The sequence below is a fragment of the Phocoena phocoena genome, chromosome 1 (genome assembly GCF_963924675.1).
Source record: "Phocoena phocoena chromosome 1, mPhoPho1.1, whole genome shotgun sequence".
NCBI classification, from domain to species: domain Eukaryota; kingdom Metazoa; phylum Chordata; class Mammalia; order Artiodactyla; family Phocoenidae; genus Phocoena; species Phocoena phocoena.
The window spans coordinates 126,633,387-126,744,925 of NC_089219.1; the positions used below are offsets into that span (position 1 = coordinate 126,633,387).

The window sequence follows — 111,539 nt, forward strand, 5'->3', positions numbered from 1 at the left end:
ATTTATAACTTTAATGCAGTTCCAATTGGAATCCGAACAATATTCAGTTAAGAATCCAAAACCATTTTAAAGTTCAGGTAAAATGATAAATGTACAAGAAGAGCTAATAAAATTTTGCAAACAAAGACTAGTAAGGGGGTACTTGCCTAACCAGGTATCAGAACATACTTTAAAGGCTCTAGAAGCAAATCTATTTGGTAATATAATTGGAATAGAGAAATATATAAGTGAAACAGACTAGGAAATCTAGAAATAGAGCTCACTATATGTGAAAAGTTAATAATTGACAACTATTTTGTTCAATTAAATGAAAAAAGGGTAAATAATTTAATAAATGTTACTGACCAAACTGTTGATCCATATGAAGGAAATTAAATTTGAGGCAACTTTATACCATATGTAAAAATAAATTCCAGATATAGAAATGATTTAAATTTAAGTAATAATAATAATCTTCCCCCCAAATCTACGAGACTACATGTATACTCTAGGAGACAATGAAACCCTTTAACTAAGACTATAAATGCACTAATATGAAATAAAATACAAAAAATATAAAGAGAATAATAAAATGATCATACTTACTAACTTGACCTTATTGAGGAGATTTCTGGACTGAAAACAGAAACCTTTTTGTCTTAATGTTTTGTTTTTCTGGCACAGTATCTGACTAGTTGAAGGAGCTTAATGAATCTTGGTGAATGAATGGCCCATCGTTGGTTCTAATCCCTTAGTGACCCATTTCAAAAACATCAAGGACAGCTTCCAAGCAAGCAGTGATCTACAAAGCATGAGTGAGTTAAACATTCAGAATCTGTGGTGTGGTAGCCCAGGCAGGAAAGGAGCATGGATTCATACCCATGGTATGGCATATAGAACCTTAAAGCAAAAACAAGAATTAAGATCAGTTTGCCTATTGCATTACTTTCCAGGGGAAGACTCCAAGTTACAGAGAAGTTAAGAGATGTGATGTGATGAAATTGGAAACATGCCTGTTGGCCCAGTTTGAACTTTGTTCTGCAATAGAAATAATGATGTAATCCAGAAAACATAATTATAATCATAGACTGTTAATTTTGGAAATAATATCAAAGCTGAGGCCAAGAAATGTAAATCAGTCTACCAAGATCACCAAGAGAATTAGAGGCAAAGTCAAAACAGTCTTTGGTTGTGCAAACTAACAGTCCAATATTAATCCTTCATGCCATGCAGCCTTTTAGGTTCTCTTTTATTTAATATTTCTTTACTTTTCAATATAATGTACCACAAATCAGTTCTCCTTGAAAGCATTGAAATGCCTTTCAAATGTATTTACTCCAACTTACAGTCTTAATTCATTCTTATAAGTATGATATGTACAAATAGACGTTTCCTCAGTTTATAGATGGGAACACTGAGGGGCAAGGAATCTCAGTCCTTCCAAGTCACATTTATTCCCTCAACATGAGTTTGTTAAGAGCCTGTTGTCCAAGCATTGTCCTTGGTGCCGTAGTAAACAATGAGAAGACAGTCTCAACCTTGAAGCGCTCATATAATGAATCAGCAGTGAATCAGTCATCCAAGTTCTGCTCTAGGCTGTGACCCTGAATTGTCCCTAAGTCGATGACCTATGTCACAAACAGAAGCATGTTGTGTTGTCCTGACAATAATCATAGACTGAATGACTATGCTGTGCTATCCAGTAAAAGGCCAGCTCAGCTCACAAGTGACTCTCCTGCCTGTATGTAGTCATCAAAACATTGCCCTACAGCTCAGCCATGGCATGGAGCAGCCTATCCAAAGGCCTGCCTACTTATCAGCCTGCTCAGCCTGTGTGGGCCCGGAATGTGGTGCCACACTAGCAAGGCCCTTAGGGAAAGTGCTTTGGGGTTTGCCCAGTATATATTTTGTGGAAACATGCCTCCCTTCTGCTTCTGCCTGTCTTCTGCCATCCTTGACATCTAAATGGGAATGCCACCATCACTCCCTAATCTTTTTTTATCCTATTTTTTGGCTGCAATGCACAGCATGCAGGATCTTAGTTCCCAGACAAGGGATCGAACCCTCGCTCCCTGCAATGAAAGCACAGCGTCTTAACCACTGGACCACCAGGAAAGTCCCCATCACTCCCTAATCTTAAAAAATTCCATCCTGTGTGAAAAGTTAGTGTACCCTATGAGAACAAACCTATCGTTAACCATAACTCAGATATTATTAAACCACTACCTTTATCCTCTGACTTGCATTTATTTGATTGTAGTTTTCTTGCCTCTAGTCTCTTCCTAGCCCGGGCCAGTTTCCATACCACAGTCAGAATAATCTTCCTGGAATCAAATATTACCCTTGTCCTGAATTCTGATTGTTTAAGAATTTTGGGTGTTTACTCAATAAAGCCAAAACCTCTTATTTCTGACTTTTGCTAACCTCTCCAGTCTCTTTCTTCACTACTGGCCTGTGCACTCCTTATGTTCAGCTATAAGTGGCTCACCAATTTCTCAAGATGGTGTTCAGATATCTTATCTCCTCTGCTACTACAACCCCAGTCCAAGCTATCACCATTTCTTCTCTGAGATACTACAATAGACTCCTAGCTTGTTTTTTTGACCCTAGTCTTCCCCGAGTTGTAGTCTGTTTTCTCAGCAGCCAGAGTGATCTTCCTAAAGCCTAGGTCAAATCATGCCATTTTTCTGCTCAAACCCCTCCAGTAGCTTCCCATTCCACTTGGAATTAAATCCTAAGTTTTTACCATGGCCTGTAAAGCCCTGCCTGATCTGCTCGCTCCACCTCAGTATATCTCTGTTCTCATCTCCTATGACTCTTCACCTTCCTGCTCTGGGCCAGCCACACTGGCTTCCTCATTGTTCCTTGTAGATACCAACCACACTCCCACCTCAGAACCCTTGCACTTGCTGTTCCCTCTGCCTGGAACAGCCTCTTCCTAGATACTTGCTTGATGTCCTCTCTCACTACTTTCAGCTTACTGCCTAACTATCACCTTATCCTACTTAAAATAGCACATATCCTCATCCGGGCACCACTCTGTCCCTCTACCCTGATTTATTCATCTTAGTACTCACCCCCACTTGCAATATTATGTAATTATTTGTTTGCTTGCATATTTCCTAGAGCACTAGAATGAGTGTTCCATAAAAGAAGTGACTTTGTTTTTCTTTGCTGCTCTAGAACAGTGCCTGGCAGCAATAGGATCTCAATAAATATTTGTTGAATGAATGAATGAGTGAATGAATGAATGAATAAAATGTCAGCTTCTCTCTGCAGACTTCCCTAACACCTCCAAGTTACTGGTTTTATCCTCTGTTCCGTTGGAGCTATGTATATACCTCTATTAGAGCTATCACATTTTTATTGTAATTTTTGCCTCTTATCCCTTACAAGTCTATAAATTCCTCAGAGACAGATATCTTACTTATCTACATATACTTCATGGCATCCAGCACTAATTTGGTGAAAACATGTGGAATGAATGAAAGTGGGAGAAGCAGAATGATACAGCTACATTGGAGGTTCTAGGATTCAAATGTATGAGCTCTTTATTAATCCCATCTTCTGGAGGCTACACTGGGACTAAGGGCAGGCATTTGTTTGAATATAGTTGTCCAAGGCAAAAATGTAAAAATATCTCCAGTCTACCATTATTTCCCAAGTTTCTCTTCGTAAGGACTTCTGGTCTTCGTTGGGCCTCCAATAATGGCTTGGATGGTGATTACACCTAAAGCCTTAAAAAACAAGCTAATGTGTAACAGTCCTGACATGAAGGTCATGTTACAAATACCAGTCACCTGTAGAATTTAATCAGAAAATAAAATTGATGGTCTTAGGAACGAGACTAATCTATCACCACCTATGAGGTCTATGGACCTCATACACACTGTAGGGGCCAATCTAAGGATAAAACTTACTGTAGTAGAAAACAGCATTGTTTAAGGAGTTGGAAACCCTAAGTTGTAGCTCAGGTTTTTCTACAAACAGGGTCCATGATTTTGGATAAGTGGCTGCACCCTTGCACCTCTAACAGAGGGATTGGGACTAGATGAGCTCCAAAACTTTTTCCAGCTGTAAAGGTCTATTGATTGATTCAGCCAGGAGGTTGTACCCAAGTGGCAGTACTCAGTGGAATAAACTGAGTCTGGGAAAGGAATGTATTATCTCTCAACACCAGTGACTTTGCATGGGGAGGTATAACGACAGAGTGTGACACCTGGCGGAGCCCGGAGACGGGCCTTATATCCCATTTGCACTCCCGTTCCTACATAACTGCCTTCTTCAACCTTACAGCAGCTGGGCTTCCACCAAGACGGAAGAGGTGGAGATGAGGGGAAGGGTGGGATGCCCCTCTAGCAGGGTTTAAGCAATATATGTAGCTGAGAAGGGCTTAATCAGGAGACTGCAAACCTATCAGCATTGTGGTGGTTGTCTTAGCTCTGCTGTTGGGTTTTTCTCTGAGAATTAGAATTAATGTGGCCCAGCGCTCAGAGTGTGCCCTTTGGAAATTCCCAGGGGGTTCCAGAGATTACCAGAGGCACACTGGCAGTGGACAGTCCCTTGTGAGGCGGCAGCCCTGGAAGTCCGGTCTGCCACTCAGCCCAAGAGCCTCCTCATGTCAGACCACACAGAATAGATTTCACCTGAGACCAGAGCTGCCTAGCCTATTTAGCCAAGCCATGTGGTGAAATAATTTACTTTCTGATATACTTTATCTCTAAAGGAATGCATAGAACTTTTAAGAAAAATGTTATGTCCCGTTTTATAAAAACATGTAGACTCTTATGGAAGCCTCCAAAAAACAGCATTCACAATCACATGGGAATGAGCTGTAAGTTAGGAAATCCTGAATGAAGTGAAATAAGGGTGTGTTGATTTCTCTCATCTAATATTCGTTTGTGGCAACATAATTGCCCAAGGAATAGGTGAAATGCTTTATGAGATTGTCACGGCCACAGTCAGTCCATATCTATTAAAATGTTTCTGATGTGTCACTCTCCTCTCTGCCTCTCAACAATGTATAAACACATGCAAACACACAATCACACACTTACTTTCTCTCCTCTCACTTAGTTATATAGTCTCCATGTGGTTTGGTGAGGTATTTTTAAATACTCTCCAATGGCAAATTAAGGGCTCAAAGCGTTTTATGTAAAGTCTACCCAGATAGAAGCGATTAGTAGGGAAATGCTCTTCCCAACTCTTAATCTGAATACTAGTTCAGGATCCTGTCCAGGTTCTCATAACCCCGAACTCCCATTAAGATGTTTACCTTTTATTTCTTCCCTATTCTGTGCTCGCTTTGGCAAAACATGTATTTCCTCCCTATTCTGAGGCTGAGAGTTCTTGGCTGGAATCCTTATTAACAGAAAGGACATTTTCATTTCTTGGTAAGGTAGCCAGGCATAGGGTGCCTAGCACTTAATATGTAATCAGTGAATTGACTGAGGACAGATTTGCTCCTGAGAGACTTCAATTTTCATTGAATGCAAGCTTTGATAGACAAAGGAGAAAGAAACATGATTAAAAGGTCATTTTCTCTGCAAAAAAAAAAAAAAAGGAAGAGAGAAAATGAAAAGAAGAAAGAAGAAAATAAAAACTAAAAAACTACTAATGTTTACTGGGAGATCCTTAATAGTTCAAAGTCAGACAGATCAAAGGTCAGAGATAGAAAATAAAAGAATAGGATAAGAATTTAAGAAATCAACTGGAACCCTTGCACTCCAAGTATATGTTCTAGGAAAAGCCTGCAATCGAATTTAACATCCCTCCACGTTCATACACATTTAGATTGTAAGAAACTGCAGAACATCATTAGAAAGGGTGTTTTTTAAAATGTGGCATTAGGTTTAAGTAGAACAGTACTTTAAAGGGGGCTAAACGTAGGATGACAAGATGTGTCCTGGTAAAGCAGAGGGTAAAAATGATTATTTTGAAAGAAGTTCTCTTAGTGTAAAAAAGGGAAAAATACTTACATCTTGTGAATATTGAAAAAGTAGAGTGAAAAAAGTGTTAGGGAAACAGGGTTGTGTGTTGGAGAGGAGGATGGGGGAAGGTAGTTAAATATAAACCTGGGTTTATTTGCAAAGCTTTCATCTTGATAAATGGTACCTTCTTAAAGCAAATACCTCGTCCAGGGAGCTCATGACATTATTTATGTTTCAAAATCTAGGCTATAGTCCAAACGATTTCAAATTCTGGGAGAAACTGTTTGTTTAGAGTCCATTGTACTGAGTGTTAATATAACAACACACCATAAAATATTGTTAGCTCTTAAGAAGAGATCAATATGTAATTACTCAAACCAGGCCTTAATAACTGGGAATTTGTAAATAACTCTGTTAGTTCTTTGAGTTCTATAAATGATTAACAAATAAATATTTGTTTAACTGAATTGAAAGACTCCCAAACATGTTATATTCATTTTCAGGAAAGGCGATTATTAGAAATGATTAATCTGTACTAAATAGACAAATTATGTCTATACTAATGTTTGAATGTTGATGGGTTTACCATAGGTATTCTTCTGTGAGCTACATTAAGGTGTTCTACTACCAAAATAGAATGGTGGTCTAGTCCAAAATTATAGGAAAAAGTTAGATTAATGGAAATAATTTTCTCAATTTACATTTTTCTCCCATTAATTTTTCTGAAATATTTGGCATCTACTATAATTTGCTTATAATAGAATCTGGTGCAAGAACATAACAACTTTGCAAACAATTTAGTTCAGTGTTTAATCTTGAGGTCATTGTCATTGAATTGCTATCAAAATCATGACTTAGGAAAAACAGTATTTATGATATAAGCTGTTGTCTGAAGGAAAACAATTTTCCTTGAGGAACTATAAAATCTACCAGACCAGGAGAGAGCAACACAGTTGGATCACATAGTACTGGCCTCTGTAGACTTGCTTTCACTGAAGTGTGCCTTGGTGGGAATCCTTCAGCCCCTCCTGAAGGATACACAGGAAACAACCTTATAAAATCTGCTCTTGTTAAAACAAGAGTGCTCTGCACATTATATGGTGGCCTCTTTCTATGGATCTTAGGGCAAAATTTAATTTCAGTATCAAAAAAAAGTGCTCTTTGGGGCATTTTTCAGGGACACTGAATTGTACAGCTGATAAGGCTTTTCTTTTTACATTGGTATTTACAAAATTCCTGGTAAACCCAAGCCCCACCCATAGCAAGGTCAAGGGCTTTATGGTATGCATTTTTATACTTCCTGTTTATGGTCCTACCTGTTTTTGCTCCCTCTTACTTCTAACATATGTTATCTAGTAGTATTTTATGTTTTCTTTTAAGCGACCTTAAATCTTTTGGAAGAACAAGATGAGAGATACATAAATATATTCATTCATATATACATAAAATTATGCTGTGTTTAGTCATTTGAGTTTTATTTTTTGCTAAGAGCCTGGTGCTTTCCAATTATGTTGCCTCCTGAAGAAGTATGAGAATCTTTGACTTAGAATATTAGCTGATAGGAAGGCAGAGAAGATTCTTTATAATATCTGGAAGATATCAAACTACACTATCATCACCAGCTGATAAATTTTTAAAGACCTATTTGGTTCGTTACAGAAAAGTACAGCCTTCACAATACATGCTACAATCTAGCAAACTGACTATGCTTCCTAGTTTAGCCTCCAGCACGTTATTTACAACTCCCTTTTTCAAGCCTTCTTCATTGGCAACCAATTCATTTTTTCTTGTAAATTTTTACTTACTTCTGTTTTAAATTATCTCAGGTTGTGGATAATTTACAATAATTTCTGAATCCCATACTAAGCCTATGGACTCAGGATATAAACTGCTGTTAAATAGTCTCTATCCCTGAGAAAAACATAATTAGGTCAGTTAAGTCCACTGACTAAAGTCAACTCAAGCTGTTTAATTCTTTGTTTAACCTGGATAATTAAGGCTTGACCTCTGTGTGAGGTCAGAACTCTGGCTAGGTACAGTCGAACGAGACAAAGTCATTTTATCTGCCTGTGTCCTACTGCTTTTCCTATCTCTAGTCTATAAAACCATAAGAACTTGGAAGAATTAAGCATTCAGAATTTTCCATAAAATAACTATTAGAAAAAAAAAAACCCCACACAATAAAAATGGTAGTATGGAACCTTCAGATATTTTTAAGTGTGTGTTAGGCCCACTGCCTTAGGGCACATGCCAATCTAGAACCAAAACCCACTGCCCCGGAAATTGCTCCTTCTTAGTCCATCCAGAGAAATAAATGGTGAAATGTTCATGGCTCTTCGGAGGATCCAAGCTATTCGGTGAATGCTTTTTCCCCCGAGTTTGCCAACATGTCCTGAACTCAAAATAGAGTGATTATTCAAAGTTATTCTAAAAAGAGACATGCAGCTTTTAATTTCTTTTAACAATCTGAAAAAATCATGGAGAACTAATTCCATGTTTCCTATGACCCTTTCATAATTGTGATATACTCATAGCCCCTGTCTTCCAATTCTCAATTAGAATAATTAATAATGTTCTGGCTATTCTCTGTTGGTTTCCTCTTCTGAGTCATGATTCTACTGCAAGTCATTTAACTCCTTTCCATAGTAACTATAACTAGTTGGAAAAGTATGCAGTCAAATAGCAAGCAGTATGTTTGCTTGCTATCTGTTATGTTATGTCAGTGGAGGATGTACTACATAGCAAAGGTTTAATTTTATCTAAATGACTTCAAAGAGAAAAATAAAAATATGGAAATGCTTATGTCAAAATAAGAGGGGTTTTAATATTTCTACACAGCATCAGATATAACCCATGGATCATAAACGTTATAATTTCCATTGTATGGAAGAGAAACCAGACTGAAAGAGACACTGGGCATCTGATCATCTGGTTTCTGGTTTCAGCTCTGACATAAACAAACCATAGCATCAGGCAGGTTGTTGAAACTTTGTGGCCTTATTTTATTTTATTTTTTTTGGCTGCACTGGGTCTTCATTGCTGCTCACAGGCTCTCTCTAGTTGTGGCGAGCAGGGGCTACTCTTCATTGCAGTGTGCAGGCTTCCCATTGTGTTGGCTTCTCTTGTTGTGGAGCATGGGCTCTAGGGCACGCAGGCTTTAGTAGTTGTGGCGTGTGGGTTCAGTAGTTGTGGTGCGTGGGTTCAGCAGTTGTGGCTCGCAGGCTCTAGAGCACAGGCTCAGTAGTTGTGGTGCACGGGCTTAGCTGCTCCACGGCATGTGGGATCTTCCGGGACCAAGGCTTGAACCCGTGTCCCCTGCATTGGCAGGCGGATTCTTAACCACTGCACCAGTCCCTAGTTTTTTCTTATGTAGAATAATGAAGCTGGACCTCATGCTCCATTCTCATCTTTTCCCCTATCACTCCTATTATATTCTTGCCCTATTATACTTTGGTAGATTCTAGATTGGAAGAGATCCTGCCCATTTGTTCAGTAGAGGGACCCAGGACTAGCTACGTAGTTTGTGGGGCCCATTGCAAAATGAAACTGTCAGACTCCTTGTTAAAAAATTATTAAGAAATTCACTGAGGGTGACCACAGAACATTAAACTAAGCACGCGGCCCCTCTGGGCATGGAGGCTCTTTGTAACTGAACAGATCACACACCCTTGAGGCTGACCCTGGAGAGACCAAAGGAATTTTTCCTTCCCATGTAGACACACTCTTTTGCTCTTAACAGAATGCAAATAAGAGAAATTTTGGTGGAACAGTGGCATGAATCATTAAAGGGAAGCAATAATGGGAGTACAATATTAGAAAGCCAATGTTTTAGACTGACCAAAGTGGCGAGATAGGGGGCTCCAGACTTTCCTTCCTCCCACAGATTCACTGAATATACAGCTACACATGGGTCAGTTTCCTTTGAGAGAAATCTGGAAACAAATTGAGTGACTCCTACACATTGGGTGACTGAGAAAATGCCCACATCGAAACGGGTAGGAAGGGCTGAGAATACATATTCACCATAAACCCGACCCCCAGCAGAGTGCATTTCATTCAGGAGAGAACCCCAAAATTCTCAGCTTCTCCCTGTGAGTAAAGGTTTAGATCACACATCTAGTGCCCCAACTTTTACAACTGCCACCTGAGGAATGGCATATGCCCAAATCACCCAGCTGAGAGAGCCAGTGGAGTTTGGCATTCACAAGTCCCACAGGACCAGAGCAAACAGAGAAGGAATGGTTAAAGGAGTGCATGAGTACTCCCTGCAGTTATACCCCAGGGCTCAGTTCAAAGGGAGCAGTCAAAACTCCCTTCTCCCAATTTCTGCTAGAAGGGATTTGACTGCATGCTTTCCTAGCTGCTGCCTGAGGGTCTGGCTTCTAATCAGCCTGTGTCTGGATGCTGACTGGGATCCCGAGAGCCTGAAAGAGCTGGTGGGCACTTCCCCTACATTCTTCTTCTGGCTCACAACAACAACAGAAACCAAGTTAACAGCTTCTCCCTTGAAATTTGTGCCCCAGCTTTTGAAACTGCCACCTAAGGAATGTGAGCTCAAATCACCTAGCTCTGATATCCAACAGAGCTTGGCAGTCAGAGTCCCACAGGACCGTATTAAAATTAAAAAAGCAATTTTCTAACAGGCATGCAAGCACTTCTCATAGCTATTCCCTCCCATGGCTCAGCACAGAGAGAACAGCATTCATTTCCCAGTTTCTCCCTAGAATGGATTTGACTGTATACTTTCCCAGCTGTTATTTGAGGTTCTGGCTTCTAATCAGCCTGCATGTGGAAGCTGACTGGGATCCTCCCAGGAGCCTGAAAGAGTTGGTGGGCATGTCCCCTCCTGTATCCCCTAGCTTGCTACAGTGGTAAACCAAGTCTCCAGCTTCTCCCTGGAAGAAACATACCCACCCATGTAGCACATCACATATCACAGCTGCCACATGAGGGACTGGCTCGCAAATCACCTAGCTCTGGGTACTGATGAGGCTTGGCATTTACGAGTCCCCCAGGACCACAGAAAACAAAGAGGTGGCTCTGTATGGGTGCACAAGTCCTACCAGAGACTGTTGCTTCTGGCTCAGCAGAGTGAGTAGGCAAAAACAAACACCCATTTCCAAGTTTCTCCCTGATAGGTCTATACTGCATATCTAATGTCCTGACTTAGCTGCTGCTCGAAAGTCAAGCTTCCAATTAGCCTTCATCAGAGAGCTGTTGGGGCAGGCAGTTAACAGTCCTCCGGGACCTTGAACAGCCGTGTGGGCATTTCCCATTGCCTTTGGGACAGTGGCAGGTCTTGGCACAACCTAATGTACTGGGAGCCACTAGAAGCAAAGAAGGTGGCTTGGGCAATCACAGAGGTTTGAGAGGCAACCAGGAGCTCAGGTGGGCTGACTGATGAGGTTAATCTCCTACACGAGGCAGTCTGTCAAGACTGGGAGAGGTGGCTGTTTTATCTAATGCACAGAAACAAATGTAGAGAGTCAAGAAAAAGGAAGGAACAGGAAGATATATTCCAAACAGAAGAACAAGGTAAATATCCAGAAACTGACCAGATGGCTTCACAGTTGAATTCTACCCAACACGTAAGGAAGAATTAATACCAAACTCTTCCAAAAATTAATACCAAACTCTACCAAACTCTTCTCAAACTCTTCCAAAAAAATTGAAGAAGTGAGAATATTCCTAAACTTATATTACAAGGCCAACATTATACTCATACCAAATCCAGATAAGGACACAAAAGAAGATTACAGGCCAATATCCTTGATGAACATAGATACAAAAATGCTCATCAAAATTTTAGCAAACTGAGTTCAACAGTACATCAAAAGGGTCATACTCTGTGATCACATGGAATTTATTCCCAGTTCGACATATGCAAATCAAAATATGTGATATACCACATTAAAAAATTAATGATAAAAATCATATCATCTCAATACATGCAGAAAAAGTATTTGACAAAATTCAACATCCTTTCATGATAAAAACTCTCAAGTTGGGTATAGCTGAAATGCACCTCAGCATACTACAGAGCATATCTGAGAACCCACAACTAATATCATACTCAATGGTGAAAAGCTGAAAACTTTTCCTTTAAGATCAGGAATAAGAAAAGGATGCCTACGTTCACCATTTCTATTCAACATATGGAAGTTATAGCGGGAGGAATTACACAAGAGAAAAATAAAAGATATCCTAATCTAAAAGGAACATGTAAAATTGTTATTTGCAGATGATATGATCTTATATGTAGAAAATCCTAAAGGCTCAACCAAAAAACCTTTGGAATTAGTAAATGAATTCAGTAAAATTGCAGGATACGAATCATTATACAAAAACTAGTTGCATTTCTATACACTAACAATGAACTATTGAAAAGAGAAATTAAAACAATCCCATCTATAACAGAATCAAAAAGAATAAATATTTAGGAATAAATTCTCTCAAATAAGTGAAAGATCTGTACACTGAAAAGTATACAACATTGAGAAAAGAAATCAAAGACACAATTGAATGGAAAGATGTTTTCTATCATGGATTGCAAGAATGTATAATGTTAAAATGTCCATACTATCCAAAGCAGTCTACAGATTCAATACAATCCCTCTAAAAATTTCAATGGCTTTTTTTCACAGAAATAGAAAAAGCAATCCTAAAATTTCTATGGATCCACAAAAGACCCTGAATTGCTATAGTGATCTTAAACACAAAGAGTAATGGTGGAGGCATCACACTTCCTGATTTCAACTATATTATAAAGCTATAGTAATCAAAGCATTATGGTATTGGCATAAAAACAGACACATGGACAAATGGAACAGAATCAAAGCCCAGAAATTAACCCATGAAGATATGATCAATTAATTTTTGACAGAGGTACCAAAAATACACAATGGGGAAAGGATAGTCTCTTCAACAAATTGTGTGAAAACTCAAAATCCACATGCAAAAGAATGAAATTGGACTTCTATCTTACACCATACACAAAAATCAACTTGAAATGTATTAAAAACTTGAATGCAAGATCTGAAATCATAAAACTTCTAAAATAAAATATATGGGATGGTTCCTTGACATTTTTCTTGGCAATGATTCTTTTGGATATGACACCCAAAGCACAGGCAACAAAAGCAAAAGTAAACAAATGGAACTTACCAAACTAAAAAGGTTCTATACAGCAAAGGAAACCATCAGCAAAGTGCAAAGGCAACCTATGAAATGGGAGAAAATATTTGCAAACTACATAATCAACAAGAGATTAATATCCTAAATATTTAAGGAACTCATATAACTCAAGAGCAAAAACACCAAACAACTCAATTTAAAAATGGGCAAAACCTGAAAAGACATTTTTCTAAAGATGACATACGGATGGCAAACAGGTATATGAAAAGATACTCAATGTCACTAATCACCACAGAAACGCAAATCAAAACTATAAAGAAATATCATCTAACCTGTTAGAATAACTATTATCAAAAAGCTAAGAAATAACAAGTATTGGTGAGGATGTAGAGCAAGGGAACCCTTGTACACTGTTAGTGGGAATGTAAACTGGTACAGCCACTATGGGAAATAGTATGAAGATTCCTCAAAAAATTAGAAATGAAACTACCATATGATCCAGAAATTCCACTTCTGAGTATATATCCAAAGGAAAGAAAACCACTAGCTTGAAGACATATCTGCATTCCCATGTTCCTTACAGCATTTTCACAAAAGCCAAGGTATAGAAACAACCTAAATATTTGTAGATGGATGAATGGATAAAGAAAATGTGGTCTGTATATACAATGGAGGATTATTCAGCCATGAAAAAGAATAAAATCTTGTCATTTGTGACAACATGGATGAATCTGGAGGGTATCATAAGTGAAATAAGCTAGACAGAGAAGGACAAGTACTGCATGGTATCGCTTATATGTGGAATCCTAAAAAATGTCAAACTTATGGAAACAAAGAGTAGAATGGTGGTTGCCAGGGGCTGGCTGGTAGGGGAAACAGGAAGAGGTTGGTAAAAGGGTACAAACTTACTGTTATAAGATGAATAAATTCTGAGAATCATCAGTATAGCATGGTGACTACAGTCAATGATATTATGTTGTATAATTGAGATTTGCTAATATTAGATCTTCAGCATTCTCATTTTTTGAAAAAGTAACTATGTAAGTTGATGGAGGTGTTAAATAACTTGATGGTGGGAATCCTGTTACAATGCACACATATATCAAACCAACACGTACACTTTAAATATATCTCTATTTTATTTTTCGATTATGCCTCAAAACTCAAACGTTTAAAACGTAAAAAAAGAAAAAGAAAGCCAGTGTTTTGTGGATGTTTGAAACTCCTGTATGTATTCACAATGCTCAGCCCACCCATAGGTGCAATAGGAACTCTGGTAGTTAGTATCTAAAGATGCTCCCAAAGATTTATCTCCCCCGGAACAACCTTTGTGTCATTACATCCTACATTGCATCTAGACTGGCCTGTGACTTGTGTGAACCAATAGAATGCAGCAGAAGGGAGGCTCCAGTTCTGGGCCTAGCTTTAAAAGGACTGGCAGCTTCTGAGGTGGAGTCAGGATGGTGGTGTGGGAAGACGTGGAGTGAGCATCTTCCCGCAACTAGGGCACCTACTGGCCGCTGGTGGGGGACTGTGACACCCAAGGAGATGGGAGGAACCCCAAGATGAGCCAGTAGGACATATGGGGACTGAGAGGGGAGGAGAAGTGGAGGCCAGACAGGATCGGCACCCCTGAAGCCGGGGAGATCAGGAGAGGCAGGTGGGAGGGACTCTCGGGGAAGAGTGGGAGAGGAGTGGAGGGCGATCGCCTGGCCCACTCTGGCCGGGAGACTGTTGAGCTCCCAGGTTGGTACCCCCCACTCCAAAGCCCCATTCAGGATGCATGGGTCCTGGAGGCATAGGAGAGAGTCTGGGAGATCAGGAGACACAGGCAGGAGGGGCCCTCCAGGAGGAGCGGAAGAGGAGAGGAGGCTGATTGCCCTGGCCACTCGGGCATGGGGAGCCTGCTGAGCTCCCAGGCCAGTCCCCTGCCCTCTAAAACCCCCTCCAGGCTGCATAGGTCCTTGGGAGCATACAAGGGAGGCTGGGGAGATCAGGAGAGGTGGAAGGAGGGGCTCTACCATACTAGAGGAGCAGGAGAGGAGAGGAGAGGAGGGCATTTGCCCTGCCCACTTGAGCCCAGGAGCCTGCTGGGCTCCCAGGTGAGGTCCCCTGCCCTCTGAGACCAGGGGTGGGGGGCACGCCTGGGCCCCTTCTGTTCTTTGAGCATAAGCCCCACCCCCCACAACCCTCAGGGTCTTTTCCAGCCCTGTGGGTCCTGAGCATTGGCCCTTCCCACCACCCAAACCTCACACTTACTTAGGCCCCGCCCTCCACAGCCAAGGCCTTCCCCCAACCCCCCTTTTTTTTCCCTCCTCCTCTTTTTTACTATTGTGGTACTGTTGTACCTTGTGGTTGTTGATTCATCTATATTTTTATTTTTATATTCTTCCTAACATATCTGTTAGTTTCCTGGTCTAATTTTATTTTTTACTTGTTATTGTTTTGGGGGTTTTTTTGCCACCTGAGGCGGGATCCTGGTTCACAAGCCTGGGGTTGGGCCAAAGCTCCTGCAGTGGGAGCTCCAAGTCTGAACCACTGGACTAACAGAGGTCCTCAGACCCCAGGGAATATTCATCGGAGTGAGGTTTCACGGAGTTCCTCATCTCAGCACCAAGACCCAGCTCTACCCAATAGCTTACAAACCCCAGAGTTGGAAACCTCAGGCCAAACAACCAGTAAGAAAGGGACATGGTCCCACTCATTAAAAAAAAAAAAAAAGTGAGATGGCCAAAATATATGTCACAGATGAAGGAGCAAGGTAAAAACCTACAAGACCAAATAAATGAGGAGAAAATAGGCAATCTACCTGAAGAAGAATTCAGATAAAGATGATCCAGAATCTCAGAAATAGAATGGAGGCACAGACTGATAAAATACAAGAAGTGTTTAACAAAGATCTAGAAGAACTAAAGAACAAACAAACAGAGGTGAACAACATAATAACTAAAATGAAAAATACACTACAAGGAATCAATAACAAAATAACTGAGGCAGAAGAATGAATAAGTGAGCTGAAAGACAAAATGGTGGAAATAACTGCCGAGGAGCAGAATAAAGAAAAAAGAACAAAGAGAATTGAAGACAATCTCAGAGACTTCTGGGACAACACTAAACGCACCAACATTTGAATTGTAGGGGTCCCAGAAGAAGAAGAGAAAATGAAAGGGTCTGAGAAAATATTTGAAGAGATTATAGTTGAAAGCTTCCCTAACATGGGAAAGGAAATAGTCACCCAAGTCCAGGAAGCACAGAGAGTCCCATACAGGATAAACCCTAGGAAAAAGACACCAAGACACATATTAATCAAACTAACAAAAAATTATTCAAAGAAAAAATATTAAAAGCAGCAAGGGAAAAACAAAAAATAACATACAAAGGAATCCCCACAAGATTATCAGCTGATTTTTCAGTGGAAACTCTGCAGGCCAGAAGAGAGTGGCAGGATATACTTAAGGTGATGAAAGAGAAAAACCTACAACCAAGATTACCTTACCCAGCAAGGATCTCATTCAGATTCCCTGGAGAAGTCAAAAGCTTTTCAGACAAGCAAAAGCTAACAGAATTCAGCACCACCAAACCAGCTTTACAACAAATGCTAAAGAAACTTCTCTAAGCAGGAAACCCAAGAGAAGAAAAACACCCACAAAAACAAACCCAAAACAATTAAGAAAATCGTAATAAGAACATACGTATCAGTAATAACCTTGAATGTAAATGGATTAAATGCCCCAACCAAAAGACAGACTGCCTGAATGGATACAAAAACAAGACCCATATATATGATGTCTAAAAGAGACTCACTTCAGACATAGGGACACATACAGACTGAAAAAGAAGGGATGGAAAAAGATATTCCATGCAAATGGAAATCACAAGAAAGCTATTTTTTCTGATACTCAGATAAAATAGACTTTACAATAAAGACTGTTACAAGAGATAAGGAGGGACACTACATTATGATCAAAGGATCAATCCAAGAAGAACTTATAACACTTATAAATGTTTATGCACCCAAAATAGGAGCACCTTAATACATAAGGCAAATGCTAACAACCATGAAAGAAGAAATTGACAGTAACACAATAAGAGTAGGGGAATTTAACAACCCACTTACACCAATGGACAGATCATCCAAACAGAATATAAATAAGGAAAAACAAGCTTTAAATGACACAATAGACCATATAGATCTAATTGATATTTATAGAACATTCCACCCAAAAGTGGCAGAATACACTTTGTTCTCAAGTGCACATGGAACATTCTCCAGGATAGATCACATCTTGGGTCACAAATCAAGCCTCAGAAAATTTAAGAAAATTGAAATCGTATCAAGCATCTTTTCTGACCACAATGCTATGAGATTGGAAAGCAATTACAGGAAAAAAGAACTGTAAAAAACACAAATACATGGAGGCTAAAGAGAGCTACTAAATAACCAAGAGATCACTGAAGAAATCAAAGAAGAAAAATACATAGAAACAAATGACAATGAAAACACGACAACCCAAAACCTATGGGACGCAGCAAAAGCAGTTCTAAGAAGGAAGTTTATAGCAATTCAAGCTCACCTTAAGAAACAAGAAAAGTATCAAATAAACAATCTAATGCTGCACTTAAAACAACTAGAGAGGGCTTCCCTGGTGGCGCAGTGGTTGAGAGTCCACCTGCTGATGCAGGGGACACGGGTTCGTGCCCCGGTCTGGGAAGATCCCACATGCCGTGGAGTGGCTGGGCCCGTGAGCCATGGCTGCTGAGCCTGCGCATCCGGTGCCTGTGCTCCGCAATTGGAGAGGCCTGCATAATGAAAAAACAAACAAACAAACAAACAAAAAACAACTAGAGAAAGAAGAACAAACAAAACCTAAAGTCAGTAGAAGGAAAGAAATCATAAAGATCAGAGCAGAAATAAATGAAATATAAATAAAGAAAACAATAGCAAAGATCAATAAAACTAAAAGCTGGTTCTTTGGGAAAATAAACAAAATTGATAAACCCTTAGCTAGACTCATCAAGAAAAAAAGGGAGAGAACACAAATCAATAAAATTAGAAATGAAAAAGAAGAAGTTACAGCAGACACCACAGAAATACAAAGCATCCTAAGAGACTACTACAAGCAGCTCTATGCCAATAAAATGGACAACCACAAAGAAATGGACAAATTCTTGGAAAGGTACGATTTTCCAAGAGTGAACCAGGAAGAATTAGAAAATATAAACAGACCTAACACAAGTAATGAAATTGAAACCATAATTAAAAATCTTCCACCAAACTAAAGTCCAGGACCAGATGGCTTCACAGGCAAATTCTATCAAACAACTAGAGAAGAGCTAACACCGATCCTTCTCAAACTCGTCCAGTAAATTGCAGGGGAAGAAACACTCCCAAATTCATTCTATGAAGCCACCATCACCCTGATACCAAAACCACAAAAGATATCACAAAAAAAGAAAATTATAGGTCAATATCACTGATGAACATAGATGCAAAAATACTGAACTAAATACTAGCAAACAAAATCCAATCATACACCATGATGTGTATGATTAAAAGGATCATACACCATGATCAAGTGGGATTTATCCCAGGGATGCAAGCATTCTTCAATATATGCAAATCAATCAGTGTGATACACCACATTAACAAATTAAGGAATAAAAACCATATGATCATCTCAATAGATGCAGAAAAAGCTTCTGACAGAATTAAACACCCTTTTATGATAAAAAAAACTCTCCAGAAAATGGGCATAGAGGGAACCTACCTCAACATAATAAAGGCCATATATGAAAAACCCACAGCAAGCATCATACTCAATGGTGAAAAACTGAAAGCATTTCTGCTAAGATCAGGAACAAGACTCTCACCCTCTTTTTCAACATATTTTTGGAAGTCCTAGCCACAACAATCCGAGAAGAAAAAGAAGTAAAAGGAATACAAATTGGAAAAGAAGCAAAACTGTCACTGTTTGCCAATGACATGTTACTATACATAGAAAATCCTAAAGATGCCACCAGAAAACTACTAGAACTAATCAGTGAATTTGGTAAGGTTGTAGGATACAAAATTAATGCACAGAAATCTCTTGCATTCCTATACACTAATGATGAAATTTCTGAAAGTGAAATTAAGGAAACACTCCCATTTACCATTGCAACAAAAAGAATAAAATACCTAGGAATAAACCTAAGGAGACAAAAGACTTGTTCTCAGAAAACCATAAACACTGATGAAAGAAATCAAAGATGACATAAACAATGGAGAAATATACCATGTTCTTGGTGGGGAAGAATCAATATTGTGAAAATGACTATACTACCCAAAGCAATCTACAGATTCAATGCAATCCCTTTCAAACTACCAATGGCATTCTTCACAGAATTAGAATTAGAAAAAAACAATTACAAGTCATATGGAAACACAAAAGACCCCGAATAGCCAAAGCAATCTTGAGAAAGAAAAATGGAGTTGGAGGAATCAGACTCCCCAACCTCAAACTATACCACAAAGCTACAGTAATCAAGACAGTATGTTACTGGCACAAAAACAGAAATATAGATCAATGGTACAGGATAGAATGTCCGGAGATAAACCCACACACATATGGGCACCTAATTTATGACAAAGGAGGCAAGAACATACAATGGAGAAAAGACAGCCTCTTCAATAAGTGGTGCTGGGAAAACTGGACAGTTGCATGTAAAAGAATGAAATTAGAACACTACCTAACACCATACACAAAAATAAACTCCAGATGGATTAAAGACTTAAATGTAAGACCAGACAATATAAAACTCTTAGAGGAAAACATAGGAAAAACACTCTTTGACGTAAACCACAGCAAGATCTTTTTTGACCCACCTCCTAGAATAATGGAAACAAAAACTAAAATAAACAAATGGGACTTAAAAGCATTTTCACAGCAAAGGAAACTGTAAACAAGACGACAAAAAGACAACTCTCAGAATGGGAGAAGATATTGGCAAATGAAACAATGGACAAAGTATTAATCTCCAAAATATACAAACAGCTCATGGAGCTCAATATCAAGAAAACAAACAATCCAGTTAAAAAATGGGCTGAAGTCTTAGACATTTCACCAAGGATGATATACAGATGGCCAGGAGGCACATGAAAATATGCTCAACATCACTAATTATTAGAGAAATGCAAATCAAAACTACAATGAGATATCACCTCACGCTGGTCAGAATGGCAATTATCAACAAATCTAGAAACAATAAATGCTGGAATGGGTATGGTGAAAAGGACACCCTCTTGCAGTGTTGATGGGAATGTAAATTGATACAACCTCCATGAAAAACAGTATGGAGGTTCCTTAAAATACTAAAAATAGAACTACCATATGACCTAGCAATCCCACTACTGGGCATATTCCCTGAGAAAACCATAATTCAAAAAGAGATATGTACCACAATGTTCATTGCAGCACTATTTACAATAGCCAGGACATGGAAGCAACCTACATGTCCATCGACAGATGAATGGATAAAGAAGATGTGGCACGTATATACAATGGAATATTACTCAGCCAGAAAAAGAAACGAAATCGAGTTATTTGTAGTGAGGTGGATGGACCTAGAGACTGTCATACAGAGTGAAATAAGTCAGAAAGAGAAAAATAAATACCGTATGCTAACACATATATATCTAATCTAAAAGATAAAATGGTACTGATGAACCTAGTTGCAGGGCAGGAATAAAAACATAGACATAGAAAATGGACTTGAGGACATGGGGTGGGAGGGTGAAGCTGAGGCGAAGTGCAAGTAGCATCGACATACACGCACTACTGAATGTAAAATAGCTGGCTGGTGGGAAGCAGCAGCATAGCACAGGGAGATCGGCTCGGTGCTTTGCAATGACCCAGAGGGATGGGATAGGGAGAATGGGAGGGAAGCTCAAGAGGGAGGGGATATGGGGACATGTGTATGCATATGGCTGATTCGCTTTGTTGTGCAACAGAAACTAACACAGTATTGTGAAGCAATTATACTCCAATAAAGATCTATTAAAAAAAAAAAAAGGACTGGCAGCTTCTGCTTCCTACCTCTTGAACACACTTGCTTTTGGGAGCCTTATCACCCTATAAGAAGTCTAGATCACTTGTTGGAGACACCAGGTGAACAGACCACGTGAAGAAGCCATGCAATGAGGAGAGAATCTGAAACTACTAGGAGAGGGACAGAGGACCAGCTTTCCCAACAGTCAGTTGAGCCTCCTGATGACTCTGGCTACAGTCACTGTCTAACTGTAAACTCACTAGAGACCCCAAATGAAACCAGCAGTAAAACCACCCAGCTGTGCCCAGTCAACCTACAGAATCATGAGAAATAATAAATTGGTGGCTGTTTTAAGCACTAAGTTTTGGGGTGGTTTGTTCCACTAAAATAGATAGCGTCACCAGTGAGTCTCTCCCATGTGACTCAGAGGATACCAGAAGGCTTCTCAGTCTCACAATGTCTGTAAAATTATTAGATGCCGAGTTCCCAGGGAAGGGAGTGCTTGAAAGGGGAAGGGAGAGGTGGAGGCTGGGGCCGTAAAGAGAAAGGCACTGAGAGAGAATTTCAACTGTTTGCCACTTTGGCCAGGGGCCAGTTCTAGCAAGAACAGCTGCATTTGGGCTAAGGGTTCCAACGCTCTTTATTATAGGTATTCACTTTCCTGTAGGTGAGCCTGTGTTTTGAAACAGTGTGCCATGTACTACCAGCTAGAATGAAGCCAAGGTTACATGTTCAGCCATCCCATGGTTATTTTAGATCTGTTCTATTAATGATCCCTAACCCTGAACATCAATACATGCAATCAGTCCCAAGGGAGACCAGGCCAGATTCACAAGTCCAGCGGGACCACTGAAAACATGCTTACTTGTATCTTTACTCGTGGAGGGTCAGAAAAGTCATTATCGTGTCAGTAAGATAGGGTATTTTAAGCACGTGTTGTTTCATATAGTAAGACTTTTTCTCTCCACTGTCAAGAAAAACAAACCATTGAGAAATACTGTTTGTTTCCTATAATATTAAATCATAGTATTTTTAAAGAAAAATATAGGAATGAAAGTTATCTGGACTTATAAATGGTTTAAAAGAGTAATATCTTTTATTAATGTGTTTAGGGTTTGAGAACTATAATGAAGAATGTTAACTACATGAATATTATTTTATATAGCATTTTTAATCAGTGAAAGATAAGCTTTTTCTTGTTGGTTCTTGATATTTTCCCATCTATACTCAAATTAATGCAGAGATAATAGTCATCATCTTACTTAGTGGTTATAAGAAGTTATAAAGGTTTCACATATAAAATTTTATTCTCTAATAGAGAAAAGAGAAATAGTGGAAAAATTTTAATATTTAAAATAGCTCTAAAATACATTGTCCACTCTAAATGGTTTGATATCGTTGAGTCCCTCCTATCTTTTAGAATAATCAATTCTATTAAATATCACAGCCAAAGAGTTCCAGGCGAAGTGCAATGTTTTGATTCCATGTTTTAGGAATGACGCGTATAAACCTGGAAATGATTGGTGGGTTGAAAAAGTTCTTCGCGTGTCCTTTGATATTATTATTTCCTTCGAAAATCTGAAAGCAAAATATGAGAAAATCTTTAAGGATGGCATAATGGGTATAAAAATCTTATACCTGAAAGTAACATAATATTGTATACCAACTGTATTTCAATTTGAAAAACTTATAATTTTTTATCCTTTTAGTTCAAACTGTGGGCATTAATGAACACATACAACATTATCACAAAGGTGATCCTCAATCAATTATGAACTCACACTCCAGACATACCTCTTTAGTGATATCACCTCATCAGTGATCTGAGCTGGAACAGGGAAAAATAAAGAAATCTGATATGGTGCTGTGGGGCAGCCGCAAAAGCATATCTGCCTTTAGCCCCTTTGTAGCTATGTGACTTTGAGCAAATTACTTGTAGTCTCTGATTATCCATTTCCTTATTGGCAAAATGGGGATAATAAATTTTACCTCATAGAAGCTGTTGTAAAGATTTTAAAGAGTATGTAAACATATGACATTTATTAAGTGCCAGATAATGGGCACCAATAAATGGTTAGCTATTACTAACTTTTAAAATAAAATACATCATGTATTTTTATTTATCCTTTTTGTCATATGCCCTATATCATCAACTGAACTGTGTTTTAGGTGTGTTTCTGTCATCCCCAGCAAGTTCCCCAAGATTTACACACATCAGAAGCTAAGTCACTATTTGTTTATAAAAATGAGTTTTGCCCTACTATGAGGATATCTTGATACAGTGAGAAATAAACCAAACCAAACGTAACAAATAAACAACTCAAGGGTTTAGAGAGAAAGAGATTCAAATCCATTAACTGAGATTAAGTGCTGAGCCCGTGATGAGCATAAAGTTCCATCCCCTTCTCCTGTGTTGCCCCTCCTACTGGTTTCAGCCCAATTCCCATTCCTGGAATATTAGGTTCCTCTCCTTAGCTTTGCCTCTGGTAGTATTTTAAAACCGTATAACTAGGAATTTAGGAGTATAATGGAATAGTTCATCTTGCAGGAAATTAGTCTCCTCATCAGGAAGGATAACAATTGTTTGAATAACAATATGACACTGAAATGTATATGGCCATGGGTATGTATGTGATCAGCCATGAATAACAAGTACATCCAAGCTAATGTTAATACGGTAGAAGGTTTTCTAGACCCCTGTTACAGACTGTATGTTTGTATCCTTCCAAAATTCATATGTTCAAACCCTAATCCTCAATGGGATGGTAGGAGGAGGTGGGTCCTTTGGGAGATGATTAGGGCTAGGATGGGGGTAGGGCCCTCATGGCATCTCTGTGTGTGCATGCACCAAGGGAGGCCATATGAAAGCACAACCAGGAAGACTGCCCTCACTAAAAACCCAACCATGCTGGCACCCTGATCTAGGATTCTAGCCTCCAGAACTGTGAGAAATACGTGTTTTTTGTTTGTCACCCAGTCTATGGTAATTTGTTATACAGTCCAAGCAGGCTGAGACAACCCTTTCACCATCTTTCTCAATCAGAGCTAATTAAACTTCACACCACCCGCTGCTGTTTTGTCCTCATTCTTTTATAGGTGGCTCAGTCAAAGCAGAAAGATAGTGTGCATGGTCCCTGTCCCAAGACCAGCTACTTACAGAGCTAGGACTTAGAAGACTTAAAGAGTGACGCATGTCAGAGCACGCTTATCAAATACAAAGAACTATTTGCAAATTTGAGGTTCTGTTCTCATCATAGCAGTTTTCAAATTGTTTTCTTTTTGCCAAGATACCCCTGTACCTTGTCCACCAACGAGGATTTCTCTCTGTAAGGTTTCCATTCGACTCCCTGGTCACTGTACTGGATGGTGTAGCTCTTCACATACATTTCAGAGGACAGAGACTTGCAACCCTGTGTTACAATCGCTGTTATCTTCTTGATTTTGAGCAGATCAATTTGTAACCACTGATTGTTGTTGTTTGCCTATGAAAATGATTAGAACAATGCATTTGACATTAAAACCTTTGCTTTTTTAGACCAAGATACTTAGAAATGCACTGAGCTGGAAGGATTTCTTTTATGTCTCATCCCTGAGGATTCCCTGTCTCCTAGAATCCTTCCCTGTTCCTTCTTGTTTATTGTCAGCAGGTTTATAAACTTTTGGAATATTTCACGCATTGTACAACAGTTATGTGTTTACTTGTGTTCCTTACCCTTTGAGGGCAGGGAATTAGTTTTGTTTTCAGGTGTTCACCACGGTGTATGGCACACAGATGGTGCTCAACAAATAAATACATTTTATTTGAGAAAAAGTATTAAATTGCTAAATTACCTGTAAATATTTTTCTCTTAAGCAAGTTTATTTAAATGCTATGGTGATATTACTGAAGAGTTATCTGAGAAAGAATTAGATAGTATCCTCTCCCAATTTAACTTATTTTAGAAAAGCCCCAATTTTCTTTCCATTGCTAATGTCCAATAGGAGAAGTAGTCCAATTTCTTCTTTTCTGATATTTCAAATAAATGTAATATCTGAGAGACCTAATAAAGCTACACCCAGGGCTGGATATGGCATAGTAGTTGTCCTGTCTCTGGCCTAACAAAATGCCTTATTTGATGATAGGCGCTTGGAGAAAGAGAATCAGAAAGACTAATTGAGTTTTAGAGTAATCTGAGATTAATTTTCATCTTTGAGAGGTTTATCATGCCCCATAGTCTCATTCAATTCTATATGAAATAATGAATATTGATATATTTTCTCAACGTCACTCATATGTGCATGTCTGTATGTATATACGTGTATACACATATGTATGTATATGTGTAGTCACATGTATATATGTGTGTAGTCACATGTGTACGTATATGTGTAGTCACATGTTATTGTATTTTTTAAGCAAATTAATTGAATTAAAATGATTGTATTAGATAATTTTGGTTAATTTTGTAACACCCTTTAGTGACATCTGGTGGTGTTTTAGTGTGTCTTCAAATCAAGGTTGTACGAGTGATACAGAATGCATATAGATAGCTAGGGGAGCTTTGTAGGTGTACATTTTTTTTGGAGGCATCAAAGAGGTAGAGACACTTCAGTCTGCGTGCATACCTGCATATGTCTGGCTTAGATTTTCCACCTCTCTAAAGAAACCCTGTACATGACATTTCATACTATTGAAGGTTAAGTGAAACAAATAGTTTTGACCTAAAATTCCAGATTTAAAATGACAGCTTTAAAAATTAAAATTAGACTTTTATCTTTGCAGCCTTTACTATATCACAAAACTAAGAGTAAATTATATAGAGGGCAAAATTTTTTTAAAGGCTGTAAAATGGAGGGTGGGATGACAAGGTTACACCATGAACAGGTCTAAAGGGGCATCTGGGAAAGAATTGGTTGATACCCTCTCTCTAACTTTTTTTTGGGGGCCGTGCTGCATGGCTTGAAGATCTTAGTTCCCCCACCAGGGATCAAACCCAGGCCACTGTCAGTGGAAGCGGAGTCCTAACCACTGGAATGCCAGGGAAGTCCCTTTATTTTAGTTATTTTATTTTATTTTATTTATATTATAGAAATTAAATCAATATAATGTTACACAACATTATTACTTTAACTTCTGTGGGTCTCAGTTCCCCCCTTTGCAAAATTGCAAAATGAGGTGCTTGGGTTGCTTCAAATGGTGCAAGGAGCATAGATCTGTCTATCGGGAGAGTGGGATTCCTGATTCCGCCACCAGGCTAAGCTAAAATTATTTAACCTCTTTTGCGTTTGGACTTAAAAGGAAAATCTGAACCAGATGCTTTGTAAAACCCTTTGCCTTTCTAACATTCTGTGATTCTGTGATGATCCAGAAATGAGTCTCAAGGCACAGACATAGTTGCCCAAGACTCTCTGTATTGGGCCCAGATAGTCTCTTCTATTTGCTCCCCTTGCATCACACCATTCCCTCCTCCTTTATCTGGTGGCTTGATTTAAGATTAGGATGTGGGATTCTATACAGAGTCCAGGGAATTGGAGTGTAGCTTCCTTAAGGGAGGGAGTTAGGAGGACAGAAAACAGGGAACCTGGATTAAGTTGATTGACTGGACTGTTCTGATTTCTGATGCCATTCAGATTTTACAGGTCAGTCGAAGAATGAAATAAATATGAGTCAATTATTAATAGTTACCCTAGAACTAAAAGTTACCTTAATTACTCAATGGGCTAATATCGAGGCAATATAACTCTCTGCGAGATGTTTACAAAACTTAGATCACGTATTTATAAACCTGGTTTTGCAGCATCTTATCAGGCTGCCAATTATCAAAAGGAATGTTACAAGGTTCTGAAAAAATGAGAACAAGACAATTTAAATGACACTCTTAAGAAAATGAAAAATATTGCTAAATTCTGGAGAGAACAAAAAGAAGACAAGATGTTGCAAACCTAAGTCATTTATCCCTAATGGAAGTTGTCTCGATCAGGAGTTGGCAAACTACAGCCCGAGGCCAAACCTGGCCTACTGCCTGCTTTTGTAAATAAGGTTTTATTGGAACACAGTCATGTTCATGCATTTACATATTGTTGACGGCTGCTTCCCTGCAACAGTGGCAGAGTTGAGTAGTTATGACAGAGAATGTATGGCTCACAAAGGCTAAAATATTATCTGGCCCTTTGCAGAAAAATTTTGCCCACCCCTAGTCTAAATCAAGACCACAGAGATAATAACTTCTCTCCGAGCCAAAGTTCGAGCTAAAGCTATCAAGACAGCACACAGCCTAGTTCTCGGACCTAGGATCATAATCTGCAGAAGCAGGAGATGATACTCTGGCTTCCCGGGGCCCCCATGTTCCCTGTAGTGAGGGTCTATGCTTTCTTCTGAAAGGCTGAGAGGATTCCCTTTGCAGGGGACATTTCACCTTGGCTTGCCAGGCATTCACACGGCCCTGGGCATTAAGACGGGCAAGGAAGGGTTCCCAGTAATCTCCCCACCAAGAGTTTTTAATTGAGGAAGCTGTGATTTGCTTGTTTTCTATCTTTCCACTTTCCATACCCAGCGGTGTAGAGCATCCTGTCAAGAAAAAAGTAATGTGATTAATTATATACCACTGATATTCCTTGCATGGCATTTTGCACTTCAGAGGAGACAAGAAATAATATTACTGCTAAGTAATGACAAAAACAACCATCACAGCAATGAACATTTATTGTCCAAGTGCTAAACCCTGTTTTCAGGCTTCACACGTATTACTTAATGCTCTTAAATATCTCCATTTTACGAACGAGAAAACAAAAGCACAGCAAGAAAAAGTAACTTGGCTAAAATAATACTGCTAGAAGAATCAGAAACTAGCTTTGAGCCCAGGAAGCCTGACATTAAATACCATTTGATGTCATTTCCCTCCTTCAGTGAGTCATGGAACCTTTGTTCTTTGCTTTGAGGTAGACAATACTCCTAAAGTATCTATGTATATAAAAACATACTCTATTTCTTCTAAGAAAAGCTACAAAGAAGAAGTTATAGGGGACCTTAGTAGTCACATTTAATATTTTATTTCCAACCCTTTGAGGGTGCTTCATGTGATACACCCTTTAGAATTTTGCCAAGGCATAAATTTGAATGTCACAGGCAACAAAGCTGATCCGTGAGTGTAAGAAACATATCTAGTGAGTGAGCCCAGATGACTGCCCATCATCATCATCTTTGTGACACTTTGTTCTTGCTAGCAAATCATGCAGACGTTTTCTTGAAGTGATACCTTACTTTCTTCATGAAAAAAAGTCTTCGAAGAAGAAAGCTTACTGCTAATACTAATTATATAAACATCAAGAAAGTGAAGAGATCTTAAAAAGTAATACTTCTTGTATAGAAAATAGAGGTTTTAAATAGACTGACATTGTTGAAAGTCACATTTTAGGGTAGCTTGACTCTATGACCTGAACAAACTACCAGTTACATTGCATACCATATGGAAAGAAAAACGATAATGACTTATAGAGCTGTTTCAGGTTTTCCTGCCTGATCAAAATTTGCAATTTTTTTCTGATGTGGACCATTTTTAAAGTCTTTACTGAATTTGTTACAATACTGCTTCTGTTTAACGTTTTGGTTCTTTGGCCATGAGGCATGTGGGATCTTAACTCCCCACCAGGGATCGAACATGCACCCCCTGCGTTGGAAGGCGAAGTCTTAACCACTGGACTACCAGAGAAATCCCCCAAATTTGCATTTTATGTGGAAGATGTTACATAGCATTGCTATCTGAACATTGACAAAATGCCCATTTCCATATCCCTCATGAATGTCAAGAGTTTATTGTACTGTTATCTGCTTACAAGTTTCTTATCAGCTGATAAGAAACTTATTCCAAGGTTCAGCTTTCTCCACTGTAAGCCATGGTTTCTTCCTTCTACCCTGAGAGAAGGCACTGTAGCTCCTCAACAGATGTGCCACAGCAAGTTTTAGGTGTGCCTGTATGTGTGTGTGTGTGTGTATATATATATATATATATATATACATATACATATATACATATATATTGTATAAATATGTCTTTATTTTGCCTTCCTTGTTGAAGAATATTTTTGCTGGACAGGTGTGACTGTATATTGATCTCCCTCCCCCCTCAGCCCTTGAGCAGCTAGGTGGTACCTAGATCAGCCAAGCCCAGGGTGGATTGCTTCATTCTTTTACCCCAGACTGTGAGACAGATATTATATTTTATATGTGCTTTGAAGTGAAAAAATTTGGAAAGCACCACTTTAAGAGTCAGAGAAGAAGAAGAGTTGATAAAATCCTTAAGCATCTTGTTATATAGAGTAGAATTTTATTATAGCCATTTATGATTATCTAGATTTATTTATACCACAGGTCACATTACATCCCCTGAAAAATAGAAGCTTACATAGAAAAGGCTTGGATACCTACACAGAGTGTGAAACAGAATACAGAGTTCAAGGAAGGTTTCAGGAAGTTGGGAGGCAGATGTATATTTCAAAAACATTCACTGAACACCTAATATATGCCAGTAATGTTGCTAGATACTTTTATTACGTTAAAGTCTGGGTGACCTGGCTGGAAGACTTTGGAAGAGTCAGACCTAGTTTGACTCTCAGTTCTTATTGAAAATGGGCTGATGGAGGTCATTCTTCGCTAGGGCCCTTCTTTCGAGGGTCAAGGCAGTATCCATATGATCCCGGAGTTCTTCAGAGAGCCTGCCCTCTGGCTGACAGAACCAGTCTCAGTCTAGATCACAATGAGAGTTTACCTGAGTAGAACCTCTGTTTCACAAAGGTTTTTCTAGGAGCCTAAGTGAAGAGAACTAAAAATTCTACCCATTCCCCCATACCCCCCAAATCTTGATTTTCTGAGTGGCAGCTAGCAAACAATGCATCTGTGTTCCTTACCGTTAACCTCGCAACCTTGCAGCTCCAATCGAAGGGCAGGTTTGTTATAGGATTTAGTTGGAGAGATTCTAATATATCTAGCCACAACAGGTGGGTCAAACTGATTCTCTTTTATTGTAGAGGCATCCGAATTGCCATTAAAATACTAGAGGAAGAGAGGAAAATTTAGTTATATTATAACAATTCTCTATAAGGTGATTTTATAATAAAATTTTCATCCAATCTAATATTGTAATATTAAGTTTTCATGTAGCCTGAATCAAATTAATTTGGTCTTAAAAGATACCTGGGAATACTTCCACTTCAGGAAGATGGTATAAGCACAACTGAAAACATAAAAAGACTCTGAAAGGTGGAGAAAAGGCAGACTGGCTAGGGTTCTCAGGACACAAGGAACAACACAGTGGTGAGTCCCCTGGGTTTTCTTTTTACCACATATACAGACTTATAAGTAAAGAAGCCAGGGACCAGGAAACACGAATAGGTGCAGACCAAAAAAAGAAAATAAAAGCCAGCAAAAGCCTTCTTTGTCTAGCCTCAGGACCAGAAAAGAGCAGTCTAACAAGACAGAAAACTTTTAGATAACAATTATTCTACTTCAAGCCAAACATCATAGAATAGAAAACACTGTGGCCCCTTCCCTACCCACAGCAGCAAAGGCCATCTGGGGAGCCTAGACTTCCATGCTCATGAGACTGTAAGGAGGCACCCCAACACCCTGACTGGGGTTGTGTCAGAGAAAGCCAAATAGAGACCCAGGATCTTCATCTCTTCCAGCTTCTAATAAGGCTCCCACTCCTGCAGTGTCAGTGGATACCATCCCATCCCCCCCCAGCAGCAAAGAGGAGGGGTCCCAGCTCCGGTGTCAACAGAGGAGACCAAGTAGGGAATGGACTTTGACCTCTATCTGGCTGTAAAGAGGCTGTGCCCCATCCCATTTCCCTGCCAGAACAGTGTCAGGAAGAGCCAACTAAAACAAAAGAGTGGATATCAGGAATATTGAAAACAGAAAAGCAATAGATAACAGCAGTGAAACAAAGGGCCAGTTATTCGAAAAGATCTTTAAAAATTGGCAAATCTCTAGCAAGACTGACAAAGCAAAAAGAGAAGAGATGCAAATTACCAATATCATAAATGAAATAGGCAATATCACTACAGACCCTGCAGACATCAAAAGGATAATAAGAGAATACTACAAACAACTCTTACACATAAATTTAACAACTTAGAGGAAATGGACCAATTGACTGAAAAAACACAAACTATCCAAATTCACCCCATATGAAATAGGTAATTTGAAGAGCCTGTAACTTAAAGAAATTGAATTTGTAGTTTTAAAATTCCCAGAAAACAAATCTCCAGGTCCACCTGGTTTTGCTGGTGAATTATACCAAATGTTTAAAGAATTAACACCAATACTAGATTATCTCTTCCAGAAAACAGAATAGAAGAACACACTACCTAATTTATTTTATGAAGCTAGTATTACTCTGATTTTAAAACAAAAAATGTATAAACAAATAAAACTACACACAAATATCCCTCATGAACGTAGATGCAAAAATCTTTAAGCTATGGACTTTAACTGTAATTTGTGTACTGTCTCCAATACAGATTGCTAAGAACCAAAATTTAAGATTTTCATGATCTATTCTAAGGTATAGTGCAAATAATTTATTATTAGAAATAGCTAAATGATAACATAGAAGATAGTAACATAGTAAATGATTTACAGAAAAAATGAAACTGATTCAAGGTTATCAGTGTAATAATGGTGGACTGACTCCTTGCATTCAGATAGCTTTCTTTGAAGAGGGGGGTGAGGGAGAAGGGGAAGAATTAGGGCTGGTATAATTGGGTCATTGGGAATAAACAGGCTGAGCCCCTGGACAGTCCAACAGGGGAAAGTCACTCCTCAGGCATGGCAGCAAAAAGAAAATGTGAGAATCACACTGCCTCAGAGCACTACTGGTATTAACACTATTATTTCCTTCAGTTACACTGAAATAGAGAACAAAATAAAATGTAAGAGTTAGTAAAATCAAAACTCTTGGTGGCCAATTTTTAGCATGAGCTCTTTAAGGCACAAGACCAGATATTCTACCCTACTGCCTGTCATCTGCCAATCTGAGAAGTCTGGGTATTTAGTTTGATTATAAAGAGATTTTTTTTTTTCAAGTTTTATGGAGTTTTGGAATTTCAGAAGTCAAGCTTAATCTTTTAATTTGTAATACATATATACACGTCATTTTACCTCTTTCCTCCATAAGACACTAAGAAAGCCGTTTGTATTTATAACATCCAGAAAGGTATTTTAAAAAAAGATATAGTAACCCTAGGCTCGGGAAGAAACAACAATGCACACAGACCATCACGTTCCTAGTGCTGTTTCCTTTGAAGATCCGCCAGTTTGTCCGGTCAGAGCTGTAAGCCACAAAGAACTCGGTGGTGTAGTAAGACTTCAGGTAGTGTTTGGCACCTTGGGTCTGGATCCCTGTGAACAGGACTTCCCTTTGCATGTCTACCTGCAATATAGAAAAGCCATTAAGCAGAACCATCCTTGTCAACAAGTCACACGCTGCCTTAATTCATTGTAAAACTAACCTTCTTTAGAAAAAAAGAACCAACACCTAGCAAACTAATAAAATGGCTAGGGGCAATCCGTATTTGAGCACAGGGTACCTGACTTGAATCCAAACTCAGCCACTCACTAGTGTATGTGACATTGGGAAGTTAGTTAATCCCTCTGTGTATTAGTTTTTTTTTTATCTGTAAAGTGGGATATTACTAAAAATAACCTCATAGGATTAATTTTGAGCATGTAAAGTACTTAGAATGGTGCCTAGCGCCTAGTAATTTTCATTTCCCCTAACAACATTGCAAGAACAACAAGAAGAAATTATTAAATCACTGCCATTTTTATTATTACAGGGAATCCCCTGGCAGGCTAGTGGTTAAGACTCTGCACTTGCACTACTGAGGGCCTGGGTTCAATCCCTGGTCAGGGAACTAATATCCCATAAGCCGTGTAGTGCTGCCAAAAAACAAAAACAAAAACCCCCACATTTTTACTATTACAGTAGCAGTAAATATTATCAGGTTAATAAGATATACCTGGATCCAAGGTTTAGGGTTAAATTCTACTGCAAGTTTTTCTGCGATCCAAGCATTATATGATCCACCATTGTTTAGTCTTGCTAATTTGGGTTTCCAATAACCTAAATCCAAAGGAAGAAAATAATTTATTCTGAATTTAAAAAAAAAAAACCATACAGCTAGCAATTTCTCAAGTGAGTTTAGTCCCAGTGGAAAACCAGATTCCTCAAGGAACTTCTGTTGCAATTAGGAGACCAGGTCGTTGACACGGGCCTCAGCTACTAAGTCAGTCCCTGATTATGAAATCTTGGTTTCGGGCCTGTGCTTGGACAGCTGTCAACTACCACCCACCCCCTTTACTGCATATAGGTCACATTTATTTTTTCTCAGTTATGTTGATATGGTTTCTGCCTAGTGTGTCTGCCTAACAGAAAGACATAGGAGGAATTTATGGGAGCCTCGTGATCCCTTACAATTGACCTTCTGATGTTGGGAAGAGTTTGAGGCAGAGAGAGGAAACTTAGGAGGAGTTCCTGACGCACAGTGGGTGAACAAAAAGTTTCTTGAACAGATGCATGGTCGATGCAGCAAAGGGCTCTGATAATGGGGATTGTAATACCTGGCCTATAAGACCCTGTGAATCTGGCTAGAATATTTCACGGGTTAGTTCCCTTGACATCTTACATTCTACAGAACAGAGTAATGAGTAATTTCTGCTTAGAAAATACGTATAACAAAGTAAAATTTCCACGGTTAGAGATTATACCTCTAGTGGGTCAGTAATTAGATATTTTACTGCTGTTTTACTACGTTGTGGTAGAGAAAAGCCTAGAGAGGAGCAATGGCCCATGGATTCAATAGGCAGCATTGTCATGTACAGTTTTGCGGGCCATATACAGCACAGTTGTAGGAGGTGCCTTTTACAGGCTATGATGCTACTACTTACCCCAAAACTCAGAAGCCTTGATCTGTGAATCAGCTATGAGACCAGTGCTTAGTCCCATTGGCATTTTACAGTCTACAAAAAATTAGAACAATGAATAATTTTTGCTTAGAGAGTATATAAAATAAAGTAAAATCTCTATGGCTATAGATTATACCTCTAGTGGGTCAGTAATTAGATGTTTTCACCTACCTGTGTGGCGCTGACTTAAATATGTCTGACCATAAAATCGTAAATGTACTAGCAAGAACTGGTCCTTTAATAGAAATTAAAATTAGTGATGCCTTAGTGGAAAACAACTTATCCTGAAGTGCAGATACTTTTTTAATTGATTTCCATCTGTTTGTATCTTAAAATAAGCCATTTTACAATATTAAGTACTATCCCTCATAAGACTATGTTCTCAAAAGTTGACCTGAAAGTTACAATGTTATTTATATACCGATCAAAGAAGGGAATACTAGCCACTGAACTATCTGGATGTTGCCACAGTGCTTGGTACTCAGCAGGTGCTTAGTAAATTCTGGCTTGCTGGCTGGCTGGCTGGTTGGTTGGATGGACAGACGGATGGACAGATGGAAACTGTGTTTCTCAAATACTGAAATGCCAAGTTCAGTGACTATCTCGGTCACAGTTGAATTCCTGGTTTCTCTCCCCTCCTCTACTCTGGGAGTCTGGAGAATTTCTTATATTCACTGCCCCATGGATCACAAATCATGAAGGAGGATGCTTTATATTGGTTCCTCAAATGAGAGGAATGCCTTTGGTTTGAACCATTTGGCTTAAAACTGATGTTTGCAGTATAGTCAGACTATAGGTCAGAATAAAAGAAATTACGGCTACAGATTATGCCTCTGTTATGTCAGAGTTCTCAGAGTTGAATATTTCCAATCTAAAAATTGGTAATATTCTAGGAACAGGCACTCTCCTGCTAAAAAAATAATGTGGTTCTTGGATGATACCTCTGTCTGTGATGAGAAATGGCGTTTGCATCCCTGCTCTCTGGTTTTCTCCAACTTCTGTGTCTAGGAGCCACCAGCCAGGTTTCGATGCCTTCATTTCAAGAGTTTTAAATGAACCTAAAATAGAGAGCAAAGGACAACATTGCATACACAAAGATTAACAGGTTAACATTGGTTGACCACTACCAAAGAATCCTAAAATCCCTGAATTGCAAGTGGTTTAGAATATAACTTAAGAGTTACCCATTTCTCTTTAGGCAGGACTACAGGTGTAACAAAGAGATCAAAACAAAACAATGACAACACACACACAAACTTACTAAAAATAAATTTCCCCGGGACTTTAAAAAATCTCCAACACCCCTTACTAGAAAGAAACTTTCATTTATCTAAATATAATGTTACAAGTTAACCCATATATAATACAGCTTATCAAAGCAACCTTGAATGATATGTCATCGGGCCTCAAAAATACTGTACATGTTTCCTTTCTCTCTCTTCATTTCTCTAGTTTTTCTTTTTTATCTGAGAAAATTAAAATAAAACATCCTTCCCCCATGTTTCAATTTTTCTATAAAGTTTACATTTTAGAGAGAGATGTACAAAAATTGTTTCAGAAAATCACTGAAAGAGTGAGATTTCTGAAATCTCTGATTATCCATTCTGGTATTTAACATTACCTACTGCCAGTTAGTACTTAAATTCTGCTGACTATAATATGTGACCATTTCCTAGATTGTGAGTAAAAAGTAATAGCTGATGGTCATCCTCCTCAAACACGCTAAAAAAAGACCTCCAGCCTTCTACTCTGTAATGCTGATATTAGGTATGAAGATTTAGGTGGGTCAGCGAACCCCAGCTTCTCGCGCGCAGGCTCATGGAAAGGATGACTGATCTGGTAACACTTGGTGAAAAGTTAGGAGTGAGTTTGACCTAATCCTTTCTGCCCCTGATTTTAACAGAGTGGGTCTTTATAGCTTTGTTAATGAGAAACTGGCATGTTTCAAACAAACAAGGACCCTGTTTACCCCCATCCTTAACTAAATCGGGCCCGTTTGGACTTGGGTGCCTACATCTGAGGCTGATTCACACAGCAACCTCCCCACCCAAAGTCCTGTCAAAGGACTGCCCTGACTAGCTTCTCAGACAGCATTTATGGAAGGTAGGCTGCTTGTTAAAAATGCAAAAAAAATGTTAAAAATCCTGGGCCCCTGCCCAGGTTCTATCAGATCGAAGTCTCTGAGAGCAAAATCTCTCCTTAGCATCTGTGTTTTAACCAGCTTTGTAAATTTGTATTATGCCCCCTGCAGTTTGAAGATCAATGGCATCTAGCACTTACACCTCCACTCACACACCTGTGATACACACCTACAAACAACTCACTGGCACGTAAAAATCCTTTTTGATGATTGTAGTTTGTTTAAACCTTATCGTTATTTTGCATATGAAAAGCTTTAAATACCTTTATTATACTTTAGCTTTTAGAATCATTTAAAAATATATTTTTCCCCTCATGAGTCAGTTTAAGATTCAGATTCCTACAGTCACTTGCCCAAAGATATCAGGGTGATAGAGTGAGGAGAATTCAAGAACCCCGAAATCCTGGTAAGTTTCTGATCTCCGCCCAACAGAAAGCTTTAGCTGCCTGAACCTCGTGGGATTCATTTTGTAATCTGCTTTAGACCTGGCCTGCGTGACACATCATGGCTTGGAAGAATCTGCAGTAGACAGAGCATCTCTGTAGAAGAAAGCTGGGCTGCATATTTAGTCTGTGTGGTGCTACAAACAGTGCAGACACTTAGCTGACTCTTCTGTATTCTGCATGCAGGTTTAGAATATGGCTTTGCCCAGGATCCATGCCAGAGCCCATGCTTTAACCCCTTTGGAAGGAGATGCACAAGGAGGGAATGAGGAAGAGTTACAGACGCTAAGATTGTCCGCTCTCGCCATTTTGTCACAGGGACCTCTTTTCATTGTCGAGATCTTTACCAGGCAGAAGAGGCCAGACCCCTAACTGGTGCTGTTGAGTGCCATTTTCCAGCAAGGTCTGGCCATGAAAGTGAACCACATGAATGTCCTGGGAGCCGCCTACGTTCAGCAGGTGCAACCTCACCCACTCTTGCTCATACATTCTCAGGCCGGGCAAGTTGTAGATCATCCCATTGATGGCTGAAAGGACAGAGAGTTGCAATCAGTCAAAAATCTGTGAACATCAGGAAAGAGGAAATATGAGGCCTTTCGCTCACCACCCATCTTCTTTATTACTCTGCATGCCCAATCCCACCCAGACATAGTAAGGGGCCCCCTATATGTCATAATATCAGTAAGAGGCTGAAACAGAGCCACCTTTTCCTTCTTACACCAGCCTACTGCAGAAGTGTGGGTGAGTACCCTTTCCAATCAGTTTATCACTCTTTTCCCCAGATTTACACTTTTCCTGTTCTGTGCTTTATCCATTTATTCTTTATATTTGTAGTATGAATTTTCCTAGGCTACGAAAAGGGTAAGGACTAATGTGGACAGATAAGTGAACTCTAGTCATTAGAGGAAAGAGGGTAAGTGAGGGGATATGCAGTGTATCACTCTAAGGCCTCCTAAATTCAGAGATAGTTCCAGGCAAAATTAGGAAGTCAGTTTTAAAAAAAAAAAAAAAAGTTTATTTATTTTTGGCTGCATTGGGTCTTCATTGTTGGGTCTTCGTTGCTGCACGTGGGCTTTCTCTAGTTGTGGCGAGCAGGGACTACTCTTCGTTGTGGTGCATGGGCTTCTCATTGCAGTGGCTTCTCTTGTTGCAGAGCTCGGGCTCTAGGCGTGCAAGCTTCAGTAGTTGTGGCAAGCAGGCTCAGTAGTTGTGGCACATGGGCTTCGTTGCTCCACGGCATGAGGAATCTTCCCGGACCAGGGCTCAAATCCGTGTCCCCTGCATTGGCAGGCGGATTCTTAACCACTGCACCACCAGGGAAGCCCAGGAAGTTGGTCTTTATCTTTGTTATACCCACCAGCCTTAGACATTCATGTTTATTCTCTCGTTTGTCTGATTGCTCCTCTGCCCCCTTCCCAGCTTGGATGTCTAGGGTTCTCAGACTTTATCAACTCTCTCCTTACTGAAATATGTGTTTTTTAAGCATCTGATAAACTTGATCACCTTAACAAATGAATGCATACAAAATTTTAATGGTAAAGCTTAATGCTACCACGTACTTAATTGGGACTGAAGTGAGGGAAGTTTTGGTGGTGGTGGTGGCTGTTGTTTATTCTTCTAAAGTTAAAGGGACTACTGTGGAATTTCAGGAACCAGGCAAGTGAATTTTTGGAGGGAGAAGAGTTGAGATCATTTTGGCTCTCTTAAAATTATATCAGATATGAAAGCACCTGTCTACATACTCATAACACCAGCCTCACCTCCTCATCTTAGTTTCTGTGTAAGAAATAGATCTCCTAAAAGTAAAAGGTATCTCCAGTGGTTATTAGGTCAGCATTGCTAAACCATTACATCAGGATACAAAAGTGAAGACGCTCAACAGAGTAGGCACTCAGTAAACATTAGATAAATTGAGCTGAGTGAAAAAAGTTCATTTGTTTACTAATCCAACACATATTTACTCGGTGCATACTGCAGAGGCCAGGCATAGGTGGTCTGCTTATCAAATACCCTGATAAGTTCTACAGTGGAAGATTACCAAATTACAGAGATTTAGACGACAATACATTTAAAACTAAAACTATACTGGATGCATTTTACGCTTTCTTTGAAGAATCAGGAAGCAGGGCCTCGAGGATACTCAGCAAGTAAACAGCATAGCTAAGAAATAAGCCTGTCTGATTCTGCAGTCTGTACTTCCCACTAGGTTGAGAGATTTTCAGAGGATGTGCTTCCTACCCATGAGACCAAGCACCCTGGGCTGAAAGGCCTAGAGATTATAGGAGAAGAGAAAAGAAAGCTCTGCTTGGAGTCTGTGGGGCAGCTCTCAACTGACTCTATTCTAGACTGCTTAATAGAATTTCTTAACCTTGCGTGATAAGCAGAGTCCAGAGGGTGGGGTTTTGGAGCAGATTGTAAATCATATTGTTTCCTTTCCTCTACGCCAAAGTGTTTTTACAGGTGAGATCAGATTGTATTCCACACTTACAGAAGTTTAATAAGGAAAATAAGCTAAAAAAGGGTAACCTGAGTATATAAATGGGGTGGGAGAGGGAGCATAGACCGACTTAGCCTTGATGACTGGCTGGGGAGAGGAGGTGGCAGTGAACTGGATATTGCTTATAATGTCTTTTTTTTTTTTTATTCCTGAAGCCTCTTCTTTCCTATTACACTGAATGACTGACCCATCACCCAAAGCACAGGACCTTCCTGATCAGAAATCTCATAGAAATCACCTCCATTTATCAAACTCTGAAAACAGGGTCATTTGTCTTCTGATCCCTAAGTCATTATATCTGTTGTTCACCAAATCCTAAATTCTGCCTTTCTCTAAAACTGTAGTTCTGTTGCCAATTTACAGACAAAGTTCCTGAATGGACTTCAGAGTAGATATGCTTTCCCCTCTTTTCCCACCCAAATGCTCTCTTGGCACTCTTCTTCCATTAGCTGGCTACACAGTTTCCTATATCATTTTCTCCACATATGCTTTGGGTGCCACCTGGGAACTGCTGAGAGCTACAAATATTACAGTCATTCTTATTTTGGAAGTGCGTGTGATCACTTCTACATAAATAATTGATCCTTTAGAGGTCAAGACACAGTTTTATTAACTGTTTAAATTGCAGAATGATGTTAATTCCTTTCCAATTTATGTTACCCACCGAAGCACACTGGCTTTTTTGTTGGTTTGCTTGGGTTGGTTTTGCAGCAGCCTTGTGAGCTATCTTTTAGATTTCAGATTTTGTATACTCTCTTTCACCTGCAGTGTCACCTGCCAGGTTACATCAGCCCTCGTAGACATTTAAGGACCTGGTGTCAGTTAGAGCTCCTGGTTCCACAGAAGCGTCTCATGTCTAATTTTGGGAAGACCTATGGGCAGGAATCACTATCACCCAGTGATTAGGTTCAGAGACTAGATCAAAGTCAGAGGAAAATACCATGAAACTCATGGGAGTTTTTTACTTCTGAGGATGTGTGTCTCCAAGACCTCATGGGCTTCTTTTCATAGTACCAGCTCTTCTTTTCATCAAATACCATAAAAAGTAGGACAAATTCTCTCATGTCCACAGGCATGTTGGTCTCCTTATGAAGTGTTCCTTTTCGGCAGATCAGAAGGGGTCCTATCAAGCCTGAATGGATATCTTTTTCCTGGAAGACAGTAAGAGCAAATTGCACGTATTATCTCTTTCTCAAGATTTTCTTTGCCCTTCTGACAATCACTGATCATATTGAAGAGGAGACCTTCTCAGAGGCTCTGAATTTGAAGATTATAAATGAATAGCTTAATAAGCCTGGATATTGATCATCTAATTCTGTGATACTCATAGTCACTTCCTCTGATTAATCCTTTGTTTCAACATGGTAGTAATGATAATAATGATGATAATAATAGTGATACTATTATAAATACTATTTATTGAGCATCTACTATGTTAAATATTTTGCCTGTAGTATCTTATTTAATTCTGACAATAATCCTATATGGTAAAAAATAAATTCATTTATTGAACAAATATTACCAAGTGCCTACTATATATGCTACATACTGTTATCTCATTTTTAACTTTGGAAACTGAGGCTGATGGAGCTCAAGTAACTTTCCTAGGGCTACACAATCAGTGACAGGATAGGAATTGAAATCTAAGTCTATGCTCTCTACCATGCTCGAAATGAGGGAGTCTTGATTTTGTAGTTCTTTTATTAAAAAAGAAAAAAAAAGGCAGAAGAAAGCTAATACTTGTTCAAGGAAATTGCAGATAAACATCTTCTTCTGTAAAGGTAGTCACTCTAACTAGGGCCAACCTTTTAAGTATTCCTCATTCCTTTCCACTGAACAAATGCTTCTCACTGTCATCTGAAGATCTGCATGGAGAGTTCCTGATTATGGTAGCTGTCGACTGTTGACCATGATCCTTACACATTCCTCATGGAAAGACAGATATTTACTAAGAAATAATTGTGACACTTCCATTTGATGGACTCAGGTTATAAGTTTGGGGAAATGACAAAAACTTTTGATGGCTATGCTTACCGGGTTCACTGCCGAGTAGTAGGCCCAAGCCCGACAGGCAGAGCCAGGATTTTCTGGCCCTGATCGCTCAGTGGCATGCCATACGTATGTATAAGTGCTGTTGGGCTGAACAGCATTGTCTTCCTTAAACCATTCAGGAGAGTCATCTTCATAAGTCTTTCCCTCTGATGATTTCTCATAGGAAAGCCCATGGGCATGAAGAGAATATGGTCTGGATGCTAAGTTTTTAAAACGAACCTAAAAAAAAGAATGATTCATAAATGTATTTACGTTTAATAAAGCCCCCAAAATGTCAGCGTTATCGGTCAAAGTGGATGGCTATTAAATTGAACCTGAGATATATTGAATGTTTAGAATTGCAAAGTAACTTTCGTATATTACTTCGTCTAATTTTACAACCATCTTATGAGATAGGGCCTAAGTAGTTTACTCCAGAAACACCAAAACAGGTTTGTTTTTAGGCTCAAAGCAAAAGTATTGACATTATCTACAAATGAAATGATAAAGATAGGTGCTACAGATTTGAAAACGAATGAGGCTTGGGTTTTACTCACAATAAGGTTTCAACCTACTGGCTAGAGAGACTGCACATGTGAATGCAAGTTAAAAATCTGGAGACAAAAGGTGCTGTAAACAAAATATGAATGGGATTAGGTGGGAATGCCTGGGAGGAGCAATTCAGTTGAATGTTTAGGAGAGGTTGGGGGAATTAAAGAAAGTTTCTTAGGAGAAATGGAATTGGCCCTTATAGAATGAACAGGAGCTTAGCAGAGGGAGAGAGAAAATTATGAGATCTTTTTTTTTTTTTTCCTTGAAGAGTGGCAAGTTACTTGGTAAGCAGTCTTTGAAAAGAAATGTAGTTATTTGTTAATTTTGAAAAATAAATAAGTCACCATAGCTCTCTTGCCACTTTCATCTCTACAACCCTCTGGTGGTTGTGGAAATTCCTCTGATGATCTTAGCAATGCTCAAAAGATGACTTACTTGGATAACATCATCCACTTCAGCTCTAATGATAGGACCAAGTATGCCAAGATGCTCTTCATACTCTCCCCGAGGATCAAGCTTGTTAAAAGTGCTATCAAGGTACTTTCGAAAAACGACTTTCTTGTATATGGTGTCCTTTGAAACATCATCAGTGTCTTCACTGAAATGATAATAATAGCATTTGTTTAAAAGAACAAGTTAAAGACCATTCAAGAATTTAGGAAATTATCTGTTTCTGAGTATAGTATATAGAGAAGATATTTGATAAACATTTGATGAACAAATGAATTAAAATATAAATAACTAAAACCACAAGCCAGTAAATATCCTTCAATTCCCAGCTCATATATCATTTCTTGGTATCTCCTCCTATGATCCTTTAGACTGGGTCAAGTCTCTAGCATTCCTCACATTTCTATACTACTACTATAGTATATATAGTAAATCCCTGTAGTATTCTGATAATATTTCTATAGTATATATAGTAAATTATATATCATTTATTCATGAGATTATCTATTAATATCTGACTCTACCACTAGGGTGAAAGCCCCATGAGGTTAGGGATTGTGCCTCGTTTGCTTATAATTTTTATTTCTAGTGCCTAGCAAGTTATCTGGCACATAGTAAGCAGATATTTATTTAATGTATTAATAAATGACAAATATAATCATATATTAACATAGCAGATTTTAATATCAAAAGCAGACAAAGCCATGTGATGGGACAGTGCCAGGACAGGCAGATGATAAGAGTCAGTTGATTTAGAGGGCCATCCCTGTAAAGGTCACTGGATGGATGAGTGTTTTATATTTGGAAAGTAGCCACTCTTCCCACATTTGCTTTTGCTAAATCATAGTATTCCTCATGTAGTTCACCAGCTCAGTCTGGAGCTAGAGCGCATCGTATTTTCCTACTGACTCTTAAATTCCCCAGGAGTCTGGGAAACAGGCCAAAAGCTCATCCCTCAGTCTCACAGTATTTGTTACACAACATGAGCCATCCACAGAGAATCCCATTCTGCCTTCCTTCTAGCCTTTCTACCGGATTAACCCCGTTCTTCCAGACTCTAAGCATAACATACAGTCTCACAGAACACATGGGGAGGAGCAAAACAACGTTGCCATAAAAATGGGTTGCATATCTGGAATGGGACACAGGATTTTGAAGGAACTAGTTCCATCCCTTTACACTTTGGAAAACCTTATTCCCTCAGTGACTTGCTTAGAAATCCCTAGATAAAGTATTTATTCTCATATAGTAATGGGTGCTACATCTAAATAGGAAGTCAAGGGAGAAAGTCTCTTAAACTAGCAGAATTCTAACATGGAAATGTCAGGCATCAGATTAATGAAATAATTTCTGTAAGTCATGCCATGCATTGTGTTTGCTTACTCTAGTTGCACTTTGGTTTTAACTTTAGTAGTGTAACAGCTTTTGTAAAAGCTGTGGGCTATATTTGGACACTTTACACATGGTCCCCATGATATCCCTGAGGGTCTGTAGTTGCTTCTTGTCCCCCTTTCTCTCCTTTCTCTATATTGTCATCCCAGAATATAGAGCCCAGACCAATATGGCTTTCCACACTTGAGCAAAATTAAATTAAAAATTATCTTTTAAAAATGCATGTCGCTCCCTTAAAAACTCTCTGTTATAAGTCAGGCCACTTACAAAATTGCATCAACTCCTTCAACTCTATGGTTGAAGAGTGGCTGGAACCCTAAAATGTTAGAGCTGCAGCAGATCTTGGGGGCCACTTGGTGTAACTCCTCCATTAAAAAGACTGCAAGTAACAAGGTTCGGGAAAGGAACTGACACATTCCAGTAAACTAGAAATGGCTTAAAGCTTTTGAAGGGTTTCTCATTGCTCTTTGAAAAACATCAAAATTCTTCCCAGGGCTCACAAAGCCTAGTGGCATCTGATCTCTGCAGAGCTAGCCAAACACTTTCCTAGCACCCACCCTCTTCTTGAGTTCCAGCTACACAGGTCTTCAGGTTCAGGGCTTCCTCCTTCCTCGGGGCCTTCATCATGCTGTTCTCTCTGTCTAGAATGCTCTGCCCTCTCTACCTCCTGTTCATCTTCAGATCTCAGCTCAAACGCCACTTCTCCAGAGTCAGACTCCCCAGTTCTCATATCTCCATATATCACCTTTTCTTACTGGTCTTTCTCATGGTTAATTTTTACACTTATTTATGTGAGCACTTGGTTCATATCTTCCTGCCCAACTAGACATAAGTTCCATCAGGGCAGGAGTCCTGTGTTTATACTCTCTTTTATAGTCTTAGCACTTAGCACAATGCCTAGGAGAAAATAAGTACTCATTAAAGAGTTATTGACTGAGTGAGTCTATAAACCAAGTTAAAACAAAAGTTTAAATCAAGATAAATCATTATGTAATGAATGGCTCAGTTGAGGGTATAAACTTGCTTTTTGTTTCTAAGCTACTTTATACCCTTGGCCTCTGCTACTGGAATCTTATGGAATTTGAATTAATCTTCACCAAGATGCTATATACTTTATATCGATCAGTAAACAATTTAAAATATTTTTGTTAAATAAGTAATTGCGAAAGGAGATTTCTACATCACAAATTTGGATTTGAAGCCAACTTCAATGAAATCATATTGATTAGCCTATAGCTATGGATAGGTTGGGCTCTGCATTGGAGCAAGAAGGGGAGGTAGGAACACGTGTGATGAGAAAAGAAGAGAGAGGAGGGGGCTAATTTAACTACAAAATATCATAGACTTCTTAGAGTGATAGCTCTTATATTGTCCAGATGTCACCCAAAGTAGAGAAGCTAATCTTGGAATTGACAAAGGAAACAGTATAGGCCAAGTTGCAATAGGGAAACTAAATGATACTTAGTATAAGTTACACTTAGTATAATTTGCCCAGAATCATCTCCTTAGACTGCTGTAATTACTTTTTTTAGCAGTAGTGGAAAAGTGAGAATATAAAAGGAGAGAACTGGCCAAACCTTTGTGCAAATTTTGAATAATCCCAGGATAGTTCTTCAGCAGCAATGAAATAATTTTTTCTGTTTCCATTGTTGCTGCGAAGGTACCATGCTGCAATGTTGTCAGGATTTCTGGAGGAGTTGATGTCTGTCCTAAGATCAGTTTGGTAAGGGTCATCATAGGCCACAAAATCAAATTCACCATAGTCTTCTTCACTGCTCTCTTCCTTCTGCCTTGGAATAATTTCAATGTAATCTCCATCATCTCTACTGAGGCCTACTACGACCAGTGGATTAAATTCTCTTGGTATAAAAGTGTTATTTAGTGGAGAATGTGGTGGAGGAGATGGCATCTGACCAAGATCTGCATAAGGGAAAGTCTGACCAAGTTCTGGGAGAGGCAATGACTGAATAGATTCAGAAGTGTGGGATGTCTGATCGAGATCTAGAGGAGGTGATGTCTGCCTGAGATCAAGAGGAAGGGATGTCTGACTGATGTCTGGAGAGAGAGTTGCCTGGTTGAGGTCTGGGGAAAGTGACATCTGACTGAGGTTTGGGGGAAGAGTCGTCTGGCCAAGATCTGGGGAAAGTGTTGTCTGGCCAAGGTCTGGAGAAAGGGTTGTCTGGCTGAGGTCTGGAGAGAGAGTCTCCTGGCTAAGGTCTGGGGAAAGTGTTGTCTGGCTGAGGTCTGGAGAGAGAGTCTCCTGTCTGAGGTCTGGAGAGAAAGTCTGGCTGAGGTCTGGGGAAAGTGTTGTCTGGCTGAAGTCTGGAGAGAGCGTGTCCTGGCCAGGGTGTGGGGAAAGGGCCATCTGGCTGAGGTCTGGAGAGAGAGTCTCCTGGCTAAGATCTGGGGAAAGCATTGTCTGGCCAAGGTCTGGAGAAAGGGTTGTCTGGCCGAGGTCTGGAGAAAGGGTTGTCTGGCCGAGGTCTGGAGAGAGAGTCTCCTGGCTAAGATCTGGGGAAAGTGTTGTCTGGCTGAGGTCTGGAGAGAGAGTCTCCTGGCTAAGGTCTGGGGAAAATGTTGTCTGGCTGAGGTCTGGAGAGAGAGTCTCCTGTCCAGGGTCTGGAGAAAGGGTGGTCCAGCTGAGATCTGGATAGAAGGATGGCTGACTGAGGTCTAGAGATGTAGTTGTCTGCCAGACTTCAAGTTCCAAGGAAGGGAACGTTTGACTAACATCAGTAGGGAAGGCCTTGTTTCTTAGGTCATAGTCGGGTATCTGGCTGGGCTCTGGAGGAGGAGATCTGTGACTGGGGACTGCAGTGGAGTGCGTTGGATCAGAGTCTTGAATAGGGAATGTTTGATAGTGTTCCTCTGGGCTCACTGTCTGATAAAGATCTGGAGGGAAGCTTGTCTGACTGGTGTCATTTGGGGGGTTTTGATCACCATCAGGAAGTGAGGCCATGAGGCTAAGGTTCATAGAGGGGAGTGTCTGATTGAGGTCTGCGGGAAGAGATGTTTCATTGGATGTGTGGAGTAACAATGAATGATTATGTCTCCCATCTGAAAATGGGGTGTTGGCCTCTACTCTCAGAGGGTGAAAACTCCTTGGAGATAGAGGAACATGGTGTGCAGGCTTCTCTTCCTTTTTCTTTCTTCGCGTCCTAATTAAAAAAAGGCCTTTCTTCAAACTACTATTTCCTCCATCTTGTCTTCCTTGTAGAGGTTTATGTCTAGTTGCAAAAAACGTTGGGTGGCCACTCTGCTTTCCATGCTTGTTTTTAAAAGGGATGTTTTCTCCCCAAGTCCTTGAGTCATTCTGGGGGCTGTTTGGCAGCTTATTAACAACCTTAACTTCATCAGCATCTTGGATTATTTCATAACTGCCTTTCTCAGAAACCAAATGCCATTCCCCATTCAGAATCTTAGATGGATCCTTTTGTTGTAAGAGTAACAGATCACTGGGAAGGTTCTCCCAGGGCCCTATTCTGGAAGAAGAAGAGTTGCCTTGGCTTAAATGTCTACCAGTTTTATGTGCTGGGAATTCCATCTGGGAGAATCTATGCTTTGCTCCTCGGCCTCTTCCTGCCTTGAATCTTTTATGTTTAGCATGTTCTTGATTTCTGAATTCTTCTGTACCAAATGGAAGCAGGCTTATCCCTGTGACATCTGAGTATAGAGGATCTTCTATAGGGTCTTCAGAATAAGGGCTGGAATGATCTGCTGTGGGAGGGTTGAGAACTGAGTTCTTATCTAAGCTGGTGTGTCCTAGCGGGGGACCAGCTATGGTGGCTTCTGGGTGAGGAAGAATTTTCAGAGGTTGTGCAAAGTTATTGGCAGTAAGCCTGCTGATGTTACCTGGGGAAGAAGAATTTGAACCAACAGTTCTGTTGGTACTTGGAGGAATGAATTCAGAGTTGTTCTCCAGAGCCAGGGCGGTAAGATTGAACTTATCTTCCTCCTGATTTGATGATGAATTTCTGAATGACCTGATTCCTAATGATAAAGCCAGTGTGTTCTGGTAATCATAGTCAGCATCATTATTTTTATCTTTGATTTCTGATGATTCACGCATTTTCCTTGTAGTTATGGATGTAGATCCTGAAGGTTCATATATAATCTCATATAAGTCATCATCATAATCCCGGATGCACTTAACATCCCTGAATCTCAGCCACAGTTTTTTGCTTCTTGGATTGGAATTCATGGTAGTTAACATCCAAGTTCCTACAAAATAGAGACAGAGAGAACAGAGAGCTCTGAGTACAGAAAAAGGTATAAAAACCCTATGGTCCATTGTGGCAGATAATTTCCAGTGAACTTGCATCAGGGATACTGTGGTCTGTGGACCACAACTGATCTGTGAACTGTTGTTTTCTGTTCCACAGTGACATAAGGAAAGAAATCAAGAGTAAAGTGTATAGGAAACCTTTTAGCAATTTGACATTTCTATGACATCCAATCATGTGATCAGCATACTTATCTCATTTAACAGAATATAGACCCAAAGTATTGGTCAGTGAAAATTAGGGAGAAAAAAACTTTCAGCACAGATAGTTTGAGAGTCACTATTTTAGAATATATTTTTAAAGGGATGAATCAAGAATGAAATGGACTTTGAATATCATAAGCATCTTGTGAGTTGCATATTTTGTTAGAGAGCTGGAGTTAGGGGGAAGATGATGATGTTTACCCCCACAAATAAGAGACATATAGATATTTCTAAGTAATAAATAATTCAGGTGGGCCTAGGGCAGTTTTGAGTTTCTTTGAAATGGTATGATTTGCTGGCACACTGAAGATTTCCTGGAAAGTCTTCAATAGTTACCACATGTTGATTGTCTGCTGAGTCCTAGGCACTTGGCACATATAACAATTAATGGTCAAAGCAACTCTGTAAGGTATTATTATTCTGTTTTTCAGATGAATAAACTGAGGCTCAGTCGGGTGGAGTAATTTGTCCAAATTGCTACACAGATATCAAGTGGCAAAGCAGGATTTGAACCCAGGTCTGATGAATTCCAAAGCCCATGTGCTTTCCATGACACTGCTGTCTCTGAAGCCAGCCTCTAAGCCACTATATCAGATGACCACTAACCCTAGGGTGGGATGGCTGTCTTATAAAGCTGAAAAAGGCATTTTGATAAAAGAAATGCTCTTTTGTGGCTGAATGCTCACGCTTTCTTCTCAAAGTCATGCCTTATCTTTTTACTGTTGTATCTTTACTTCTCACTTAGCCCAGAGAAGGATAAATGGAACGCACAGTAAAGGACTGGACCCATTTAAGTAATTAATTCCCCAAATAGAAATCATGAGTAGTCCTGAAAAGAAAGCCTGCAAGGGATCAGGAAGAGAAGCCCAGGAACCATGGTAGTCTGGAGAGCTGCAGCAGACTGGGTTGATCAGAGAGTCCCCTTTAAGTGTCCAAGCTCTTACCAACATTATCCATTGTGACGGTCACAGATTCCCCACGCATGGGGAAGAGGGTCAAGGTGTCCTCGTGTTTCTTTCCATAGATGAATGAGTGCCCAGTGAAGTGAATGGTCAAAATGTCATTCTGGGTTCCCATACTGCAGAAGTGCCACTGGACGGTGTCATCAAAGCAGAATCCTAGTGTGGGTATGCTCTCAGGCACATAGCCATTGATAGCTGAAAGAGTGAAATTTGTTGAAACATCAGGCCTATGCCAACAAAAGGGAATGTGTCTAACTATACTTATGGTAAATATCCCAATGGTAATTTGGTTGCATCTAAGCAGTGATTATCTGAGATAAGCTTTACCAAATGTAACATGTAACTGGAAGATCAAACTCAGACTTTTCAAATGAGAGCTTATTCTCCTAAGTTAGCCAAGGGAGAAATGTCAGGATAAAGACAAAGCCTTTTCATTCACATTGACTTATTTATTCATTTGTTAAGTGTATATTAAATATTTTGTACTCTAGGTTCTGTTTTTAAAGATACTCCGAAGGTAACTTAGAATCTTGTCTAGAGTAATTTTACCTGGAGAAAAAGCATAATATAAGAAATACAGATTCTTGACGCATTAGTTATTTTTTTCTTTTTCTTTTTTTTTTTAACATCTTTATTGGAGTATAATTGCTTTACATTGGTGTGTTAGTTTCTGCTGTATAACAAAGTGAATCAGCTATATGTATACATATATCCCCATATCCCCTCCCTCTTGCATCTCCCTCCCACCCTCCCTATCCCACCCCTCTAGGTTGTCACAAAGCACCGAGCTGATCTCCCTGTGCTATGCAGCTGCTTCCCACTAGCTATCTATTTTACGTTTGGTAGGGTATATATGTCCATGCTACTCTCTCACTTTGTCCCAGCTTACCCTTCCCCCTCCCTGTATCCTCGACACATTAGTTATTGAATGCAAAGTAATGTTCCTAAAAATGAAGCATATTTAGCACATTTTGCAATTTTAATTGCTCTGTCTAAGTATTTATATAATCTCTAGTTTGCACTCAACTATCAAGTTAAGACATTTTCATTCTCTTTCCAAGGGATACAGTTTTAGTCAGTATCATTGTCTACTTATATACTAAGCATGGTAATAAAACCACAGATACGATTTCTATAAGGGCAGGGTCCATGTCTGTCTAGGTTACCACTATAGTCCTAATCTTAGTACAATGCCTAGAATGAGTGAGAACTTAAATATTTATCGAATAGTTGACATAATGTGTTTTTAGTTTGTACCTCATTCAGGAAGCTTTTCTAAATGGTCTATAGCTGCACTAATTTGGTAGCCACTAGCCACCAGTGACCATTGAGCACTCGAAATATGGGTAATCTGGATTGAGATGTGCTGTGAGTATAAAATACACGCTGGATTTTAAAGATTTAGTAAGAAAGTAAATCTCATTAATTTTAATATTATATGTTGAAATGATAACATGATATATTAAATTAAACATTATTAAATAAATGTCATATATTTCCCTTTAATTTTTAACATGCCTATTAGAAAATTTTAAATTATATTTGTGGCTCATATATAATTTCTAATGGACAGCACTAGTCTAGAACTATGACAGATTCATTGCCAAAATGAAATTAAGTACAGAAAGCTGAGGCTAACTCCCTGTTTCAAATTATTTTCCTGGCACCTACCAGTTCTGAGAATCCCCAATTGTTAGTTGTCTGAAGTTATATGAACAGACCATGGAGAAACCATCCTCGTACCTGTGGTTACTTATCAGAGAAAGGGATAATAGTGACTCTCAACTCTGAGGAAGGGGACGATGACCATTGTGGAGAAGTTTGCTTCCAGCTGGCTCAGTGAAATCTCTCCCAGACTTCCCATACCAGTGGCTTTGGACACTGACTTTAAAACTGTAGCAAAAGCCTGAACCTTGGCTCAGGGAATTCTTTCTGTTCTGAACTTCTTACTGCATGCTTAAAACTTCTTTATGGATTGACTTTCCAAGACTCATGTCTCCCCATATGCATTTTGTCTTAGTTTGATTTGACAATCCACTTTTGGATTATTTACCCTGTTTCTGCCCTGGCAGAAATAAGAAATAGACAAGACAAAAACGTAACTAAAGGAATAAGCATTGTTACATTCATGCTAAAGAGGACTACTTAATATTTCTGCCCTGGCCATAAAGAGTATTCACCTTGCACCCATTCTAAAATCCCCAGATACCTCTGACCAAGGCCTCTTCCCTCACCATCCATCCCTCACCCTGTTCTTACCTGCTCAGAGCAAGTGCACATGCACACGTGTGCGTGCACGCACACACACACACACACACACACACACACACACACACTTTTGGAGCAGGAGACCAAGAAGACTTCTAAGGATAACAAGCTTTTTACCTCATGCTGTAAAAAGCTTTCTATAATATCACCCAGTAATTTCATCACCAAATCCCTATACTGGAAGTGAGGGTAAGGGGTGAGTGGATTCTAATCCATGTCTCTTCCTCTAGGAAAGTCACACTTCAACCACAGGAGTGAGAGTGCTCTGACTTACTGCTCATGATGTTTGACTCATAAAACTTGGGGTCATCACGTTTCACCTTCTCAGGATTTTCACAGAACTTGTAGATGTTGTCCTCAATGTACCAGCTCTTGTTCTCATCAAACACAGCAAACACAGCCTGCTGCTCAATGTCTGCTGCCCTCTGGAGGGTAAAAGTGCTGTGTTCAGTGATTAACGTCCTAGCAGATTGATTAACTACAACCCTGAGTTCTCAGAAACCAAAGGGGTACAGGTCTTGGGTCCAATGAAGCCATAAATTCAGACATCTGTGAGAGCCCATTGTGTACAAAGCCCTTGTTAGAGCCAAAGGTAGCATGTCAAGGCAAACAGAGCAGATCAGAAAATTCAGAGATTAAAATATCCTAATAGAAAAATCCCATTTCAATGTAGCAACTGTAATTCTGTTTATCTCTATCAACTGTTTATCACCTCTCAACTCGAATGATTGATTGGATGTGCTCCAAATAATTGCAAAGAATAAAAACGAAGGGTGCCGTAGGAAAGTTTTATATCTCTCCCTACCTGTTTCCTTTCCTAGCTCAATAAATTAGGGTCTTCCAAATGTCTCTTTCTGCTTTTTCTAGGCGTATATTTATTTTATATGCCTTGGGATGAGACTTCTTTGATTATAGCTTAGCCTAATTGGGAATTTTAAGTTAATGATATGAGGCTTTTATTCTTCAATGATGATAAAGTCAGAAGATCCATATTTTTGTTCACATTCTTCTGTATAAATTGGTCTTGCTAGAGACAGACCATTGTCTGGGTTCAACTTCCTGAGAAGATATGTCTGCAAGCTATGTCTGCCTGTATGTCTCCTTTCCCTATTGCAGGTCTCTAAAAATAACAAGGACTGGTACAGAGCTTTACACTTTTACCAGATGGTAACTCATTGAGCCGTGAAACAACCCTATAAAATTTTTAGGAGGGGGTAATACCCTTTTTTTTTTTTGCATATGTAATGTTTTATTTCTTGAGTACATAGAAGTCTGTTTTATTCTTTTCTGTAACTTTTTGAATATCTGAAATATTTAATAACAAGTAATGTTTCTATGAGCTTTAATTTTGATTTTTAAAATGATCCATACAAATTTAGAAAAAGTGGAAAACATAGTAAAGTACAGAGATAAATATGTAACTAATCAGTAACACTACCACTCATTAATTTTTTAAAAATGGGTAATACCCTTTTGATGAAAGGAAGAAATTAAGAGAAACTAAGTGACTTGCCCATCACATAGCACGGACAGATCTGGAATTTGAAACAAGCAAACAATATACAGTATCACACTGTAGACTTGCCTTTCCCAGTGAAAGTCCATATGGAAATAGACAAGACAAAAAAGTAACTAAAGGAATAAGCATTGTTACATTCACACTAAAGAGGACTACTTAATATTTTCTGGTTCTCTAGAAACAAAAGCCCCATTATTTAACAAGGAGAACTAATCTGTTCCAGTCAGAAGAAATTCCTGGAATTTCTGAAAGGTTACTTCAAGGACAAAATACCTGTATGCCTCGCTTATCCAAGGATCTGCTCTTACAAATTAGAAGTAGCCCTATCAGCCCAGAGGCAATGTCCCTTGTGATGTCCACATTACTGTAGTATGGTCTTGTTAAGCACTGAGCATCATTTTCCATGGGTTCATCAGACTCTAGGATGTTCCACTTATAAGTATAGGTTTCCCCTGGTTGAACTGCTTTGATCATGGTGTTACTGCCTGAAAGAAAATATAGTCAAAATTGTTTTCAATTTTCAAAATTATTTCATGGAAATAAATTAAATTAAAAAATAAGTAAATAATAAATGAATGAATAATTTAAAATAATTGAGTTCTTGTTAGAATCAATGTTGGGAAAAGAATATTCTTTTTATATTAAGTTCCACTTGATAGAACTCCGGATAGCATGTAGCTATTACATATTCGTCCACTAGAGGCCACTTATGGCACTAACAAAGGACACCATATTTTGTAATCATTAGGGTAAAAAAATCCCTGAAGTGAGCAGTGTTTGGTTGTGACTTTGAGGATACCCCTATACGTATACTACCTGACTGTATAAGTTATACTACTGGGCAAGGAGGGCAGTAGAAAATTATGGCAACCTCTCAGAAGTCAATAGTTTCATTCAGTAGAAGTGAAAGTTTCAGACCTGAGGTGGAGGAAGAGTTGACTTCATCTTCATAAGGAGAGAAGGTCACACCATGAGGGTAAATGCTGTAGCTGCGGCTGGCCATATTTTTGAACATGATCTACAAAATTAACTCAAATTCATTATTTCAGGATTTAAGGTCAGTCATGAGAACAGAGGATGCTAGCTTTGCATATTTACTTGTGGGATAGTGTGTGTGTGTGTGTGTGTGTGTGTGTGTGTGTGTGTGTTTATGTCAATGCAAACGAATGCTGTTTATCTGAGTGGAAACCTCTCCCCATCACCTGACAGGCGCATCTGAGAGAGTTCCACTCACATAGAAAGGTAGAAAATGGAAAGAGAAGTCTAACCTTAGAAGTGACATTTTCCTCACAGTATATCACTCTCTCCAAGTTGGTCACCATCCCCTGTCCCCTCGCCTTTCTTGGACCACATCTGCCTTTGAATCTGCTCCTTCTCTTCTCTTAGACCATGATCACCTTCGCCAGCCTGCCAGATCCCCCAGAACCCTGTCATCAAGTCATCTTCTTGATGGGGCACAGAAAATAGCGAGATCCTGAATTGCCAATGAGGCATATTTCCACTTCCTAAGAGTACCTAAAAGGGATCAGAAATGAGGGAAGGGAAAGAGAACAGAGAAAGGCTGCTTTCTGCCCTTTTGTTATTTTTTAAATGAACAGAATTGGCCTTGTCTGTAGATATCCTCTTGGTTCATTCCCATGAAGAGGTGAAGGGAGGAGCTTTATGCACACAGGAGTCCTAGTTAGCCTGCTTAATCTTCAGAAGAGAATTTTAATCTTATCTTCTCCTTGCTTGCCAAAGCATCTGGATCATGCTTAATCTGCAGATGATCTGCACTCTAGAATCTTGCCGAAGATTGCAACTTTCAATTCTCTGCCGTCTAGTTCTTACCAGAAGATAAGTTGATGATGCGACACAGCATTTAAGGAAAACTGAAGAACACTCAGTGCTCTCGAAACATATCAAAATGTACCTTCATCAGAGACTAATCATCAGAGAACTACATACCTAGACCACATTGATGAATTGTTTTCATTCAGTTGGGTTATGTTCTCAGCTATAATGAGAAACATTATTTTGAAAAGCTTTGTAACTTTTAAATTTATAAATTTCTTTTATAAATTTATTGTACCAGTAGGAATTTATCAAGGATTCCATCTACTACATCACACAGCATCCTCTTTCTTAAGGATCCATGGGAGAAATTCCTCTTAAGTCTCAGTAGCAGGGGAAACTGCTTTTTTTATGACTACTGTGACTCCTACCCTGACCTAGTTCCCTTTTTACTTTGGCTGCTAGAAAGCTTAGGACAAAATTTGTTGACAACATTACAGGAGCATATGGTATGTGTTTCATTATACTTATCCTTGGCTTTATTTTCTTTGTCCCCACATTATCCTTCACCCCAATTACATTGGCTCCTTGTTTTATTCCTTTATAATTCGATAAACTGTCTCAGATTGTTTGTATTATGAGATAGGCTACAATAAGTGCAAATACTAAATAAAAATTAAAGCTGTATTTCAATTAAAAATTATATGAACACATTAAAAAAATAACCAGTACTTATAATCTTGTTTTCACTATTTAATTTCTTCCATGGTTCTATATTTCTGTTACTTACTTTAAGTGTGTCTCTGACCTGGGCTCTGATAATAGGGCCCAAGATCCCATCTTCTTTGATATTGGGATTCTCCAGGAGTTTGGTGAAGGATGCATCTTGGTACTGTTTGTAGACAACCTTCTTATAATGTTTTCCAATTTGGTTTGAGAAATTATCCAAATGCAGAGATCTGTACTTTCTTAAAGTGAAATAAAATTTAAAAGATTAAATCATTTTCTCAAGTAGAGACCCCAGTGTGATAGGGAAACCCTTATGCTTAGAAGTTCTGCTATTGAATGAGCTAAAATGCTAGTTTCCTTAAGGAAAACAAACAAACAAACCTTAATGTGGTTTGCAAAGTCCTGATACCTTCTCTCTGGTTGGAAAACTGGAAACCTCTGATCTGTCTCCTCCACCATTGATAAAGTCTTAATCATGGTTAGAACCAGCTACTTAGATCTTCCTGTCACTATGGTTTCTAGAGTGGACCTTCACTATCTCTGAAAGGTCTACCTGGATGAAAGGATGAGAAACACTATGAATTTTTCTTAAGTATTTCTTATCACTTAACTTATGATATCCTTATTGGCTTTCCAGGTATTTCTCAGTCTCTAAAAGCACATTCCCACTCTAGGAAGCTTCTGCTGTCTTTATTAAACATAAGTTCTGTGCTGTTGGGCTATCTCTTCTACCATCCACCCAATCCTGGTGCCATCTGAGAGCCAAATGCCTTCACCCATCTTCTGTAGCTACTGCAATAAATGATTTGGGGGAAGCAACATGAACCACTTTCCCCCTTGGTCCCTTTTATAGCCTTAGTTTGCAAAAGCAGAGTTCCATTTTATGCGTTTATTTTACACAATGAAAATCACTGACTACTGCTAGAAAGTTCTGGATTCTTATCTCAACCCCACTTCCCTAACCCTTCCTGCGTTTTCTAAATATTCACTTGTATTAATTTCATGTGTATAATTCCAGAGCGTCTTTATGCAAATATGACTTGCAAATATAAATATTCTTATCCTTTCACTCCTTTCACAAAAGGCAGCTATTTATATATTCTATACTATACCTTGAAGTTTTTTTTGCATTTTTCCAGGTTTACTGAGGTGTAATTGACAAATGTATGTATTTAAGGTGTACAACATAATAATTTATATATGAATATATGAGACTACCACAGTCAAGCTAATTACCACTTCCATCACCTCACCTAGTTACTAATTTTTAAAAATTTTGAGGATGCTTAAGATATACTGTCTTAACAAATTTCAAGTGTACAATACAGTGTTATTAACTATAGTGTTACTAACTATAACAGGTCTCCAGAACTTATTTAGTTTGAAACTGAAGGTTTGTATACTTTGATCAACATCTCTGCATTCCCCTCACCTCCCAACCCCTGGCAACCACCATTATACTCTCTGCTTCTATGAGTTCGACTTTTTTAGATTCCACATATAAGTGAAATCATGCAATATTTGTAATTCTGTGTCTGGAATATTTCACTTAGCCTAATGTCCTGCAGGTTTATCCATGTTGTTACAAATGGCAGGATTTCCTTCTTTTTTAGGGCTGAATGACATTCCATTGTATATATAAACCATATTTCTAAAAATTCATTTATCCATTGGTAGACACTCAGGTTGTTTCCATATGTAGGCTATCATGAATAACACTGCAATGAACACAGGAGTGCAAATATCTCTTTGATATACTGACTTCATTTCCTCTGGATATATACCCAGAAGTGGTAGTTCTATTTTTAATTTTTCGAGGAAGCTCCTTACTGTTTTCCATAAAGGCTGCACCAATTTACATTCTCACCAACAGTGTACAAGGATTCCATTTTCTCCGCACCCTCATCAATAGTTGTTACCTCTTTTTCATCCTAGTTATCCCCATAGGTATGAGGTGATATCTCATTATGGATATGATTTGCATTTCCCTCATGATTAGTGATGCTGAACACCTTTTCATATGCCTATTGGCCATTTGTATGTTTTCTTTTTTTTACCACAGTTGACAATTTTTATTTTTTAATTCTTAAAAATTATTTATTTATTTATTGGCTGTATTGGGTCTTCATTGCTGTGTGCAGGCTTTCCCTAGTTGTGGCAAGCGGGGGCTACTCTTTCGTTGCGGTGCACAGGCTTCTCATTTCAGTGGCTTCTCTTGTTGCAGAGCACAGGCTCTAGATGCGCAGGCTCAGTAGTTGTGATGCACGGGCTCAGTTGCTCCGTGGCATGTGGGATCTTCCCAGACCAGGGATTGAACCCGTGTCTCCTGCATTGGCAGGCAGATTCTTAACCACTGCACCACCAGGGAAGTCCCTGTACATTTTCTTTAGAAAGATGTCAGTTTAGATCCTTTGCCCATTTTTTAAATCAGGCTATTTTTGTTTGTTTGTTTGTTTTGCCATTGAGTTACATGAGTTCCTTTTATATTTTGGATATTAACCTCTTATCAGATATATGGTTTGCAAATATTTTCACCCATTCTGTAGGTTATATTTTTATTTTGTTGATTGTTTCTTTAGCTGTGCAGAAGTTTTTCAGCTTGATGTAGCCCCACTTGTTTATTTTTGCTTTTGTTACTTATGCTTTTGGTGTCATACCCAAAAAAATCATTGCCAAGACCAATGTCAAAGAGATTTTCTGTTATGTTTTCTTCTAGTGGTTTTATGGTTTCAGGTATTACATTTAAGTTTTTAATTTATTTTGAGTTAATTTTTGTCTGTGCTCTAAGTTAAGGGTCTAATTTTATATTTGTGCATATGGATATCCAGTTTTTCCACCATCATTTACTGAAGAGACTGTCCTTTCCTCATTGTGTATTCTTAGTGCCTTTGTCAAAGATTAGTTGACCATATATGCATGGGTTTATTTCTGGGCCCTTACTTCTGTTTATTTGGTATATGTGTCTGTTTTTATGCCATTATTATATTGTTCAATTACTATAGCTTTGTAATATAGTTTGAAATCAGGAAGTTTGATGCCTCAAGCTTTGCTCTTCTTGCTCAAGATTGCTTTGGATATTTAAGGTCTTCTGTGGTTTCATCTGAATTTTAGAATTGTTTTTTTTTTTCTATTTCTTTGAAAAATGCCATTGGAATTTAATAGGGGTTGCATTGAATCTGTAGATCACTTTGGGTAATGTGGGCATTTTAACAAAGTTAATTCTTCTAACCCATAAACACAGGACATCTTTGTATTTGATTGTATCTTCTTCAGTTTCTTTCATTGCTGTCTTATAGTTTTCAGTGTGTAGATCTTTCACCACCTTGGTTAAATTTCCTAAGTATTTTATTCTTTTAAAAAAATTCTATTGGAAATGGAAGTATTTTCTTAATTTCTGTTTGGATTGTTCATTGTTAGTGTATATAAATTCAACTGATTTTCATTATGTTCATTTTCTATCCTGCAACTACTGAATTTCTTTATTCTAATAGATTTTTGGTAGAGTCTCAAGTGTTTTTCTATATATAAAATCACATTATCTGCAAATAGAGACAATTTTACTTCTTCCTTTCTGATTAGGATGCCTATTTTTTTTCCTTGCCTGATTGCTTTGGCTAGAATTTCCAGTACTATGCTGAATAAAAGTGACAAGAATGGGCATCCTTGTCTTGTTCCTGATCTTAGAGGAAAAGCTCTCAGATTTTCACCACTGAGTATGATGTTAGCTTTGGGTTTGTCATATATGACCTTTATTGTGTTGAAGCACATTCCTTCTATACCTAACTTGTTGAGAGTTTTTATAATGAAAGGATGTTGAATTTTGTTAAATGCCTTTTTTTTGCATCTATTGAGATAACGATATTTTTATTATTCATGTTTAATGTGGTACTTTTAATTTATTGATTTGCATATGTTGAACCATCCTTGAATCACAGGAATAAATCTCACTCAATCATCATTTATGATAATTTTAATGTGCTGTTGGATTCAGTTTACTAATATTTTGATAATGTTTTTGGCATCTATGTTCATTAGGGATATTGGCCTGTAATTTTTTTCTTGTATTGTTCTTATCCAGCTTTGGTATGAGAATAACGCTAGGCTTGTAAAATAAGTTTGGAAGTGTTCCCTACTCTTTAATATTTGGGAAGAGTTTGAGGATTAGTGTACAATATACCTGTGAAGCCATCTGGTCCTGGGCTTCTTTGTTTGGAGGTTTTGGATTACTGATTCAATCTTCTTACTTTTTACTCATCTGTTCAGATTTTCTATTTCTTTTTGTTTCAGTCGTGGTAGGATATGTTTCTAGGACCTTTTTCCTTTCTTCTACTTATCCAATTTGTTGGCATATAATTGTTCATAGTAGTCTCTTATGATCCTTTGCACTTCTGTGGTATCAGCTGTAATGTCTCCTTTTTTAGTTATAATCTTATTTATTTGAGTCGTCTCTCTTCATTGCTTAGCTAAAGGTTTGTCAATATTGTTTATCATTTCAAAAGACTAACTCTTGGTTATGTTTATCTTTTCTGTTGTCTTTCTATACACCATTTATTTTTTCACTAATTTTTATTTACTTCTTTCGGCTAACTTTGGGCTTAGTTTGCTAGTTACTTGAGGTATAAAGTTAAGATTCTTTCTTTCTCCCTTTCTTTCTTTCTTTCTTTCTCTCTTTCTCTCTTCCTTTCTTCTTTCTTTCCTTCTCCCTTCCTTCCTTCCTCCCTTCCTTCTTTCCTTCCTCCCTTCCTTCCTCCCTTCCTTCCTTTTTTCTTTCTTTCTTTCTTTCTTCCTTCCTCCCTTCCTTCCTCCCTTCCTTCTTTCCTCCCTCCCTTCCTTCCTTTTCTTTCTTTCTTTTTCTTTCTTTCTTTCTTTCTTTCTTTCTTTCTTTCTTTCTTTCTTTCTTTCTTCCTTCCTTCCTTCCTTCCTTCTTTTCTCTTTCTTTCTTTCATTTGTTTGTTTCTTTCTCCTTTCTTTCCTTCTCCCTCCCTTCCTTCCTCCCTCCCTCTCTTTCTCTTTCGTTTTCTTTCTTTCTTTCTTCTTTCGTTCTTCTTTCTTTCTCCCTCTCCCACCCTCCATCCCTCCCTCCCTTTCTCCTTCTTTCTTTCTTTCCTGATTTTTTAAGTGTTTTTATTTTTCTCTTTTCAGATTATAAAATAAAATTTAGTAATTATTGAATGTGAACTAAATACAAGGTGCTTTTTAAAAATTTATTTCTTTATGTTGAATTTTATTTTATTTATTTTTTATAGAGCAGGTTCTTATTATTTATCTATTTTATATGTATTAGTGTATATATGTAAATCCCAATCTCCCAATTAATCCCACCACCACCACCACCCACCACTGCTTCCCTGCCGTGGTGTCCAAATGTTTGTTCTCTACATCTGTGTCTCTATTTCTGCCTTGCAAACCGGTTCATCTGTACCATTTTTCTAGATTGCACATATATGTATTAATATACAATATTTGCTTTTCTCCTTCTGACTTACTTCATTCTGTATGACAGTCTCTAAGTCCATCCACGTCTCTACAAATGACCCAATTTCATTCCTTTTTATGGCTTGAGTATACTCCATTGTATATATGTACCACATCTTCTTTATTCATTCATCTGTCAATGGGTATTTAGGTTGCTTCCATGACCTGGCTATTGTAAATAGTGCTGCAATGAACATTGGGGTGCATGCGTCTGCTTGAATTATGGTTTTCTCTTGGTATATGCCCAGGAGAGGGATTGCTGGGTCTTATGGTAATTCTATTTTTAGTTTTTTAAGGAACCTCCATACTGTTCTCCATAGTGGCTGTATCAATTTACATTCCCACCAACAGTGCAAGAGGGCACCCTTTTCTCCACACCCTCTCCAGCATTTGTTGTTTGTAGATTTTCTGATGATGCGCATTCTAACTGGTGTGAGGGGATACCTCATTGTAGTTTTGATTTGCATTTCTCTAATAATTAGTGATGTTGAGCAGCTTTTCATGTGCCTCTTGGCCATCTGTATGTCTTCCTTGGTGAAATGTCTATTTAGGTCTTTTACCCATTTTTGAAGTGGGTTTTTTTTTAATATTGAGCTACACGAGCTATTTATATATTTTGGAGATTAATCATTTGTCCGCTGATTCATTTGCAAATATTTTCTCCCATTCTGAGGGTTGTCTTTTCATCTTGTTTGTAGTTTCCTTTGCTGTGCAAAAGCTTTTAAGTTTTATTTGTTTATTTCATTTTAAGTTCCATTTGTTTATTTTTGTTTTTATTTCCATTACTCTAGGAGGTGGGTCAAAAAAGATCTTACTGTGATTTATGTCAAAGTGTGTTCTTCTTATGTTTTCTTCTAAGAGTTTTATAGTGTCCGGTCTTACATTTAGGTCTCTAATCCATTTTGAGTGTATTTTTGTGTACGGTGTCAGGGAGTGTTCTAATTTCGTTCTTTTACATGAGCTGCGCATTTTTCCCAACACCACTTATTGAAGAGACTGTCTTTTCTCAATTCTATATCCTTGCCTCCTTTGTCATAGATTAGTTGACCAGAGGTGTGTGGGTTTATCTCTGGGCCTTCTATCCTGTTCCGTTGATCTATATTTCTGGTTTTATGCCAGTACCATATTGTCTTGATTACTGTAGCTTTGTAGTATAGTCTGAAGTCAGGGAGTGTGATTCCTCCAGCTCTGTTTTTTCCCCTCAATAGTGCTTTGGCTATTCGGGCTCTTTTGTGTCTCCATACAAATTTTAAGGCTTTTTGTTCTAGTTCTGTAAAAAAATGCCATTGGTAATTTGATAGGGATTGAATTGAATCTGTAGATTGCTTTGGGTAGCATAGTCAGTTTTACAATACTGATTCTTCCCATCCATGAACGTGGTATATCTCTCCATCTGTTTGTGTTATCTTTGATTCCTCTCATCAGTGTTTTATAGTTTTCTGAGTACAGGTCTTTTACATCCTTAGGTAGGTATATGCCTAGGTATTTTATTCTTTTTGTTGCAATGGTGAATGGGATTATTTCCTCAATTTCTCTTTCTGATCTTTCGTTGTTAGTGTATAGGAATGCAAGAGATTTCTGTGCATTCTTTTTGTATCATGCAACTTTACTAAATTCATTGATTAGCTCTAGTAGTTTTCTGGTGGCCTCTTTAGGATTATCTATGTATAGTATGATGTCATCTGCAAACAGTGACAGTTTTACATCTTCTTTTCCAATTTGTATTCCTTTATTTCATTTTCTTCCTGATGGCCATGGCTAGGACTTCCAAAACTATGTTGAATAATAGTGGCGAGCGTGGACATCCTTGTCCTATTCCTAATCTTAGAGGAAATGCTTTCAGTTTTTCACCATTGAGAATGATGTTTACTGTGGGTTTGTCATATATGGCCTTTATTATGTTGAGGTAGGTTCCCTCTATGCCCACTTTCTGGAGAGTTTTTTTCAAAAATGGGTGTTGAATTTTGTCAAAAGCTTTTTCTGCCTCTATTGAGATTATCATATGGTTTTTATTCTTCAGTTTGTTAATATGTGTATCATATTGATTGATTTGCATATATTGAAGAACCTTGCATCCCTGGGATAAATCCCACTTGATCATTGTGTATGATCCTTTTTGTGTGTTCTTGGATTCTGTTTAGTGGTATTTTGTTGAGGATTTCTGCATCTATGTTCTTCAGTGATATTGGTCTGTAATTTTCTTTTTTTGTAGAATCTTTGTCTGGTTTTGGTATCAGGGTGATGGTGGCCTCGTAGAATGAGTTTGGGAGTGTTCCTTCCTCTACCATGTTTTGGAAGAGTTTGAGAAGGATGGGTGTTAGCTCTTCTCTAAATATTTCATACGATTCACCTGTGAAGCCATCTGGATCTGGATGAAGAGATTTAATCACAGTTTCAAGTTCATTATTTATGATTGGTCTGTTCATATTTTCTATTTTTTCCTGGTTCAGTCTTGGAAGGTTATACTTTTCTAAGAATTCGTCCATTTCTTCCAGGTTGTCCATTTTATTGGTGTAGAGCTGCTTGTAGTAGTCTCATATGATGCTTTCTATTTCTGTGGTGTACTTTTAACTTCTTTTTTATTTCTAATTTTATTGATTTGATTCCTCTCCCTCTTTCTCTGGATGCATCTGACTTAACATTTATCAATTTTGTTTATCTTCTCAAAGAACCAGCTTCTAGTTTTATTGACCTTTGCTGTTGTCCTCTTTGTTTCTATTTCATTTATTTCTCTCAAATATTTATGATTTCTTTCCTTCTACTAACTTTGGGTTTTGTTTGTCCTTCTTTCTCTAGTTCCTTTAGGTGTAAGGTTAGATTGTTTATTTGAGATTTTTCTTGTTTCTTGAGGTAGGACTGTATTGCTATAAACTTCCTTCTTAGAAATGCTTTTGCTGCATCCCACAGGTTTTGGATCATCATGTTTTCATTGTCATTTTTCTCTAGGTATTTTTTGATTTCCTCTTTGATTTCTTCAGTGATGTCTTGGTTATTTAGTAACGTTTGTTTAGCCTCCATGTGTTTGTGTTTTTTATGTTTTTTTCCCTGTAATTTATTTCTAATCTCATAGCATTGTGGTCGGAAAAGATGCTTGATATGATTTCAGTTTTCTTAAATTTACCAAGGCTTGATTTGTGACCCAAGATGTGATCTATCCTAGACATTGTTCCATGTGCACTTGAGAAGAAAGTGTAATCTGCTGTTTTCAGATAGAATGTCCTATAAATATTAATTAAATCTATCTGGTCTGTTGTGTCATTTAAAGGTCGTGTTTCCTTATTAATTTTCGGTCTGGATGATCTCTCCATTGGTGTAATTGAGGTGTTAAAGTCCCCCAATATTAGTGTGTTACTCTCGATTTCCTCTTTTATAGCTATTAGCATTTGCCTTATGTATTGAAGTACTCCTATGTTGGTTGCATATATATTTATAATTGTTATATCTTCTTCTTGGATTGATCCCATGATCATTATGTAGTATCCTTCCTCGTCTCTCGTAACATTCTTTATTTTAAAGTCTATTTTATCTGATGTGAGTATTGCTACTCCAGGTTTCTTTTGATTTCCATTTGCATGGAATATCTTTTTCCACCCCTCACTTTCAGTCTGTATGTGTCCCTAGGTCTGAAGTGGGTCTCTTTTAGACAGCATATATATATATATATATATATATATATATATATATATATATATGTCTTGTTTTTGTATCCATTCAGTGAGCCTGTGTCTTTTGGTTATGGCATTTAATCCATTCACATTTAAGGTAATTATCGATATGTATGTTCCTATTACCATTTTCTTAATTGTTTTGGGTTTGTTTTTGTAGGTCTTTTTGTTTTCTTGTGTTTCCCACTTAGAGAAGTTCCTTTAGCATTGGTTGTTGAGCTGGTTTGGTGGTGCTGAATTTTCTTAGCTTTTGTTTGTCTGTAAAGCTTTTGATTTCTCTGTCGAATCTGAATGAGATCCTTGCTGAGTAGAGTAATCTTGGTTGTAGGTTCTTTCCTTTCCTCACTTTAAATATATCATGTCACTCCCTTCTGGCTTGTAGAGTTTCTGCTGAGAAATCAGCTGTTAACCTTATGGGAGTTCCCTTGTATGTTATTTGTCATTTTTCCCTTGTTGCTTTCCATAATTTTTCTTTGTCTTTAATTTTTGTCAATTTGATTACTATGTGTCTCGGCATGTTTCTCCTTGGGTTTATCCTGTATGGGACTCTCTGCTCTTCCTGGACTTGGGTGGCTATTTCCTTTCCCATGTTAGGGAATTTTTCAACTCTAATCTCTTCAAATATTTTCTCTGGTCCTTTCTCTCTCTCTTCTCCTTCGGGGACCCCTATAATGCGAATGTTGTTATGTTTAATGTTGACCCAGAAGTCTCTTAGGCTGTCTTCATTTCTTTTCATTCTTTTTTCTTTATTCTTTTCCACAGCAGTGAATTCCACCATTCTGTCTTCCAGATCACTTATCTGTTCTTCTGCCTCAGTTATTCTACTAATGATTCCTTCTAGTGTATTTTTCATTTCAGTTATTGTATTGTTCATCTCTGTTTGTTTGTTCTTTAATTCTTCTAGGTGTATGTTCTTTAATTCTTCTAGGTCTTTGTTAAACACTTCTTGCACCTTCTCGATCTTTGCCTCCATTCTTTTTCTGAGGTACTGGATCATCTTCACTATCATTATTCTGAATTCTTTTTCTGGAAGGTTGCCTATCTTCATTTGGTTGTTTTTCTGGGGTTTTATCTTGTTCCTTCATCTGGTACGTAGTCCTCTGCCTTTTCATTTTGTCTATCTTTCTGTGAATGTGGTTTTTGTTCCACAGGCTGTAGGATTGTAGTTCTTGCTTCTGCTGTCTGCTCTCTGGTGCATGAGGCTCTCTTTCTTCTGTTTTAAATGTAGGCATTTATTACTATAGACTTCCCTCTTACAACCACTTTTGCTGTATTCTATAAATTTTAGTATGTTGTATTTCTGTTTTCATTTGTCTCAAGATATATTTTGATTTCCTATTTGATTTCTTCTTTGATTCATTGGTTGTTCAGGAGACTATTATTTAATCCACATATTTGTGAATTTTTCAGTTTTCTTCTGTTACTGATTTGTAGTTTCATACCATTATGGTGAGAAAAGATACTTGATATTATTTTAATATTCTGAAATTGTTAAAACTTGTTTTGTGGACTAATATGTTATAAAGAATCCTAGAGAATATTCCATGTGCACTTGAGAAGAATATGTATTCTGCTGTTGTTCGATGGAATGTTCTTTATTTGGATGTAATGTTCTTTATATGTCTGTTAGGTACACTTGTTCTACAGTGTTATTCAATTCCACTGCTTCCTTATTGATTTTATGTCTGGATCATTTATCCATTGATTAAAGTGTGGTATTAAAGTCCCCTACTATTATTGTATTGCTGTCTATTTTTCTCTGTAGTTCCGTTAATATTTGCTTCATATATTTAGGTTTTCTAAACTTGGGTGCATATATATTTATAATTTTATAGTATCTTGATTAATTGACCCCTCTATCATTATATAGTGACCTTGTCTTTTTTATCCCTTCACTTTTTTTTTTTATAACTTTTTATTTTATGTTGGAGTATAGCTGATTAACAATATTGCGATAGCTTCAGGTGCACAGCAAATCGACTCAGCCATACATATACACGTATCCATTAATCTATAGGTGTCCTTAAAGCTAAAGTGATAAGTCTGCTATTGAAGCTCTCTATTGAATATTTTCAGTTCTGTTATTGTATTCTTCAGCTCTAGGATTTCTGTTTGGTTATTTTTTTATGGTTTCTCTTTCTTTATTAAATTTCTTATTTTGTTCATTTATTGTTTTCCTGATTTCATTTGATTACCTATCTGTGTTATCTTGTACCTCATTGAGCTTCTTTAAGATGATTATTTTTAATTCTTTGTCAGGCAATTTGTAGATCTCTATTTCTTTCACGCTGGTTACTGGAGCTTTATTAGTTTCCTTTGGTGGTGTCATATTGCCTGATTCTTTGTGATTTGTGTAGCTTTGTGTTAGTGTTTGTGCATTTGAAGGAGCAAACACCCCCTTCCAATCTTTACAGACAGGTTTTGGCAGGTAAAAACCTCTTGTCAGGTCTGCAGGCTGATGGAATTGCCTCTGGGATCACAGTTGAGTGAGGTTGGAACCAGATCATGTGGTTGCTGCTGGGCCTGCAGCAGCATCTGTGGTTGGAAGGCCTTTTACCAGGGGCTCAGGTGGGCATAGACCCTGTCTGGTCCCTGGGAAAATGGAACTGCCTTCAGGACCTTGGTCAGTAGAGCTGGCACTGGGATAACAGTCTACTTCAAGGTCCACAATTGGGTTTGCAAATGGTAGGCCTGTTATCAAGTGTGTAGATGGGAGTGGCTCCCATCTGGCCCTTTGGAGGGCTCCCAGTGTGTCACTTGGTGAGTCCCTGAGTTGGCAGACCTGCTCCTCAACTGCAGTTTTGAGGTATGGAACTAGGTAACAGGGCCATTTCAAGATCTGTAATGGGACCAAGGTCTGCAGGCCAGCCACCAGGGGCATGAGTGGATGTGACCCCCAACAGGTTCCTGGGCAGGCAAGACTACTCCTGGATCATGGCTGGGAGAAGGATTGAATTAGTTACAGGGCTGCTTCAAGATCCACAGTCAAACTGAGGTCTGCAGGTCAGCCTCCAGGGTCATGGACAGGCGTGACTCCTCCTGGGTTCCTTATCAAATGGTGCTAGTGGCAGGACCAAGGTTAAGTGGGGCTGTAGCTGAGTCCATAAGGGGAGGAGGCTATTTCCAGGTTTGTAACTGAATTACAGTTAGTGAACCAACCATCTGAGCATGGACTTGCCTTCTCAAAACAGTCCTCCTTGGTCTTGACTTCCACTGGGATTTTGCAAGTTCCTACTTTGATCCCAAAGCTCTCACAAAGGCACTTCTGTTTGTGGATGGCTGCCAAATTATCGTTGCTGTGGGGGAATACAAGTGGGGGAATCTGCTATTCTACCTTCTTGCTCCCTTGACTTTTTAATTTAAAAATATCTCTTGGAGAACTTTTTATATTAGTAGTACAGAGAGAATTTTTGCATCCTCTTTAAAACAGATGCATAGTATTCCATTGTATGGATGTACCATAACTTATTGATTTCCTATTGATGGACATAATGGGTTGTTTCCAATCTTTTGCTACAACAGTGCAGCAGTGAACATCCTGTACACATACCATTTCACCTGTAAGCAAGTGTATCTATATAGTAAATTCCCAGAGTGAGATTGCTGGATCAAAAAATATATGCATTTATAATTTTAATACACATTGCCAAATTATCCTCTAGAATGGCTTTTCCAATTCGCTCTTCCACCAGCAATACATGATAGAGCTTGTTTCCCGCAGCCTTGCCAATACATTATGTCATCTAAACTTGTGAGTCTCATAGGTGAAAAATAGTATTTGAGAGAAGTTTAAGTTACATATTTCTCTTACTGTGAGTGAGCTTGAGTATTTTTCAAGTGTTTAAGAGCTATTTGAATTTCCAGTTTTCTTAATCCCACTCTCCCATTTCCTAATTTACGAAATAAATAAAAGCTGTTTCTAACTTGTGGCATTAAAGCAAAGCTCTTAGAAAGGTTTAACACAGTGCTTGGCAAAAGGAAGCATTCAAGAAGTGGTAGCTGCTATTATTATTGCTGTTGTTACTACTACTATTATTATTATTTTTCTGAGTTCTCTTGGTGAGTTTGGAGTAATCTCAGATTGTTTTGGAAAAGAAAACCTGAATGAGATCCAATACATGTATTACCATGAATGCTGTCAACTCATGACCTTTCACCCCATGCATCTAGGACCCTATGGAAAATGTCTGGAATCTGCACGGTAGGAAGAACCCCTCAAACTCACTTGTCCATGTTTGCTGGTATTATAGGTGCATAGTCCCAAATGACTTCCTCTGCAGCAATGAAGTATTCCCATCTCTTAACGTGCCGCCTCTGGTCTCGAGTTAGTTTCTTAGGATTCCTGGTTTTCTTTGCACAGTTTTTAATGTCTATGTAAGCCTGCATCCCAGCTGAGTTAGGACATAAAGACAATGAAAGAATTTGAGAGAAGAAATTAAGGCTGATAAAATGTACGTCTTTAAAATAAATTTGTGGAAGTTTTCAATAATAACAGTGAAAGTAACGCTCAGGCAACTTTTGAACATTTTGGTTTGAAGCTCTTTTCATACACTGCAGAAGGAGCAAGAATAAAAAAACAAGGGAAAGAGAGGATGAATTAGGGGAATAACTTGGAAAGCTATCCTTTGTTTCTTAACAGGGAGGAAAATTTCTTGAAATTTCCAGATCCTTAAAACCTTATGACTTAGGTCATGTCGGTTTCTCATATTTCCTATAACCTCTTCCTTTTATTTATAAAATGAAGATATTACTAGTATGCACTGTATGAAATTGCTCTTAAAAACTAAATAAGATAATACAGAAAGACTTAACTTCAATAATGTTAGTTTTGCTGTTGTTTCATTAGTATTTGGGGCTCTATCTTCCAGGGATATTGTGACAATTTCATTACTTCAAATATAATTTTGACTGCTTAGTGTGAACAAAAAATGAAATGATCCCATAAAGTGTCTCTTTTTTATATTTCTTGCTTTTTTATTATTTATTTATTTATTTTTGCAGTACACGGGCCTCTCACTGTTGTGGCCTCTCCCGTTGCGGAGCACAGGCTCTGGACACATAGGCTCAGCGGCCATGGCTCACGGGCCCAGCCGCTCCCGCGGCATGTGGGATCTTCCCGGACCGGGGCACTAACCCGTGTCCCCTGCATCGGCAGGCGGACTCTCAACCACTGGGCCACCAGGGAGGCCCTATTTCTTGCTTTTATATACATTATTTTGGTAACACAATGATTTCCTATAGTGATATTTACTTATATTTACAGGAACCCTCCTCCTAACTGTTTTAAAGCAACAGTGTGTAATAGACTGTTAGTTATTTTGTTTACCTGATACCATATAACAACCTAGGCTGATTTTTTCCCCCACTAGAATTCACTGATGTTCTTTAAAGCTCACCCCTCAGCTGGTTAGATACTGTGTTTTTTCTATTCAACACACATCCACTGAGTTCCTCTTTGGGTCAGGCTCTGTGCTCATCTTGTTATGAAAGACAATTTTTTCATGTTAAAACTTTTACACTTTCTGTAACTTGGTGCTTCTATAAATTTACAGAAGTTTGACCAGTTCCAACACCTAGTTCTTTTCCTTTAGCTGCATATTAAATAGCCCAAGAAAGAATATCTCTATGTATGTTTTTGTTTCCTTCCTCCTTTCTCCTTTTAAGGAAGTAGAGACCTCTTCAGCTTTTGCATCACTTTAAAAAGTCTTTGTCAATTTCTCTACTTCCTCCATCCCCAACTAACGGGCTATAAGTCTAAGAGCAAAGTATCTATATTCTGTTCTCAAGGACTAAGGAATGTATGTCTGGAGTGTGGGTGGCTTGCAAGAGCAAAGGAAAATGAGGGATTTAGTGCCGAGGACGAAAGGATCCTACATTTGTAAGCAAGACTGTTGAAAGAATTTCTTGCCTTGAAAATGTTTTGGGATGAGCGAAGATATGATCCACTTTCCCTCTAGGCTCACGGTCATGTTTGCAGTTGTGGACGTAGCACTGACGAGAGTGATGGCTGAGATCTTATGACGGCTCTGCTCCAGGACCTGGCCGTTGAAATGAATGGAGAACAGTTCTGGCCCAGAGCTCATTCCAATCAGATGCCAACTGATGTGGTCATGGGCACAAACTGTTATATCTGAGGGAGAGAGAGAGAGAGAGAGATGGAGGCCAAAACAGTCAGTCAGCAGTCTGTGATAACAAATTCACTCACCAGATACGTATTGAGCGCCTGCTTTGCATCAGGCATTGTGCAAGATTCTGGGAGTATAGACACTCCCATTTTCATTCCTGCCCTAGAAAAGCAGACATCCGAGTGGTGGGCAAACAAGCAGTCACAACTCATTGCAATAAGTGGTATTATAGAGCCCAGAGAGGGGGGACATTAGTTTAGAAACACAGGGATTGCTAAGGCCAAGGAGAGAAGAAAGTAGGTGACCAACCATCCTGGTTTACTGAGGACTGAGGGGTTTCCCAGGAGGCAGGATTTTCAGTGTTAGAACTGAGAAAGTCCTGGGCAGGCCTGAGTAGTTGGTCACTCTAGTACCAATCTGGACTCAGCTGGAGGGAGTTGCCAGAGCCTCCAACAGGGCTGAGTTTAAGGGCCTAAACCTCTAATCCTAAAAGGGCTTGATCCTAACAGGAAGAAGATGTGAAGATGCTTTAAGGATTTTATACTGTTTCTTTGCCCACTGGTTGATTGTTTTAATGACAAGGCAGTGAATTACTGTGTGGGTTATAGGATCTCCTTAAAACGCAGTGGACAAATCCTCAGTATACTGGGTCACTGGGAGCGTTTCATGGATGGAGTAATGAGAACTGAATACAAAAGCTGTCTGGCTCCTTCTTGCTCCCACAGTGACTCAGAAAATGCTGATTTGCTCTATGGGAGATTCCAACCTCTGGCTTCTATCCTTGGCTTGGGTTTTAAATTTCAGATCTATAATCACTCGATACTAGACCGTGGGGCCATGAATCAGTCCCTTACCCAAAGAGGGGCTAAGGGCTTGTCTTGTTCAGACCATTATAACAAGACCAATTCCTAGTATCACAGGTGAGAACAAGAAGCTGGAAGGTAGGAGGCTTTGGTGGAAGAATTTGTCTGCCTCCTATCAATGGGTTGAGCATGTCATACATCTGTATTAGTGTTTATCATATTTATTCAATTTATACTGCCCCATAAGGCAGTTTTACAAGCATTAACTTTTCTCAGTTTCTACTACCAGCTACTTTTGACCCCAGCTACTCTGTCTTTTTCAACTATAAATTCATAAATTCTATGCCCCGATAGAGTTATTAATTTTTATTTTTTCATATGGGTTATTTTGGCTTCTCCTTCTCTATATTTAGATGGATGATTTACTTTGCCAGGACACAGATACAATTTCTCTTTTGACCACTCCCCTCTAAGGCCCATAGTAGATAACATGCTATGTTATCTGTAAAAAACTTCTTAAACACTCTCTGCACCAGGATAGATGATTAACCCATTTTTTTACGAAAGCACGTTGAGACAACTAACTGCTAAAAGCCACACTAAGGTAGAGAAGTGAGCAAGGTGTGAACTCAGATGTGCTAACTCAGTTAACTAAGTTTTTAAACTCTGAATCAAAACCCAGGGTCACGCTTCCCTGGTGGTGCAGTGGTTGAGAGTCCGCCTGCCGATGCAGGGGACACGGGTTCGTGCCCCGGTCCGGGAAGATCCCACATGCCGCGGGAGCGGCTGGGCCCGTGAGCCATGGCCGCTGAGCCTGCGCATCCACAGCCTGTGCTCCGCAACGGGAGAGGCCACAACAGTGAGAGGCCCGCGTACCGCAAAAAAAAAAAAAAAAAAACCCAGGGTCATCTTAGCATATTTGTAATGACCTGGGTGGGAAGATAGAATCAAATGAAACAGAATACAATTTAAAAGCAATGTCCAGACCTCAACTCTTGACAAGTTTTATTTTTAGTGAGAGAAGCCATTTGTGATTTTCAGATATAGAAAGCAGCCTTTGAGAAACTTAGTGTTTTGAAGCATAGTTTATTTAATAAAGTAATATTTTCATTTTTCCCATTTTTCCCCCCACAGGATCTTTGGTTCTAGGTCTTTTCTATCAGAGAGAAGTAGAAGTGGTTTAGGTGGGGATCAGTTTTTTTTTTTCTCTTAACAATTGTTATGATTTTGCTTTTTCACAAGAGTCTACATGTAAATGAAAAGAGAAAAACATCCCATATGCCACTGAATATTACTCATCCATCATCTTTTGAAATGCTAGCAGTATTGTTGTATGTTGGATATTTCTCCTAATCTCCTGTTCATCTTCACTGTAAGTGTCTTCATTGCATTCTTCCTGCTGACCCTTCCTGCTGAGGACTGGCCTTGAACTCTGTTTTGCAGGGCTTCCTCTCTGGAAGAAAACATGGTCACCATGCAGCAGGGACCACATAACTCACTGAAGGAGACTAAGCTGATATCCTGGATATCTTCCTGGAGATGTAGGCCAAGGTGAAACCTGCTCAGAGCACTACATGTAATAAGACTGCACACTCCTTCTCTTAGGTAGCTTCTAATTTGTCTGTTGTACTTGTTAGTTAAAAAAAGCAAAAAAAAAAAAAGATTAAATCTTGAGAACCACTGAATTAGATTACATTACCTTTTAGATTAGGAGTTAAAAAATAGTGAGTATGGTCAACTACCCTAGTGCCTTTAGGAAGACAATGGGGTCAGTGCTTCAACTATTTTTGGATAGTACACAGCCCACGTGTTACCTGGCATTGTCCCATTCACGTAGCCATTGACTGTGTACATTAGGGATGATGTCTGGTTCCAGCTTTTACTTTCATCAAACACAGCAAACATCAGTACATGTTGCTTGTCAAACATCTTCTGTATCCCATCCTCAGTTAGGGTGCCTGTGAAAAAGACATACTTTTAATAGCATCCCAGATAGAAGGCTCTCATTAGCTATTCCTAGATAACAGAGTTTAAGATAAGCAGCCAATCATAATGATGTCAACTGTAAAGTGTTCTTATAAAAATAGCATCTATCAAGTAATAATGATTGAAGGCTTATTAAAATCCTGGTGCCAACTTGTTTTTTTTCTGGCACCTGATAGCCTTGAGGAATGGGGCTTTAAAAGTAAATTTGATCTGGCACAGAGAGAAAACATTTGGTGACTGTCAAGGCTTTAGTAAAAGTATCCATTTCTTCCAGTGTCAGTAAGTCAATGCAGGGACTTACCTGGTGGTGCAGTGATTAAGAATCCACCTGCTGATGCAGGGGACATGGGTTCGAGCCCTGGTCTGGGAAGATCCCACATGTCGTGGAGCAACTAAGCCCATGCACCACAACTACTGAGCCTGCACTCTAGAGCCCGTGAGCCACAATGAAGAGTAGCCCCCGCTCGCCACCAACTAGAAAAAGTCTGTGCACAGCAACAAAGACCCAACACAGCCAAAAAGAAATAAAGAAATTTATATTAAAGAAAATAAGTTAATGCATAGGTACCATAGCTCATTTGGTAAACGCATCACACTCCAAGTTTAATATAGCCATCTTGCTAGTACATGTAATGGGACGCTAGAGAATTGGTTGAGAGGGTCAAGATTAACCCACTCTCATGAGTAAAAAATGCACCTGATAGTAAAATGAAAGAAGAGACTTTTATAAGTTAAAAATTTTTTTGGTGTCATCACAGTGTCTTCTATTACCAGGCAATGAAAATATGTATTTGTATAGTGAATAAATGAATTAGGAATGTATGTAGGTATGGTATGCGTGTATGTATAGACAGATGGTGAATCCATCACATTATCTCCCACAGTGCAGTTTGTTGTGGTTGTTTGTTTTAATGAAAGATGGGATGAATTTGTTTGGGGTAAAATAAAAGTCCAAGCTTGCTCCTAAGAATCCCAGCCAATGAAATTTCTTATAAAGTCAGTTGAGTGTGTTTGAAACCTACCACTCAAAGTGTTCAGCTTGTTTACAAGAAAGGAATCTGGAGTTTTGTGTATTTATAGACCAAATTACCAACCCAAACCTCAGATATATTACTCAAAGTTCTTTCCAAGTACTCTCAGCAGAGTACGGACTGCTGTATACTTTCAAAAAGACTTGGCCTTGAGGTAAATGTTATGGATCATATGGGCGTGGCAGCAGAACACACTCTCAGACAGAGATTTACTTGGGAGAGACTCCCAGGACCGAGATGAAGGAGGGGTTTAAGAAACAGAGGAAGATTGCAAATCCTCAAATATCAGTGTCAAATGATGATCTGAATTCTGCACCCTTCTCTGCTTGATTTACGAAAAGATACCAAGACACTCCCAAGCCTCATTCCATTATAGTATCTTTACCAATCCAACATCTTTGCTCTTTTGATTTTTTTTTTTTTACCTTTCTTACAAATAAGCAGAGGTCCAATCAGTCCAGAGTTGAAGTCGTGTACCAGATTTTCATAGGAGTAATAGATATATGTGAGGCATGGAGGGTCATCGTGGGTGGGCCCACTGTCCTCACTGATATTCCACTCATAGGTATATTCTTGGCCCGGAGCTACAGAATCATCCATCCTCTCCACAGGGAATGTGTGGTCAGGGTAAGAAGCACCTGGAGACGTAAAAGCTGTGAAAACATCTGGATAGTTTCTGAGAACAACTTTTTCATCACTCTCAAGTCTGGGGGAATATAAGTTCTCTATGAAGATATATATGCCTTTCTATAGAAAGCCTTCATTATTTGGAAAGATTCACATATATCCACTTCTATGTCTATGTAGTTATAAAGGCTTTGATCCATGGTGATCTGAAGAGAACAAGAAATGTTACTAGTACATTATTTAAAGTTTAGCAAGTTAAGTTTCCAGAGTATCTAAATAATTATTATTTAAATATAATCAGATAAGTGAATCACCTTTGACCAGAAAATCATCTCAGAATATGAAGATGGGTTATATCTTCTCTGTGATGTATGACAAGACATTTTTAAATTTTTTATTGAAGTACAGTTGATTTACAGTGTTGTGTTAGTTTCTGATATACAGCAAAGTGATTCAATTATATAGCTATATCTGTATCTTCTTTTATATATTATTTTCCATTATCATTCATTACAGGATATTGAATATAGTTCCCTGTGCTATACAGTAGGAGCTTGTTGCTTATCTATTTTATATATAGCAGTTTGTATCTGCTAATCCCAAACACCTAATTTATCCCTCTCCCATTCCCTTTCCCCTTTGGTAACCATAAGTTTGCTTTCTATGTCTGTGAGTCTGTTTCTGTTTTGTAAATAAGTTCATTTGTATCATATTTCAAATTCCACATATAAGTGATATCATATGATATTTGTCTTTCTCTGTCTGACTTACTTCACTTAGTATGATAATCTCTAGGTCCATTCATGTTGCTGCAAATGGCATTATTTCATCCTTTTTATGGCTGAGTAGTATTCCATTGTATATATATACCACATCTTCTTTATCCATTCATCTGTCAATGGACATTTAGGTTGCTTCCATGTCTTGGCTATTGTAAATAGTGCTGGTATGAACACTGGGGTATGTGTATCTTTTCAGATTAGAGTTTTGTCCAGATATATGCCCAGGAGTGGGATTGCTGGATCATATGGCAACTCTATTTTTAGTTTTTTGAGGAACCTCCATTCTGTTTCCATAGTGGCTGCATCAATTTATGTTCCCACCAACAGTGCAGGAGGGTTCCCTTTTCTCCACACCCTCTCCAGCATTTGTTATTTGTAGGCTTTTAAATGATGCCATTCTGACTGGTGTGAGGTGATATCTCATTGTAGTTTTGATTTGCATTTCTCTAATAATTAGCAATGTTGAGCATCTTTTCATGTGCCTATTGACCATCTTGTATGTCTTCTTTGGAATAGAAGTGTCTATTCAGGTCTTCTGTCCATTTTTTGATTAGGTTGTTTGGTTTTTTTTGTTCTTGTTGTTGCCGTTATTGAGTTGTATGAGCTGTTTGCCCATTTTGGAGATTAAGTCCTTGTTGGCCACATCGTTTGCAAATATTTTCTCCCAGTCTGTAGGTAAGATATCTTAAACTTAATCGCCTGTTAGCATGGGTTTAAGTGGTTATAAGAACACTCAGATCTGTTTATATATTGTTTTGCTCTGCATTTCATGTCTTCTTTCCACCTGATGCCACCCTTAATCCTGTTTCATCAGTTTATCACATCTCCACCATCTGATTATCCCAACTCTTTCCCCAGAGTCTTAGAGTCTATCCTATATGCAGTCTAATTGTCCTTGTATAAAATATATCTACCGTCTGAAGTTTGCATGCCTTACTTTGGTCTTTTGTGTACCCAAAGGCCCACTAGTAACACTTTCATGTGTATTCAACTTTCCCTACTGGTGGGAGACGGGGGAGGATATAGAAATGGTCTTCCTTATTGAAGAAAGGGAACTGTGATGCTGAAGAGTAAAAGCAGTGCAGAGGGTTGGGTGGGGCTTTCAACAACAAAGAGAAGATGTGGCGAGAGATGGAGCAAGCGAGGTCAGGAAGGGCAGAGGTCGTTGTCATAGATAGCAAGTGGGAAGGGTGGTTTCTTCTGAGGCATTCCTCATTTAATCAGGTAAAAGTTTCACATCACTCGCTGGTGCCAGAATTTCTCTTTAGGATACAGTTATCTTTGTTTCGTACAACAGTCAATAAATTTCTTGAGGTAGAAGGTAAGACCATCAGACTGTCGATGTGGGTAGAAAATAAGGATCGGAAAAAAGGGCTAAAATGTTTTACATAATGGAGTAAAGGGCCAGTGGAAACTACTCTTACTGAAGTGACTGTAGTTTTTGAAAACAAATGGCTAGTTTCTTTTCTTCCCTTCCCTCCTCCCTGTTCCTTTTCTTCTCCTCTTTATTCCTCCCCACTTCTTTCTCTCACTCCGTCCCCCTTCCTTTCATCATCTTTATTAAGGTATAAATTACAAACAATACAATTCACCAATTTTAAGTACAATATTTGCTGAATTTTGACAAATAAGTACAGTTCTACAGCTACCATCACTATCAAGGTACAGAAGATTTCCATCACTCCAAAAAGTTTCCATGTGCCATTTGTAGCCATACCTTCCCCTATTCTCTGGACACATGCAACCACTGATTTACTTTCTGTCACTATGCTTTACTTTCCTATATTGTCATATAAATGGAATGACACATCCATTGTGTTTGATTATAGTTAGTTAGTATGGTATACCTTCAATTTTTTTTTTTCTTTTTTTGCGGTATGCGGGCCTCTCACTGTTGTGGCCCCGGACGCGCAGGCTCAACGGCCATGGCTCACGGACCCAGCCGCTCCGCGGCACATGGGATCTTCCCGGACCGGGGCACGAACCCGCATCCCCTGCATTGGCAGGTGGACTCTCAACCACCGCGCACCAGTGAAGCCCCAATCCTTTACTTTTTATCTTTGTCTTTAAAGTGGATTTCTTGAGTTCAGCTTAAAATTGGGTGTTGCTTTTTATTCAATCTTAAAATCTCTTAGTTGTCGTGTTCTTCCCATTTGCTTTTAATATAATTATTGATATGGTTGGGTTTAAATCTACCATTCTGCTATTGTTTTCTATTTGTCCATCTGGCTTTTATTCATTATTTTCTTTTCTTTCCTACTTTCTTTTGGATTAATTGAGTATTTTTTATGTTTCCTTTTATCTCCACTATTGGTTTATTAGCTTTGCTTTGTTTTATTGGCAATGCCCTTCATCTTACAAAATACAACTTTAACTTATCATAGTCTACCTTCAAATAATCTTATACCATTTTACTTATATTATAAGAAACTTGCAATAGTATATTTCCATCTTCCCCCTCCCAGCCTTTGTGCTATGGTTGTCATCCATTTCACTTCTACATATATAATATACCCCATAATAAACTGTCATTATTTTTTGCTTTCCAGTTTAGATAATCAGCTATCTTTTTCAGAGATTAAAAATGAAGAAAAATTACTCCATACTTACCCATTTCTGGAATTTTTATCCCTTCGAGGCCCCAAATATCTCTCTGATATAATCTTTTTCTGCCTAAAGTACTTCTTTTAACATTTTTTTTTCCCGGTCTGCTAATGAGAAATTGTTCCTGCTTTCTATGTCTAAAACAGTCTTTATTTTGCCTTCATTTTAAAAGGATATTTTTCCTTGGTGTAGAATGTCAAGTGGACAGATTGTCCCCATCCCCCACACCCAGTACTTTAAAGATGTCCCTAGCTATCTTCTGGCTCGCATTGTTTCTAATGATATCTGCTATCATTCTATTTTTTTTCCTCTGTGACTTTATTTTAAAATTAATTAATTAATTAAATTTATTTTTTGGCTGCATTGGGTCTTCATTGCTGCACGTAGGCTTTCTCTAGTTGTGATGAGCAGGGGCTACTATTCGTTGCAGTGCGCGGGCTTCTCGTTGCAGTGGCGCCTCTTGTTGTGGAGCATGGGCTCCAGTAGTTGTGGCTCATGGGTTGTAGAGCGCAGGCTCAGTAGTTGTGGCACACGGGCTTAGCTGCTCCACGGCATGTGGGATCTTCCCGGACCAGGGCTCAAACCCGTGTCCCCTGCATTGGCAGGCAGATTCTTAACCACTGCGCCACCAGGGAAGCCCCCTCTCTGTGACTGGTTTCCTCTGACTGTTTTTAACATTTTCTCTTCATCACTGGTTTTCAGCAATTTGATTATGATGTGCCTTGGTGTGCTTTTATTCATGTTTCTTCTTCTTGGTTTTGTCAAGCCTCCTGACTTTGTAGGTTTATAGTTTTCATCACAGTTTGAAAGTTTTCAGCCACTATTTCTTTGAATATTTTTTTCTGTCCCTTCCTTTTCTAGGATTCTAATTACAGTTTACCCTTGAACAACATGGTTTAAACTGTGCAGGTACACTTATATGTGGTTTTTCTTCAACAAATATGTACTACACCATCCATGGTTGGTTGAATCTGCATATGCAGAACCACAGATATAGAGGACAGACTAAAGTTACACATGGATTTTCGACTGTGTGGAGGGTTGGTGCCCCAATCCCCACATTGTTTAAGGGTTAAGTGTACACATATGTCAGATCACTTGATATTGTCCCATAGTTCACTGAAGCTCTGTTCATTTTGTTCAGTCATTTTATTTGCATGTTTTATTTTGGATAGTTTCTATCATTATGTATTAATGTTCTCCAATATTTCTTCTCCAGTGTCTAATGTACTGTTAATCTCATCCAGTGTACTTACCATTTCAGCTATTGTATTTATCTATAGAGGTTCCATTTATGTTTTTTTTTTTTAACATTCCATCTCTCTCCTCATCATGCTCATACTCTTCTCTACCTTCTAAAACATATGGAGAATATGTATAAGGGCTATCTTAATGTCTTTGCTTGCTAGTACTATCATTTCCTTTTTTTTTTCATTTAAATTTTATTTTAATGTAGTTGATTTACAATGTTGTGTTAGTTTCAGGTATGCAGCAGAGTGATTCAGTTATACATATACATATATTCATTCTTTTTTAGATTCTTTTCTCATACAGGTTATCCCAGAATATTGAGTAGAATTCCCTGTGCTATACAGTAGGTCCTTGTTGGTACTCTATCTTATATATAGTAGTGTGTGTATGTTCTTTTTCTGGATATGTTTTTATTGATTGATTTTTTTCTTGATTACGGGTAATGATTCTCCTGATTTTTTGAACACATTAATTTTTATTAACATTGTGAGTTTTACATGTTGGTTTTGGGATTTTGTTGCATTCTTGTAACAAGTATTGGATTTTATGCTGACACATAGTTCAGACACTTGGAATCAATTTTATACATTCAAGTCTTATTTTTAAAGCTTTGTCATCTCCTGAGAGGCCTATAGTCTAGATTAATTTTGTCCAACTTCTGCTCCTTCTGCTGATTCTACCCAGTACCCATTTATTAGGAGGTTTTTCCACTTTTGATGGTGGGAACATACACTATTCCTGACCCTGTGTGTGGTCTAGGGATTGTTCTGTCTGTTTCTTTTTGGTGGTATTTACCTTACCATTAATACTTCCCTCACATACATGTGCATATTAGTACTTAGTTGAAGACTTGACAGGACCTCTCACTGAATTCGCAAGAGCTCTTTCTCTGTAGCTGTACCATTCTCTCTAGGACTCTGCCCTACAAATCACAGGTTCCAGATACTGTGGCCTACCCAGAATCTAAACTCTATTTCTTCAACTCAAAGAGACTGCTGGGCTCTGTTTGGGTTCACCCTCATTGTGCTGTGCCCTGGAAACTCTCTCCAGGCAGCGGGCTCACCTCATTTGTTGTTATTCCCTCATGGATCATTCTCTTGCATTGTCTATTGTTCAATGTCTGAAAACTGTTTCATGTTATTTTGTCTGCCTGTCTAATTGTTAAGCAAAAGGGTAAATATGGTCCCTCATGTCCAAAAGCCAGACTCTGAGATGGTGAATTTCTATAAGAAATAGTTTATGCTGTAGCAGTGTCAGCTACCCTTGTCTAATTGCACATGATCAGGAAATTCTATTCCACGCAGAAACACTCATGTGAATTTGCATGGCATCAGCATACATCTGGGCTCTCCAGATGGGAGTGGGAAATGAGGAATATGCATCCATCAGCAATGGGGCATTTAGGCACTGCAGCAACATGCATTGCTGTACCACATGAGGTTCTGAGTATGGAAGTCATAAGATAGAAGATTTGAATATGTACATCTAGATTCACTGACATGTTCTCCATAGGACACCATTCTGTGTATGGAAGAGAATACAACCAAACTTGAAGTAATATTGTAGTCATGATTTCGTTTGCCTTAGAGATAGGAACAAAGATGGACTTTAATACCCTCAGAAGCTGCCAATTTTTGTAGATGATTAAGCTTAGAGCATAGGGGGAAAAAAGACTAGTTATGGATGGACCATAAAGTCTTTACTAAAGACAGGAGACTGAATCAGGTTACTATTAGGTCAACACAAATCCAACTGTGTCAACTCATTCCATCAAACTTCTGTCTCACCCACAGGATAAAGACTAAGTTTGTTACTATGGCAGCTGAAGTTATTCATGAGTTTGCCCAATCTACCTATCCAGTATCATCTCCATTTGTATCTCTATGTCATGCATATTTTGTACTCCACAGCAATATACTATGTCTCAAATATATTCCAAGTTTGCACTCTTCTCTGTAACTCTATAGGCATCACTCTAGGACAAGCCTAGACTCCAGAATTAGTCTGTTAACTGGTCACTGGGATTCTGGCATAAGAGGACCCTCATAATCTATTTCCCAGCCTGTAGACAGAATGATCCCTTAAAACCCCATATCTTACTTTGCCATTTTCCTGCTTAAAATCCTGACAATGGCCTCTTATTTCTCAAAATCCTTAACATTGACCACAGGTCCATTTATGATCTACCCCTACTTCTCTCTCCATTCTCAACGTGTGTGACTTTTCCCCTTGTTTACTCTGTATCATTCACACTTGGGTCTCCTTTTAGTTTCCCAGAAATGCCAAGTTACATCCTAGCTCAGGGTCTTTGTAGATATTATCCCCTCTGCCTAGAGTGTTATTCTTCCTTTTCTTCCTTTGGATAAATGTGTGCTCATCCTTCAGATGTCAGGTGTAAGCTTACTTCTTCCCTCATCTATGATTGTGCTGTTTTTTTTTTTCTTTTACAGCACTCACCACAATTTATAATTAAGTATTGATATGTGTGAGATTATATGATTAATTTTATTTTTTCCTACTAGATAATAATTATTTGTACCATGCACATTTCTGTCACTAGAATATGAGTGACTCAAAGACAGGTGCTGGATTGTGTTTGTCTTAGTATCTCTGGTGCCTTTCACAGTACCTAGCATGGAGAAGGTGCTCAATGAATGTTTATTGAACTCTTAAGATTTAAGGTCCTATGGTCTAGAAGCAAGGTCATAAAGTCTAAACTTATGTGTATGTTTGTTAGAATTGCATGGCATTAAAACATATTAAATGCCAACCTTAACAATATGGAGATATTATATAAGAATCAGGTTGCTGGTTTCTCTTAAAGAATAACAACAACAAATAAAAACCTGGAGATCTGGTGACACTGGATCAAATTCCTGCAGAGAATTTGGCTGGATCTGAGTTTTGGCTGCCCCCTTCAGATAGGACACTAACTATCTGATCACCAGTCCCTACTGGACTAAGTTTTTCATTGAATTACCCTCCTGGCTTCTGTAGGCATCTAAGTTTGTGACCCTTGTGCTAGTGAAAAGCTTAACACGGGACTCTGTTGTATCTTTTTTTTCCCTGCAAAAGATATCCTTTTGACACTGATAACCAATATTTAATAGGCTGAACTTTCACTCCATTGATAAAAAGGATTTGAGTGTTAAAATTATCAGGAGCTGAGAAATGTTAAAAGCTGAAATAACTTCCTGTGAATAATAATATTATTCCAGTCTAAGTCAAAAAGAAAAAAGAGTTTATGAGGAAGAGTCTCTGCTAATAAACACAATGAATTATCACTGGAAAGTTGCAAAATAGCTTTGGTAGCAAAGCACAAACAGGACTGATAAGGAGATCTGCCCTCTGAGGTTAAACCTTGTCTGTTGACTGAAATTCTCATGGCAAGTTGTTGACTAAAGCTATGTTGAATCAAGCATGATGACCCTTATTCAATGCTTCATGCTTTGTGATCTCATGAAGTTTAAAAAATGATGTTTCTGGACATAATACTTCCACTGTTCCAACTGTGATTCTACTATAGGAAACTCCTATAGTAGCAAATGGCATTCATAAGCTCTCAAAAGGACAAAATGTGATATTCTTTGTAGGGTGAGAGAGAACTTTTGAAGTTCTTCCTCTTTCTCTGGATAAACATATCCTATAGGTCAGTTTACTCATTCCCTGATCTCTATCATATAATTTCACAAATATTTAATTAAAAATTGTGATGATACTATAATTAAAATATTTGTGAAATTGTATGATTAATGATACTTTCTTCTGCTAGACTGTGGGAGAAAGTACATGAGTTTGCGGGCAAGAATTGAAATTTCTTGGTTGTACCACCTGCTAACTGTGTGAATTTGGGAAAATTTCTTAACCTCCCTTTCAGCCTCAATTTTCTCATTCATAACTTAAGATAATATAATCATTTTCTAGCAACAATATTATCATTTTGATGGGTTCTGAGGACTGAAAAATATATGTAAAACGTCTGGCACCTAACCAATGCTATGGCAACCTGTGCTGATATACTTTAGTATTTTGGCTATTTCCTTTCCAAGCCATTTTTATTTACTTACTTACTTATTTATTTATTTTTATTTTATTTTATTTTTTTTGTGGTACGCGGGCCTCTCACTGCTGTGGCCTCTCCTGTTGCGGAGCACAGGCTCCGTAGGCTCAGCGGCCATGGCTCACGGGCCCAGCCGCTCTGCGGCATGTGGGACCTTCCCGGACCGGGGCACGAACCTGTGTCCCCTGCATCGGCAGGCGGACTCTCAACCACTGCGCCCCAGGGAAGCCCCCCAAGCCATTTTTAAATTAACATAACCTCTTTCATTTATGAAGAAATGAACTTCATACTTCTGATATGATTTATCTTGTGTTCTTAATTTCCCTTAATACACATGAGAAAGACTGAATCTATTCTAAAGGGGGTAAGAACTGGTAGTAAGATCAGGTAACTGCTCACAATCACCAGGAAAGTTAATACATTTCAGAGCAGGTGGAAAATAACACATGGTCTCTACTTTCCAATCTGGTCCTCAGTCCCTCAGTTTAGTTCAGTAATGATTGTCATCATCATCATCTATGTTCCAGACTCTGGGCTAGGTGCCAGGGCACAAATGTAAGGAAGACAGCCTGAGACCCTGAGGGGCTCACAGCCCAGTTAATAGTAGATTACATGCTGGTGCACTGGTTGTCATGGATTTCACTTCTAGATTTCTTCTAGGGCCACTTCAATGGAGAAGCCATAATCAGAACACATTGTTCAACTGTAATGAGAGCAACCAATATAATTTTCTAAGAATCATGTAAGAGGCTCTAACACATGCTAGATATAGCAGTGTAACCAATTATCCAACTATATCAAATTTAATTTTAAATGGTGTTACATATCCAGATTTATTTACACATATAGTGGTTTTTAATATCTACCTCATTGACCAGAGTAAATTACTGAGAATTTCACATTCACATGTTAGTTAAACATAAGATAAAGAGACAGCAGAGGCAAGAAGAACTACAATCCTGCAGCCTGTGGAACAAAAACCACATTCACAGAAAGACAGGCAAGATGAAAAGGCAGAGGGCTATGTACCAGATGAAGGAACAAGATAAAACCCCAGAAAAACAACAACTGAAGTGGAGATAGGCAACCTTCCAGAAAAAGAATTCAGAATAATGATAGTGAAGATGATCGAGGACCTTGGAAAAAGAATGGAGGCAAAGATCAGGAAGATGCAAGAAATATTTAACAAATACCTAGAAGAATCAAAGAACAAACAAACAGAGATGAACAATAAAATAATTGAAATGAAAACTACACTAGAAGGAATCAATAGCAGAATAACTGAGGCAGAAGAATGGATAAGTGACCTGGAAGACAGAATGGTGGGATTCACTGCTGTGGAACAGAATAAAGAAAAAAGAATGAAAAGAAATGAAGACAGCCTAAGAGACCTCTGGGACAACATTAAATGCAATAACATTTGCATTATAGGGGTACCAGAAGGAGAAGAGAGAAAGGACGCGAAAAAATATTTGAAGAGATTATAGTCGAAAACTTCCCTAACATGGGAAAGGAAATAGCCACCCAAGTCCAGGAAGTGCAGAGAGTCCCATACAGGATAAACCCAAGGAGAAACAAGCCGAGACACATAGTAATCAAATTGACAAAAATTAAAGACAAAAAAATTATTGAAAGCAGCAAGGGAAAAATGACATATAACACACAAGGGAACTCCCATAAGGTTAACAGCTGATTTCTCAGCAGAAACTCTACAAGCCAGAAGGGAGTGGCATGATATACTTAAAGTGATGAAAGGGAAGAACCTACAAACAAGATGACTCTACCCAGCAAAGATCTCATTCAGATTCAATGGAGAAATCAAAAGCTTTACAGACAAGGAAAAGCTAAGAGAATTCAGCACCACCAAACCAGCTCTACAACAAATGCTAAAGGAACTTCTCTAAGTGGGAAACACAAGAGAAGAAAATAACCTACAACTACAAACCCAAAACAATTAAGAAAATGGTAATAGGAACATACATATCAATAATTACCTTAACATGAATGGATTAAATGGTCCAACCAAAAGACACAGGCTTACTGAATGGATACAAAACAATACCCATATATATGCTGTCTACAAGAGACCCACTTCAGTCCTAGGGACACATACAGACTGAAAGTGAAGGGATGGAGGAAGATATTCCATGCAAATGAAAATCAAAAGAAAGCTGGAGTAGCAATACTCATATCAGATAAAATAGACTTTAGAATAAAGAATGTAACAAGAAACAAGGAAGGACACTACACAATGATCAAGGGATCAAACCAAGAAGAAGATATAACAATTGTAAGTATATATGCCCCCAACATAGGAGCACCTCAGTATATAAGGCAAATGCTAACAGCTATAAAAGAGGAAATCAACCATAACACAATAATAGCTGGGGACTTTAACACCTCACTTAGACCAATGGACAGATCAACCAAAATGAAAATAAAAAAGGAAACAGAAGCTTTAAATGACACTATAGACCAGATAGATTTAATTGATATTTATAGGACATTCCATCCAAAAACAGCAGATTACACTTTCTTCTCAAGCACGCACGGAACATTCTCTAGATAGATCACATCTTGGGTCACAAATCAAGCCTCAGTAAATTTAAGAAAGTTGAAATCATATCAAGCATCTTTTCTGACCACAACGCTATGAGATTAGAAATGAATTACAGGGAAAAAAACAAAAAATGCAAACACATGGAAGCTAAACAAACATTACTAAATAACCAAGACATCACTGAAGAAATCAAAGAGGAAATCAAAAAATACCTAGAGACAAATGACAATGAAAACACGATGATCCAAAACCTATGGGATGCAGCAAAGCAGTTCTAAGAGGGAAGTTTATAGCTATACAAGCCTACTTCAAGAAACAAGAAAAATCTCAAATAAACAATCTAACCTTACACCTAAAGGAACTAGAGAAAGAAGAACAAACAAAACCCAAAGTTAGCAGAAGGAAAGAAATCATAAAGATCAGAGCAGAAATGAATGAAATAGAAACAAAGAAAACAATAGTAAAGATCAATAAAACTAAAAGCTGGTTCCTTGAGAAGATAAACAAAATTGATAAACCATTAGCCATACTCATCAAGAAAAAGAGGGAGAGAACTTAAATCATAAAATTAGAAATGAAAAAGGAGAAGTTACAGCAGACACCGCAGAAATACAAGGCATCCTAAGAGACTACTACAAGCAGCTCTATGCCAATAAAATGGACAACCTGGAAGAAATGGACAAATTCTTAGAAAGGTATAACCTTCAAGGAACGAGGAAGAAATAGAAAATATGAACAGACCAATCACAAGTAATGAACTTGAAACTGTGATTAAAAATCTTCCAACAAACAGACGTCCAGGACTGGATGGCTTCACAGGTGAATTCTATCAAACATCTATCAAACATCTAGAGAAGAGCTAACACCCATCCTTCTCAAAGTCTTCCAAAAAACTGCAGAGGAAGGAACACTCCCAAACTCATTCTATGAGGCCACCATCACCCTGATACCAAAACCAGACAAAGATACTACAAAAAAAGAAAATTACAGACCAATATCACTGATGAATATACATGCAAAAGTCCTCAACAAAATACTAGCAAATAGAATCCAACAACACATTAAAAGGATCATACACCATGATCAAGTGGGATTTATCCCAGGGATGCAAGGATTCTTCAATATATGCAAATCAATCAATGAGATACACCATATTAACAAATTGAAGAAGAAAATCATATGATCATCTCAATAGATGCAGAAAAGGATTTTGACAAAATTCAACACCCATTTATGATAAAAACTCTCTGGAAAGTGGGCATAGAGGGAACCTACCTCAACATAATAAAGGCCATATATGACAAACCCACAGCAAACATCATCCTCAATGGTGAAAAACTGAAAGCATTTACTCTAAGATCAAGAACAAGACCAGGATGTCCACTCTCACCACTATTATTCAACATAGTTTTGGAAGTCCTACCTATGGCAATCAGAGAAGAAAAAGAAATAAAAGGAATACAAATTGGAAGAGAAGAAGTAAAACTGTCACTATTTGCAGATGACATGATACTATATACATAGAGAATCCTAAAGATGCCACCAGAAAACTACTAGAGCTAATCAATGAATTTGGTAAACTTGCAGGATACAAATTAATGCACAGAAATCTCTTGCATTCCTATACACTAATGATGAAAAATCTGAAAGAGAAATTAAGGATACACTCCCATTTACCATTGCAACAAAAAGAATAAAATACCTAGGAATATACCTACCTAGGGAGACAAAAGACCTGTATGCAGAAAACTATAAGATACTGATGAAAGAAATTAAAGATGATACCAACAGATGGAGAGATATACCATGTTCCTGGATTGGAAGAATCAATATTGTGAAAATGACTATACTACTCAAAGCAATCTACAGATTCAATGAAATCCCTATCAAATTACCAATGGCATTTTTTACAGAACTACAACAAAAAAATCTTAAAATTTGTATGGAGACACAAAAGACCCCGAATAGCAAAAGCAGTATTGAGGGAAAAAACTGTAGCTGGAAGAATCAGACTCCATGACTTCAGACTATACTATAAAGCTACAGTAATCAAGACAATATGGTACTGGCACTAAAACAGAGACATAGATCAACGGAACAAGATAGAAAGCCCAGAGATAAACCCACGCACCTATGGTCAACTAATGTGTGACAAAGGAGGCAAGGATATACAATGGAGAAAAGACAGTCTCTTCAATAAGTGGTGCTGGGAAAACTGGACAGCTACATGTAAAAGAATGAAATTAGAACACTCCCTAACACCATACACAAAAATAAACTCAAAATGTATTAGAGATCTAAATGTAAGACCGGACATTCTAAAACTCTTAGAAGAAAACATAGGAAGAACACTCTGACATAAATCACAGCAAGATCTTTTTTGATCCACCTCCTAGAGTAGTGGAAATAAAAATTAACAAATGGTACCTAATGAAACTTCAAAGCTTTTGCACAGCAAAGGAAACCATAAACAAGACGAAAAGACAATCCTCAGAATGGGAGAAAATATTTGCAAATGAATCAACGGACAAAGGATTAATCTCCAAAATATATAAACAGCTCATGAAGCTCAATATTAAAAAAACAAACAACCCAATCCAAATCTGGGCAGAAGACCTAAATAGACATTCCTCCAAAGAAGACATACAGATGGCCAAGAGGCACATGAAAAGCTGCTCAACATCACTAATTATTAGAGAAATGCAAATCAAAACTACAATGAGGTATCCCCTCACACCAGTTAGAATGGGCATCATCAGAAAATCTACAAACAACAAATGCTGGAGAGGGTGTGGAGAAAAGGGAGCCCTCTTGCACTGTTGGTGGGAATGTAAATTGATACAGCCACTATGGACAACAGTATGGAGGTTCCTTAAAAAACTAAAAATAGAATTACCATATGATCCAGCAATTCCACTACAGGTTTTCCAGAGAAAACCATAGTTCAAAAAGAGACATGTGGGACTTCCCTGGTGGCACAGTGGTTAAGAATCTGCCTGCCAATGCAGAGGACATGGGTTCGAGCCCTGGTCAGGGAAGATCCCACATGTCGTGGAGCGACTAAGCCCGTGTGCCACAACTACTGAGCCTGTGTGCCACAATTACTGAAGCCCGTGTGCCTAGATCCTGTGCTCCACAGCAAGAGAAGCCACTGCAATGAGAAGCCCGCGCACTGCAGTGAAAAGTAGCCCCCATTCACCACAACTAGAGAAAGCCTGTGCACAGTAACGAAGACCCAATGTACCCATAAATAAATAAATAAATTTACAGAATAAAGTTGAAAAAAAAAGACACATGCACCCCAATGTTCATTGTAGCACTATTTACAATAGCCAGGTCATGGAAGCAAACTAAATGCCCATCAACAGACGAATGGATAAAGATGTGGTACATATATATAATGGAATATTACTCAGCCATAAAAAGGAACGAAATTGGGTCATTTGTTGAGACGTGGATGGATCTAGAGACTGTCTTATAGAGTGAAGCAAGTCAGAAAGAGAAAAACAAATATCATTTATTAACACATATATGTGGAACCTAGAAAAATGGTACAGATGAACCAGTTTGCAGTGCAGAAATTGAGACACAGATGTAGAGAACAAACGTATGAACACCAAGCGGGGAAAGCGGCGTGGGGGTGGGGGTGATGATGTGATGATTTGGGAGATTGGGATTGACATGTACACACTGACTGTATAAATGGATGGCTAATAAGAACCTGCTGTATAAAAAATACATAAAATAAAAGTCAAAAAATTAAAAATAGAGAATTATAAGTGGAATATTTATAAAAACACATAAGATAAATTTCAAATAATTGAATGAATGATTTTAATTGTTACCGTACTACTAAAAGATTAATTGTGAACATATTGAAACAAATAAATTTGCATATGGCGATAGATTCTGTAATTATACTGAGTGAGCATTACTAATGAGACAGTTTGGGGATAATTTTTCAATGCTTTAATTCTTTTCATTCCAAAGCATTTTCTTTTACCTTTCATCTACAATAAAACAGGCATGTTGTATATTTGATTTTGCAACCTATATAACATGAGGTATGAAATATAAATAGCTATTTAGAGGAAGCATTTATGAAATACATTTTTGGCAAATCTGATTTTGACTTTGTAATCAAAACGAAAAGTTTAAAACTCTTAACTGAAAAGATGAGAAATAGACAGGAAAGACTATTATGCTAGAGCACAAAAAGTCCTTGTTTAGCTTCTTGCTAGAATAAATTCTTTATACAAGGGCAGCCCTTTATTTCGTATTTTTTCAAATCTGTTCATTTCCTGCTTAGTCCATAGTCAGCTTTGTGATTTGTTTACCCTTGTCATGATGAGCTAATTATTTGCCAAGAGGCTCTGAGTATTTTTTTTTCAAATGTAAAATGGTGTGTACAAGCTTTGGAAAAGGGAAGTTACATAAAGAGCCACTTTGGTCACCCATTAGGGTGCTTGTTCATGAAATCCTCCCTTGTTATTTATTTTCTTGGACAGCTCTTTTCCCCTCCATTTAATAAACTTAGTGAACAGTTCAGTGTGCATTTAAAGATTCAGAACATTCTTTATTCTTATACCTTCTAGAACATTCTAGAAGCTGTAATTTAGGCAGTGGGCAAATTAGAGTGCTGATGTTTTGTGAAGAGCCTGGTTTCATCGCACAGGGCATGCAAGTCTCTTTCATAGGAGAGTTCATAGTTTTTAGATTTACGAGAATTATTATATTAGCCCTTACAATTTGTTTCAGGTATTTATCATATACTCAAAGAAGTATCTATATAAGCCCAAAATACCCAGATGCAAAGTGAAAAATGTAATTGACTACATGATGTCAAGCATTGGAATGTTTTGAAAAAATATTTTTTCATATAGAGAATTTGGCAACACTTAGATGCAAAGAGCTATCTCTGGTGGAAAAGTTATTTATTTACTTGCTCGTTTATTTATTTATAACTTGGAGAGTTGGCTTACCAGCAGACAGCTGGATATTATAGAACTAATTTCGTTGTATAGTACTCATAATGCAACTCACACATTTAAATTGTGAGAATATAAATCAAAGAATAATATTAAGATTCCCTCTGAAACAAACTTTTAAAGGTAATGGACCAAAACAGCTTCAGGAATCTTACTGGACAACAAAATTTGCTCAAAGGTGTAGCATTATAATCAAACAGTTCAGCATGTACTGGCTATAGAGTTTCTAAAATTTTAGCCTCAAATTGAAATTCTTTTAGTGATAAAAAGTTTTAAAATGATTAAGTACAGCTGCAGATATTTTATTTACTGGTTTAAAAACATATTCCTATTAAATACATTTCTAAAAGGAATGTTCTTGTAAGCATTTTTATGAATCACAGTTTGTCTATCCTGCCAAAAGGGTTACCCATCATTGCCCTACGTAACGCTGTACACCTGGGGTCGGGGTGCAACTGGAAGTAATTTGGAAACACTATGCTACAACTTGGCATTTATGTCAGATGCTTCCCGTTTATGGATGGAAGGCCATCATGAGACTTCCACACTAAATACAGTAACATCTTTCCTTGCCAGGACTCAGATTTCCAATTATCTCCTAACTAAAGCATAGCCAAGAATTAAAAAAGCAACAAGGTTCCTGGACAACCAAAATAAATATTACATAATCCATGAATGAAAGCTCAGGGTCTTTACCTGTAGACAATACCAGAGACTCTTTACCTGTAGACAATACCAGAGACAGTAATGTAGTTTGTTTACTCTTAGACTGAACGCAGTTCTAACATTTGTGGATCTTTGTAAAATCTCAAAGTAGAGTGGAAGTAATGGTTTAGAAAGGGATTCGAATTTTCCTCCTTACTCTTCTGTTTTAAAAAAAGTCTGGGAAAGTATAACATTTTGAAAGATTTGCATCCAAAGTGATTAAAAGAAAGTATTTTACACTTAAAGAAGGAAACCTCAAACTATCTGGAAAACATTCTTATCCAAAACAACTCATTCGTTATGTCCTCCTGGACAACTGAAGTTTTCTATGCAATTTTAGTTCATTTTTGTCATCTAAATTCCATCATGGAGTTTTATTTCATTTGAGTGGAAATAAAATGACGAGCACTGTATAAAGCCAAGGTCTTCATTCAGTCTAAGCTTGTGGAAACAAAATTTAATGCCTGCAATATAAACAACCATGAAAGAACCACAGCAATAACACTCTCCTTATTGTGTGCAACTATGTGCCAAAAGCCTTAACATATATTATGACTAACCCTTGCAATAACTTTAGATGGGAGGAATTGCTATCCCCATTTTATAGATATAAAACCGAGAGTTAGAGATAAAGGAAATGTTCTAGGTAAACTTAGGGTTCAAACCCAGGTCATTCTGGCTCTAAAGCCAGCATTCTTTCCATGGCTACCTTTTCTTCTAGCTGATGACAGTAGGTCTCCAAATCTTTAGTGGGGCTCAAGGATTAATTCCCAGATAAGGAAGATTGCTGTCTAGGTTGGATCATTCACTGATTAGATCAAGCAGCCACACAGGCAAGAATTGAGTCTGCTCTCAAGACACTTATATTGTTTCAACCTCTCACCATTCATCTCTCAAATATCTACCTCTGAGATAAAGGAATCTGGATTCTCTTGTAGCTGACTCAGCATGTAGTTAATTTATTTCCACTTCTGAAAAAATAGTTCAAACCATAGAAGGAGGCTATGGGTGAGGGTGAGTGTCAGACATGAAGGAGGAGGAGATGTTTTATTCTCAGAGAGGGCATGATAAAATGAATAGAAGCCTTGTCTTATTTTTTATTTTTATTTTTCACCGCAAAGGACACTTTTTAGCTGTTTACTAGATTTGCATCTCATTTCTAAGATAACATTTGACTTTCCCCATCAATCTGTGCTTACCTTTCTCAGACTCATGAAACCAGGGGCAATAACCAAGTGACCAATGGAAGTGGTGGGAGCATTTTAAACAATTGCTCATAAGTGATTCTGGCCATAGGGGAGTGTAGGGACAAATAAACAGTAAAGGAAGGGGGATACTGTTGCAAGGTTCATTCCCTGTGCAAACAGCTTAGCTAGAATACAAAGTCCACAACGCTTACCTCCTCCCACACCTGAAAGAGAACCTGCATGGGACATTCTGAGGGTTCTCCCCTTGTGCATTGTGTTGCTGAATTCCTGATGCAGTCATCTGGAATCCTTATAAGTAGGTGATTCTTCACTATGTCACTATGCCATTGCATGCTATCTCACCCAGAGTCTTGCCAAAGTGCCTTTTTAAGATGCCTGAAATTACAGTTAATGCTTCATTGTTTTTCCTCAAGCCAAATATTGAGTGATAATACTAATAGTCCTGGGGAGGTTAGTTCATTGACTTATTATCAGTCATTTATATGTTGTCAGAATGAGTTTGATAACAATTTACATAGGAAACAATAAATATAAAAGTCACTTTCTAATCCCTGTATTGTCAAATAAATATTAAATTATTTGAGCATATTTTAAAATTTTTAATTGAGATATAATTGACATATAACATTAGAATTTGAACACATTTTGATTGAAGAATTACCTTTACCATCATAGCTAATATTTATCAAGTGCTTATTATATGTCACGCATTGTTCTAATCTTTCATGACAACAAACCTATATGAGGTAAGTGTAATTACTATCCCCATTTTATAGATGAGAAAGATGAGGCACAGAGAGGTTAAGTAACTTTTCAAAAGTCACACAGCTAATAAGTGTCTCAGCCAGGATTTGCACCAGATGTCTAGTTCCAGAACCTACATTGTAAACCACTCTCCTACCCAGTTCCTCTCTTCAAAGGTATAATGGCTGGAACACATGGGAAAAAGAAGATTTGTGAATCATGAAGGGTTAAAATTTATTTTTAAACGTTATTATACCAATATCTATTACAATATGGATAATTTTCTTATATCAGTTCCTAGCAGAACTCTGCTTAATGTGGTCTGACCATCAACATAATGGAAATAATCAGAACAATATCAACGTGGGTACTTACCATCCTGTTTTATCACCACCATCTTCATGATCTTCACCATCATTGTTATCATCATCATCATTATCATTATTTATTGAGGGCTTACCAGGTTCCAGGCACCATGTTTAGTTTGTTACCTTAAGTGATCTCATTTGATCCTCAAAGTAATCTTATGAAAGGTTAAAATTATAATCGTTCTCATTTTATAGATGAGAAAACTAAGGCTCAGAGATGCTAAGGTCATAGAACCAGAAATTGTAAAGCTGGAATTTGAATTTAAGTCTGCCTTCAAAGCTTATGTTCTTAAATACTTCAGTATGTCCAAAATTTTACTACTACTACTGCCACCGTCACCACCAAATATCACTTATTAAGTGCCATCTGTGTGCCAGGCCAGCCCCATGTTGCTATTTCGAACTATGTCTCATGAGCCAAATCCAGTCAGCTGCCTGTTTTTGTAAATAAAGTTTTATTGGGACACAGCCACGTGCATCCATTTACATATCGTCTATGGCTGCTTTTGTACTAAAGAGTAGAGTTGAGTAGTTGCAACAGAGATTCCATAGCTCACAAAGCCCAAAATATTTACTGGCTCTTCACAGAAAAGTATGTAGACCCCTGCCTTAACCCCTCTTGCAATATATGTACATATGAACATATTGGAGTTCATAAAGATTAGGTAACTTGCCCATCCAACTATTAAAAATCAAGAACCTACCAAAAATCTGAGGTCCAGATGACCCCAGAACTTTTTCATTTTCCTCTCTGAAATCTACGAAGGCAGCAACTTTTATAATTACCAGTTGCAGGAAAGGAGATTTCTCTAACTTGGTCAACAATATGGTTTAAAATGTTTGACACAGGTGGTAAAGAGTTGTAAGTTTTCCCTTGTCAGAGGGATGTTAAATTCCTCTTACCTTCTGAGAATTTACTGTACTTAATTCCTTGAGGATGGATGCTTAAGGGCTTGTCTGCCTTATTCTTAAAGTGAACTTTCATGATGTCTCCAACTTCAGCGTATAAAGTAGGCCCGAGAAGTCCTATGAAAACAAGGATTTAAAATATGTCTGTGTTCAGGATTACCAAGACAGAGCTGCTAAGCAAGAAAAACATAAAGAAAACCCCACGGTGATTGCCATCATTCCTCTCAGTCCTGAGGTTGACCTGTTTATCTTCAATCTAGAAGGCTTTGCCAGCTCATTAACTCTATATTACACGCAGGCAGATAAGGATGGGAAGGTAGAAACACTTGGCTTGGGCCCAAAGCTAGTTAAGAGAGTAGAAGAAAAAGTTCTGACCATGTCTACCCCATTCTGATCCACTGTCATTCCTGGGGAGACTACCATCTTGGGTCAAGAAAGATGTTCATTTTCATTTATACAGGGTAATGTAAGAAGGGTGACTGGCTACTTTAGATCTCTCTGAAGGGGAGACCTCAGAGACCTAAATGAAGTCAGGGAGCAGATCAGACTGTTCTCTGGTCCTGAGGCAAATTCAAAATCCCTGAGGCAGGAGCTTGATGTATCCAAAGAACAGTCAGGCAAACAGTGTGGCCAGAGTGAGAAAAGTTGGGGGTGGAGGGGGCAGATCACCCTCTATGGGCCATGGTAAGGACTCTGGATTTTCTTCTAAGTGAAATGGGAAATCACTGGAGCTTTGTGCAACAGAGAGACATGGTCTGATATGTTTTAAAAGTTCAATCTACTGGGCATATGCCCAGGGAAAACCATAATTCAAATAGACACATGCACCCCAATGTTCATTGCAGCACTATTTACAATAGCCAGGACATGGAAGCAACCTAAATGTCCATTGACAGATGAATGGATAAAGAAGATGTGGTACATATATACAATGGACTATTACTCAGCCCTAAAAAGGAATGAAATTGGGTCATTTGTAGAGACATGGATGGACCTAGAGACTGTCATACAGAGTAAGGCAGAAAGAGAAAAACAAATATCATATATTAATGCATATATGTGGAATCTAGAAAAACGGTACCGATGAACCAGTTGGCAGGGCAGAAATAGAGACACAGATGTAAAGAACAAACATATGGACACCAAGGGGGGAAAGCAGGTGTGTGTGTGTGTGTGTGTGTGTGTGTGTGTGTGTGTGTGTGTGATGAATTGGGAGATTGAGATTGACATATATACACTAATATGTATAAAATAGATAACTAATAAGAACCTGCTGTATAAATAAATAAATAAATAATTTTTTAAAGTTCATCCTAGCTGCTGTGTACAAAATATTCTGTGTAGTGACAAGAGTGGAAGCAGAACAGGTGGTGTAAACGAGAGACAACAGTGTATTGGGCCAGCATGTGTAGCAATGAAGTGGGGAGAAGAGGTTGGATTCTGGACATTTCAACAGTAGAGCCAGCAAATTTGCTGAGGAGTTGGATGTGGCACTTGAGAGAGAGAAGTCAAGGATGACACCAAGGTTTTTGATCTGAGCAACTGGATAAATAATGTTATCAGTTACTTTGATGGGGACACAGCGGGTTGAGCAGGTTAGGGTGCAGAAGTCAAGAGTGAGGTTTCACTTACTACATCCCAGGCACTGTGCTAGGCTCTGGGGCCACATGGATAAATAAGGCATCGTCCCTGTCCTTAAGGAGATCACAAGCTCGTTTAGAGATAGACATTCGGTAGGAGCTACTGCTGAGATACGGGCCAGGTGCTACGGGAGCAGAGAGGATGAAGGACCAGTTCTGTCTGCAGAGTTAAGGGAAGAGTTGATATTTGAGTAAGGTTTTTGAAGAATCATATATTAGAATTTCCCAAAGTGTAGTCCTTGGATGCTCTGCATCAGAATCAGTGAGGGTCTAACTAAAAGGCAGACTCCCAAGTAAATACTATCTCAGCCTCAATGAACCTGAGTCTCTGGAGGTGGGGTTTGGGAACCTGCATTTTAGATGTGTACTCCTGAGTAATTCTGATGTCCTCTAAAGCTTGAGAACCTGTCACCAAAAGCTCTCTTCCAGATAATTGACTGTTCTCACTTCCAAGCCATCCATAAGCTCTCATGGGGTTGGTTTCTGCCCATTAGGAATCACAGGAGCAGGAAAGGGAAGTTACAGTAGTCATGGAGTTCAACTGGCATTTGTTTGCAGTGGCGATAATTATAAACGTCCCTCTTGATATATCTGAGCACTCTAAGTCCTTACATTAAACCTCCCAATACATCTTTAAGGTAGATAGTAAGATCTTTATTTTATAGATGAGGAAACTGAGCCTCAGAGAATTTAAATATCTTGCCCAATATTATACAGCTAATTAGAGGCAGATCCATGATTTAAACTTAAATCTGTGTGATTCTAGATACTGAGCTTTTAGCCACCTCTTGGTATTGCAGCCCCCCACCTTGTAGTTATTCATTCATTCAACAAATCTTGAGTGCTCACATTATCCTAGGTGTTAGAATTGCAATGGTGAGTAAAATAGATGTACCCCCTGCCTTCATAGAGCTTAGAAAATAGAAGGAAAGACAGATTTTAACAAATGATCACACAAATATTGAATTACAAACTGTGGTTCATATTATGAAAGAAAAGTACAGGATTCTCTTAAGAGCATTTGACAGAAGCATCTAGTCTAATCTTAGAAGCGGGGAGGTAATCAGGGTTGGGAAATGCTTCCCTGAGGAGGTGATGCATTAACTGAAGTCCAAAGGCAAAGAGGCAAAGGGATACACAAGGGCATTTCAGGGAGTGGGATTAGCATGTGCGAAGGCCCTGAGGTGCCAGAAAACTTGGCCTATTCAGAGAACTGACAGCCATGGGAAGTTAGAGCTTAGTAGGTAAGAGAGATAGGCAGAAAGTGAAGCCAAAGGCATGATCAGAGGTCCAGTCACATAGGGCCTTGTAGGCCTCTTAGACTTTTGTGTTTTAACCTAAGAGTATCTGGAAGCAGGGATGTGACATGAACCACATATTGGTTTTTAAACCTCTGGCTGCATTTGTGGAGTGTGGAGTGTGGAGAAACCAGAGTGAATGTTGGGAGAATAGATAGAAGGCTCCAGGAGAGAGATGTTGGTGACTTGGCCTAGTTTAAGGTTAGGGCAATGGAGATAATAAGGAGAGAATGTATTAGAGAGCTATTTAGGAAATCAAATTGTCAGGACTTGATGGGTTGAACATGGAGTGGAGGATGAGGGAGATCAAGTTGCCATGGATGGCTGGTGAGGTTCTGGCTTGGAGGGCTGGGTGGATGAGGGTGCCATTCTCTGAAATGGAGGATGTCGTGGGAGGGTTTTGTTTGGTGGGTGTGGTAGGCAGGATAATGGCCTCCCAGAGATGTCCCTGACTTAATCCCTGGGACCCATGGATATGCTACCTTATATGGCAAAATGGATTCTGTGGGTGTGATTAAGTTAAAGATGTTGAGACGGAGAGAGTTTCCTGGATTATCCAGGTGGACCCAATGTAATCATAAAATCTCTCATAAAAGGGATGCAGGAGTATCTGAGTTAGCAATTGGAAGATGCTACCTGCTGGCTTTGAAGACGGAGGAAGGGGCCATGAGCCCATGAGTGCAGGTGGCTTCTAATAACTGGAAAAGGCAAGGAAACGATTCTCCCCTAGAGCCTCTAGAAGGAATAGAGCTCTACGAACACCTTGATTTTAACCCAGTGAAACTCATTTTGGACTTCTGGCCTCAAGAGCTCTAAGATAATACATTTGTGTTGTTTTATGCCCCTAAGTTTGTGGTAATGTGTTACAGCAATAGAAAACTAATTTCCTATTAGCATTGATAAAATGTGATCTCTGAGATAGAGGTCCTATCTTTCCCCAACTCCTATCTTTCCACCCACTTATTCCTTTCACTGAACTCCAGTCCTAGAGTTTATATTGACCTTGTGCCTGAAGCTTTTTGTTTGTGTGTTCTTATGTTAGTTCTGCACAGGACCATGGAGGCCACATAGTTTAATCCTCATTATAGAGATGGTTACAAAGCCTGGGAAGTGGGTGCGGAGAGTGACTGGGTGGCATTGCTGGGTGTAGAACTCAGTTCTCTGGACTCTTGAAGCAAAGCTTTCTCTAGCACCTTCTGCAGGGCGGGTCAGATCCCCCACTTTCCTGGAACAGTCCCAACATCCACACCATTTTTGACTCCTGGCCACATCTGACTCCACTGGCTGACCCCTCTCTTCTGGCTGCTACCCTCAGTCCTAGCTCCCAGCAGAAGTCCCCACTGGCTACTCCCACGGCCCAGAATGCCCCTGAGCCCAATCAGGTGCTGACTGCTGTCACGTTGTCCACTGCATTTCGTTGCCGTGGTTGCCTTGCTCGGTTGATTTGTTTGTTGGCATCACATGGCTGCAAATGCCAGATGCCCAGAATAAGTCTTCTAAGTGATTTAACCTCTTACTGCAATGAGTTCTTTGCAATATTTATTTAGCCTCCCTATCTGCTTCTTCAGAATTAAAGCAAAACAAAGGGATGTTCTTATAAATACAAACCAAATACCTTCATGCATGTAGGCAAACACATGGCTGAACGTTGTTTGAGCTGCTGTTTAGTTCCTCCATTAGCCAGATGGCCTAAGACCTTTTCCACCCTCTCCTCAGTGCCCAAAGCCAAATTGGGGGAAGGAGTAGCCTATCTTGAGATCCCGGGAAGTTAGCACAGCATGTGCCCAATTTCTTGCAGTTTGGGAGTTGGAAAGGACTACAGGAGGTCAGCTAAGGCAATCCCCTGCTCTCAGGTGAATAATGTGTTGCAGGATACAGGGCGGCCCATTGTTGCTGTTAATATAAAACCCCTTTGGGGACAAACATTTCATAATCTTCCTGGAAAATACACAGAGACTCAAAACTAGCCGTTTTAGAGCCCAAGACAGGATTTCTGAAAATGAGCCTGGCCCCTCCACCTGTCCACATGTCCACAAACCTCACTGGACAGGTGTCTCATCAGACCTCCAGTCCTGTAGCCTTAGCCCCACCTGTAATTACAATAACTTCTGGGCTCATGCTGGAGAAATGGGGCACATGGCTAGAATCATACCCACCAGATGGGTGGAGCAGGAAATAAGCAAAAGGTACAAAGAACACAGAACTAGGCAATGGAATGGGGAAGGCCACATAGTCAGTGGCAGTGTTCACACCAGATCTTATTAAAAATCTGAGACTTTTCCTTTACATCAGGTTTGCCTCCTAGTATCAATTATTATAGGGTTACAGAGATGAATAAGACACCACCCCTGTGCTCCAAGGTTCATAATTAAGCAACTTTGGGAGTTCAGGAAGAGGTTGCATGAAAATGAATGTTAAAATGCCTCAGAGTTCACATAAAACAAATATGTGATGAGATACACTGGGGTTGACAAAGGTAATCTTTTAAGTGTACCAGGCTTAAACATAAATCAACTGTCAAGGTCTACTTCTAACTTATGAAGTTGAATCAGGAAATCACTACAAAATTAATCAGCTCCAAGGATTTTGGTCACAGTCTTCTCCTCTTCAAAAATGAGCACAGGGAACTCTACCTAATAAACTGTGGTAACCTAAATGGGAGGGAAGTCCAAAAGGGAGGGGCTATCTGTATGTGTATGGCTGATTCATTCTGTCGTGCAGTGGAGGCTAACACAACACTGTAAAGCAACCATACTCCAATAAAAATTAATTTTAAAAAATGATTGATGCCTCTGTATCACCTAAAACAGCAGTCCCCAACCATTTTGGCACCAGGGACCGGTTTCGTGGAAGACAGTTTTTCCACGGACCAGGGCAGGGGATGGTTTGGGGATGATTCAAGCGCATTGCGTTTATCGTGCACTTTATTTCTATTATCATTACACTGAAATATATAATTATACAACTCACCATAATGCAGAATCAGTGGGAGCCCAGCACTTGTTTTCCTGCAACTAGATGGTCCCATCTGGGGGAGTTGGGAGACAGTGACACCCGAAGTGTGCCGCTTATGTCCGGTCTACTTCGTAAGAGGCAGCTTAATTGTCACTTGCCACTCACTGATAGGGTTTTGATATGAGTCTGCAGGAAATTGATTTATTATGGTCTCTGGGCAGTCAGACCTCTCTGCTAATGATAATCGGTATTTGCAGCCACTCCCCAGTGCTAGCATCACTGCCTCAGCTCCACCTCGGATCATTGGGCATTAGATTCTCATAAGGAGCGCGCAACCTAGATCCCTCGCGTGCACAGTTCACAGTAGGGTTCGCGCTCCTATGAGAATCTAATGCTGCCGCTGATCTGACAGGAGGCGGAGCTTGGGCGGTAATGTGAGCAATGGGGAGCGGCTCTAAATACAGATGAAACTTCTCTGGCTCCCTGCTCACCTCTTGCTGTGCGGCCCGGTTCCTAACAGGCCACAGACTGGTACCAGTCTGTGGCCTGGGGGTTGGGGACACCTGACCTAAAAGGCAGTCTGCAGGCTGGCACTGGTCCTTCTATCCCTTACTGCACTCGGCACAATGGCTGACACAGCACATTCAGATTCAGTGAACTTGGCAAAAGTCACAAAAAGGAGAGCTCTGAATCTCTGCCCAATTCCTCTTTTCCCAGGCCTAATGAATGTGTTTCCCAACTCGTCTTCCCTTTACCCACTCACAACTTAACTTAATTAAATAGTTCTTAAATATCTACTGTACATACTAAGCTTGAAGCTGGATCTATAAAAATGAATAGACTACAGAGTCTGTAGAGGACAGGAGATACTTTAATTTCCTGACCAAAATGACAAACGTAATTTTATTAGTAATTTTATTAATAAAAGGTTACTCACCTGGTCCCTTGCCAGGCTCCCCACCCAGCCCCCCATGAAGGTTAGTATCTCTTCCACCTCAGGCTGATCCAACCCAGCTTTGAATCACATCACTTCCTGTTTCTTCTGAGTCTGGCTCCATCAGTTATTCTCCCTCAGATGTTTTTATCCTCTCCTTTTCTCTTGGATTCTTCCCTTGAGCACTTAGATTATTTTAAGTCACTGTCCTTCTTTTTTAAATAAAACTCTTAAAATATCCTTAAACCCCTCATTCCCTCCCAGAACTACCCTATTTCTCCTCCCATTTGGAGCCAAGTTTCAGGAAAGAGTTATCTATGTAAGTTCCTCCTACTTACATTTCCTCACCTTCCATTCATTTCCATTCCATCTCCGTTAGCAGGGGAAGTGGCACCAGGGAAACAAGGTAAAGAGAGAGTTTCAAGAAGGGGGAGCATTACATGTCCTAGTAATATCAAGTGGGAAAATAACTGGAAAGAAACCATTGGTCTGGCATCTAAGAGGTCATGGGGCCCCTTTTTGGAGAGTAATTTGATATGATAGAGAATGAAATGTACCAATCACACAGGAAATTGGTAGTGAAGGAAAGGGGAGAAAAGGCAGACAGAGTCAAGGGGAGACTTTTTTTGAGACCGGATGTTAGTTTGAACATAAGTTGTGTTCTGTTTTATTGTTGAGGATTTTTGACGGAAGGGAAGTCTCCATTTAAGGAAAGATTGAAGATAAAGGGAGATCTGAGGAGGAGGCAGAACAAGATGGAATGAATAAAAGAGATAGAAGGACGAGTCTGGGGAAGATGACAGGTCTTCACCTGGTTGGGGGGAAGGATGAGTGAATTACTGACTAGGGGACCTAACTGGAGGAAGTTCTCTCTTAATGGCCTTTATCAGTTCTGTGAACTATGTTACCATATTTACGATCCCAGAAACCCATTCAGCCTACTGTCCTTAATTAAAAAAGAGGTTAGGAAAAAAAGAGGAGATTTTTTCTCTAAAAATTATAGCTGTTATATACATCACACTAAATAAAACAGAAGAGATGGGAAAGATAGATGCAAAAGAACCAGCCATACACAGTTCCTTTAAATGAGTCTTGGGACCCAGCAAATGATCATTTGCTAAGACTCATCTGTGCTCATTAAACTAGACCATAAGCTCCAGGAAGGCAGGAGATGTGTCCCCCTTGTCCAGCGTGGCATCCATAGTGCCTAGTTCAATTTAGCACCCACAGCAGGTGTTCAATAATAGTTCGTTAGATGAGTGAATAAAAATTCAAACACTTAGAAGTTTTGTTTAGTTTTTTTTTAAATCACAGTTAAAAACAGCTGGCTTCATGGGCATGAGACCCATGAAATTGCACAGGGCCCCATGCTCAGAGGGGCCCCTAGTTTGGCTTAATGCTTTGCTTTTCTCAATTCTCAATACTATGAATAAGAGCTCTACCAATTATCTAGCCAAAATAACAAGAACACACATTTCTATAAAATATCACTAAGTGAATATTTTAGATATATATGAATATCAAGTTATCCATAGAGATTTATCTTTAAAATTGAAAAATATATTTCAGGCTTACCTGAAGTTGTGGATCGTGGTTTTTCTTTCTGAAAATATGCTTCATACTCTCTGTAGACAATTTTCTTAAAGGAGGTTGCAGAAGTATTCGAACTGGAAATAAAATAAATTTGAAAGGCTTACATGACATCTACTTCGCACATTACACCAAAATATATCTCTCATGTCCTCAGACTTTTACTAGAAATAACAGTATTTTTAACTGCAGTTCAGAAGCCCAAGGTCTTATAAATATGAACAGTAAGCGAAGTTAATAAAATAATTATTGGTGTCTTCAAGAATATTCTGTTGTGATAACCATTCTTTCACAAATTTAGTCTTCCCTAACCAATCCTGTTACTCAGAATCAATTTTCTAAAATAGAACCCAAGATGACAGTGTGAACCCAAACTTTAGGCTTAGATTTTAAACGATTAAAGACATGACCAAATCCTTTATGAATAAATATGTGAGCTGTTTTTCAACTCATCAGTCAAATACAGTCTTATGTGACTGGGGAACATTGTAAAGAACAATTGATTTGGTGGACTCTATTTCTCGCTGAGAAGTTGAAGATAGCTAATGGAGTCAAGACCCTGAGATTCATATAGGAAACAAACAAATGAAAAAACTAAGTCTCAGAAAGTTTAAGTAACTTGCCCAAGGAGAATCAGTTGATAATGGCAAAGCCAGGATTCAAAAACCATTGGACAGTCATCCCTTGGTATCTGTGGGAGGTTGGTTCAGGATGACCCTGGAGCCAAAATCTGTAGATGTTCAAGTCCCTTATATAAAACAGACTAGTACAGTTATCCCTCTGTATCTGTGGGTTCCATATCCACAGATACCAAGGGATGACTGTTTTCATGGTTAAAAATTCAGAGAGAGGGCAGCAGGGAGAGTACTGGGATACTTTCCCATCTTTTTCTTCAGTGTCTCTAAAGATGGGCACATGACTCCTATCCTTGTCTTAAACTCAAAGATGAAGGAAAGATAATTAGGGGAAATTTCTTACCAATGTCTAAACCAGTTGCCCATATTGGCTCTGTTATGCTTCCTAATCCAGAGAGTGGCCCCACTATAATTAGGGCGTAACAGAGAGGGATACTAATCACATTTGCCATGATGTCTATGTAGCACAGAAGCTAAGAGAACTGGTTGTAGATTCAGAGTGTCTGGGTTTGAATCCTGTGTCTACCCCTTGTTAACTATATAACCTTGAAAAGTTTATTTAATCAATTTGTGCCTCTGTTTCTATCATTGTGAGCTGGGACGAATAGTAAAATCTCCCTCACAGAACTGTTACAAGTTTTAAATAAGTTAATACCTACAAAAGGTTTAGAGCTGGCACATTGTAAATATTCAATGCGTGTTAGCTAGTGGTATTTTTAAAATATAATGAAAATTGGATTTGAGCTTTTAGGTTTTCCCGGTGAGCAGAAAAATCTGTAATTATAGTCATTCTCATAATTTTAAAATGTAAGATACAAGAACTGTGTTCATATTTGGAAACAGAATTAAAGGAGGCATGAGTAAGTATTGTTGGAATGGCAAGCTATTGAAGGCGGTGGGTTCTCAGTCACTGGAAGCATTCAAGTAGAAACTAGACAACTATTTGCTAGGGGTATTGGTGCTTTGGGTGTGGGGAAAAGTAAGAAGTTAAAACATGAAAGTTGAAAATGAATTAAACAACCTCATAGAGTTTTTAGAGCCCAAGAACCCTAGGATTCTGTATGTTAGTTTGTGTCCCTAATGTGGAGGTCCATTTTTATTTATCTGTGGTGGTAATTTTGTGTGTTTAGTTTTATGTACAATTGAAACATAGCTCCCGTCCCTAACCTTAGATCTTTAAATACAGGAGTATAGGTGACAGTATTAAATCTTTACTAAGAAAAATTAGTCTTTTATGTGGAGTAATTTTAATAGAGGTGTGTTTCCTAATATGTTTCCCTGTGTATATTATGTGTGCATACTGAGGTATATTTATTTTAATTTGAACAATTGAATTGCTATTGGAAAATAATTTGTCTGAAAGTTAAAGATGACATGAATTCAAACAATATGCATGATGAATTCTCCATTTATGAGGACTATTTAAGGATGATTTATTCATAATAAAATCATATAAAGCTAGAACATGAGAAAAAATACATATGTATTTTTTTCAATATCTGTTACTATATACATGTGATTGAACATGTTTCCTTAGGGAAATTTTCAAAAACATTCACTTCAGCCCCAGAGCAAGAATAAAAGATATATTTCACCTCTAAAAGGCACTGTCCTGCCAATATTACATGAAATAAGGAAAGATCTTTGCTTTGTGCTAAAATACACTTTAGCAAAGGATGGAGTTGTCTATGTTGATTTCTTTATAGTGAGTATCATTATAGCTCTAGATGTAGGACAATTTAGAACAAGTTCTTAGTTTAAGCAGCCAGATACAAGGTTAGACTTTTCACATAAAAGTACTAGAAAGAAATGACATGATTTGAGGTTCAAAAATATGGACAGTTGGTCTGGATTATCACTGTATGGTTTTGACTCAGTAATTAATACCAGAGGAACAACTCTTCCCAGAATTCTGGAAACTCAGCCACAGAGAGGATAGGATGACCAATCATGGCTTCCTATGTGAATTCACCATATGAATCAGGGTTTTGCCCTATGTGATTCTGCCTCCAAAATTCTGCTTGTTATTCTTGTTGTTAATTACAGAAGAAAGAACAAACTCCAAAGCATAAGCACAGTGTGACACAGGAAAGCCAGCGACCAAGTTAGTGTTCTACCCAAGAGCAGGACAATTGATGTTGGAAAGACTGCTACTTCCTTTGGGGTTTCAGTTAGCAGCAGTTCTCTAAGGGTGTGGGTGTGACCTAGATTATCACCTTGAAATACAATATTTTAAATGTATTTAAATGTACAATATTTAAATAAGAAGTCCTCCTTTTTTGTACAAGAAAAAAGAGGGACTTCTTATTATTATAAGACCAAGAGGCAATGCCCTCCAAAATAACCCAATTACAAAGAAAAGGTTTTGAAAGGGTAATGTTATACACTAAAAGGCTTAAAACATCACAATATCTTCTTGGCAGATTGCTTTGGTTTCGAAACTGTAAAAGAGGAACACATCTTTCACAATTGCTTAAACTGTGATGTTAAGTTACAAAAAAACTTAAGTCACACTAAGAGGTTTACCATTAAAAGAAATAAAAACATAACTAACTGGAAATATTGAGTAGAACCTATGATTTGTTTAATTTCTGTGAAGTCTTATTTTTAACCTTTCAATTAGGAAAAATAGTTTGCAACTCAAATACAGTTTTATTATTTAACCCCCCTCTAAGTCACATATGCCTTTTAATAGTGACTCTATCAAAATAGCCAGAGTAGACCATATCCCAGGGAGTGATTAAGAATGAGAGAAAAATGAAGAGTCACAGGAAGCAGAAAAAAGAACAAGAACAACAATGTTGCATTTTTATGAACTGATGATGTTTTGAAAGTCATTTATAAGAAAACAACAAAATTATGGCAGTTGTTATCGAATAACCTGCTTATAATAAAGTATACAGTGTACACCTTTAGTTTTAGAAGATGAAGTTATGTGGGCATGGAATAAATCATATGTAACTAGAAGTTTAATAAAATACTAGACTACTAAAAATCTGGAACAGGAGTGAAGAGGTAGGTACCTGGTGCTTTTGAATCAATCAATATATTAAATCAACTATCAATCATACTAACAAAACTGTATTAACAGCAAACTTGAAACAGCATCTAGCCAAACACTATTTTCTATATCCTCAGAATGATAAACTTGTATTATTGGAGGCAAAATGAGCATACACCAAGCTTAATTTATTCGTTATGCTCTTCTATTAATTGTATTTACCTACCTGAAGTAAAAAAAAAAAAAAAAAAAAAAAGCAATGCAATTGCAAAGGGAATGCTCTCTAAAAGAAATAGATTGTCCTCCCTGGAGCAGCCCACCGGTCGCCATGCCTGCCTTACCTAGGGTATGTGGACTCGGGGCGATAGTTCCAGCTGATGCTCTGAGCAGCCACGTAGAACTGCCTTAGCCGCGCTGCTTCAGCCCCTAGGCTCCCCCAGCCAGCCCAGCTGGAGCCCAGGACCACGAGGACCCAGAGGCAAGGGCAAGCTGGGAACATGTTTCCTTTCCTGCCTCTGCCTCAGCCGATTGCGCCCGGCTTGGCCGGGCTTGGCCGCTGTCGGGACTGCAGTGAGCGCCGCGCGGCTGCGGGTGGCAGTGTCCTCCTCCTCTACAGCTCCCCCAGGCGTCGCGGCAGCTGCAGCCCGCGCTGTCCCCACCTCCTGGGGCCTTTCCAGGCTGGGGGTTGACTAGGTCACTGCTCCAGATGACAGGAGGTATTAGGGAGAGCAACCAGGTTAGTGACTGTTTTACTACCAGTGGAGAAAGGGCAGCAATCAGCGGCTCTAGCAGGCAGGGCAGTGCTCGGGGATTCATGAGACGGGGCAACACTGTCCCCGCCAGCTTCCATCTGCTGACCCCACGGCTCAGTAGCCCCTCATCAGACCCTGCCACCATAAACACTGCCTGGGGCAGAGTTCACACTTACCAGGCGCTCTGCAATTCCCAGGGCAGTGGGACCCAAATCCCTTCACCACACTGCTCTCCTTCTGATCTGAGGAAGAGGGCCCTATGCCCTGTTACCGGGCACAGAAATATTGTATTTTCAGGTGGTGAAGAAGCAAGGGGATGGTCACGTGAATGGGGCCTGCTGGCCTGGCCCACTTTACTGACTTCTACCCATGCACGGTTCTGTCTTTTATTTGTTTATTTTTATTTATTTTTGACTGTGTTGGGTCTTCGTTTCTGTGTGAGGGCTTTCTCTAGTTGCGGCAAGTGGGGGCCACTCCTCATCGCGGTACGTGGGCCTCTCACTATCGCGGCCTCTCTTGTTGCGGAGCACAGGCTCCAGACACGCAGGCTCAGTAATTGTGGCTCATGGGGCCAGCTGCTCCGCGGCATGTGGGATCTTCCCAGACCAGGGCTCGAACCCATGTCCCCTGCGTTGGCAGGCAGATTCTCAACCACTGCGCCACCAGGGAAGCCCAGTTCTGTCTTTTAAAAGATATACATGTATATTGAAATATAGTTGATTCAATGTTGTGTTAGTTTCAGGTATACAGCAAAGTGATTCATATATATGAATATATATATATACGAATATATATATACATATAATTTTTAGATTATTTTCCACTATAGGTTATTATAAAATATTGAGTAGAGTTCCCTGTGCTATACAGTAGGTCCTTGTTGTTTACCTATTTTATATATAGTAGTGTGTATATTTTAATCCCAAACTCCTAATTTATTGCTCCCCCCTTTCCCCTTTGGTAACCGTAAGTTTGTTTTCTATGTCTGTGAGTCTATTTCTGTTTTGTAAGTAAGTTCCTTTGCATCATTTTTTTCCATTCCACATATAAGCGATATATGATATTTGTCTTTGTCTGTTGCACAGTTCTGTCTTGATAAGGGCCTGTGGCCACCTAAGGCAGTGACAGAGGAGAAGGCTTAAAGAGCTTCACTGAGAGAATCAGACCAGATTTCAATCCCACTTACTAGCTGTGTTCTCTTGGATATGTTACACAACCTCTCTGGAGCTCAATTTTGACACCTGCAAAACAGGGATGATCATAACAGTTTTTTCCAATAGGGTGGTTGGGAGGATGAAAGAACACTGTGAAGTATATAATTCCTAGCAGTGGGAAAGCACACAGCACGTGTTGATTACTATGATTATATTTTTCCTGCCTCCAGGGCCCTTTATGTATCTTGGAGGATCTTGCTATTTCACGTGGCCTTAAGATATGATTTTGCTATTTATAGAGAATCTGAAAATTATCTTGTCTGAAGCATCATTATGACTTATCCTGGGTCCCCTGAATCTACACGCCTCCAAGCTTCTATGATTTGTCTCAACAGATTCAATAAATTGTAATGCAGCACCTCACATGAGATGTCTATGATGTCTTCAGTCTCCTCAACATATGGTCTCTGTCTTTGCTTCTTGGCCAATATTATTTGATCAACTCAGACTGTCCACTCTCTAAAGTCCAATCAGAGTTCTATCTCCTTGATTCTGGGCCAACTTGACTTTTCCATTTTATGAATTCCTACCACATGCTTCAAATAACATACTGATGTTGACTACTCTCTATCACTTTGCATTGGTGTCTATTGTGTCCCCAACTAGATTATAAGCTATTCAAGAACAGGAACAGTGAATGCCTTATCCTTCTGTATCTATAATATCAGTGGTTCGCAAAGCTGATAAACCATCAGAATTCCCTGGGACGATTTTACAAAAGGCAGATTCTGACTCAGGAGACAGGGTGATAATCATCGTCCTATAACACGGAGCCTAGTGATTGGCATAAAGTAAGCAGTCAGACATGCTATGTACAGTATATGAGTGAAACTTTTTAAAAGCAATGTGTCCCTAAATCCCAAGGTTACTACCAAAATTCTTTTTTTTTTTTTAGCATCTTTATTGGAGTATAATTGCTTTACAATGGTGTGTTAGTTTCTGCTTTACAACAAAATGAATCAGTTATATATATACATATGTTCCCATATCTCTTCCTTCTTGCGTCTCCCTCCCTCCCCCCGTCCCTATCCCACCCCTCCAGGAGGTCACAAAGCACCGAGCTGATCTCCCTGTGCTATGCGGCTGCTTCCCACTAGCCATCTACCATATGTTTGGTTGTGTATATATGTTCATGCCTCTCTCGCGCTTTGTCACAGCTTACCCTTCCCCCTCCCCATATCCTCAAGTCCATTCTCTAGTAGGTCTGTGTCTTTATTCCTGTTTTACCCCAGGTTCTTCATGACATTTTTTTCCCTTAAATTCCATATATATGTGTTAGCATACGGTATTTGTCTGTCTCTTTCTGACTTACTTCACTCTGTATGACAGACTCTAGGTCCATCCACCTCGTTACAAATAGCTCAGTTTCGTTTCTTTTTATGGTGAGTAATATTCCATTGTATATATGTGCCACATCTTCTTTATCCATTCATCCGATGATGGACACTTAGGTTGTTTCCATCTCCGGGCTATTGTAAATAGAGCTGCAATGAACATTTTGGTACATGACTGTTTTTGAATTATGGTTTTCTCAGGGTATATGCCCAGTAGTGGGATTACTGGGTCGTATGGTAGTTCTATTTGTAGTTTTTTTAAGGAACCTCCATACTGTTCTCCATGGTGGCTGTATCAATTTACACTCCCACCAACAGTGCAAGAGGGATCCCTTTTCTCCACACCCTCTCCAGCATTTATTGTTTCTAGGTTTTTTGATGATGGCAGTTCTGACTGGTGTGAGGTGATATCTCATTGTAGTTTTGATTTGCATTTCTCTAATGATTAATGATGTTGAGCATTCTTTCATGTGTTTGTTGGCAGTCTGTATGACTACCAAAATTCTTGCAAAATCTTGTAACCTTTAGTTAGACTTTCATCATTTTTATTTGCATGTTTTATTTGCATTTTTATTTGCATGTTTACTTAGTCTGTGTGACGTGTTCATTGCCTCACATTTCACAGAGAGGACAACTATATTGTTTGGCTCTATATTTTTTGTATCAGTTTCAGACAACTACTGTGTAACTTTCAATAACCTATTTATTAAGCATGTGAATTAAAGAACGTGTAAAACACACTCAGGTGATGAAGACATTTTTCTGCTTCTCTGATTTCCTTGTGTGGTTATGGTGGTGGTAAGATACATATTTGCTCACTGAAGGGTTGAGCTTGTAATTGGGACTACTGTGATTGTGCATTACATTCATGTACGAAAAGTGACGGACACAGATCTTATTCAACAAAATGTCAAATAATAGAACATGGCATTTGGGGGAATCCTTTTAATTAGACATTGGTATTGGTCTTTGGGTCCTCTGGGGGAGAATGACTGGTGGAGGGAAGGTCTACAGTGACATGTACCTTCCTGTCTCGATC

The 111,539-nt window shown here is 38.7% G+C and overlaps 1 protein-coding gene across 1 annotated transcript; it reads right to left on the reverse strand.

Moving 5' to 3' along the window:
• Positions 1-22,363: 22,363 nt before the first annotated feature.
• Positions 22,364-107,699, reverse strand: F5 (coagulation factor V). The gene is made up of 25 exons (XM_065880487.1): positions 107,542-107,699; positions 103,550-103,641; positions 95,142-95,264; positions 74,767-74,979; positions 73,139-73,282; positions 70,305-70,526; positions 68,622-68,787; positions 55,318-55,495; positions 53,673-53,772; positions 53,028-53,239; positions 51,510-51,660; positions 48,950-49,162; positions 45,097-47,740; positions 42,113-42,275; positions 41,129-41,365; positions 40,035-40,245; positions 36,945-37,124; positions 34,956-35,072; positions 33,997-34,068; positions 33,069-33,172; positions 32,324-32,479; positions 29,955-30,099; positions 27,467-27,618; positions 24,371-24,553; positions 22,364-22,649 (listed from the first exon to the last, which is right to left on the reverse strand). The coding sequence occupies exons 1-25, from the start codon at positions 107,697-107,699 to the stop codon at positions 22,506-22,508; spliced, it is 6,480 nt and encodes a 2,159-aa protein (XP_065736559.1). The 3' UTR covers positions 22,364-22,505.
• Positions 107,700-111,539: the final 3,840 nt, after the last annotated feature.

Bases quoted from the DNA above. Each gene is read 5' to 3' on its own strand.
- F5 (XM_065880487.1), bottom strand. From the start codon at position 107,699: ATGTTCCCAGCTTGCCCTTGCCTCTGGGTCCTCGTGGTCCTGGGCTCC. The intron at 37,125-40,034 runs GTATTTTCCTCT...CTGTCCTTTCAG, and splicing joins AAACTCCCATGAGTTTCATG to CCATCAATGGGATGATCTAC. The intron at 33,173-33,996 runs GTAAGTAGTAGC...CTTTGGATTTAG, and splicing joins CAAGGCTTCTGAGTTTTGGG to GTTATTGGAAACCCAAATTA.